This window comes from Corylus avellana, chromosome 8 (assembly GCF_965113065.1).
Source record: "Corylus avellana chromosome 8, dhCorAvel1.hap1.2, whole genome shotgun sequence".
Lineage (NCBI taxonomy): Eukaryota > Viridiplantae > Streptophyta > Magnoliopsida > Fagales > Betulaceae > Corylus > Corylus avellana.
Window position 1 is genome coordinate 21,728,257 of NC_142497.1, and position 143,280 is coordinate 21,871,536.

General features: G+C 34.7%; 11 protein-coding genes and 4 pseudogenes across 22 annotated transcripts in view; 12 read left to right on the top strand and 3 right to left on the bottom strand.

Annotated features, from left to right (window-relative positions):
- Window positions 1-867: 867 nt before the first annotated feature.
- Window positions 868-4,010, bottom strand: LOC132163979 (RNA recognition motif (RRM)-containing protein). 3 transcript variants are annotated; one of them, XR_009438345.2, is made up of 5 exons: window positions 3,777-4,010; window positions 3,568-3,677; window positions 3,294-3,481; window positions 1,112-2,164; window positions 868-1,020 (listed from the first exon to the last, which is right to left on the bottom strand). XR_009438345.2 is itself a non-coding variant. In XM_059574372.2 (4 exons), exons 1-4 carry the CDS (start codon window positions 3,947-3,949, stop codon window positions 1,322-1,324), a joined length of 1,314 nt encoding a protein of 437 aa, XP_059430355.1. In that variant the 5' UTR covers window positions 3,950-4,010; the 3' UTR covers window positions 1,022-1,321. The 3 variants fall into 3 exon arrangements, 1 of the variants encoding a protein (XP_059430355.1); XR_009438344.2 differs by having other exon boundaries at window positions 1,098-2,164; XM_059574372.2 differs by lacking the exon at window positions 868-1,020 and having other exon boundaries at window positions 1,022-2,164.
- An 821-nt stretch (window positions 4,011-4,831) lies between these two features.
- Window positions 4,832-10,666, bottom strand: LOC132164582 (TMV resistance protein N-like). The gene is made up of 6 exons (XM_059575114.2): window positions 10,487-10,666; window positions 9,822-10,368; window positions 7,323-8,421; window positions 6,935-7,210; window positions 5,938-6,840; window positions 4,832-5,709 (listed from the first exon to the last, which is right to left on the bottom strand). The coding sequence occupies exons 2-6, from the start codon at window positions 10,316-10,318 to the stop codon at window positions 5,179-5,181; spliced, it is 3,306 nt and encodes a 1,101-aa protein (XP_059431097.2). The 5' UTR covers window positions 10,319-10,368; window positions 10,487-10,666; the 3' UTR covers window positions 4,832-5,178.
- A 1,556-nt stretch (window positions 10,667-12,222) lies between these two features.
- On the top strand, window positions 12,223-33,645 carry VLN1 (villin-like 1). Of its 5 annotated transcripts, none has more exons than XM_088518950.1 (23): window positions 12,223-12,410; window positions 13,374-13,485; window positions 14,560-14,659; window positions 15,031-15,099; window positions 15,591-15,827; window positions 16,527-16,704; window positions 16,805-16,934; window positions 17,238-17,403; window positions 18,492-18,642; window positions 18,753-18,838; window positions 18,935-19,090; window positions 19,452-19,520; window positions 19,779-19,847; window positions 19,949-20,086; window positions 20,511-20,639; window positions 21,068-21,215; window positions 21,342-21,352; window positions 22,125-22,265; window positions 22,625-22,750; window positions 23,334-23,396; window positions 23,628-23,844; window positions 32,630-32,808; window positions 33,340-33,645. In XM_088518950.1, exons 2-23 carry the CDS (start codon window positions 13,430-13,432, stop codon window positions 33,451-33,453), a joined length of 2,733 nt encoding a protein of 910 aa, XP_088375076.1. In that variant the 5' UTR covers window positions 12,223-12,410; window positions 13,374-13,429; the 3' UTR covers window positions 33,454-33,645. The 5 variants fall into 5 exon arrangements, with proteins under 5 accessions (XP_088375076.1, XP_059429965.2, XP_059429967.2 ...); XM_059573982.2 differs by lacking the exons at window positions 32,630-32,808; window positions 33,340-33,645 and adding exons at window positions 24,358-24,515; window positions 24,993-25,265 and having other exon boundaries at window positions 12,229-12,410; window positions 20,502-20,639; window positions 21,342-21,370; XM_059573984.2 differs by lacking the exons at window positions 32,630-32,808; window positions 33,340-33,645 and adding exons at window positions 24,358-24,515; window positions 24,993-25,265 and having other exon boundaries at window positions 12,229-12,410; window positions 20,502-20,639.
- On the top strand, window positions 26,677-29,947 carry LOC132163137 (disease resistance protein Roq1-like; annotated as a pseudogene).
- Window positions 33,646-34,583: 938 nt separating the features above from the next.
- LOC148584276 (uncharacterized) lies at window positions 34,584-42,878 on the top strand. The gene is given in 6 exon segments (XM_088518833.1): window positions 34,584-34,692; window positions 35,211-35,820; window positions 36,796-36,844; window positions 38,313-38,565; window positions 42,525-42,697; window positions 42,747-42,878. Coding segments are annotated over 6 exon segments (1,326 nt in total).
- Window positions 42,879-43,412: 534 nt separating this feature from the next.
- LOC132163626 (uncharacterized) lies at window positions 43,413-49,899 on the top strand. Its single transcript, XM_088518955.1, has 7 exons — window positions 43,413-43,603; window positions 44,044-44,578; window positions 45,127-46,219; window positions 46,565-46,840; window positions 46,966-48,552; window positions 48,628-48,670; window positions 48,785-49,899. Exons 1-7 carry the CDS (start codon window positions 43,471-43,473, stop codon window positions 49,105-49,107), a joined length of 3,990 nt encoding a protein of 1,329 aa, XP_088375081.1. The 5' UTR covers window positions 43,413-43,470; the 3' UTR covers window positions 49,108-49,899.
- A 1,241-nt stretch (window positions 49,900-51,140) lies between these two features.
- Window positions 51,141-54,935, top strand: LOC132163139 (disease resistance protein RPV1). Its single transcript, XM_088518956.1, is given in 4 exon segments — window positions 51,141-51,438; window positions 52,543-53,047; window positions 53,642-53,928; window positions 53,931-54,935. Coding segments are annotated over 4 exon segments (1,401 nt in total). The 5' UTR covers window positions 51,141-51,323; the 3' UTR covers window positions 54,425-54,935.
- LOC148584277 (TMV resistance protein N-like) lies at window positions 54,633-56,434 on the top strand (annotated as a pseudogene).
- A 1,774-nt stretch (window positions 56,435-58,208) lies between these two features.
- On the top strand, window positions 58,209-68,694 carry LOC132163625 (TMV resistance protein N). Its single transcript, XM_088518957.1, has 9 exons — window positions 58,209-58,534; window positions 61,122-61,626; window positions 62,215-63,310; window positions 63,578-63,853; window positions 63,953-64,976; window positions 65,190-65,686; window positions 65,808-66,356; window positions 67,253-67,707; window positions 67,912-68,694. The coding sequence occupies exons 1-7, from the start codon at window positions 58,435-58,437 to the stop codon at window positions 66,279-66,281; spliced, it is 3,972 nt and encodes a 1,323-aa protein (XP_088375083.1). The 5' UTR covers window positions 58,209-58,434; the 3' UTR covers window positions 66,282-66,356; window positions 67,253-67,707; window positions 67,912-68,694.
- Window positions 59,730-60,758, bottom strand: LOC148584278 (uncharacterized; annotated as a pseudogene).
- Window positions 68,695-70,234: 1,540 nt separating the features above from the next.
- LOC132163619 (uncharacterized) lies at window positions 70,235-81,297 on the top strand. 5 transcript variants are annotated; one of them, XM_059573973.2, is made up of 9 exons: window positions 70,235-70,552; window positions 71,105-71,609; window positions 75,515-76,607; window positions 76,859-77,134; window positions 77,233-78,945; window positions 79,044-79,595; window positions 79,930-80,061; window positions 80,157-80,347; window positions 80,809-81,297. In XM_059573973.2, exons 1-6 carry the CDS (start codon window positions 70,438-70,440, stop codon window positions 79,557-79,559), a joined length of 4,218 nt encoding a protein of 1,405 aa, XP_059429956.2. In that variant the 5' UTR covers window positions 70,235-70,437; the 3' UTR covers window positions 79,560-79,595; window positions 79,930-80,061; window positions 80,157-80,347; window positions 80,809-81,297. The 5 variants fall into 5 exon arrangements, with proteins under 5 accessions (XP_059429956.2, XP_059429958.2, XP_059429954.2 ...); XM_059573975.2 differs by having other exon boundaries at window positions 80,161-80,347; XM_059573971.2 differs by having other exon boundaries at window positions 80,172-80,347.
- Window positions 81,298-92,708: 11,411 nt separating this feature from the next.
- Window positions 92,709-100,055, top strand: LOC132163145 (TMV resistance protein N-like). The gene is made up of 9 exons (XM_088518834.1): window positions 92,709-93,564; window positions 94,128-94,234; window positions 94,318-94,434; window positions 94,543-94,873; window positions 95,387-95,882; window positions 96,414-97,509; window positions 97,735-98,010; window positions 98,107-99,357; window positions 99,474-100,055. The coding sequence occupies exons 1-9, from the start codon at window positions 93,411-93,413 to the stop codon at window positions 100,053-100,055; spliced, it is 4,410 nt and encodes a 1,469-aa protein (XP_088374960.1). The 5' UTR covers window positions 92,709-93,410.
- A 16,675-nt stretch (window positions 100,056-116,730) lies between these two features.
- Window positions 116,731-123,207, top strand: LOC148584279 (TMV resistance protein N-like; annotated as a pseudogene). The gene is made up of 8 exons (XR_015912936.1): window positions 116,731-117,396; window positions 117,480-117,596; window positions 117,704-118,034; window positions 118,542-119,035; window positions 119,566-120,661; window positions 120,882-121,157; window positions 121,259-122,509; window positions 122,626-123,207. The product of XR_015912936.1 is annotated as a TMV resistance protein N-like (transcript).
- A 15,833-nt stretch (window positions 123,208-139,040) lies between these two features.
- The window catches only part of LOC148584280 (TMV resistance protein N-like), a 9,923-nt gene continuing 5,683 nt past the window's right edge, over window positions 139,041-143,280 (top strand). The window contains exons 1-6 of the mRNA XM_088518835.1: window positions 139,041-139,277; window positions 139,361-139,396; window positions 141,996-142,100; window positions 142,209-142,539; window positions 143,018-143,124; window positions 143,208-143,280. The exon at window positions 143,208-143,280 is cut by the window's right edge and continues 44 nt beyond it. Of these exons, the coding sequence (XP_088374961.1) occupies window positions 139,361-139,396; window positions 141,996-142,100; window positions 142,209-142,539; window positions 143,018-143,124; window positions 143,208-143,280 (652 nt within the window). The 5' untranslated portion in view covers window positions 139,041-139,277. The remainder of the gene's footprint in view (window positions 139,278-139,360; window positions 139,397-141,995; window positions 142,101-142,208; window positions 142,540-143,017; window positions 143,125-143,207) is intronic.
- LOC132163141 (TMV resistance protein N-like) overlaps window positions 143,061-143,280 on the top strand; it is a 17,943-nt gene continuing 17,723 nt past the window's right edge. The window contains exon 1 of the mRNA XM_088518953.1: window positions 143,061-143,124. The gene's annotated coding sequence lies outside the window, so the exon portion shown is untranslated. The remainder of the gene's footprint in view (window positions 143,125-143,280) is intronic.

Genomic DNA, 143,280 nt, shown 5'->3' on the forward strand with positions numbered 1-143,280 from the left:
CCGACTTTTGCGGGAGTACGTAGTGAAAAACTAGTAGCTAAAATGAAAAAAAAAAAAAAAAAGTTGTATTTTGAGTAACTAAAATAAAAGGTGTTGCTGGATATGCTATTAAAAGTTGGAATAAGATTAGGAATCGAATTAATTCTAATCCAACACATAAAAACAAAAACAAAAAATAAAAAAAATGCTAGGTGCTCTCTTAGTGTTTTTCTAGTGTCCTCCTAATTCTAGGTGAATATTATTTTATAAAATATAAAAAGAAAATTGCCTTTATTTCTCTCACTTGGTATTTATAAAATAATATATATGTAAGACTAAGAAGACACTAGAAGAACACCAAGAGAGCACCTAACATTTCCCTATTTCAAGAGCAGTAATTCATAGATAGTTGTGGTTCAATGACCCAAGAAAATTTTCAAAGTAGTTAGGCAAATATTAGGGAATGAGTTCAAATCCCGTTATAAGAATCTCCATGTCTAATTAGTGTAAACCACATTAGTTCTCATTAATGACCTTATGAGGCTAGTTCAAGCTATAGTTTAATCGGACCTGAAGGAATGCATGTTATTCCCACCATTTAAGCCCCTTATACCCGGCTCCCAGCCAGTAAGTGGTACTATCATCACATCCAACTAAAATAAGCAAGTTGGTCTTCCCCACCTGCCTTTATGAAAAAGAAAAAGATAAAAAAAATAATAATAATAAAAAAAGGTGGAAATTCATTTTATGTCATAAATGCCTATTTTCCGTTAAAATAAATTTTTTACTAAATTTTTCATCCAGACCAATCTTTCAAAAATATGAAAAATATATATCATAAAAAGCTTTTACGCCTAAACAAACGAAGGAGTTAAAAGTGCTCTTGGGCTTTGAATTTTGAGATGAAATTTAACGGTCAAAAGACAAACCAAACAACTGCCTAAGGTTTCACATCTTTGGGGAGCATTTGCATTCATGTAGAGTCTGCTGAGGCATAGATTAGGGTGTAAAACGGCGCCACCTTGGTGAAAAATTTATCCGCTGAAATAAATAAGGACTCAAATCATCATTAAAAATGACAACAAAATTCTTATAGTTATAGGATTGCAATAGCTTACACATTTAATCATACATTCCAAGTTGTCTGGAGGGATCAAAAGATGCTCAGAACCAGGCACACTATCTGTCAAGCTACACCAGCGTTCCATGGTCCGTGTGGGGAGAAGGGAGGACAAATCCAAGCAAAATACAGAATAGACCTCAGCCAAACATTCTTCAGGTAGCATACGGAAATGATCCTGTTACACGTCTCCCAAAGATAAGAGCTTACCCCTGTAAACATTTAATGAAGATCCTTATCTGATCTATGCCGGCGATCTCCGTCTCCCCCTCTGTTAGAACGAGATGTGGAATCCCTACGATGATTTGGCCAAATGTCTCCTCCCTTGTCTCCCTTTTCTACCATATGGTAATCTGAGTCATGCCTTCTCGATTTCTTTTCTTCCCTTCCATCTTCTCTTGATCTTGGCTCAAATTCATCATCATCATCCTGCCTTCTTGATCTCTTTTCTTCCTTTCCATCAAATTCATCATCATGCCTTCTTGACCTCTTTTCTTCCTTTCCATCTTCTCTGGACTTTGGTTCAAGATGATCATCACCGTGCCTTCTCAATCTCTTTTCCTCCCTCACATCTCTTGACTTTGACTCAAATTCAACACCATTGTCTCTTCTTGATCTCTTTTCTGCTCTCCAATCATTAACTTCTCTCGCTTTTGGCTGAAATTCATCACCATCAAGTGTTCTTGATCTTCTTTCTTCCCTATTATGATCTCTTGACTTAGACTGAAATTCATTATCATTATGCCTTCCCAATCTCTTATCTTGCCTCCTGTCATGATCTTCCCTTGACTTTGGCTCGAACTCATCATCATCATGCCTTCCTGAACTCTTTTCCTCCCTCCTATCACTTACCCTAGGGTTGCTCTCTAAGGCCCTTTCACTGCCCTTTGATCTGGAGGGCATATCTTTATCATCCCGTCTAAAACCACCTGGAATCATAGGTGGCCGAACAGGTTTTGATGGGTTCCTGTCAGATTGTTTCTCACCCCATTTTGGACCTTCAAACTTGTCATGTCCCCATTTTGGACCTTCATTTTGAGGACCCCAACCTGTATTCGCAGCTCTCTGGAAATAAAAATAACAAAGCAGTGATAAGCACCTAACATTCCGCACAGAATCCTCAATCCAAAGTTTATTAAAATGCAAAAGCTTGTAAAGCATACAATAAATAGAAAGCAGAAAATGACGAGAAATAGAAAATCAACCCCCTTCCCCAAAACATGCTGATACATCAGAATATCTAGACTACCTCTGCATGGAAAACAAGGAATTTGAGGCTCAACAACTTGCCAAGCAAACTGAGACTTGGACCAGTTAAAAATTCAAGTAAATGTGTGACACTTCATCTTTAAGATATGATGCCTAAGATCCCAGGGCTAGGCATACATATTTTTCTGTCCCATTCTTCTCTAGCCTCCTTCCACTATTCTTCTGACCCCTAGTCTCAAGCCAAGTCTAACCTCTAATCACACAATAAAGCATGCAAACTTCACTCCCCAAACCAGCCATAGATCTTATTTTCCTCGTCTTTCAGTGCTGAAATTAAAGGCCTTGCTTCGCTTTTTGGATCTAAGACATGCTGTTCTACATCAATATGATTTTGGAGCTGTCGTACAAAACTAGGAAAGCAAGCACAGTGAAGGGAACAGATCATGTCCCCCCCATTCTATCATCCACAGAGGTCAACAGCTCATTTAGCAATTACATGAGCATTGATCCTAATATGCTATAACTCATGCATTGAAAACTTGCTCGATTCTGGCACAACCTTTTAGAACTAAAAGCTAAGAGAGTATTTTCCAACACATAACAGAAATTAGAAAGCGCAAATTAGCCAACTTCCAGACGATATAACCTGATCATCAACAATAAATATCATCAACAACCATATTTGTACATGACAATCCTATAGCTTAACAGAACAATTCAAATAGTAATATCCCAAGCAATTTGCATCAATAATACAAAAAAAAAATTTCCCAGCACACAGGAAGTATAGAAGAGAAACACCTAATAACAAAAAAATAACAAAAACAAAAAAAAGAAATCAAGAAAATCATGAAAGCTAATAATATCAAAACAGAACAAAATGCCAAAACTACTTCATAATAAACTTTCAAAACGATATCTAGATTTCAAAGGCAAAAATCGAGCAATAGTAAGACAATAATCAAGTAAACAATGTTGAACTTACTTGTTCGTCGTGCGAAAATTTGCAACCGGCGCCACGAGTGCAATCGCCTCTTTGGAAAGCGCGGCACACGCCGCGTTCCTCTCTCTTCTTCCGCTCCTCCTCTTCGTCTTCTTCCTGTTTCTTCTTATAGTTACTAACATGATCAACCCTAATAATCCTACCTAAAATCTGAGCTCCGTTCAAGTTATCTAAACAAAACGAAAAGCACAACAATATTAGGGACTAACAAAGCTAATTAATCAAGTGAAAGAGAGAGATAGAGAGCGAAATCAACCTACAGCAAGATTCGTACTTCTCTGGTCCTCATACGCAACAAACGCAAAGCCTTTGGATTTACCAGTGCCTTTGTCTCTAACAAGGTTAACATCGACGATCTCTCCATATCTAAAAAATAAATAAATAAATAAATATATAAATAAAATCGTTTATTAGTGTGAGAATTTCTCCGAATTTGATTAGTATTCACCGGAGTGTTGGACTTACTGGGCGAAAACGGCGAGGAGATCGCCTTCGGTGAGGTCGAAGGGAATGCCGCCGGCGTAGACGTAGGCGGAGTCCTTGTACTTGGCGTGCCATGAAGCTTGTTCGGAGATCCCTAGTGCCGCTTCTTTCGTGTTGATTTGCTGAATGCGTTTTACTAGGGTTAACGGGTTCATTATCCCTCGCTTCTGAGTTCGTCGTCGTCGTCTCTAAAAATTTCCCAAATTGTTCGAATTGTTTCTGCTTTTTTAGTGTCTTCAAAATGAAACTCTGGAGTCTTGGGTCTTGCTGGCCTCTATCAACGCCCAAGAGGATAGAAGCCCACGGCCCATATTCTACCTTCTTTTCATTAATCTTTTTCAACTCCTTCCTCTTTCTCTATCTTCTTTACATTATTATTATTATTATTATTATTATTATTATTTAAGTTTACCTGCAATCAGGATGGGTTGCAAAACAAGGGTTTTACAGCTTCCAATAAAACTTTGACACATAAGATAAAAACATAAATTTGTCCTTCATTCGGTCAAAAATCAAATAACACCCTCTAAATTTCTTCCTCATTTGCCTAACAAAACCAACCACTGAAGAAAAAAAAAAAAAAAACACGCAACTACAAGCAATGTCACCTTGCTTGAAGAAACAAACCAAACCACAAAGAATTGCAGCCCAAAATCCAGTGGCCTTGGCGGATTCCGGTGGCTTCGGGTGTTTGTGGTTTAGGCATAGATGAATGGGGATAACTTAGAAGGGTTTTTTTTTTTTTTATTGTCTAATAGGGATTTTGGCAGGTTGATCCATGTTTTCATATGTATTGTGTTTGGTGTTTTTAGCTTACTTGTCAAGATATTAATGGAGGATGTAAACTCTTGTTATACAACCCATCATAACAGAAATGAATTTTTTTTTTTTTTTTTTTGTATTTAGTTTCAACTATATTTTATTTAAGCTTGACAAAAAGAGATAAATAACAATGAAGGCTATACAGGATTATATTATCAAGTCCTTAAGTAAGTTGTTTGTGGCTTTAAGTAATAGTTAAATAACAAAATAACAAATCACTTCAAATGGTATACTCTTTTATCAAATCGCTCCCTCCATGCACTAGTTGCTAAAGTTTTCAATGAAATTTGTGACATGGATGTATAAGACCGTACGAGACCCAATAAAATATTTCCATGTGTACCAAAGTGCCAAAAAAGAAAAAAGTCAACCACCTCCCTCTCACCAACAAGGGGCCACCCAACCCCACCCATGCCAGTTGGTGGCGTGGCATGATCAGTGGGTGACCCACCAACTCCTTTCTTGGATGCAAAAGAATTTCTGACCATCGTTGCCACCACCAACCCAATGTTTGAGTGAATCATGCCCTTGGTTTGCTGATAAACACTGTAATAGTCAGTCCTCAGTCCTCACCATCAGAAACCTTCCCTTCATTCGCAGAACCATCAGTAGCAGTATCAGAATCCACATGTTGGACCACACTTCCAAATTCATCTACTACATTAGAGTCTTGAACTAGTAGATGAATTCCACACTTCTTCACTTCAATCGCCCTCCATGGTTCGATGGACACCTCCATTTTGTCTCCAGTTTCCATCTCCAATTGATTTTTTATCAGTGGCGTGTGGTAGACAAAGAAATGATCTTCACAGGTTATAGGAAGAACACTGAATGTTTTCCAGTTAGTGTATCGGTAGCCTCTGGTTTTATTATTGATTTTCATGCGACAACCAGTAGCACCACCAATCTCATCGGGTTCTTCCTTGGCTGCATAAACAGCACAAACAAGCAAGCCCCGGATTTCACCCTCTGAAATTGCAGGTACGTGAAAGGATATTGAAGATCCAATGCTCTGATGGCTGAACCAATTTGGAACCTCACTACCAGGGAGGAAAATAGCACTATACTGATTAGCACTCTTGGTCGACGGACACTGTTTCAAAAGAAAAGCTTGTTAGAATATAAATCAAATGATTAAATTCATCAATTCTCAACTTAAGCTTTTGAAATAAATATTTCAAATCATGCAACTTAACATGTTATCATTTCAGTTAAATATTTTACGTATGTCGAAATATTAGTGGTGGTGATTTGACGAAGTTCACATAACAAAAATAAAACAAAACAAAACAACAGAGAAACAAGGAGAGAGAGAACGAACCTGGAGGAGACTCTCAGTAAAATCATAGGCCAAATTGTTGCATCCTTCCATGTGAATGATTGATGAAGGTTTCAAGCCTTGAATCTCAACCAGTTTATGGCAGTTACGAAGGAAAAAAAATTGTCTATTTTTCACGTGTGGCAAAACTGATAGTCTTTCCAGTGATGTGCAGTCTTCTGCATATACGATCCTTAAACTTGCAGGGAGTCCTGAAATTGATTGAAGAGTCGTGCAATCATTCAAATACAAATAAGTTAATTTAGGAAGCTGACTGATGCAATTTGGCAGGTTGCGAAAATCGTTTCCGGATAAAGTCAAATCTCGAAGTGAAGATAAACTGCCAAGATCAATGGGGAATCCATCTTCAGACAAATTGCACTGCCTGAGACATAGTCTACTCAAAAGACATAATCTAGAAACAGAAGCTGGCAACAAACTTTTGCAGACCGAGCTTTTGGGTGAAATCCACGATGAGAAACATGACAACCAAGAGTTTGAGGATTCTCCTTCGTATCCGAATAATGATACAGTTTTGAGATTCTTCAAAAGACCAACGGAGGATGGTAGTTGCTTGATAGCAGTTCTGTCTGCAAGCAACTCTTTTAGAGCCATCATATTCCCCAATTGCTCCGGTAACTTGTCAAGTTTTAAGCAGCCAGACAAGTTAAGAATTTCAAGAGAGATTAAATTACAAATGCTTCTTGGCAGATCCCTTAGTTTCTTGCATCCTTCTAGATTTAGCAAAACAAGTCCTTCCAAATGTCCAATAGATTCATGAACCTCAATTAGGTTTGTGCAACCTTCAAGTATCAGAATTTCTAGATGTGGGACTTGTAAGAAGTTTGGTGATTTAGTGAGATCTTTGGAATCGCTGAGATTAAGGACTTTCAACTTGTTGAATATCTGCAAATAAATAAAAGGAAGAAAAGAAAAGTTCTTGTGAGTATTACATTTAACATTAATAGATAAATAAAAGGCCATGTAAAATTTGTTTTACTTTGTTCTCCTTCCAGACTTGTTTGATTTGACTATGTTGTATGTCAAGAACAGCAAGATTCTCTAGAGAAAAACTTAGTGGCAGAGATTTCAGAGGGCATTTATGCCAACAAAGCCATCTTAGCTCTTTGGAAATATGTTCATAGGATCCAGTGAGATATACAGCATTGATTTGGAGCAATCTCAAATTCTTCATCATTGCAAACGTTTCAGTTTGTAAATATACATCTTCAAGTACAGGCTGATTTAGGATGATACCCTCCACTAGTTCCGATCCCTAGCAAAATAAACAATTTAATTAGCAACTCGCAAAATTTAACACTCAGGCATTAGCTTACGCGGTTGTGTATGTACACATGTTTACATATATAAATGTATATGTCTCTTACCATATGCTTGCCTAATACATTGAAGGCCTCCTCGTGAAACCACAACCTACTACGTTTTCCTAGATCATTGGATGACCTTTTGCAAACAATTTCTCTTCCCATATCTCGAATTAGATCATGCATCCTCAACCTATTATAGTAATCAATTGTCACAAGGGACCTTTGAATGAGAATATTGATGCCAATATCTGGAAAGAAACCACATCCATGGAGAATCTTGTTGACATATTCTTTGTCCATGCCAATAAAGAAACATGCAATATCAAGGAATATTTCCATTGTTTTATCATCCAATGAATCAAAGCTTATTTGAAGTATTCTCTGAATTTGGCGGTGAGGATTTGTATGCAATTGTTCCAATGCACTTTTCCATTCAATAATGCTTCTTCTTAAGAGATATGAACCCAAAACTTCAAGAGCTAATGGAAGTCCTCCAGCATATTTCACTACGCTAATTGAAAGGTCCAAGTAATCTTCTATTGGTTCGGCCATCCCAAAAGCATGCCAACTGAAAAGTTGAAGAGACTCCAACTGATCTAATTTTTTAACCTCATACTTTCCATTTACTTGTAATTGAGTTAGTAAATGTTCATCTCTAGTTGTTACCAAGAGTCTACTTCCTAGACCAAACTTTTTGAAGTTTCCAACTAAAGTGTGTATTTGTTTCAAGTCATCTACGTCATCAAGAACAACAAGAACTCTTTTGCCTTGAATTCTTTCCTCAATCAATTCGATTCCTTCATCAACATTGTCAATCTTCAAATTCTTTTTCACGATATCATAAAGAAGTTTTTCTTGTAAATGAACTAAACCATTGAACTGTTCTGAATGTTCTTTGATGTTCAAAAGACAACTGCCTCCTTCAAATCCATCACATATTTGGTTGTAGACAGCTTTTACTATGGTGGTTTTACCAATTCCCCCCATCCCATATATGCCCACAATGCGAACAATATCCTTTGTTCCAAGATTTAATAAAACTTTTATCTCCTCAATACGAGAATTCATTCCTGTTGGGTGTATGGCAACCTTTAAGTGAGTTGGCTTCACTTTACCTAAAACTTCTTCAATAATCTTGTCGATAAACCTCGATTCATACCTAATTATCATAATTCAAAAAGAAAATGTAATAATAAAATAAGCACAAGTCATAACTACCAAAAGATGTGTTATCATCACAATTATTTGAAACTGATATATCATGGCAAGCAATTAAGTCATATAAAATTTATTAAGAACATCATTTAGATATATTTATATATGAATTCTTGTCACCATTTAGGGTGATGGTTCTATGGCCCAATAAATTTTCTAAAGTGGTTGGGTACACACTAGGGCATGAGTTCGAATCCCGCAATAAGAATTCTATGCCTAATTAGTGTAAATCATATTGGTTCTTATTGATGCCCTGGCGAGACTGGGTCAGACTATGGCTCAGTGAGATATATGAATTCCGCGAGACTGAGTCAAACTATGGCTCAGTGTGATATATGAGTTCTTGTCTTACCCTAATGACATGTCATAGAAATCATTTTGGGAGAAATTGAAATCAAAAATATTAATGGTCCATTTTAGCGTTGATTGCTATTATATTGGGATTATAGTTAAGGGGGTAAAATGGTTTTTTTCTTTTTTGTTTTTTTTTTTTAAATAATGGTTTAAGTGCCAAATATGTGTACGTTTTGAGGGCTAAATTTATTTTCCCAAAGATTTTTTTTTTGGTTACAAAGTCGTTTAACTATTAAAGTTGTAATGGTCCATTTGATTTTGCAATTTCAAAACATGCAATTTCAAAATAGTGATTACAAAATATGCGATTAGAAAATGCGATTTTTAAAAATACAAAATGAGTTCGATAAAATCGCAATTTGACTTTTAAAATCTCGCGCATTTGAAAACGAACTCGTTACCCGTGATTTCAAACGGTCATTTTTTTAAAAGCAAACATTCTCATATGAGATATTTTTCGTAATTTTGTTTAAAAACATACTTTTGAAAATCCTAGGGTAAGGGCTGGTTTGGAAATGCGTTAGAGAACTTAAAAATTACTTTTAGTACCTTAAAAGCCATGCCAAACAAAAACTAGTATGTTTAGTAAAAAATTTCAAAACTACTTTTTTTACTCTAAAAATGGCTAAAACATACAAAAGCTTAAAAATTAGGCTTTTGCAAGACTTCAAAACTTTATTTCTCATACGCAATCCCAACCAGGCTCTAAGTATGTTTACCATCAGCTCAAAGTTTATGACATTTTATCTAAAAGGCCATCTAGACTTAATAATTTTAGGACCAAAATCTCCAAGGGGCATGATCTTTATATAGCGGTAGAGACGTAGAGTGGCCATGGAACATAAAACCATCAAGAGATTCAACCAAAAATTAATTTTTGTAAATCCATTATTTGTTCAACTTTTGTCTAAATTTTAAAAACAAAAAGAAATTTGTTTTTTTAAAAAAACAAAAGGATTGAAAAATACACAAGAGACTGAAGCATAATACCCGTTTGCAACACTCCCGAGATCCCAACCGGAACAGTTTGCAGCTTCAGTAAGAGCTTCTCTCCACCTTTGTACCCGCTCCATATCTGCTTGAAACCGTCCTTCATGTTTGGCAAATGCTTTGGCAAACGTTTCGGTCTGTCTTCTAACGTGCGAGGGGTCCACATGATAAAATATGGGAATGAGAGTGTGGCCTATGTTATTCTTACATTGCACAATCTCTGCAAGTTCATCAAGGCACCACCTAGAAGAAGCATAGTCTTTGGAGAAAACCACAATAAAAATCCTCGATCCATGAATCGCGTTGAGTAGTTCAGTAGAGATGTTGTTCCCACTTCGAAGCTCCTCGTCATCTCGGAAGGTCCGAATCCCGGCTCGAACCAGAGCAGAGTAGAGGTGATCGGTGAAGTTCTTGCGGGTGTCTGCACCTCTGAAACTGAGAAAGACATCGTAGTTCCAACGAGATTTGGAAGGTGAAGAATGGGTTTGAGCGGCCATGAAAAAAAGGAAGCGCTTATGTGCTTGTGTTTTGGTTGAGTTTGACTGGGCTGAAAAAGAAGACAAATCCAGAGAGTTAACGTGAGAGATACAGCCGTACAGCCAAACAAAAATTAAAGTAAATTGAAAAACTTCACACCAAAACACAACAGATCTGGTCGGATTTACCAAAATCAGAGCTTCGTGTCGAGGCCTTTCATGAGCCTGCGCCACCGCCTGCGGCTTCTCGTCGGCCTCGCTGTCGGTGCTCAGTGGCAGAAAGCAGTGGAGACGTTTATGAAAATGGGTTTAACGCTCAGTTTCTGGCTTTGATGGCCATTGGCTCAGACTTGGATTAGGATGCCGAGACTCTAATGGGTCTCTCTGCTAGATGAAAAGGACCGGTGTCTCGACTTTTGACTAGCGCTCCTGCCTAATTTCGTGGGAGCTTCGTTTTTCTTTTTTTCGTTTTTTTTTTTTTTAACGAAGCTTCTTCTGTTTTTAGTGAACAGTTGGTCGGTGGTGTTGATCAAAGAAGTATCTTAATTCAATCAAATTTTCTTAATCTATATTTACATAGGAGAAGCTTGACTTTAAGGGTTAATGTTTTAAGAATATCTTATAGTTTCAAAGTTTGCAAGCGCTAAGAAAGTATAAAAAAAAAAGTAATTAGTATATGGCTAAAATTCACTTATCTCCCTTAAATTATCATTCAAATAACAATCTATTCCCAAACTATCATTAATTGTGACAATTTACCCTTCAAACTACAAAAACAATGACAATGTATCCTCCAATATTAGCAAAGTGACGAAATTACCCCTATATAATTTTTAATAAGACAAAAATGCCTTTAAAATTTTGAAAAAATAAATAAATTTTAGTATTTTTGTTTTTATTTTAGTAAGGGTAATTTTGTCATTTTGTTAAAAATTAGGATACATTGTCATTGTTTTGATAGTTTTAAGAGTAAATTATCGCAATTGATAATTTGAGAGGTAGATTGTCATTAAGGTGATATTTTGAAATGGTTAAATAGACTTTACATTTAATATATTTAAGTGAATCCAAATCTATTAAGGCTTTTATGTTAGAATGATGTCCAAATATGGTTACTATAAACTTTTGGAGGCCAACAATGGTTCCAAGGAAGTTTTGACGGCTTGCGCCATGAACTTTCAAAGGTTCCATAGTGGCAACCAAGAACTGCGGTGGTTGTCATGAACTTCTAGCTGTCCGTCATAAAACTTTTGACAGCCTCTCGATGGTTACCCAATATATCCAGCAATTGTGTGATTGCTACTTGGACAGTGGCATGGATATTGTCATGGCTGATGCTACCATCGTGGAGTGTAAACTACAGTAATTGTTCTTTTTATTTTGTGTAAATCTTTCCAATTTTTTTTATTTTTTAAAAGTACTTCTCAAAATATACCAAGCATATAAAACATTTACTTCAAATATCCCCACCACCACCAAGTCAGTGCTCAAGTTTCACCTTTTTTTCAAAGCTCTTTTTCAAAGCCAAAACCATAAACACTTTTAAAAAACCCAGTTGTTAGCAACTAAAATTTGACTAAACTTTTTAACTAGTTCTAGTGTGCTAAAGGTCATGAGTCTCAAGAGTTTTATAAATTTTGAATTATTAATTAAAAAAGATTATAATTTTAAATATTATACCGTTGGTTAAGATATCTTAATCCTAATAAAGGTATTAAATTCAGACTTTCAATAGTCAAAAACAAGCCGTCCCATTAAGTACTCATCCATGAAGAGCGGGAAAACATCTCTTTACTTGGCAACATGCGGGAACAGAGCGAACAGAACAGCAAAAAGTTTGTCCTTCGTGGGTCCCTTCTGAGCTGGATGATAAAGCCAAGCTCTCTCCTTTCGGCTTTCAATTCTCCACTTTCTTTAGTACTCTTTAGAACTGTACAAATTTCCCCGACTTTTTTTTTTTTCTTTCTTTCTTTTTTCTCTCTTCAACTTTATCTTTCAAGGGGCCAAGAGAAATAGGAATATCCCAGTTTTTGATCCTTCTTTGTCTATTGGACAAATAACACAATTTGGGTCCAACTGCTTTAATCATCCGAAATCTTACGCAGAGATATTGGTAAGATCTACTAACTGAATTATGCTTATTTATTTTTCAGTTTATCTTGAACTTGTTTAGACCACTAAAGTGTCTTGCTTTTCATTTACTCTAAAACTGTTACTTTTTATTTTCAAACCCACAATGATTCAACAGATGGTTGGGAATTTTTATTTGAGCAAAGGTGAACTGGGGGTTCTCTGTATTGTCTTTCAAATTTGTGTTTGTTTATGGCCAAGTGCTTATGGAGATAGGACTGCATTTCCATGCTTGTGGAGGAATATGTTACTGTTTTTTTGCTGGCTGGCCTTTGAAGGAATGAGTTGTTTCTGTTCACCCTCCTCAATGGGTGCTTAGATTTATTTTCAAACATGAATAATGTAGAGGGCTTAATGTCACCATCTGAGTTTAGATGTTAAGAGAAGATATATACGATGACAACCCAAAAAGTATTGAGTAGATTCCAAGTCTAAGACGGGATTTCTAAGCAATTTTCAAAGTATTATCAATGCATTAATCTGCATTTCTACATTTCCAATCTTTTCATTTACACCTTAGCTTTGTTATGCGAAACTAATCATAAGAGATGTCTTACGAAATTTCTTGAACCTTATATTTATATCAACAGAGAGACTTATTTCAACTGGTATGAAGATTCCAAACATTGTGCCATATGCAATAGATAAATTTCATTTTCCTTGGATGCCTTAAGTTTTCGTACTATGATAATACAGTAACATGATTGTGTTATCTTTGGGAAAAATATCGGCATCTCTTGTATTATACTGAACATGTTGATAGACTTAATTTAATTGCCATATGAAACACATTAGTTAATTTCATTTCACTAGAATGTCTTAACTCCTTTTATGACTGGATTGTAAAGGGGAAAAGATCGATATTTCACTCGTAAATATTATTATTGTAAAAAGATGAACCTCACATATGTATTTGCACTAATGAAACTTAATGCCTGGACTGCAGAAATAATTGCAAGTTTCCACTGGTTGTTTTGTGGAGTAACAAGGCCATGAGAGACGATGTCTCTTCTCAGTAAAGACACAGATTCAGCATTTGAGGGTGCAGGATCAAAGGCGTATCCTTATAAACAATTTTATTTCAACATTTGTTTGTAGTGCAACTCATGACTTGACTTTGATAACACTTCTTTATATCCACGTTTTTGCGTTGTGGAACATAGCAACATAGCTATTATTATTCTCTTATAAAAGATGCCAGCTACTATTCAAGTTTGTAATTCCTAATCAGTGCAGATGCAAATTCAGTTAACTGAAATTTAATTGAGCACCTGAACAGGAAAATTGGGCAATGCAATAGTAAAGGTGTTCACAACACACTTTATGTTGAAATAAGAGACAAATATAGTAAAGGAGGTTGTTACCAGTATCTATGACACTAAAAATCGTTACTGAATTAAAGCTTGGACACAATTGATTACTGTTGTGCATTTCAAGTTGCGCTAACGAACAAGCAATGAATTGAGCTTTAGCAGACAAGGTTCAACTTGTAGAATTGTGGAATAGACAATTAGACACACATTGTGTAATGATCTAGGGAAAATGCTAGCTACATTTGCGCTATTACTTCTAAAGGACTAGTCAAGTTGCAATTGAAGTTTTTTGGAATCACTTGTAAAGCCTAGTTTCACTTATTAAGGAACCATTGTGGGACTTAGGACCAATGAGTGCCTTTTATAATTCATCACTCTAAGTGGGCTATTCATCTTCTCAATGTAGGACTGGGGTGTTACAATCTTTCCCTTGAATCCCTAACGTCCTCGTTAGGGTCACATTATGCAGTGCTCTAGAACCACATGTTGTTACTAGGTTACTCTGATACCATTCGTAATGACCCGGAGAAAGCGTTAGCCATATTTGTACTATTACTTCGAAACGACTAGTTAAGTTGCAATTGGAACTTCCTAGAATCACCTATAAAGTTCACCCTCATCTAATAAGGAACCAATGTATGACTCAGTAACTATGAGTGCCTTTTATAATCTATCCACTTTATGTGAGTTATTTATCTTTCTAATGTGAGATTGAGGTGTTGCATATTGTCCCGGGCTGGAAATGTGTTTCATTGACTTGTTTTACATCATGTTTCACCATTCAAGTTTATTTATGTATCCTTAACTTTCTTGTGCTAGTGGTTTAGAAATATGGTGTATTGAGAGCCTACGGCTGGTACGTGTCCCAAAGTCTTCGCATGGAAAACTTTACACTGGAAATGCATACATAATTTTGAATGTAAGTTGGAGCAGGTTTTGTCCATTTCATTTCCCTGTTGCTATTTTTGAAGCTATCATATGAAAAATGCCTGCTCAATCCAGACTTGACTTACCTTGGAGTAAGTCTAGCTACATGCTTACAGTGTCTCTGCCTGAACTGTGGAATCCCTATATCAAAACGCACTAGAATAACTTCAAATACTGGATCTTTTACCTAACAGTTGGGAGATTCAAGTGTTTCTCTCAGAAATTTCTTCCATTCATTTAAAGATGGAATTCTCTTCCAGAATATTGAAACTTTATTGGGGGGATGACTGTATGAGCATATTACTTTTGTTACTTCAGCATGCAATGAACTTAACCTTTTCACTTGTTTATTGTCCGAGGCAGACTGTTTTGCCCAAAACCGGCCCTCCTCAGCATGACATACATTATTGGCTGGGAAATGATTCAAACAAGGTAATCACATCATGTTCTGTATCCATGGACTTGGTAAAGTTCAATATTGCTATTAAGATTTTATGCTATTGAGGCAGAGAACCAGCTTTAGATATTATGACTACTCATCTACATGCAAGAGAATTGATAGGAATACTAATCCTCTGAATCCAAGATTAGCATTGAAGAAATTTATTAGGTTAAAGAAGATGGCAGTTGATGATCAGAATATAATGATCCATCAGTCTTGCTCCCCATTTTAAACATAAAAGGCAGAGCAAATGTGTGGGCAAGAAAGATCTGACAAGAACACAGCTTCAAATTCAATGCTATTGCATTATGATAAGAATATGACCTAGGAGATTAGTTAAAATTCCATGGCTAGTTTTGTCCAGATGATCTTCATGTACATATTCAAAGGCAGTAAATGTAGATAAAACTTGGATAATATATTTGATATGGTAAACTCATATCATTTTGCAGTCTTTTATGGTTGCATACTTTATTGGCAGGTGGACTCAGCCTTGGCATCAGACAAGGCACTCGAATTGGATGCTGCTCTAGGGTCCTGCACTGTCCAATATAGGGAGCTTCAAGGCCTAGAAACGGAAAGATTTTTGTCTTACTTCAAACCTTGTATTATACCCATTGAAGGAGCATATTCTTCACAAGAAGGCCACTTAAATGGTGAAACATACAAAGTCAGCTTGTTAACATGCAAGGGAGACCATGTCGTTCACATTAAAGAAGTAAGCCTCATTTGAAGCTTCCTGAATGACCGATTGTAATTTTATTGTTGAAAGAGCCAACTGTTACTTAAAAGTGCCAAATCATTCTCATGGACAACTCATTAAAATCCTTATCCTTACGTAGTGATTCCTATATCACCATTTGAATTATTCTATATAAATGTATAGATTGGTGGTAATTATTGTATGGATAAATTAAATGCTGGTTTGTGTGTTACATACTTTAAAGATGCATGAAATTGAGCTGATCATAAATCAATTTCTACAAACAGGATTGTTACATCACCAAGTCCCAAAACCTTCAGCTGATGGAAAATGGTGAATTTAATAATTTAATTCATACTTTAACACTCCCCTCATGTGTGAGCTCAAACTTCCTTTCAACAAGTGAGGCTCAACATGTGGAATATTTAACTAAAATATGAGGTAAATTTTGGAGTTAGGGTTGAACTCAAGACACCTTTGATCCGATACCATGTTAAATCACCAATTGTTTTAAAAGATTAAGCTGATAGGAAATAGTAAATTTTATCATTTAACTAATGCTTTAATAAGGATAGTCCAAATAATGACTTCTTGATGTTGAAATCATTTTACTTTCCACTTTTATTTTCTTAACAAATACTAACTATTATCCTTTATGTAGGCCTAACTGTGAATTGTCTGGAATATAATCTCTATTGCTATGCATGTTCACAGGTGCCTTTTTCCCGGTCGTCATTGAACCACAATGATGTATTCATTCTTGACACTGCATCAAAAATTTTCCTCTTCAGTGGGTGCAACTCTAGCATACAAGAAAGAGCTAAAGCTTTGGAGGTTGTTCAGTATATCAAAGAGAATAAGCATGGTGGAAAATGTGAGGTGGCTACAATAGGTTGGGATCTTTTTAATCTCTCTGTTTTTTTTTTTGTTTTTTTTTTTTTTGCTCTTTCAAGGAAAAGATATTCCAGCTGCTAATTCTTTAAATGCTGCAGAGGATGGAAAGTTTGTCGGTGATTCTGATGTAGGTGAGTTCTGGAGTTTATTCGGTGGTTTTGCTCCCATTCCTCGGGACTCGCCTTCTTTTCAGAAACAGTCTGACACTCCCTCAATGAAACTATTCTGGTGAGTTTGCCTTAATCTTTCAAGATTCATCTATGCCAATTCAATCTCTTTTGATCTGCAATCAGAAACCCAGCCATTTACTTATGACTGAGGAGTTTTGCAAAACAATGCATATTAGTGAGCCAATATATGCTTAGTAATGAAAAAAAGGGTATATAAAATACCTATTACTTTCTGATATTTATAGCAGATACTAGATGATAGCAACTTAGCAAGTTGTGTTTGTGCATGTATGTCTACTGTATTTCTTTCACATGTAACAGTGTACCCCTGACCAATATCTGAATGTATTCTTATCAACAGGATAACTACTCAGGGAAAACTATCTCAAACTGGAACTGATTCATTGGATAAAAAAATGCTCGAGACAGACAAGTGCTATTTGTTGGACTGTGGTGGTGAGGTTTTTGTTTGGATGGGAAGACAAAGCTCGATTTCGGAACGGAAGATATCAATCTCCTCATCAGAAGTAAGAGTTAGTTCTCCTCATTCTCTCCCTCTCCCCTATGAGAGTTCACACATTAAAGACAGATCACTGAGTTGTTGAGGAGTGAGTGCATGGTGAGAGGGGAAAGCAGATCAGAAAGGAAAATGGTACAATTATTCAGGAAAACGGATTCAAAGCTCATGATTTAATCATTGCATAGGTTTTGATAGGACAGCATGACCAAACAAATTGATGTTGCCAATCCCTGATACTTTTAATATAAACTTTGGATTATGAGTTACTACCATCATTATGTCTAATAGTTTGACATTACATGTGATTTGAATTTATGTAATATACCTGTGAAATTGTCTGGTTACAAGGATTTATTGTTAATATAGTAGAAAAGTTGCTCAATCTTTTTTGCACATTAGTAGGCCGCACATTTGACACACATGTTCAAGTGGTCACCCAATGATTCTATGTTAGCGGTTATGACAATGAGGAAATAATATATTATCCCTTAACTCTGCAAATTGAAAAAAAAAAGAAAAAAAAAAAAAATGAAGGCAGAAAGGGAAAAAGGGAAACTGTTAGCATAGAAATAAAATCATAAAGAGAGATAGGACTCTTGCTTGGCTCTCTGTGGGATCGCGTCAAAGTCAAACCAACTTTATTCTCTAATGTGTGTCATTGGTTACTTTAGTCTTTTCACACATTTCGAGCATGTCTTAAGATAATGGTCTTTTCAGACATCACAACCTTATTTGCAACCAGACAGGGCAGCTTACTCTTCTCGTTTATATCAATAAAGTTCTGCTTGGGGCTATGTGATCAAAATTAGAAGTTTCTGCCAATAAATGGGCAATGGTTACTCTTGTTGGCTTTATGCACCTTGTTCCTGAGCAAAGAATAAAATGACACAAAAGATAAAAATAATAAGACTCTAAATAATTTAAAACACTGTAGATGTGAAACCATTAGCATGTATAAGTGCCATTGTGTACATGTAAAATGTGCCACGCACATTTGGAAGGCTGCCTTTCTCAATGAATGTAACGACCAAACTTACTCACAGGTTGAGGACATTATTTCATAACTGATGTGACTACTGGTTTACCCTTTTACAGGATTTCCTCAGAAATCAGGACAGGTCAACTGGAACCCAATTAACGTTTTTAACTGAAGGATTAGAAAGTGCCATATTTAGGTCATACTTTGATAATTGGCCTCAAAAAGTGGAGCCCAAGCTATATGAGGAAGGTCGAGGGAAAGTAGCAGGTTTAGTACCTTCTGCCAATTCGCAATATAGTTTTCTTGGGAAAAAAAAGCAGTACAATAGTAGCATTGCTGTACTTGTAATAACTATAATCTTACCTTTTCTTTTCCAGCAATATTCAAGCAACAGGGTTATGATGTGAAAGAGATTCCTGAAGATGACTCTGAGCATTTTATAAATTGCAGAGGCTCACTAAAAGTAGCTTTCCGTAAAAACTTGTGATACTCTTTTTCAGTTATGGATGTCAGCTCATAAGAACCTATAGTTTGTATTTATGCAATCTTAACATTTCAGGTTTGGCGGGTTGATGGTGATGAGTTATCCCTTCTTCCAGTTCTAGAGCAGACAAAACTTTTCAGTGGGGATTGTTATATAGTGCAGTTTACATATCCTGGAAATGATAGGGATGAGAATTTGTTTTATGCATGGCTTGGTCGCAGGAGTGTAATGGTAAGCATGGTGTATCATCTATGCCTGTTGTTTTTTATTCACTTGAAACTAATGGTTCTTATAACTGGTGTTAGTCGGTCATTGTAGCTTAAAAAACCAATGATATAACTCTACATTTATTTATTTTTCCGGAAATGAAAATAAAGAGATGAGCGCTGTTTTGCCTTGAAAAAAATTTCTGTTGAAGTTGTGAGCTATACTTTCTTCCTTGACTTTAAAAATTTGTGCTTATTTCTTTCCTGATTTTTTGGTAAATCTCTCTATAATGTATGTGAATCAATTATTGAGCTTCCAATTACTCTTAATAAACCTTTGAATCATATTATTTCTTTCTTTTGAATATTGCTTTTCATGCTTTCAGGAAGATAGAAAGGCCGCCATCTCCCTTATGAATGCAATTGTTGATTCATCCAAGGGGGATCCTGTTTTGGTTAGTTCTAATTTGTGTTCTTATGTGCATAATCTGTTGAAACACGTATGCAATTATGATGTTAGTTAGCTTATCAAAAGTCTAACCTGATGCTACATGTTAAATAAGAAATTTTCAAGTATTACTAATGTCTCCTTGATTATGGTGGCTTGTTTTAACAATTACTTCATGACCTGCAAATGTAACTGTTAACTTATCGACTTTCCTGCATTAGCCTTACAAATATTTCTCTAATTTACCTCAAATGTTTTAATTCAGGCTCAAGTCGTAGAGGACAAGGAGCCAGTTCAATTTTTCTTGATTTTCCAGGCATTAATCATTTTGAAGGTTCATTCTCACTATTTAAGTCAAATATAGTCTGCTTTCCAAGTTAATCTAGTGTTAAGTACGAGACATCTTCTGGTTTTCCATCTTGCCTTTTCTTGTAGGGAGGTATGAGCAAAGGATACAAGAAATTTATAGCAGAAAAAGGTATTGCGGATGAAACTTATGAGGAAAACAAGATAGCTCTTTTTCGAGTTCAAGGGACAAGTCCAAACAATATGCAAGCTATCCAAGTTGATCCAGTGAGTTTGATCAAACTAATCTGTCTAATAGTGATGCCATTGGTCTCTCTTATTTGAGAAGCGCGATCTATCTAGTAATGGCCCTTTTGTCTCTTTCTCTCCCTCATGCGAGTGGCATGCCTTCTGAAACATCCTTTTGGGTGATGACACTCTTATTAATATTTTATTTTATGAGGTTGCGTTTCTGAAATCTCCATATCCACTTCTGACAACCTCAAAAGTGTCCTAGTCATATATTATTATATATGTATCTTTAATACAAACATTGAATGTCGTATGGTGTGCACACTGCACATCTTTGTTTTCTGTAACTACAGTGGCATTAGCATTTTCGTCTCTTGCTTTCGCTGCTTTATTACCTTTATATGAGGACTGCATATGCCCCTATAGTTTATCTTTTGACCATGGAGTGAAGCTGTTGCAGGTTTCAAGCTCCCTGAACTCATCCTATTGTTACATTCTGCAAACTGAAACATTTATCTTCACTTGGATTGGGAATCTCTCTTCGACCAGAGACCATGATCTCCTTGATAGAATGCTGGAATTGATAAATGTATGTAATAGCAGCCTTTGAACTCTTACATGATTTCCAATCTCTATCTACATTAAAATTTGACTTATGATAAAGAAAGAAATGAAATTATTTGTAATATGGCTCTTGGCCTTCAGTAGGTGGTTAAAGAAAAGAAAATGCTAGGTGTTCTTCTAGTGTTCTCCTGATATCCTCCCAACTATGATGTGGTTTTTAAATTCACCAATAGATTAAAAGTCAATAATGATAATCTCAAATTTAACGATAATTTTGGAAGTCACATCACTGTTGGAAGGACACCGGGAGAACACCAGAAAAACACCTAGCATTTCCCTTAAAGAAAAGTTGTCGCATGATAAACAGAAGAATGATAGATTTTCCTTTGTATGGACTTTACTAATAATTATTGTTTAAATTAAAACTTTTATCCTTCTTGATCCTGTATGCAGCCAACATGGCAACCCACATCAGTGAGGGAAGGGAGTGAACCTGACATTTTTTGGAATGCACTTGGTGGGAAAGCAGAGTATCCAAGGGAAAAGGAGATGAAAGGATACATAGAAGATCCACATTTGTTTGCTCTGAACACCAATGAAGGTAGGAAAAATACCCGTGTCAAGAGATAATGTCGCTCTGCCTTAGTTCCGAATATCTCAGCTATAAGAACATGTCTAATGACGGGTTCTGGTTCCTTTGCCACTTGGTTCGAATTTCCCATTTCAGGAGACTTCAAGGTACGCTTAACACAATCTGTAAGCATTCATACACCAATAGTTGTTGAACATTTTCAGTACATGATATACACTTTGCATATGATAGTTTTTTTGGTTAAATTTCCAGAGATTTTTTTTTCTTTCTCCTTGGGAGTGAAATTTTAAATTTAATTATTTGATTTATCAAATTTTTGGGAGTACAGAAGCAGTTACAAGGAACTTGAGGATAAGTGCACTTTTATGGGAAAGTTCCTAGCATCAAATCCCTTGGAATGTTACTAGGAGTATCTTTGCTGGGAAATTCAGTCCAAAGGCCTTTCAGAAAGCGTTAAGAATTAAAACGAATACGTGAAGCATAAACACATAATTTTCTTTTCCGTATATAAGTTAAAGATTTATTTATTTTTTTGACAAGTAATAAGAGGTTTTATTAAAATAAGGATGGACCAAACCCAACTAATAATGCCTTAAGGAAACTGATTTTGATCTCTCCTGTGGACTTTTTGCCTCTGAGTGTCTTATCATTCCTCTCCAACTAGATGCTCTACATCAAAGAAGAAAACACAGTTCTGTAGACTGCTTATTTTGTGAAATTCAACTAGTATTTTATACACACCACCCCCATAGAAATTTGAAACTAAATAATCAAATTGGGATCAACGCTATATTTTTGTTAGTTAATGTCATATTGGAACTATTATGGTCCTCATGTAAAATTACTTTCTTAAGTCTGAAATATTCCTTGGTTCTTTCTATGAAATGATTTTTTTAGTTTGGCCTGAATTCTTTTCAGGTGAAAGAGATATACAATTTTACACAGGATGATTTAACTACTGAAGACGTGTTAGTTCTAGACTGCCACAGAGAGATATATGTTTGGATTGGATGCCACTCAAATATTAGATCAAAGCAACAAGCTCTTATTCTCGGTCTGGTAAATCTTTCACTTTCAACTCTTAAAAAATTATTTTCCCAGTGGTAAAAGGTCAATATTATAGGGCTAGATGTCATTGGTCATGCACCAAGGTGCAAGCTAAATTAAATATGTTTTCTCCATAACTGCAGGGATAAAAGGTCAATATCATAGGGCTAGATGTCATTCCACATTATATAAATTATTTCACAGGGTATGCCTACAGGGATACCACACATTTTTTGCTAGGAAATTAATAGCCCATATGGCTTTAATTAAAAATTCAGTCAACGTTATAGTCTTATGTTGACATAACTATTGATGTCTTCTCTTGTACCTGGGTTCTCATTTGCTCTTATAATCTCACTTGGATCTGGCAGAAATTTCTTGAGATGGACATTCTCGTTGAAGGGCTATCCCTGGAGACTCCTATCTTTATTGTTACAGAAGGGCATGAGCCACCATTTTTCACTCGTTTCTTTGAATGGGATTCCTCAAAGGCAAATGTAAGATCACCCTATTCTTAAAATGGTACATGTCGATCTCCTATCGAATTTTATAGATATATCTTGGCAACTACTTCGATGAAGAAGTGGGAAGATTTCACGGAGTACTTTATTCAGACTTCATATCGCGTGTGCATGAGTTTTGGATGTTTGGGACATGCATGTTCTGTTAGATCCATGAGATGTCTTCCAATGTTTTTTTAACATGCCTCTCGTTAGAGATGTATACAACAAGCATGGTTTGCAAAAGAAGAGAGAATGAGTGCTAATTTGCTAGAAAGTCATATTTCAAACGACTTGTTTTTTAAACAAATTTTAGACACGCTGTGTTTCATAGACACTTTGTTATACCTTAGAAATTAAAGAAGGAAAACTGAAACCTGACAGCCTTTCTGGTTGTTTTTTGATTTGAATGTGAGAATAATTTTAAAGCTACATATGCTGGCACCTGAGATTGTCTTGTCAAGTCCCAGGTCCATGTAACATAGAGGAAGATATCTAAGATTATTTCCTTGACTTCTCTTAGCAGGGTGGTAGTCCTGTCAGGTTTACTTAACAATCTCATTGAATTTCTGCCTTGTAGATGCATGGCAACTCATTTGAACGGAAGCTTGCTATTCTGAAGGGGAAACCACAGAACTTAGAAGTGAGTGATTCTGCTGAAGATTTCAATATTTTGATATGATATGTTTTAGCTTCTCGTGCTCAATTAGCCTGGTTTTTATCAGTTTGAGGATGAATTTCTTTTGTTTATTTCCTGAAATCCCATTATATTATAACTGAACTGCGATGCCGACAACGTGATATTAGATCTTTTTGATTGGTTCAACTCTGGGAGATTTCTACCCCTCTTTAACTGCTTCACTTGAGTATTCAGGTATCCGTAAGAAGCTCATGGAAGGCATACTCCAGGGAGACTACACCAGATGGTTTGAGAAGCAAGTCTGTCAGTTCCAATGGACAGGGAAGAAGTGCATCTCCTGCTACAAGTGTTTTAGGTTCAAATTTGATGTCTCCAAGCAATCAGCAGTTTTCTGGACCAACTCCAATTGTTAGAAAGCTCTTTTCAGGATCTTCTCCTCTTAGTGGTGCTGGTAATGGAGAAATTCTTAAATTTATTCATGGAGTAATACAAAAACCAGTGGATATAGTTTTCTGCACTCAATTTAGTTTTTAAATATATGGTGACATAACTATGGTAATTAAAGGATGTGATGTTGAGGATTGGCTAGTCCAAATTTGATTCAATTGGATGATTTAAGTGCCTAATAAGGACCATTCTACTGAATCGCACATATATAGGATGATTGGGGTATGAATTACCGGTAATTTTGGGTTCGGTTATCCAATATAACTCTGTTTTATCTATTTGTCAAGAGTTAGAATTTAAACCACTCAAGTTGGAGTATCATCGTGTTCATACATTCATGCCTGCCGTTAGAATGGGAGGTGGGGGTGCATGGCTTCCTTTTATAGTATTTTCACAACAATAATTTCTGGGACTTTCCTTTTTGTGTTTTACCAATTACCTTGTGTTTTTTGTCTTCTTTTTGTAACTTTTATGAGCTCTCTCTCTCTCTCTGCATATGAATCTTTGGTGTCTGCAGCTTCTCCAGCAGTAGAACCAAGGTCACCTTCTCAGGGTGTGGGTCTCATTCAGGCTGATGGAAGTGGGGATTGCATGAACTTGTTATCATATCCATATGAACGGTTGAAAGTGATTTCTAGTGACCCAGTAGCAGGAATAGATGTAACTAAAAGAGAGGTACATGCCCCTTTTCCTTCTTTACAGATGTACAGGTGCCTAGTTCATTCTAGTGTTCTAGTAAAAACTTTGGTCCTAACTTCTTGGAAAATAAAATCTTTTTTTTTTTTTTTTTTTTTTTTCTTTCTCCTACCAATAAATCCATAGCAGCATTGTGGCAACAAGGGGAGAGAATGTCAATTAACAGTCATTTTTTATTTTGCCCCATAAATTGATAGTTGTGACACTTAGATACATCAAACTACTATTTTTTTGCAATTAAACTAGTTTCGCTTGCCTCTTCCTCCTCCGGTGCTAGGAATGTTAGCCTTCTGAAAACTGCAGCATATTTTTATTAGTTGACATTAGCATACAACAGAAACTTCATATGGTTGTTGTGTAGTTTGATCACATCACATCACTTGTACATTCATTACTACTACCACTCTCTATGATCTATCTGTAACTAAAGAGGTCTGCACATTCTTGTGGCTGCAGGCATATTTATCCGACGAGGAGTTTCTAGAAAAATTCGGAATGATGAAACGAGCTTTCTACGGGCTTCCTAAATGGAGACAGAACAAGCTAAAGATGTCTCTTGATCTATTTTAGGGCATGCTGTCATGAGACTAAAGCTAGATGATGATCTCAACTCATGATACTTTTTTCTGTTGTCGAGTATTAACAGATTTTTCTTCTTAGATAGAAATCCTTGATTAAAGATTTTGCAAAAAAGTTTAATTTGTCATCTCACTCAAATCATTTCATTCAGGATGTTATTATGTGTATGATCCAGTAGAATTCAGACACTTTTGACATAGTTTTAAAAATTTTCCATTGTGCAATGTTATGATATATTTATATAACTCAAGAAGAAACTTTTTTTTAAGTGAACATCCACATAACACAAGAAAATATTTAGAATTGATATACATCTTTCCAAGTACTCACTTCCTGTCGTGATTGTGAAATCACCATTGAATGCTACAATTACTTTTACTATTTGTTATTTCATTTGGTGGTGATTTTTATAGCTACGCCTTGAAGTAAACGCTTGGAAGTATGTGTAACAATCCTCGAAAAAATTTGTGCACGCATGATCAATCTTCTGCAAATTTCCAAGTGTTAAGAATCCTTTATATTGTTTTTTTTTTTTTTTTTTTTTTTTTTTTTGTCCATTTTGAAAAAAGTTATTTATTTAATCCTTGGGGCTTGCAATTATATGAAACTGATCCGTAGGATGTCAAAATTAAGTATCTTTAAAATTGTCGGGATAAGCCAAGTGTCCAAAATGGACCTTTTACCATCCAATAGTTTGACAAAAACTGTTAATGTACGTCATAACTAATAATTGATTGACACATGCTGTAATTGATCCCACATTGTAGAAGAAAGAAAAGCCCCCTTACTACTACTAATACTACTACTACTACTACAAAAAAAAAAAAAGAAAAAAAAAGAAAAAAAAAAAAAAGTTAAAAGAAAATGGCGCCAACTCTGGGAATCCTAGGGGACCCAGCCCCTCTCCTTTCTCTTTCTTTTTGAGGTTTTTTGATGAATACACCCCCTCAGCCCCTTTCCTTTCCCAATTCCTTTTATATCATTTCCAATCCCTCAATACTCAACCCAATAGTAGAACCTCTCTCTCTCTTTCTCTCTCTCTCTCGTTACTCAGAAACCTAATCAGAGTATCGGCCGTCAAACCCAGAAACGGAGCGTTAAACCCATTACCAAGCCACCACTGCGACACCAAGCTAGCGGGAGATTGAATAAGGATCTGAATATCAAGACGAGTCTCGCAAGGTTCTCGTCGTCCACGATCCAAACAAAGACGTATGGTACCGTTTTCAAGCACTCGCACATCAAATTGAAATGATTATGTGGGATGTACATAAAAGAGTTAATAAATTACTTGCTTTCTCTTAGGAGGTCCGGTATCCTCTCCACTTCAAATGAAATGGGTATTTTTATTTTTTTTATTTTTTTGAAAAAATAAAAGTATTTCTTTAATATAATTAATTGGATATTATTCAGATGATGCTAATTCCACTCTCACTTTCACCTCCATTTCCACTAAGGCTTGGTTCTCGGCTGTTTGATTTTTTTTTTTTAAATGTATAAAAAAAAAAAAAAAAAAAAATTGCATTTAGAATTATGTTTAATGAGTCTTTCTCATTTTTCAATGTATAGAACAAAAAATCTTGATTTTGGGGATTATACAGGCTTCACCCCGTCTGTTAACTCACAGGATTTGTTTCCTTTTTCAGTCCAATCAAATTCAACAACAATCCCCTCCTTTTCCACGGCTACTCAAACCCTTCCATCTTCCAAACATCGTTGGAGGTACGATGTGTTTGTGAGTTTTAGAGGTGAAGACACAAGAAAGAGTTTCACGGATCACCTCTACACCGCCTTGGAGCAAGCCAGAATTAACTGCTTTATAGATGACGATGAGCTTCCAAGAGGAAGGGACATTTCTACCGAACTACTCAATGCCATACAAAAATCAAGGATTTTTATTGTGGTTTTTTCTAAAGGCTATGCTTCTTCTAGTTGGTGCCTTAAAGAGCTTGCAGAAATAGTTCGCTGTACGAATAGTACTATAGGCCAGATTCTTATTCTAATATTTTATCACGTGGACCCTTCAGACGTTCGAAAACAAACTGGAACTTTTGCTGAATCATTTATTAGGCATGAAGAGGAGTATCAAAATGATACGGAGAGGGTGCAGAGCTGGAGAAAAGCTCTTACTAAGGCTGCAAACTTTTCCGGCTATGATCTCAACGCTGTAAATGGGTAATATACTATGGTTTATTGTGCTTTTTTCAACATTTTTATATCACTGTTTGTCCCTTTTTTTTTCTTTTAAATGTTGGATGAAAATTGATTGAAAAAAATTAAAGTTGAGCTAAAAGTGGATTGACAAAATTTTGAGAAAGATTTCTCAAGATTATCTTAGAATCCAAATTTGATCTAAATTTTCCTCGGTCAAATCAATCTCAAATTAATGTGGCATACTTCAATCATTGTGAAAATACACCTTTTACTTGGACAAATTCTAATTGCTGATTAGTGGCCGAAATATCGATGAGTCCTCAATCAGAAAACAATTATAAGCTACTCACCCACATTTCTCTAAAATTATTTGGCAATGGGGAAGTGTGATATGTGATGTTGTAAACAGCAGTAGCTCTACCGACTGGAGCAAACAGTATTTCAAGTTCGTCCAAGAAAATAAAGAGATTGATTAAGCAGTGCTGATGCTCTTGCCTTAGCAATCAATTTTCCCATATAATTCTAGATTGTTTTGCTGATCTAAAGTTCTTGAACAAGAGATTTTTCTAACAGATATGAAGCAAATATAATTAAAGAGTGAAAAAAATATGAGTTTTTTAACCTATTCATTCCATTCTATTCCATTTCTTCTTAATTCATCATTTTCTTTTTTGTTTAGATGGGTAAGATCTGCATCGATCTTGTTCTAACAAAACACAAAGATAGGCTTCTCATGTATGATGTAGCTTCACTTTTTAGCTCTATATGCTACAAATTCATGGGAATGAGATCTACATGTAACTTCTTAACGGTCTTCACACGGATGGGGAGTAAATGATGCAAGCCAAAGCCGAATTTTTGGGCATAGACTTTTAATTAAATTAAATATGTGAAGTTACAATAAAGATGAAGTGTATATACAGTATAATCACATATAGAAAAGTTAGTTTTTGAGTTGAATTTTGTATGGTTTTCTGTTCCATGTCCATGCTACTGGGATATAAAGATCATGCCATTTAGAGAGAGATCTTGGTTCTAGAATTATCAAGTCTAGTATGGCCTTCTAGATAAAATGTCCTACACTTGATGTGAAGGATATTTTAACCATACTTTCCCTGTAACAGTTAATGGCGTTCTCCATGAACAGGAAAAAAAGGAAAATGAAAAGAAAAAAATTGTTTTGTGGCATGTTATTGGGGACGAACAAGAAACTATATAGAAATATATTGAAATGATAGCCTCTATAAATTTGATGTAACTTAATAGTCATAATGAATGAGATGATAACATCCTTTTGGTACTGAAGATTCATAATTTTCCTTTTTTCTTTTATTTATTGACCCTTGTGCATGTTTTAACTATTTTCCTTTGAATCATTGTGATCAGGTATGAGTCAAGGCTCATCAAACTGATTGTTGAAAAAGTTTGGCTTCAGGTACCCTATTCACTTGAATATTTCCATGCACCCAATTATAATATATGCTAGTGTTGAAGAGGTGAAATCTTTATTAAATCTTGGAACGAGTGAGGCTTGCATTGTGGGAATTTATGGAATGGGTGGAATAGGTAAAACAACCGTAGAAAAGCTGTCTATATCCAAGTGTGTGATGGATTTGAAGGAATCAGTTGGCTTTTAAACATTAGAGAAATTTCAGAACAGCCAATTGGTTTGCTTCATTTACAAGAACAACTTACTTCTGATATCTTGAAAATGAAGAATTTGAAGATTGGCAGTATTGATAAGAGACAACATTTATGTATAAAAACATGTGCGCATACACAAACACAATAGACATGTTATGAAGATATGCTCATACGCATGAGAGTTGTCCTTTTTCCAAGTATGCATCTCAGTTTGAATAACATGATTGACATAACTCTTAAGTCTGATCTTAAATCCGGATTCCGGAACTCTCTAAATCAAGTTAGCAACTGATTCTAATAATTTCTAAATCATTTTAGTGCTTTTCACCTTTCTAATTAGAAAAAAAAAAATGTGAAGTCAATCACTGTAGTTACACAGTTGCAAGTTTCTAGTGGCATAAAAATTTGTTGATAACTTATATTGGTATGCAATAAAAGCAAATAGATTCCTACTCTTAACTTTCATTTAAAACTTTGATGGAATCCGTTAGTGTGACATGTCAGACCCAATTGTATAATGACATGTATGTTGATCATATATATAGACATACTGCTCTGATGCTCAACTAATATGTGTTATTTGGCAAATTGTTATTGTTATTGTCAACTAAATATGTTTTTTGTTTTGCGGCAAAATCTATGTTAATTTTAGATGTCATCTAGGGAGCCGCCGAAATGCTACTGTGGTCTGAGAACACATCTAACGACTTCATGGACCGACGATAATCTGGGGAAGGCGTTTCTTCGGATGCGCTCGATATGGCGAACAATCACATTGCAATTTTTTTGGTTGGTATGATCTACCAATTTGTGAACGCGGCGCTAAGCTTATAATTGAAATGAGGGAAGAGATACTTGAAATGAGGGAAGAGATTGAGATGTTGGAAGGGCAACTTCATTAGCAAGCGGCAAAATAGAGGCGCTCACGTACGTGTCCATTTAATTGTGTCATGAAGCTTATAATTATTGTATGTGTTCTTTTAGGAACAATGAGAAATTGGTCAGGATTTTTATGTAGTAACTTTTGTATTTGAGCTTAGATATATGCTTCCTGGTTTATGTATCGAGTAATAATGCATTAGCCTTGTTGGTTGTATACAAAAGTAATTAATTATGGAAGTTTTGCCATCATAATTACCTTAATTTGTGATCAATCGTTTTTATCAATTATGAGTATCAGACTTAATCTTCAACTCTAGTTAGAACTATGAAAGAATCTAATTATCTACATTGTTCCTGAAATCTAAAAATACAGGAGTCTTATTCAAAATCTCAAAGATAAAGAGAGATAGAGAACAACATTTTTCCTGAAATTCATCTGAAAAAAGTACTGCTCTATGACACTTCTGTAATTTACACATTCACCCATTAAGAAACTCTTTTAACTCTTTTACTTTCACTGTGGGGAACAACGCATGTCAAAAGGACTTCCACATTCACTCATTAAGATTAAGAAAATTATAATGACATTTGCACGCTCGAGTAGGAAAAGAATTAAAATCCGGGTAAAGACAGTAGGAAAGTTCGTGAGAAAGAGAGACTAGTTGCGTAGAACCAAAGCCAAAATACAGAACTTACCAAAAAATAAGAAAAGAAGTTTCCTTACGCTCTTCGCAGTTCACACTATGAGGAGGCCTTAATTAGCAGCATGGCCCGCTTCTAACTTTGGATTTCCGCAACATCTTTTCAAATTATTCTTTAACCACAAAAATCAAAATAAATTAAAAATTATATATATATATATATATAGGAGAGAGAGAATGCTAAGTATTTTCTTGGTGTTTCTTTTGGTTCTAGGTAGATATTATTTTTTTTTAAAAAAAAAAAATTGACTATTATTTCTCTGATCCAATTTTTAAAAAATAATATATACCTAAGACTAAGAAAACACCTAACATTTCTTAATAATTTGTCTATATTTTTTTTATATTTTCTTACAAATTCAATAGATCAACTATCAAATTTGTAGAGTCTATTATTAACTTATATAAGGTCCACCTCAGTGTACAAATTTAATAATTAATTTATAAGATGATATATAAAAATTATGTGCAAAATATTGACATTAATATTTCTCGCATGTCAACTTTCCACATATCCACGACACTGCGACGTGGGTGACATGAGTGCATCTTTTTCTTCTTTTCAATGAAGTGTACAACACAAGCACACTCCTCATGTATTTGATTGGTTAGTCTGCTGGTGGCCACGTTATTTACAGATACTTCAATGGAAAAGTGTTCTAAAGGAAGGAAAGAGGGACGACCGCTTTCACTTCTATTAGAAATTACTTGAGAATAAATATAGACGGCTTTACGTAAGAATGTCCCCCGTTTGAGCTACCTTCCACGGCACTGCGGTGGCTCTTCAATTTTATTTATTTTTATTTTTAATTTGTAAGAATGTTTTTGTCTTTTTAAAAACGGTTAAGAACATTTTTTGTTTTTTTAGATGAAATGTCAATTTTGGACAAAAATTCATTCTAAACTGAATTAAAGGAAGTTTCTCAAACCTCGTCGATGAAAATGAAGGATGTCTATTTACATGTAAGAAACATATGTATTTTTTTTTTTTAATTACAAAGGACAATTTTGGAAAAACATTTTTGTCTTTTTCAGATAAAAGATACTTGGAGAATTTTTAGTAGTTTGGAAGTTATTGACAATAGTGTGATAGTTGGATGAATACATATAACTTTTCATTAAAAAAAGGGCCAAAAGAGAGAGGGAGCAATTATAGTTTGAATGTGAAATACATATAATAAAATTTACGTTAATTTTGTTTTTAATTTTTTTTTAAAAAAAAATACTTGTTTCTAACATGCAAAAAAGTAATGTTAACTAAAATCCTCTTTGTGTCTTTATAAATGTAATACAACTTTTAAAAGGAAAATGTTATATTTACTTATCAGGTTTTTCTTTTATCCTCTTACTTTTTAAAATTACCATTGAATATATTTATGAAATTCATATTCTGTGGGGCCATATGGATCCAATTGTAATTTTATAAAGCGAAAAAATAGGAGAATAACCAAGAGAAGATGTATAGCATATTTCCTTTTAAAATTACTAATAACATAAAATTTAATAATAATCTTATCAAATTAAGGCCTTGTTTGGCAAAACATTTTTGTCTTCATTATTGTAGCTGAAAATGATTGATGTTATATAAGGTTTTAAATTTTTTGTATTGAAAAGTAAAAAGGTTTTATTTTGTAGTTATTATACCCGGAACTAAATTTAAGATTAAAAAAAAGCATAAAATAGTGAAAAAATAAATCAATCACACAAGGCAAATGTAAGATCACCCTCTTCTTAAAATGGTACATGTGGATCTCCGATGAAGCAGTGGGAAGATTTCACGAAGTACTTTATTATATCGCATATGCATGAGTTTTGGATGTTTGGGAGATGCATGTTCTGTTAAATGCATGAGATGCCTTCAAATATTTTGGAGCATGCCTCTTGTTAGAGATGTATACAACAAGCATGCATGGTTTGCAAAAGAAGAGAGAATGAGTGCTAATTTGCTAGAAAGTCATATTTCAAACGACTTGTTTTTTAAACAAATTTTAGACATGCTGTGTTTTCATAGACACTTTGTTATATAGAGGAAGATATCTAAGATCATTTCCTTTTTGTGTTTTATCAATTACCTTGTGTTTTTTTGTCCTTCTTTTTATAACTTTTTTGAGCTCTCTCTCTCTCTCTGTGCAGATGAATCTTTGGTTTCTGCAGCATCTCCAGCAGCAGAACCCAGGTCACCTTCTCAGGGTGTGGGTCTTATCCAGGCTGATGGAAGTGGAGATTGCATGAACTTGTTATCATATCCATATGAACGGTTGAAAGTGATTTCTAGTGACCCGGTAGCAGGAATAGATGTAACTAAAAGAGAGGTACATGCCCCTTTTCCTTCTTTACAGATGTACAGGTGCCTAGTTCATTGTAGTGTTCTAGTAAGAACTTTGGTCCTAACTTCTTGGAAAATAAAATCTTTTTTTTTTTCCTTTCTTTCTCCTACCAATAAATCCATAGCAGCATTGTGGCAACAAGGGGAGAGAATGTCAAGCTTATATATGTCTCAGTTTTCAAACAAATTTTTAGGGAAAAGCATACTTTGGCCCTCTCAATTAACAGTCATTTTTTATTTTGCCCCATAAATTGATAGTTGTGACACTTAGATACATCAAACTACTATTTTGTTGCAATTAAACTAGTTTCGCTTGCCACTTCCACCTCCGGTGCTAGGAATGTTAGCCTTCTGAAAACTGCAGCATATTATTATTAGTTGACATTAGCATACAACAGAAACTTCATACGGTTATTGTGTAGTTTGATCACATCACATCACTTGTACATTCATTACTACTACCACTCTCTATGATCCATCTGTAACTAAAGAGGTCTGCACATTCTTGTGGCTGCAGGCATATTTATCCGACGAGGAGTTTCTAGAAAAATTCGGAATGACGAAACGAGCTTTCTACGGGCTTCCTAAATGGAGACAGAACAAGCTAAAGATGTCTCTTGATCTATTTTAGGGCATGCTGTCATGAGACTAAAGCTAGATGATGATCTCAACTCATGATATTTTTCCGTTGTCGAGTATCAACAGATTTTTCTTCTTAGATAGAAATCCTTGATTAAAGATTTGGCCAAAAAGTTTAATTTGTCATCTCACTCAAATCATTTCATTCAGGATGTTATTATGTGTATGATCCAGTAGAATTCAGACACTTTTGACATAGTTTTAAAAAATTTCCATTGTGCAATGTTATGATATATTTATATAACTCAAGAAGAAACTTTTTTTTAAGTGAACATCCACATAACACAAGAAAGTATTTAGAATTGATATACATCTTCCCAAGTACTCACTTCCTATCGTGATTGTGAAATCACCATTGAATTCTACAATTACTTTTATTATTTGTTATTTCATTTGGTGGTGATTTTTATAGCTACGCCTTGAAGTAAATGCTTTGAAGTATGTGTAACAATCCTCGAAAAAATTTGTGCACGCATTATCAATCTTCTGCTAATTTCAAGTGTTAAGAATCCTTTATATTGTGTTTTTTTTTTTTTTTTTTTCTCCCATTTTGAAAAAGTTATTTATTGCAATTATATCAAACTGGTCCATAGGATGTCAAAATTACAAAAACTGTTAATTTACCATCCAATAGTTTGACGAAAACTTTTAATTTACGTCATAACGAATAATTGATTAACTCATGCTGTAGTCGATCCCACATTGTAGAAATAAACGGCAAAAATTACAAGATTCAAGAAAAAATTTAGTTTTTTTTTTTTTTTTTTTTCTCACCAAAGCGACCTCTACAATTTATTTTGCAAAAAATCTCCAATAATTTTTTGGCCGGTGGCAAAGCCAAACTCATAAAACTAAAAATAATAAATAAATAAATAAAATTAAAAAAAAAAAAAAAAAAAAAAACCCCAAAGTTAAAGCGCAATTCGGTCAATAAAAGAAAAATGGCGCCAACTCTGGGATTTCAAACACAAAAGCACTCGCAAACCCCTGGGACTGTCATTCCCAGCGGACCCAGTCCTGTCCTTTCCCAATTCCTTTTATATCATTTCCAATCCCTCAATTCTCAACCCAATAGTTGAGCCTCTCTCTCTCTCTCTCTCTCTCTCTCTCAGAAACCTAATCATGGATCGCCAAGCCACAACTGCGACGCCAAGCTTGAAGCGGGAGCTGGAACAAGAATCTGAAGATCAAAACGGGGCTCGCAAGGTTCTCGTCGTCGAAGACAAAGACGGTACCGTTTTAAAGCACTCGCAAAAACAAATTGAAATAATTATGTGGCGTGCACATCAAAGAGTTGATAAATTACTTGGCTCGACAACATTTGACTCCTCAAATCTTTCATAATTCACTATTTTTTAAAATATATTAAATTGAAGAATTGTATGATTTCTTTGATTTAGGTGACTACCCTGATTTTTGCAATTTTATTGATTATTTCTTTTAGTAATATAAAGGTTTAGATGATCCCACAACATTTAGCAGAGAACTCAAGTCAAAGCCAAATAAAATATAGGACCCTTCTTCATCTTCAAAAACTCATGGAGTAAAAAGAAATGAAAAGAAAAGAGAGACCCATTTGAGAGACTGATAGAAAAATTTCAATTTCACTTTCACCTCCACTTCCACTATGGCTTGGTTCTCGGTTGAATGGAAGTGAAATTTCTTTTTTCTTTTTATAAACTGTTTAGGAAAAAAAAAATTGTATTTAGAATTATGTTTAATAAGTCTTTCTCATTTTTCATTGTATAGAACAAAAAATCTTGATTTTCAGGGATTATACAGGCTCCAACCCGTCTGTTAACTCACCGGATTTGTTTCCTCTTTCAGTTCAATCAAAGTCAACAACAACAATCCTCTCCTGTTCCATGGCTACTCAAACTTTTCAATCTTCAAAACCTCGTTGGCGTCATGACGTTTACTTGAGCTTTAGAGGTGAAGACACCCGCAAGAATTTCATCGATCACCTTTATTTCGCTTTGAAGCTAGTTGGGATTCGTACCTTCCGAGATGACGAGAAGCTTCCAATAGGGAAGACCATCTCTACTGGACTACTCAATGCAATTCATGAATCAAGGATTTCCGTTGTCGTTTTTTCCAAAGGCTATGCTTCTTCTAGCTGGTGCCTTGAAGAGCTTAAGGAAATTGTGCACTGTAGTAATACCATGGGCCATATTATTCTTCCTGTATTTTATAACATGGACCCCTCAGACGTCCGAAACCAAACTAAGACTTTCGCGGAAGCATTTGCTAGCCATGAAGAGCAGTTTCAGACCGATATAGAAAGGGTGCAGAGGTGGAAAGCAGCCCTTACTCAAGCTGGGAATATTGCCGGTTGGCATCTCCAGAATGATGCAAATGGGTAATATACTATGGTTTATTTCAATTTCATCCAAGAACATAAAAGAGATTCATTAAGCAGTGCTGGTGCACTTGCCTTAGCATTCAATTTTCCCATATAATTCTAGATTGTTTTGTTGATCTAAAGTTCTTGAACAAGAGATTTTTCTAACAGATATGAAGCATATAATTAAACGAGGAAAAAATTTGAGGTTTTTAACCTATCCATTCCATCCATTCTATTCCATTTGTTCTTAATTCATCATTTTCTTTTGGTTAGATGGGTAAGATCTGCATATTGTTCTAACAATACACAGAGACAGGCTTCTCATGTATGATGTAGCTTCACTTGTTAACTCTACATGCTACAAATTCATAGGAATTAATAATGAGTTCTGCATGTAACTTCTTGACGGTCTTCACATAGATGGGGAGTAAATGATGCAAGTCAAAGCCGAATTTTTGGGCATAGATAAATTAAATATTTGATTTTACAATAAAGATGAAGTGTGTATACAATATATTCATATATAGAAATGTTAGTTTTTGAGTTGAATTGTGCTGGTTTTCTGTTCCCTGTCCATGCTACTGGTATGTAAAAATCATGCCATTTAGAGAGAGATCTTGGTTCTAGAATTATCAAGTCTAGTATGGCCTTTTAGATAAAATGTCATACACTTGATGTGAATGATATTGTAACCATACTTTCCGTGTTACAGTCAATGGCTTTCCCCATGAACAGGAAAAAAAGAAAGAAAGGAAAATGAAAAGAAAAAAATTGTTTTCTGGCATGTCATTCGGGATGAACAAGAAACTATATAGAAATATTTTGAAATGATAGCCTCAATAAATTTGATGCAACTTAATAGTCATAATGAATGAGATAATAACATGCATCCTTTTGGTAACGAAGATTCATAATTTCCTCTTTTCTTTTATTTATTGATCCTTGTGCTTGTTTTATTGAACAAGTTTCTGTTTGAATCATAATGATCAGGTCCGAGTCAAGCCTCATCGAGAAAATTGTTGAAGAAATTTTGCGTCAGGTACCCTATTCACTTGAATGTTGCCATGCACCCAATTAGAAAATATATATTCTCGTGTTGAAGAGGTGAAACCTTTATTAAATCTTGGAACAAGTGAGGTTTGGATTGTGGGAATTTATGGAATGGGTGGAATAGGTAAAACAACTGTAGAAAAGCTGTCTATAACTGTCTATAACCAAGTATGAGATTGATTTGAAGGAATCAATTGTCTTTTAAACATTAGAGAAATTTCAGAACAGCCAATTGGTTTGCTTCATTTACAAAAATAACTTCTTTATGATATCTTGAAAATGAAGAATTAGAAGATTGACAGTGTCGATAAGAGACAACATTCATGTATAAAAAAATGTCCACATACACATACACAATAGACATGTTATGAAGATTTGCATGAGAGTTGTCTTTTTTCCAAGTATGCATCTCAATTCGAATAACATGATTGACATGACTCATAACTCTATGATCTTCAATCTGGGACTCTCCGCATCAAGTTAGCAACTGATTCTAAGAATTTATAAATCATTTTAGTGTTTTTGCACCTTTTTAATTACAGAAAAATATAAAATCAGTTCCTGTGCTTACACCGTTGCAATAAGTTTCTTGTGGCATATAATAATTTGTTGATAACTTATTGTGGTATGCAATAAAAACAAATAGGTTCCTACTCTTAACTTTCATTTAAAACTTTGATGGAATCTATTAGTGTGACACGTCATATCCAATTGTATAACGGCATATACGTGTCTAGTTGAATTATTGACTACCCAAAAAAAAAAAAAAAAGTAGGAATTGCCACATCATTTATCTAAGCCAAGTTTGTAACATGTCATCCCATGCATCTGCCATGCCAGCAAGGTAAAGTAAAAGAGTAAAAACCTAAGTAAGCTTCATTCTTCACCACGCCGTTCGTGTTCATCCATTCAAATATTTATCAGCGCGCCATGTCTGTGGAAGGGGTGTTGCCGCCTTCAAATGAAAGTTTAGAAATCGTTGGTTTAGCTTCCGATCTGTCAATGTTCAGATCTGTTTTTCGAGCACACGAATGGTCACAACCTTCCTCTCTTTGTATATATTAAGCACACAACTTTTTGTCTAATATCTAATGCATAGCTTTCTTCTACGTTTAATATTTCCTAGTATTTTATTTACTCTTAGATTTTTAAACAACTAGGGGCCATGCAGAGTTAATTAAGTTGCTGGATTTATTTCATGTTGAAAATAATAACATTTGTATAGTACTTAATTCGTATCTTTGTTTGTAGTTTAATATTCTTTAGGATTTTTTTTTTCTTTTACTTTTTTTTTTTTTTTCTGTAATAAGGGTCCATGCACGGTACCATTGATCATATATATGGACATACTGCTCTGATGCTCAACTAATATGTGTTATTTGGCAAATTGTTATTGTTATTGTTATTGTCAACTAAATATGTGTTTTGTTTTGCGGCAAAATCTATGTTGATTTTAGATGTCATCTAGGAAGCCGCCGAAATGCTACTGTGGTCTGAGAACACATCTAATGACTGCATGGACCGAAGATAATCCGGGAAGGCGTTTCTTCGGATGCGCTCGATATGGCAAACAATCATCTTGCAATTTTTTTGATTGGTATGATCTACCTATTTGTAAACGCGGCGCTGAGCTTATACTTGAAATGAGGGAAGAGATTGAGATGTTGGAAGGGCAACATTATTAGCAAGCGGCAAAATAGAGGCGCTCACGTACGTGTCCATTTAATTGTGTCATGAAGCTTATAATTGTATGTGTTCTTTTAGGAACAATGAGAAATTGGTCAGGATTTTTATGTAGTAACTTTTGTATTTGAGCTTAGATGCTTCCTGTTTTATGTATCGAGTAATAATGCATTATCCTTGTTGGTTGTATACAAAAGTAATTAATTATGGAAGTTTTGCCATCATAATTACCTTAATTTGTGATCAATCGTTTTTATCAATTATGAGTATCAAACTTAATATTCAACTCTAGTCAGAACTATGAAAGAATCTAATAATCTATATTGTTCCTGAAATCTAAAAATACAGGAGCCTTATTCAAAATCTCGAAGATAAAGATCGAGAGATACAGAACAACATTTTTCCTGAAATTCATCTGAAAAAAGTGCTGCTCTATGACACTTCTGTAATTTACACATTCACTCATTAAGAAACTCTTTTAACTCTTTTACTTTCACTGTGGGGAACAACGCATGTCAAAAGGACTTCCACATTCACTCATTAAGATTAAGAAAATTATAATGACATTTGCACGCTCGAGTAGGAAAAGAATTAAAATCCGGGTAAAGACAGTAGGAAAGTTCGTGAGAAAGAGAGACTAGTTGCGTAGAACCAAAGCCAAAATACAGAACTTACCAAAAAATAAGAAAAGAAGTTTCCTTACGCTCTTCGCAGTTCACACCATGAGGAGGCCTTAATTAGCAGCATGGCCCGCTTCTAACTTTGGATTTCCGCAACATCTTTTCAAATTATTCTTTAACCACAAAAATCAAAATAAATTAAAAATTATATATATATATATATATATATATATAGGAGAGAGAGAATGCTAAGTATTTTCTTGGTGTTTCTTTTGGTTCTAGGTAGATATTATTTTTTTTTAAAAAAAAAAATTGACTATTATTTCTCTGATCCAATTTTTAGAAAATAACATACACCTAAGACTAAGAAAACACCTAACATTTCTTAATAATTTGTCTATATTTTTTTTATATTTTCTTACAAATTCAATAGATCAACTATCAAATTTGTAGAGTCTATTATTAACTTATATAAGGTCCACCTAAGTGTACAAATTTAATAATTAATTTATAAGATGATATATAAAAATTATGTGCAAAATATTGACATTAATATTTCTCGCATGTCAACTTTCCACATATCCACGACACTGCGACGTGGGTGACATGATCGAGTGCATCTTTTTCTTCTTTTCAATGAAGTGTACAACACAAGCACACTCCTCATGTATTTGATTGGTTAGTCTGCTGGTGGCCACGTTATTTACAGATACTTCAATGGAAAGTGTTTCACAGGAAGGAAAGAGGGACGACCGCTTTCACTTCTGTTAGAAATTACTTGAGAATAAATATAGACGGCTTTACGTAAGAATGTCCCCCGTTTGAGCTGCCTTCCACGGCACTGCGGTGGCTCTTCAATTTTATTTATTTTTATTTTTAATTTGTAAGAAATGTTTTTGTCTTTTTAAAAACGGTTCAGAACATTTTTGTTTTTTTAGATAAAATGTCAATTTTGGACAAAAATTTCTTCTAAACTAAGTTAAAGGAAGTTTCTCAAACCTCGTTTATAAAAATGAAAGATGTCTATTTACATGTGAGAAACATATATATATATATTTTTTTTTAATTACAAAAGAACAATTTTGGAAGAACATTTTTGTATTTTTCAGATAAAAGATAATTGGACAATTTTTAGTAGTTTGAAAGATAATCGACAATAGTGTGTTAGATCAATGAATACATATAACTTTTCATTAAAAAAAAGGTCAAAAGAGAGAGGGAGCAATTATAGTTTGAGTGAAATACATATAATAAAATTTACGTTAATTTTGTTTTTAATTTTTTTTTAAAAAAAATACATTTTTCTAACATGCAAAAAAGTAATGTTAACTAAAATCCTCTTTGTGTCTTTATAAATGTAATATAACTTTTAAAAGGAAAATGTTACATTTACTTATCTGTTCTTCTCTCATCCTTTTACTTTTTAAAATTACTATTGAATATATTTATGAGATTCATATTCTGTGGAGCCATATGAATCTAATAGTAATTTAAAAAAGTGAAAAAATAGGAGAAGAATCAAGAGAAGATGTATAGCATATTTCCTTTTAAAATTTAATAATAATCTTATCAAATTGAGGCCAGGTAAAAAAAAAAAATTATTATTTTTTGACTACACTATAATAAAATAACACTAATTTTTTTTTTTTTTTTGATATAGAACTCACACAAATATTGAAGTTGGATAGCAAAGAAGATGATGTTTTGACAACTAATGTTAATTCCTATGACATTTCAAATTCATCTGGAGCACAATCTGTTAATATTTCTTAAAATAAGCATATTTGTAGTGTTTCATAATTCATATCTTTGATTACATGGGATGGATCATCGATCCTTCAAGACTTCAAGTGGACAACACCGAGCATAATGGCCCATGGAAGCCTAATTTGTAATGAATCTAATGATAATGTAGTTTTGAGTTTTGTTTATTTTTTCTTTATTATTTTGTTTTTGTTAGCTTTTTTTATTATTATCTTTTTCTTTTATTGCTATGATGGAAATGTCGTGGGAAATCTAATTTGATCCATATTCATATTCATTTCATATATACACCATTATATATATATATATATATATATATGAACAGTAAAACAGAGAAAGTCTAGACTGGTCATAGCAAATGAGTCTCCTTAAAGAGAAACTAAAATCATTGTTGCATTACATGGAATTATGGAAATGGATTTCTAATAAGTGTAGAGTTGAAAATTGCTAATTTTGTGAATTTTTTTATTAACAATTGCATTGGTATTCATGTATTGTTATTATTACATCTGAAAAAAGAAAAAAAAAAAAAAGAAAGTAGGGTTTAGGGTTTAGGGTTTTTAACGGGTCGGGTTACCTTTTAAGAACTCGGGCCGTGTCGGGTCGTGTCTACCCGATATGACCCGGTTATTTTAAAAGGGTTAAACAGGTCGTGTCGGGTTATCCGACTATTTTTCGTGTTATAATTGTGTCAGACCCGCTAACCCGTTTAGCTAAACGGATCATGTTTGTGTTAGATTAATCGTGTAACAGGTACCCGCGAGTCATAATCGAAGTGTATCAAGTACCTATTTTGCCAGCCCGCAGCTGAACGGACATTTTTTTATCCGACATGGAATGTTAGAGAAGGGCTTTAACTCTTTTCAGAAAGCAAAAGTGAAACTCACTTTAACTCTTTAACTTTCACCACGGTAGAAAACAAGCTGGTCAAAAGACTTTACTTTCACTCATTAATATTAAAAAAATTATAATAAAAAGGAGAAATATAAAATTAGTTTGCTTGGTTTTGCAATATCTTTTTAGAGTTTTAAAAGTGGTTGCAAATCTTCTGGTGCAAGTAAAAATACAAAGTCCTTTAGATGTGTTTTTTGTTAGCAAATGGGACGAAATTTGTTAATGTGTTATGTCAGTATTAATAATATTATGACAAACCCTTTAAAATAAAATATAAAAACTATAAAAACAAAAAATATAAATATAAAATAAGGCGAAGGCAAAAATAGAGAAAATGCACAATAAGATTTGGGCAAATGCTTTTGTGCATTCTCCAACCCATCTCCCCACCCACCATCTCCTCCTTCTTAATTTTTTTTTTTGAAAAAATCATGATGTTAAAAAGAGAAGATGGTGGGGAGACGAGTGGGGGAATGCATTGTAGCAAACCTCTAAGCTCCGTAAAAAATAATAAAAATAAGGATAATTTGGCCCTAGATTATTTGAAGGGTATGGTTGAACCACTTCCAAGGCTATGATGTGGTTTAGACACACCCTTACCAAAATGGGGTGGTCGAATGACTCGAATCATTCACTTATGTATTTATTTTATTTTTTGCTTTTTATGTTTTATATCTTTTTTATTTCTATTATTTCAAATGATGACAGACGTTGCCTACATCACAAAATACGGTAGTAAAAGTAGACTCTTTGAGTTTAGCAAAGAGGTGGGGATACAAGATATTATTCTTAAAGGAGACTTCCTGCAGGTTGTCAAAGCATTAAAGGAAATAGATCTGAATTGGAGTCCATATGGCCACATTGTGGAAGATGCAAGGAAGGTATTAATTGGGGATACAAGATATTATTCTTAAAGGAGACTTCCTGCAGGTTGTCAAAGCATTAGAGGAAATAGATCTGAATTGGAGTCCATATGGCCACATTGTGGAAGATGCAAGGAAGGTATTAATTATTCTCTCGAAGGAGCTGAATGGTGTATCATGTCAAGAGGAAAGCGAATAGAGCAACTCACGCACTTGCAAAGAATGCTTTCTTTGAAATATCGAGCAAGTTTGGCTTGAAGAGATACCTCCAAGTTTTTTGATATTGTTTCCATAGAGCAATATGCTCTTTCGAGTCTTTCTGCATAGAGCGTAGTCTCTGGATGGTTTACATAGAGCTTTATGCTCTTTTTTTTTTTTTTTTTAGAGCTTAGGCTCTAGATGTTTTATTCTATATGAATGGAATGACATAATTCGTTTAAAAAAAAAAAAAAAAAGGGTCGTAAAGTATTCACTATTCACAATAATTAGAGCGATTAATGTGAGAGAGTGATACCCAGTCACCTTTTCAAATACATCTGGGCCGTTGATTTGTTTTCACAGCAGATGCGCTTTTTACTAGTCTACAGCACAAAAGCGAGTCCATCGTGAATGAGAGGCCAGATGGTAAAGCAATAGCTGATCATTTCTCCCTCTCTCTCTTTTAGGTTACTATATATAGTCTCGCCCATCATATCCCAAAGCTTCTCACTTCTCCCCTAATATTATCCCCAAACCACGATTTCTCTCCAAACTATACCCAACATCCCTCTCTATCTTCCACTCTACCACCCATGGGTCAGCGCTTCAGTGTGATACAACAAAGCTTGAAGCGGAAGCGGGAGGGGGAGCGGGAGCGGGAGCAAGAATCCGAGGACCAAAAGAAGGCTCGCAAGGCTCCCGTCGTCGAAGATCTAAACAAAGACGGTACCGTTTTCTAGCATTAAAAAAACTCAAATCCTATATAACCCACTCATTCAATGGATTATATGGTTGAACTTTAGATCTTCTAACTTCAATTACAGTCCAAGTCTCTTTGTGCTTGCCTTGTTTCAATATTAATGTTTGAGAAATTATTGTTTCTGGTAGTAATTTCTTGTTGATTTTTTTTTTTTTTTTTTTTTTTTTTTTTTCAATAATGGTAGAAATTATTAGCAATTCAAATACCACTGAATCAACATCATCATCGTGTCCTCTTTGGTAGCGTAAAACTTTGCTTAGAGGATCTCAAAAGAATTGAAGAAAACAAATGAATCGGCATAAAAAGAATTTGGATTTCGAATTATGTTTGGTAAATTATTCTCATTTTCAATTTATTTAGTAAAAATATCCTCCTCCTAACTCGCTGAATACGTCTCCTTTTTCAGTCCAATCAAACTCAACCACCAGAAGCACCTCGTCTTCCATGGCCACATCAACCCTTCCATCATCTTCTGAATCTCGATGGGATCATGATGTCTTCCTGAGTTTTAGAGGTGAAGACACCCGCAAGAACTTCACCGATCACCTTTACTCCGCCTTGGTACGAGTCGGAATTCACACCTTCCAAGATGGCAACGAGCTTCCAAGAGGGGAGAACATGTCTACCGAACTTCTCAATGCGATTCGAGGATCAAGGATTTCTGTTGTTGTTTTCTCCAAAGGCTATGCTTCTTCCAGATGGTGCCTTGATGAGCTTGTGGAGATCGTTCACTGTAAGAATACCATAGGCCATACTCTTCTTCCCATATTTTATCATGTGGACCCTTCCGATGTTCGAAAACAGACTGGAACTTTTGCAGAAGCATTTGCTAAGCATGAAGAGCGGTTTCCTGCTTATATGGGGAGGGTGCGAAGGTGGAGAGCAGCTCTTACTGAAGCTGCGAATTGTTCTGGCTGGGATCTTGAGAGCGTTGCAAATGGGTACTATGCTACGATTTCTTGTGCTTCTTCATGCATTGTTTTGTTTGTTTTTGTTCATTTTTTTTGTTATAAATTTTAGAGAAATTTGATAAAAGTCAACATTAAGCTAAAATGTATTGACGGAAATTAGTGTTTGAGTTGAATCAATTGATGGTTTTCTATTCCATGCCCACTCTGTCAGTATATAAAGATCATTCCATTTAGAGAGAAACCTTTTTTTCCAGAGTTATCAAGTCTAGGATTGCTTTTAGATAAAATATTGTGAACCTAAGAGGAATGATGATATTGTAAAACAGTTAATGGCTTTATATACTAGAAGGAAAAAAAGAAGTTATTTCATGGCATGTCAGTAGGGGAATAAATTATATAGAGATATATTTAAATGATAATTTTCATGAAATTTGATAAAACCTAATTGTATGTCATGGCATATTATTCTTAAATGATTGAGATGATAACATCCTTATGGTGCCAATGACTCATAATTTTTTTTTCTTTACTTGTGCTTACTTTGTTGTTCTATTTTCCATTTGAATTGTAATAATCAGGTATGAATCAAGATTCATCAAAGAGATTGTTGAAGAAATTTTGTGTAAAGTGAACCCCGCTCGCTTCGATGTTGCCAAACACCCAATAGGAATGGAGTCTCGTGTTGATCATATTAAAGATTTATTAAGTCTTGAAACAAATGATGTTCGCATTGTGGGCATCTACGGAATGGGTGGAATAGGGAAAACAACCTTGGCAAATGCTGTTTATAATGAAATAAGTGTTGCATTTGAAGGAAGTAGTTTTCTTTTAAACCTTAAAGAAAGTTCAAAAGAGCCCAACGGTTTAGCTCATTTACAGGAACAACTTCTTAATGATATCTTGAAAACGAATATAAAGATTGACAATATTGCTGGAGGAATCATTTTGATTAAGGAAAGGCTTCATCGCAAAAGAGTTCTTGTTATTCTTGATGATGTAGATGACTTTGAAAAACTACACGCATTAGTCGAAAAGCAATGGTTTGCTCCAAGAAGTAGAATCATTGTAACAACTAGGGATGAACATTTGCTAAGCCAATTGAGAGTAGATGATAAATATCAGGTCAGAGAATTGAATCTATGGGAATCTCTTCGACTGTTTAGTTGGCATGCCTTTGAGATGGCCAATCCAAAAGGAGATTACTTGGAGCTTTCGATTGAAGTAGTGGATTATGCTGGAGGACTTCCATTAGCTCTTGTGGTTTTGGGTTCTTTTCTTAAAGGAAGAAGCATTGCTGAATGGAAAAGTGAATTGGAAAAATTACGAAGAACTCCTCATGACAAGATTCAAAAAATACTTAGAATAAGTTTTGATTCATTGGACTTTTATACAAAGGACATATTCCTTGATATTGCATGTTTCTTTGTCGGTATGGACAAAGGATATGCTACCAAAATACTCGATGGTTGTAATTTCTCTCCAGGAATTGGTATCCCTATTCTCATTCAGAGGTCACTTGTGACAATTGATTACCAAAATAAGTTGAAGATGCATAATCTTATTCGTGATATGGGAAGGGAAATTGTTTGCGAAGAATCACCCAAATATCCTGGAAAACGTAGTAGGTTGTGGTTTCATAAGGATGTCTTAAATGTACTACACAAACATACGGTAAGAGGCATATTCATATATATATATATAACACATGCACATAATATAGGTATGCTTGATAGATTTGCCTTTTTGCCAAGCATGCTTCATAGTTTGAATAATGTTTCGCCATAACTCATAAGTGATTTGACTTTAAATCCAAAACTTCTCTAAATAAGGTTAGGTACTTTACAACATTCAAATGGTATGCAATCGTGTTTTAAGCAATTCTAATCATGTTCAAATCACTTTAGTATTCTTTTTTAAATTATGGTGAGAATATATAGGCCCACTCTAGTTCAAAGTTATTCCAACTTTACTCAAGATGAGGATGTGCATTGCTAATTCAACCATCTATTTTGCCAGGGTTCAAAGAGAGTGGAGGGTCTCATCTTAAATCTCCCTGTACTTGAAGCTGTACGTTTGAATACTGAAGCATTTACAAAAATGAAGAATTTGAGATTACTCCAAATCAATGATGTACATCTTGTAGGATCCTATGAACATCTATGCGGAGATCTAAAATGGCTTTGTTGGCACAAGTGCCCTTTGAAATGTCTACCACATAATTTTCATTTAGAGAACCTTGTTATTCTTGACATGCAACATAGTAATGTCAAACAAGTTTGGAAGAACAAGAAAGTATATACCAAATCTTACGGTGCTTTTTATTTCTTTTTTTGTTCTCTATTAATATTAAACATATAACTAACAGGAACTTCTCTTTTCTTTATTATCTTTTTTTTTTTTTTTTTTTTTTTTTACAGATATTCAACAATTTGAAGGTCCTTAATCTCAGCAATTCCAAATGTCTCACTAAATCACCAAACTTCTCACAAGTCCCACAATTGGAGATACTGATACTTGAAGGTTGCACAAACTTGGTTCAGGTTCATGAGTCCATTGGATATTTGAAAAGACTTGATTTATTGAATTTAAAAAATTGTATGAACCTCAAGGTCCTTCCAAGAAGCATTTGTAACCTAAAATCTCTTAAAACTCTTGACTTGTCTGGTTGCTCAGTACTCGAAAAATTACCAAAGTATTTGGGGGATATGATGGATTTAACGAAGCTATCTATAGACCAAACTGCTATTAAGGAACTACCATCCTCCTTTGGTCTTTGCAAGAATCTCAAATCTCTATCATTATATGGATGTAGTAGTCTCACTAAATTACCAAACTTCTTACAAGCCCCACTTCTAGAGTGTCTGGTACTTGAAGGTTGTACAAGCTTGGTTGAGATTCACGAGTCCATTGGACATTTAAAAAGACTTATTTTGCTAGATTTACAAAGATGTGAGAACCTTAGGAATCTTCCAAACAACATTTCTGACTTAGAATCTCTTGAAACTCTTGACTTGTCTAAGTGCTTTAATCTTGAAAAGTTACCAGAGCAATTGGGAAATATGACGGCTTTAACGGAGCTATATGTGGATAACACTGCTATTAAGAAATTACCATCCTCCTTTAGCCTTTTGAAGAATCTTGAAACTTTATCATTACGTGGATGTGAATGCCTCATTGAATTACCAGAGTTCTTACAAACCTCACGTCTAGAGACGCTGATACTTGAAGATTGTACAAGCTTGGTTGAGGTTCACAAGTCTATTGGACTTCTAAAAAGACTTGTTCGCCTAAGTCTAGGAGGATGCAAGAAGCTTAAGAATCTTCCAAATAGTATTTCTAATTTAGAACTTCTTGAAACTCTTGTGTTGTCTGATTGCTTAAAACTTAACAAGTTACCAGAACAATTGGGGAATATGATGGCTTTAAAGGAGCTGCTTGCAGATAGAACTGCTATTGAGCAACTACCCTCTTCCTTTGGTCTTTTGAGGAATCTCGGAATTGTACGATTATCTGGATGTGGAGGACCACCCCAATCATGGATATCACTCAAAAGCTCCAACCGCATAAATTTGTTAGTTTCCATTTCTGGATTATGTTCTTTGACAAAACTAGATCTTAGTGACCGCAATTTGTCTGAAGATGAGTTTCCCATTGAACTTGGATATTTATCTTCTCTTAGAGAATTGGTTTTATCAAGAAACAATTTTCTTAACCTACCTAGTTGCATCAACTGCCTTCCTCGATTATCGGATTTGTTTTTGAATGAATGTGCTACTCTCCAATCAATCTCACTCCCTATAAATGTACAGCTTTTGGAAGCAAATGGCTGCACATCATTGGAAAAAATTGTAATTTTGACAAGTGAGAGTTCAGGATCTTTTTACCTTAATAATTGCCACAAATTGGTTGAGATTCAAGGTTTGAAGAGTTTGCCATCTGCATCAAATGTTCTCATGGGGAGGTGCAACAATCTAGCATATGATTTTACAAAGAGTGTTCTCCAGGTTCTCTCTCTTTCTCTCTGTCTCTGTTCTTCTTCTCTCTCTTATTTTATGACGTAAACACATTTTGTGAAACAGATGCTGTGCAAGACAGATAGCGGTTCCCTTTGCCTCCCCGGAAGTGAGATTCCAAATTGGTTTAGCCGTCAGACATTCGGTTCTTTAATATCCTTTTATGTACCTTCCTTTTTGGATGGTAAAATCAGCAAGGTGCTTGTTTGCGTTGTTTATGCAGCGAACAAGGAAGAACCCAGACTGTTAGATCTAGAGGGTTGGTTCGACTGGACATTCTGTAATAAAACTAAAAATCCCCCGGAGTCATACAAGATAGAGTCCAGAAACTGCTATTTTGATAGCTTTGAAGATCATATATTTGTAGCCATGATGCAATTTCATCATATTAATCTTGAGATGAAAAGTGGAGACGAAATAGAGCTGTCTGTTGATCTTGGGGACCAGAGTCAAGTGAAGAAGTGTGAAATACAAGTGAAGAAGTGTGGAATTCATCTACTAGTTGATGAGCCAAATGTTATAGATGAAGATGGAAGTGTGGTCTAATACAAGGAAGCACCCAGAGATTTACGTAGATGGGGTTGGTTTGACTGGAGATTCTGTAATAAAACTAGAAATTCCCAAATATACTTGTTTTGTTCCAGAGAATGCTTTTTTGATAGCTGTGAAGATCATATATTTGCAGAGGTGATGGGATTTCATCGAATTGAACTTGAGATGAAATAGAGCTGGAATTCGTGGATATGGAGTTTCAGTAAAGATGAAGTGTGAAATACAAGTGAAGAAGTGTGGAATTCATTCATGTACAAATGTTATAGATGAAGATGAAGGTGAGCTCCTACAAACCTGATTTTCATACTTCTACAGATGATGACTTCTCTACAGAAATACAAGTGAAGAAGTGTGGAATTCATTCATGTACAAATGTTATAGATGAAGATGAAGGTTAGCTCCTACATACCTGATTTTCATACTTCTACAGATGATGACATCTCTAAAAGTGAGGACGAATGATTGTAACGATCCATCAGCGCAGATCGAGAGCACAATCCCTCCAAATATGGGGGGTTTAGGATGACAATGGTAGCAGAAGGGAGTATATATCCTTTGGTGCTTTTTCTAAGATTCTAAGCAATAAAACGAAGGAAGAAAGGCAGATGGGCATCAAAGATTCAAAAAAGCTGGATGGAGGAGGAGGGAGTACTCTGTACGACTCTCAGGGCTGGTTTTACTTTTGCTTACAAAGTGCCATGAAAAGCCTTAAAATTGGTTGGTTGTATTGTCAAAGAAATAAATACTTTACATTTTTGTGTTTGTAGAGCTGATTTTTTAATTATGAAAAGATAAAAAAAATAAAAAATAAAAGAATGATCTATGGCCGCCTAGTTTTTTTACTTATTATTTTTTTCTCAATGATGATATGCATTTTTCTTAGTCCTTAGGGCTTGGCAATTCAGGTTGGTGTATCGGGTTTAGATTGACCCACTTGATCTGTTGACCCATTAAGAGCCAATTCTGACACGATATAACCATTTATTTGATAAATTAAAAAAAGAAAACCAAAATATAAACTAATAACCAGTTATTTTAACTTTTTATGTCACATTAATAACTTTTGATTACTATTCAAATAAAAAATTACTATAAAACAAAATTTTTCAATTTTTCATAAAAAAAAAAAAAGTTCAAAATATTTACGTACTTTATATCACAAACACTTAGAAGTCCTTTCCCAAACAAGCTTAGAGGTTTTCCATGAGCTTATATATATATATATATATATATATATATAATAGTTTGCTTGGAGAACCTGGTTCAACACCTTTTGAAATCTACAAGTTTAAAAAATTAAAAAAAATGATACACAATAGCCTAAGAGAAACAAAAAATGAAGATGAATTTAATTTCTTTCTTCTCTACGAAATTATAATTTAATGTACAAGGACTAAAGAGTAAAGACAAAGGAAGGAGAGAGCTGGTATGAGTCATGGGCCTCATGGCTCTCCCCCTCCTTCCGATAATTGCCCCTCACAAATAGTATAATTTATTGCCATGGATTCAGCTTCAGTGCTCTGTGTTTTAAACTACAACACATTTGCTGTAAATTTAATGAAGGGCACAAATTGTACCAAATTCCTTTTAACCCACACTTCGTCGTTTTTAACTCAAAGTTGGTCTAATTTGCTGAGAAACTAAAACCCAACATTAATAAAAAATTAAAAAATAAAATAAATTGAGAATAATTTAAGGGAGAATGTAGATTTTTTTCCTTTTTTCTTGGTTAACTTCGTCTCTTACGGATTAGGATCTCTTCACTGTAAGAAAAATAGAGGAAATCATTTATTTTGATCAGTTGTATTTAATTGTCTTACATGATATTATTTTAAAATTTTAAATAACGTAACAATATATTAAACATGTATAAAAATACTCAATCTTTTGTTAAATTGCAAGTGTTTTTCTGAATTATAAAACTCGTGGATGCTCAATGGTTAACTCAACCCTGTTTTTACTTTCGTTTTGTCTATGTTTTCTGGCTTCCTAATTTTTTTTCTCTTTTTCTTTACCCATAATCTCTCTCTCACTCTCTTTCTCTCTCGCTTTCCCTTCTTTCAACCCAGAATCTGTATTTTTTTCGTTACCCAGAAATCCTAATCAAAGTCTCGGCCATCAAAACCCAGAAACTGAGCGTTAAACCCAAACCACGATTTCTTTTCCAAACTAGCCCCCACCATCCCTCTCTATCTGCCACTCTACTAGCCATGGGCCAAATCAACAGTGTCATACGACGAAGCTCGAAGCGGAAGCGGGAGCCAGAATCCGAAGACCAAAACCAGGCTTCCAAGGTTCTCGTCGTCGAAGGCCCAAACAAAGACGGTAATTGCTTTCGCCGCACTCTCAGATCAAATAGAAAAGCTTAGATGTACGCATTTGTATTTGTGTGTTTTGGTTATTTTTTTTCTTTTTAATTTCTATGCGCGCGTGTGAGCGGATATAATGGCAATTTGATTTGAGTAATTTTATATGGGATAGTGGTGATGGCTTAATCGGTCATCACCCTAAGCTAGCCGTTGACTTTCCCAGTGAAAGATCCAGATGCTCCCACAAAATTTAGCAGACAACTCCAGTGAAAGCCTTATATACTGGACTCGTCTTCATCCTCAAATTCCCAGGGGGAGCGAGAGAGAGAGAGAGAAACAGAGAGACCCATTTGAGAGACTGATAGAAAACTTTCACTTTCAGTTCCAATTCCACTATGGCTTGGTTATCGGCCATAGTGAAAGTGAATGCTATTTTTTTTTTTTTTTAAAAAAAAAAAGCAAATTGGTAAAGAAACAGAATGTGTGATCCATAAAATGAATTTGTGATGCAGGATGAATTTTGGCAGAGTCTCAGCAGTTTCCACCAAAGGAAAAATGAGTAGCACTTGAAAAAGAGAAGTCTTATCTAACAAAGAGTATCTCACTCAAAAAATATATTTCTTCATTCATTCATTGATTCTCAAACTCTTACAAAAGAACAATTATAATTTGATTGAAATTTGGCCAAGCCCATTATGAATTACAAAATGAGAAATGCTACTCACCATTCTCAAGTGTTCGTCTGCTAGCATTCATTTTTTCATTAGATTTCCTTTTTTTTTTTCTTCTTTTTTTTTTCTTTTTTTTTTTGTGTAAAAAATCAACTGGATGTGAATATGCACATAGACAAGAACGCGGGAGAGTAGCATTTTTCTTACAAAATAACTTAAAGTATAAAATTATATACTAATAACCTAAATAAAACTGATAATATAAATAAATCTAAAAGACCCTGATTCTTTATTTTTCATCTTGCTATTTGTGTTTAGAATTATGTTTAACAATTTTTTTTTTTTTCTTCTCATTTTTCAATTTGAAGAAAGAAGAGGAAAATCTTGATTTCACACATTATACAGGCTCAGCCCCACCTATTTCTCACAAGATATGTCTCCTTTTGCAGTCCAATCAAGCTCAACCACAACAAGTACCTCATTTTCCAAACCTCATTGGAATTACAACGTCTTCCTGAGTTTCAAAGGTGAAGACACCCGCAAGAACTTCACCGATCACCTCTACTCTACCTTGGAGAGAGTTGGAATTCATACCTTTCGAGATGACGAGGAGCTTGGAAGAGGGAAGACCATCTGTACTGAACTACGAAATGCGATTCATGGATCGAGAATTTCCATTGTGGTTTTCTCCAAAGACTATGCTTCTTCCAGGTGGTGCCTTGATGAACTTGTAGAGATCGTGCATTGTAAGAATACCGTAGGCCACACTCTTCTTCCGATATTTTATCACGTTGACCCCTCGGATGTTCGAAATCAAACTGGAACTTTTGCAAAAGCCTTTGCTAGGCATGAAAAGTTGTTTCCTACTGATGTGGAAAGGATACAAAGGTGGAGGAAAGCTCTTACTGAAGCTGCGAATTGTTCTGGCTGGGATCTTGAAAGCGTTGCAAATGGGTATTATGCTATGGACTCCTCTACTTTTTCATGCTTTTTTTTTTTTTTTTTTGTCATTTTCTTTCCTATTTAAATTTTAGACAAAATTTGATAAAATGTGAAATTAAGCTAAATGGATTGAAGAAAATTAGTGTTTGAGTTGAATCACTTAATGACTTTATGTACCGTGCCTACTCTATCAGTATCTCAAGATTATGCCATCTAAAGAGACTTTTTTTCTAGAACTATCAAGTTTAGGATTGCTTTTTAAATAAAATATCGTACACTTGAGAGAAATGATAGTGTAAGCATACTTTGCGCGAAATAGTTAACGGCTTTTTCTAATAGAATATATATATATATATATATATATATATATATATATATATATATATATATATGACATGTCAATAGGAGAAGAAATTATCAAGAAATATATTAAATAATAATTATCAATAAATTTGATAAAAACCTAATTGGTTTTATGACGTATTATTCTCAAATGACTAGGATGATAAGATTTATTTGGTGCCCTGGTGAGTCATAATTTTCTTTCATTTGTATCTTTTCTTGTGCTTACTTTGTTCTTTTTTCCATTTGAATCATAATAATCAGGTATGAATCAAGATTCATCAAAGAGATTGTTCAAGAAGTTTTGTGTAAAGTGAACCCCGCTCACTTGGATGTTGCCAAACACCCAATAGGAATGGAGTCTCGTGTTCATCATATTAAAGATTTATTAAATCTTGGAACAAGTGATGTTCACATTGTAGGCATTTACGGAATGGGTGGAATGGGAAAAACAACCCTAGCAAAGGCTGTCTATAATGAAATATGTGGTGCATTTGAAGGAAGTAGTTTTCTTTCAAACCTTAAAGAAAGTTTAGAAAAGCCCAATGGCGTTGTTCATTTAAGGAACAACTTCTTAGTGATATCTTGAAAATGAATTTGAAGATTGGTAATGTTGATAGAGGAATCAATATAATTAAGGAAAGAATTCATGGAAAAAAGGTTCTTGTTATTCTTGATGATGTGGATGACTTTGAAAAATTACGCATGTTAGTTGAAAAGCAATGGTTTGGTCCAGGCAGTAGAATCATTATAACAACTAGAGATGAGCAGTTGCTTACTCAACTTGAAGTACATAAGAAATATAAGGTTGAGGAATTGAATAATTGGGACTCTCTTCAACTTTTCTCCTATCAAGCCTTTGGGATGGCCCTTCCAATAGATGATTACCAGGAGCTTTCGATTAGTGCAGTGAAGTATGCAAGAGGACTTCCATTAGCTCTTGTGGTTTTGGGTTCTTTTCTCAAAGGAAGAAGCATTGATGAATGGAAAAGTGAATTGGAAAAATTACAAAGAACTCCTCATGACAAGATTAAAAAAATACTTTGAATAAGTTTTGATTCACTAGACAGTTCTACCAAGGGGCATTTTTCTTGATATTGCATGTTTCTTTGTTTGTATGGACAAAGAATATGTTATCAAAATACTCGATGGGTGTAATTTCTCTCCAGGGATTGGTATTTCTATTTTCATTCAAAGGTCACTTGTGACAATTGATTACCAAAATGAGTTGAAGATGCATAATTTGATTCTAGATATGGGAAGGGATATTGTTTGTGAAGAAGCACCCCGATATCTAGAAAAACGCAATAGATTGTGGTTTCACAATAATGTCTTAAATGTACTAGACAAACGTATAGTAAGAGGCATATTCATTTACATACATAAACACTTGCACACACACACATGCATAATATACGTGTTGTGTATGTATGCATGAGAGAATTGCCTTTTTGCCTATCTTGCTTTATAGTTTGACCAACATAACTCAAGTGATTGACTTCAAATTCAAAACTTCTCTATATCAAGTCAGGTAGTTTACAACATTACAATGATATGCAATCACTGTCAAGGGTCTCATCTTAAATCTCTATGTACTTGAAGATGTAAATTTGAAAACTAAAGCAGTTACAAATGAAGAATTTAAGATTGCTCCAAATCAATTAGGTACATTCACAGGATCTTATGAACATTTCTCTAAAGAGCTAAATTGGCTTTGTTGGCATGAGTATCCCTCGAAATTTCTACCACAAAGGTTTCATCTTGAGAACCTTGTTATTCTTGACGTGCAGGATAATAATAATGTCAAATAAGTTTGGAAGAAGAAGAAAGTATAACAAATCTTGTAGTACTTTTTTTTTTTAAAAAAAAAAAAAAAATTTATATATATATTATTAATGTTCAATATATGATTAACAAGAACTTTTTTTTTCTTTATTTTGTTTCACAGATATTCAACAAGTTGAAGGTTCTTACTCTCAGCAATTCCAAATATTTAACAAAATCACTAAACTTCTCACAAGTCCCATAGCTAGAGATACTAATACTTCGGGGTTGCACAAGTTTTGCTCAGGTTCATGCGTCCATTGGGTATCTCAAAAGATTTGTTTTACTGAATTTACAAAGATGCGAGGACTTTACAAATCTTCCAAGCAACATTTCTAACTTACAATCTCTTAAAACTCGTCTTGTCTAAGTGCTTTAATTTTGAAAAGTTATAAGAACACTTGGGGAATATGATAGCTTTAACGAAGTTGTGTGTGGAGAACAGTGCTATTAAGCAACTACCATCCTCATCTAGCCTTTTGAAGAATCTTGAAACTTTATATTTACTTGGATGTGAATGTCTCATCGAATTACTGAAGTTCTTACAAACCTCACATCTAAAGGTGCTAATACTTGAAGGTTGTACAAATTTGGTTGAGGTTCACGAGTCTATTGGACTTCTAAAAAGACTTATTTACCTAAATTTAGGTGGATGCAAGAAGCTTAGGAACCTTCCAAGTAGCATTTCTAACTTAGAACTTCTTGAAACTCTTGAGTTGTCTGACTACCTAGAACTTGACAAGTTTCAGGAGCAATTGGAAAATATGAAGACTTTTAATTGCTTGCACTCAAGCAGAACTACTATTAAGCAACAACCATCCACCTTCGGTATTTTGAGAAATCCCGGAATTATGTCATCATCTGGATGTAGAAGACCATCCTCATCAATATCATGGATATCACCCAAAAGCTCCAACAACACAAGTTTGTTATGTTCCATTTATGAATTATGTTGTTGAACAAACTTGAGGCAGCTAGTTCTCGTGGGTGCAATTTGTGTGAACATGAGTTTCCCATTGAATTTGGATGTTTATCTTCACTCATAGTGTTTGATTTATCAAGAAACAATTTTTGTAACCTATCTAGTTGTATCAGCAACCTTCCTTGATTACAGGATTTGTCTTTGCACGAGTGCACTACTCTTCAATCAATCTCACTCCACACAAGTGTACTAGTTTTGAGGGCTAATGGCTCTGCACATCCTTGGAAATAATCTTAATTTTGACATGCTAGAGTTCGGGATCTTTCGAATTTAATAAGATGTTTACGTGGGAAGGTGCAGCAATTTAGCATATGATTTTAGGAAGTGTAGCTATTTTAAAAGATCATTTTTTTTTTTTTTCATTTTTGCTACAAATTATATCATTCGTACAAAAGATAAGTTATTGCATAAATATATCATTTTAAGTTTAAAATTAACAATTAAATAATATTTCACAACTTAGTATAAAATGCAAGAATAAATGCAAAACAAGTTATGATAAAAGCTAAATTTAATTAAAGAAAATATGCATATTTAAGCTATTATCAATTTTTTTTTACCAGTACTCTGGTAGACTTCAATTTTTTAATTGTTGCTAAGGTAAAATTTTAACTGCACTACTCAAAACCCAAAACAGAAGAGTTGCGTCGCTCTTTTTATCACACCTACAACAACCCACTCTTAAATGTGCGGCTCTCTTTGTTACTTCACAAAGGCTTAATACAAAGCTCCTAAAGTGATAGGCTCCATAGGGGTCTAGCTAATACACAAGTCTTACTATGAGATTGTTAGCCGATGGACCAAACAAAATCTTCATATTATTTACCTCAAATTCAACTCTTGATATTTTTATTTTTTACATCTTATCAATCTTCTATTACTATTGCCTATTGGTAAAAGCAATGGGCCTACTACTAATGGGTGGGTGAAAGTAACAGCGCACGTCAACAAAAGTTATATTAAAAAAGGATAAGTTTGAAATAAGTGCAAATAAAATATAAATTCTAAGAGGATAAATTATATTAAGAAAACGCATTATAGAATAACAAAGCAGCCTCCACCCAAGCAGTCATCACCCCGACATATCTGTAGAAGATCTTTTGTTTTATCTGAAAAGAAAAAATAAAGAAAAAAAAAAAGAAAAGAAAAGAGAAAGCTCCGAGAAATTTCGCGGAGAAAGTTGTCAAAAAGAGTGAGAAAGTGGCAGACATCAAGAGAGAGACAGTCACAAATACAGCAGAGAGAACACTTTTGCTCTCGGGTGATGATAAAGACAACGCCTGGCGTGCATCAAATAATAATAATAATAATAATAAATTATTATTTTAATTAAAAAAAAAAAGTCTAACTGTTTATGTACGCCAGACGTTCTTATTTGCTCTCACATTAAACAAATTTGATCACCGGTAGTTAATAGCTTGATTCGCTGTTGCTCAAACTACGAAACCGACGGCTACTGTTGCTGCCACGCAATCAATCATCACCGTAAGCCAATTGACATTAAATATGCTAAAATCTAATAAAAATTTTATATTTTATTCATAAAAATTTATATGGCAAAATGTCATACTAATTTCTTTTTATTTTGTCTTTCTTCTTAAAAAAATAATGTAGCATCTGGTCATGTAGACTTTAATGGGTGGCAGTTATAGCGTGTTCCCTGTCACTCAAACTACGTAACCGACGGCTATTATTGTTGCCACGCAATCAATCATCATCATAAGCCAATGGACATAAGATATGCTAAAATTTAATAAAAATTTCATATTTTGTCCATAAAAGTCTATATGACAAAATGTCATATTATCTTCTATTTATTTTGTCTTTTTTCTTAAAAAAAAATGATGTAACATCTTGTCATATAGACTGGTAATCCATTAAAGTCTGTATGACAAGATACCACATATTATTTTTTAAGAAGAAACACAAAACAAAAAGAAAATGATGTAACATCTTGTAGACTTTTATGAATAAAATATAGAGATACTATTAGATTTTAACATATTTCAATAGATATGACACTCCTTGCTGCTTTAGTCATCTCCCTTGGATCATTTCTCTCCTTCTCTCTCACTAACTTTCCCTCCTCTCAACCCAAAATCTCTGTTTTTCGTTACCCAGAAATCGTAATCCAACTCGAAACTGAGTGTTAAATCCATTTTCGTTGACATCCCCACATTACCCCCCAAACCACGATTTCTTTTCCAAACTACCCAGCCATCCCTCTCAATCTATACCACTCTTAAAACACATGGGCCAGTTCTTCAGTGCAAGACCAAGCTTGAAGCGGAAGCGGGAGCCGGAATCCGAAGACCAAAACCAGGCTCGCAAGATAGGCTCAAACAAAGACGGTACTGTTTTCGCAGCACTCATAGATCAAATAGAAATGGTTAGGTGTATGCATATTTTTTGTGTGTTATGCCTGGATTAGCCCGGAAAACACAACTTTCATATTTTTACTCTTGATATTTAGGAAAAGAGTTTCACAAATTTTAAAACTGAGAAAGAAATGAGATCTTATTAAATGACCAATTTTGTAAGTTTTCTCTTTTTTTTTTTTTTTTTTTTTTTTTTTTTTTAAGTAAAAAATGGAGAAGAACTTCACTTAACCTACTAAATTGTTGCCGCTTTTGAAATTATCTCTCTAAATTTTAAAAACCTTCATTTTAATGTATCTATTTTTTATTGGGTTGAGTTTTCCTCCAAACAAGATTAGAGAAATTTTTTTTAACCTAGTCTATAAAAGTAATATGTATCACTTCCTCTCAATTAAGTGTATCAAACTTTAAATGTTTGCAATGTCACCCATCCAATTAGGATTTGGCGTTACCCTTGCATTTAAAAATTATTTATTTTTTAAATTATTAAAAATTCTAAAAAATGGAACCCACGTCTTGGGTAGCAAATGCTTTCTTTTTTTTCTATGTACTTTTTTTTTTTTTTTTTTGGTGTGGATATTTTGGTGTCCTCCATTAGGATTTATTTGAAAATCCTCACCAATGGGTAACATTATAAATTTTTTAAAGTTAGATGCATCAAATTAAGAATTTTTAAACTTTAAGACTGATTGCTAAAACATGAAAGTTTATAAGCTTAAGTAAAGTTTTTCCAAAAATCAATTTGCATTTAGAATTATGTTTAATAAATGTTTAGAAAAAGTTCACATATCTCTTCAAATATCATCCAATTGACAATGCTACATTCAAACTATCAATTGAAACAATGTCCTCCCTAAACTATTAAAAAATTGTCAATGTTACTCAAAGTTAGTAAAAAGATAAAAATAACCCTATATTTTTATTTTTTCAATAATATAAAAATATCCCTATATATATATATAAAATTTAAAAAAAAATAAAAAAAATAAAAAAGAAGGAAAGAAAGACAAAAAATAAACAGAAAATAAACCTAAAAAAACTAAAAACTAAAAAACATTTTTTTTTTATGAAAAAAGAAAAGAAAAAGAAAAAGAAAAAAAACGTAAAAACGAAGAAGCTTAGGGGGTGGCCACCCGCAAATGTTGACAAACTCTCCCTTCATTACCAGCTAGCTGGCCGCAGCGAAGGGAACTGTGACCATCCCTTCATTCTCCAAACCGATTATTTCTGACTCAAATTTTGAAGAAAGAGTTCTTTCCATTCTACAGTCGTCTACTCCCGATAGTCAATTCTGTCATGTCTCTCATAATCATCTTGTGAGTTCATCCATTTTCTCTCATTAGCATTCTCAGCGGTTTCTCTTTGATCTTCTCTAAATTTAGGGAATAAAACTACTTTTTACTTCTCTATTCAAATACGCTTCACAATAACTACCTTTATCTTTTTCTTCATCAATTAAATATTCTTTCTTTATAAAATATAAGTTCCTACTTACCCTTAATTTTTTTACAAAATTTCAAAACAATCCTCAATGGAAAGTAAAGAGATGAGAGATGAGAGAGGAGTGAAAAATAATTTGTATTAAAATAATGCGTAAGGAAGCAATAGGGAAGCTCTTTTAGTTCCTTACATATTGGGTAGAACTGTAGAACTCTCAAAACTTAGGAAACTGATAGGGTATTTGCTGTGGGTGGTTTTTTGTTATTTTTTGGACATTTTTCTTATATGTAGAGAAGAGAATGGGTTATAGGGAATCTACCGGGAATGCTTAGCCAATGACAACCTTTTATCTTGTCCAAGAAGGGGCTCTCCTTTAATTTGCCAGTGGTGAACCTACCAAATTCTGCCCCCGCTATATGGGGCCTCCAATGGAAGACCCAACTCCTCGAATCGCGTCATTTGCAGATCAAGTCTAAGATGAATGTGGCTTATGGGGTCCAAGTTGTGATTTTTGCACTGAAAATTTTGCTGCCAATTGTCCAAGCCATTAACTGTACAGATTGTAACAAATGCTGGACTCCTCAAGCAATCTGGGGATAGCATTCTTATGTGGGCATCTAAGAGGTGGTCGGTCACCCACCTGTCCTCCACACCTGTACCAACACTTCCTTTTCTTGCAAATACGGCTGAACAAAACAAGCTCCTACTAATCTCCCTCCTGCCAAACCTTCAACCCCAATGCTGCCATGTTGTGCATAATGGAGAACCCGTGAAGAGGCCCCCGCCACTCACTCGATGATGGCGAGCAAAGTGGCCTTAGGGATTTTTTTGTTTAGATTATTTTATTTTATTTTATTAAGGGTATTTTCATCATTGGGGTATATTGACAATTTCTTGATAGTTTTTTTTTGGGGGGGGGAGAGAGAGACATTGTCCCAATTGAAAGTTTGGAAATGACATTGTCAATTGAGTGATAGTTTGAGAGGGTATGAAGATTTTTTCCCAAATCTGTCTCATTTTTCAATTTAGAAAAAAAGAAAAAGAACAGGAAAATCTTGATTCCACTCATTATACAGGCTCTACCCTTCCAATTTCTCACAGAATTTGTCTCCTTTTGCAGTCCAATCAAACTCAACCACAACAAGTACCTCCTTTTCTAGACCTCATTGGAATTATGATGTCTTCCTGAGTTTTAGAGGTGAAGACACTCGCAAGAACTTCACCGATCACCTCTATTCCGCCTTGGATGGAGTCGGAATTCGTACCTTCCGAGATGATGAGGAGCTTGGAAGAGGGAAGACCATCTCTACTGAACTACTCAATGCGATTCGTGAATCAAGAATTTCCATTGTAGTTTTCTCCAAAGGCTATGCTTCTTCCAGGTGGTGCCTTGATGAACTTGTTGAGATCGTGCATTGTAAGAATACTATAGGCCACACTCTTCTTCCAATATTTTATCATGTGGATCCCTCGGATGTTCGAAAACAGACAGGAACTTTTGCAGAAGCCTTTTCTAGGCATGAAAAGCGGTATCAAAGTGATATGGAGAGGATACAAAGGTGGAGGAAAGCTCTTAATGAAGCTGCGAATTGTTCCGGTTGGGATCTCGAAAGCGTTGCAAATGGGTATTATGCTATGGACTCCTTTACTTTTTCATGCATTTATTTTATTTTATTTTACTGTCCTCCTCTTTTTTTCTATTTAAATTTTAGACAAAATTTGATAACATGTGACATTAAGCTAAAAGGATTGAAGAAAATTAATGTTTAAGTTGAATCAGTTGATGATTTTATGATTCGTGCCTACTCTATCAATATCTCAAGGTCATGCCATCTAGTGACAAACCTTTCTTCTAGAGCTATCAAGTCTAGGATTTCGTTTTAGATAAAATAACGTACACTTGAGAGGAATGATATTGTAACCATACTTTGTGTGAAACAATCAATGGCTTTTTCTACTAGCGAAAAAAAAAAAAAAAAAAAATGTTTTATGGCACGAGAACAAGAGAAGAAATTATCTAGAAAAAAATTTAAATAATAATTATCAATAAATTTGATAAAACCTAATTTTTAATTGTTTTCATGACTTATTGTTCTCAAATGACTCGGATAATAACATCTATTTGATACTCATGAGTCATAATTTTCTTTCTTCTTTTTCTTTACTTGTACTTACTTTACTGTTTTATTTTCTATTTGAATCATAATAATCAGGTATGAATCAAGATTCATCAAAGAAATCGTTGAAGAAGTTTTGTGTAAAGTGAACCCAGCTCGCATGGATGTCGCCAAACACCCAATAGGAATAGAGTCTCGTGTTCATCATATTAAAGATTTATTAAATCTTGGAACAAGTGACGTTTGCATTGTGGGCATTTATGGAATGGGTGGAATAGGCAAAACAACCCTAGTAAAAGCTATCTATAATGAAATATGTGTTGCATTTGAAGGAAGTAGTTTTCTTTCAAACCTTAAAGAAAGTTCAGAAAAGCCCAATGGCTTAGTTCATTTACAAGAACAACTTCTTAATGATATCTTGAAAATGAATTTGAAGATTGGTATTAATGTTGATAGAGGAATCAATATAATTAAGGAAAGAATTCAAGGAAAAAAGGTTCTTGTTATTCTTGATGATGTGGATGATTTTGAAAAACTACACACGTTAGTCGAAAAGGAATGGTTTGGTTCAGGAAGTAGAATCATTGTAACAACGAGGGATGAGCAATTGCTTACTCAACTTGAAGTAAATAAAAAATATAAGGTTGAGGAATTGAATAATTGGGAGTCTCTTCGACTTTTCTCCTATCATGCCTTTGGGATGGCACATCCAAGAAATGATTACCTGGAGCTTTCGATTAGTGCAGTGAAGTACGCAAGAGGACTTCCATTAGCTCTTGTGGTTTTGGGTTCTTTTCTCAAAGGAAGAAGCATTGATGAATGGAAAAGTGAATTGGAAAAATTACGAAGAACTCCTCATGACAAGATTCAAAAAATACTTAGAATAAGTTATGATTCACTGGATAGTTCTACCAAGGACATATTCCTTGATATTGCATGTTTCTTTGTCGGTATGGACAAAGAATATGCCATCAAAATACTTGATGGGTTTAATTTCTCTCCAGGGATTGGTATTCTTATTCTCATTCAGAGGTCACTGGTGACAATTGATGACCAAAAGAAGTTGAAGATGCATAATCTTATTCGAGACATGGGAAGAGAAATTGTTTGTGAAGAATCACCCAAATATCCAGGAAAACGCAGTAGGTTGTGGTTTCACAAGGATGTCTTAAATGTACTAGACAATTGTGCGGTAAGAGGCATATACATTTATATATATAAACACGTGCATGCACATATACATAATATACATGTTATGTAGGTATGCATGAGAGATTTGCCTTGTTGCCAAGCTTGCATCACAGTTTAAATAATGTATCAATTCTAATCATGTTTAAATCACTTCAAGATTATTTTTTAATTTATGGTGAGAATATATAGGCCTACTCTAGTTTAAATTTATTCTAGCTTTACACAAGATGAGAATCTGCATTGCTAATCCAACCATCTATTTTGACAGGGATCGGAAACTGTCGAGGGTCTCATCTTAAATCTCCCTAAACCTGAAGATGTACATTTGAAAACTAAAGTATTTACAAATATGAAGAATTTGAGATTGCTCCAAATCAATTTTGTACACCTAACAGGATCTTATGAACATCTCTCTAAAGAGCTAAAATGGCTTTGTTGGAATAAGTGTCCCTTGGAATTTCTACCACCAAGTTTTCATCTGGAAAATCTTGTTATTCTTGACATGCAGAATAGTAATGTCAAACAAGTTTGGAAGAAGAAGAAAGTATAACAAATCTTGCCCTGCCTTTTTTTTTTTTTTTACTATTAATGTTAAATATATAACTAACAAGACCTTTTCGTTCTTCTTTATTTTGTTTCACAGATATTCAACAAGTTGAAAGTCCTTAATCTCAGCAATTCCATATATCTAACTGAATTACCAGACTTTTCACAAGTCCCACAACTGGAGATACTAATACTTGAGGGTTGCACATGCTTGGTTAAGGTTCATGAGTCCATTGGATATCTCAAAAGACTTGTTTCATTGAGTTTAAAAAATTGCAAGATCCTCAAGGACCTTCCAAGAAGCATTTCTAACTTAGAATCTCTTGAAACTCTTGACTTATCTGGCTGCTCAGCACTTGAAAAATTACCCTCCTCATTTGGTCTTTTGAAGAATCTCAAAACTGTATCATTATATGAATGTAGTCGTCTCACCGAATCACCAAACTTCTTACCTGCCGCACAACTAGAGCGCCTAGTACTTGAAGGTTGTACTAGTTTGGTTGAGATTCATGAGTCCATTGGATATCTAAAAAGACTTAATTTGCTGGATTTACAAAGATGCAAGAACCTTAGAAATCTTCCGATCAACATTTCTAAATTAGAATCTCTGAAAACTCTTCTCTTGTCTCAGTGCTTCAATCTTGAAAGGTTACCCGAGCAATTGGGGAGTATGATGGCTTTAACGGTGCTGAAAGTGGAGAACACTACTATTAAGCAACTACCATCCTCCTTTAGCCTTTTGACGAATCTTGAAACTTTATCATTACTTGGATGTGAATGTCTTATCGAATCACCGGAGTTTTTACACACATCACGTCTAAAGATGTTGATACTTGCAGGTTGTACAAGCTTAGTTGAGGTTCACAAGTCTATTGGACATCTAAAAAGACTTGTTTTCCTAGATTTAGATGGATGCAAGAAGCTTAAGAATCTTCCAAGGAACATTTCTAACTTAGAACATCTTGAAACTTTATCATTATGTGGATGTGAATGTCTTATCGAATCACCGGAGTTTTTACAAACATCACGTCTAAAGATGTTGATACTTGCAGGTTGTACAAGCTTAGTTGAGGTTCACAAGTCTATTGGACATCTAAAAAGACTTGTTTTCCTAGATTTAGGTGGATGCAAGAAGCTTCTGAATCTTCCAAGCAACATTTCTAACTTGGAACGTCTTGAAACTCTTTTGTTGCCAGACTGCTTCAAGGAGGTTGTGGTTTTCAAGGGTTTTCCGTCGACGGAAATGATAGAATTAAAAATCTTGTACCAAAACAGAGTTGCTGTTATTATGCAATCCTCTTCAAGTCCTAGGATGAATCCCAAACCTTGTTCAGTATCTAGATGCAGAGGAGCATCCTCATCATGGATATCACCCAAAAGCTCCAACTGCATAAGTGTGTTACCGTTCATTTCTGAATTATGTTCTATGACATGGATTAAAGAGCTAGATCTCAGTGGGCGCAATTTGTCTGAAGATGATTTTCCCATTGAATTTGGATGCTTATCTTCCCTCCATAAATTGGATTTATCAAGAAACAATTTTCGTAACCTACCTAATTGCATCAGCTGCTTTCCTTCATTATATAGGTTGTATTTGAATGAGTGTACTAATCTTCAATCAATCTCAGTCCACATAGGTGTGAAGAAGTTGAGTGCAAATGGCTGCACATTATTGGAAAGAGTCTTAACTTTGGGGAACGAGAGTTTAGGATCTTTTTCCCTTAATATTTTCCACAAACCGGTTCCATGTTTGAAGAGTACTAGATATGGATATCTTCTCATGGGAAGGTGCAACAATCTGTCACCTGCTTTTAGGGAGAGTGTTCTCCAGGTTGGTTCTCTCTCTCTCTGTGTTTTATGACGTACACTTTTTTGAAATAGATGATTTGCAAGGCAGATGCCTTTTGTTCCATTTGCCTCCCTGTTTTATGACGTACACTTTTTTGAAATAGATGATTTGCAAGGCAGATGCCTTTTGTTCCACTTGCCTCCCTGGAAGTGAGATTCCAAATTGGATTCACCAACAGACAATCGGTTCTTCAATATCCTTTCGTGTACCTTCGTATTGGGGTCCTGGTAAAATCTGCAAGTTGCTTGTTTGGGTTGTTTATGCAACGAACAAGGAAGCACCCAGATACTTCGATAGAAAGGATGGGTTCAGCTGGGAGTTTCGTAATAAAACTAGTGGACCCAAATGTTACTATTCTTGGATTCGAACTGCCAAATTTTTTGATAGCTTTGAAGATCAAATAGTTGTACAGGTGATAGAATTTCCTGGAAATTTAGAAAAAGTGAAAAGTGGAGACGAAATAAAAGTCAAGGTAAGCTGTATGTCACCGCTGAGGGAAGAGAACAAGTGCGGAATACAAGTGAAGAAGTGTGGAATTCACTTAGTTGACGAGCCAAATGTTATAGATGAAGCCTAAACATCTGATTTTGATATTTCTATGGATGATGAGGTCTGACCCATCAGCAATTCGAGAGCACAAATCCCCTCAAAGGTAGAGATATCCTTTGATGCTTTTTTTTTGTTTAATCGAAGGAGTATTTTTTTTCCCTAAGTTTATTAATAAATAATGTTCACGTTACCCATCAAACGGATAATGTTCTCATGGCCTATCAAACTCTATTTTGTTTTCCTTGCATTGTGTGAAAATTGATTTACAAAATTTTATATTTAAAAAATTAATTAAATGTTGTATTTTCTAGAGCCCTTGATTTTTTATTCTTCGTCTCTTTTTCTTTTATTGAAAGCTTGAATATTCAGATTATTTTATGCCTTTATATGTGTGTACTACTGATCGACGAAATGTGTTTTAAGTGGCTGATATGAGAAGTCACTTAAAACACAATAGGTCATGAGATGTGAAATGAGTGTAAAGAGTAGCATCACTTTTATATATATATATATATATATATATATATATATTTCAAGTTTCATTTAATCAGATTCATACATGTAAAATATCCCTGATATGTTTTAGAAACTCATATGATAGCAAAACACACTAAGTTTCGTGATACTCATGAGTATCAAACTTAATCTTCAATTGTCAGAACGATGAAGGGATATAATAATTTGCATTTTTTTTTTTCCTTTCATGACTCTTTTTGGGCCGAAGAAATTTAATGCAACTTATTCTTTCCAAATGGTGCTACAGCTACTTGACTATGTCGGACTTTTTTCCTGCTTGGTTTCCAGGTTAGGAGCTGTATGTAAATAAATAAAATAAATAAATAATAATAATAATAAAAAAGACAGACACGCACCTTAGAGCATTAATCTCCTTCTTTAAACGGTTAGAGATGACATAATTTTGCTTCCATCTTTTTGCATTAGTTATTTTTTTACTTGTTTAATTGGCTTTAATTTTGCTTTCTCTATTTCACCAACCAGGTTAATTTTTCCCTTTGAATGATGAAGAAGGGCAATATCATCTTCAACGGTGGGGCAGAAGCACTCTTACTGTCACCCAGAAAACAGTCAAGCTTGCCTCTGCCTCAAGCAGATGGTACACTTGCAGGAATTCTTCGAATATGTAACTGAATAAGCACGGTAATCTCATTTAGAAAATTAGTTTTCTAGAGCTTAATTTTATATTTTTGGAATTAGTTAACTTAGAACTTTGATCTTTTTGATTGATCTCGAAGGAAGGCATACTGCAGGGAGACTACACTAGGTGGTTTGAAAAGAAAGTCCGTGTGTTCCAATGGGCAGGAAACAAGTGTGTCTCCTGCATCAAGTGTTTCAGGCTCAAATTTGATGTCTCCAAGCAATCACCTGTTTTCTGGACCAACTCCAATTAATTGTCAGAAAGCTCTTTTCAGGATCTTCTCCTCTTGGTGATGCTGGTAATGGAGAATTCTTAAATTTGTTCATGGAGTAATACAGAAACCAGTGAATTATAGTTTTATGCACTCAATTATTAGTTGACATAGCATTCAACAGAAATTTCATATTGTTATTATTTAGTTTGATCACATCAGTTCTCCCTTCATTACTACCCTACATATATGTTAACTAAAAAGATCTCCATTTTCTGGTGGCTGCTGTAGGCATATTTATCCAATGAAGAGTTTCGAGACAAATTTGAAATGAAGAAAGGAGCTTTCTCAAGATGTCGTTTGATCTATTTGAGGGCATGCTTTCTTGAGACTAAAGCTAGATGATTGGAGAATTTCAAGACTGCTTAGAACTCGACAAGTTACTGGAGCAATTGGAGAATTTGAAGGCTTTAAAATGCTTGCACGCAAGCAGAATTGGTAGTAAGCAACAACCATCCTCACCCAAAAGCTCCAACATCCTAAGTTTGTTACCTTCCATTATTGAATTATTTTCTTTGACAAAACTGAGACAGCTAGTCCTAGGTGGGTGCAATTTGTCTGAAGATGAGCTTCCCATTGAATTTGGATGTTTACCTTCACTCAATGTGTTGGATTTATCAAGAAACAATTTTTGTAACCTACCTAGGCTTATCAGCCGCCTTCCTGGATTACGGGATTTGTCTTTGCACGAGTGTACTACTCTTCAATCCATCTCACTGCACACAAGTGTACCAGTTTTGAGAGCAAATGGCTGCACCATCATTGGAAAGAATCTTAATTTTGACTGACCAGAGTTTTGCAAGTTCTTTTGAACTTAATTATTGCAAGAAACTGGTTGAGATTCAAAGTTCGAAAAGTTTGGGACCTCAATCAGATGTTTACATGGGAAGGTGCAACAATCTAGCATATGATTTTAGGAAAAGTCTTCTCCATGTTCTCTCTCTCCCTCTCTTTCTGTGTTTATGACATAAGCACTTTTTTGAAACAGATGCTGTGCAAGATATTGGTTGATGCTTTCGTAGGTATATATATCCTTTGATTTTTTCTTTCTTTTTTAAATATTTAGAAAATCAAATAAGTGTTTTTATTCTTGTTTTCTTTTCATTTCTTTTTTTTTTTTTGAAAGCTTGAATATTGAGGCTGTTTTCTGCCCTTCATTCATATTATATGACTAATTATTTTTAAGCCCAGTGGCACAACTGTGAAGAAATGATAATGAAATATAATCCTCTCAAATTGATAAAGATGATCTGTTTTACTTTTTTCTAGTGTCATCTATTCTCCCCAGCTTTTAAGGGTATAGAGATGGCATATGATTGTGAAAAGCTTATGTCCTGTAAGAGCAATGTAGAAGCCAGATGGCTTGACTACCAAGTTGCATAAACTTGGCAGTGCCAATCAAATAGAAGAATTGAATGAAAATGAAAATATATAAACAAGCCCCACATAGCTGAAGTTTTTCAACTAATGGCTTCTCTGTGACAGAAACCATACAGATTTTTGATACAAAGATGGAAACCTAATTCAATGACATATTCAACACATTTTTGCACCTTCAATCACATTGATTTTGGACCCTTTAAATCCGGCTTGTGAACAGAGCAGTATATATCATTGACACACTGTAATGTTATGGTGAACCCTTAGATATAGATATGCGCATCATATCTAAAGTACATTGAAGAAAGCAAATGAATACATTTTAATCAACTTAAAATTCAACTTTCAACTGCATCAAGTCGCAATGTAAAACGCTGTCGTTAGACGTCATTTAAAATAAATAAATAAAAGAATAATTTAAACGCTTATTGAGAATGCCATTTAAGTCAAATCGGCCGGTAGTGAAACAAACTCATCTCAATTTAAGCACGAATTAGACAATTAAATTTTTTTGAGTATGGTAAAGTAAAGATGAATTACTACTAGACTTGCGCATACAACACCACATTAAATAAAGTTCGGCTTTATAATTTTATGAAGTTTCATATGTTTCCGTACAAAGACCATAGAGGCTAGAGCTATGAATCAAATGAGTGGAAAATATTTAAGAAAATGGACGTAATATTTCAGTTTAGAAAACTCGAATGAAAAATTGATAAATTTCAAATAACTGCAAATGACATGTAAATTCTAAGAGGATAAATGTATTTTCTTATATTAAAAAAACGCATTACAGAATGGCAGAGCAGCCTCCTCACAATCACCAGTTCACCACTGACCCAGCCGTTGACTCATCCACACCCAGTCAAGGAGAAAGCTCGGAGAAATTTCGCAGAGGCGGCTTTTGTCAAAAATAGCTTTCGGTGAAAAGATCTGTGCAATTGTAGCGTTTTTGAAGGTGTAAGGAAAGCCGAAAGTGCGTGAGAGCAATTGTAGCGTGTTTCGCTGTCACTTAAACTACGTAACTGACGGCGAATGTTGCTGCCACGCAATCAATCATCACCACCGAGAAGCGAGAGCCAAAGCCAATCGGATATAACTGCGTGGTCAATGTGTAATAAACACTCCTTGCTGCTTTAGTCATCTCCATCTTCCTTCCTTTCTCTCTCTCTCTCGTTCTCAACCCAAAATCTCTGTTTTTTGGTTACCCAGAAATCCAAACCCAAGTCTCGGCCATCAAACCCAGAAACTGAGCGTTAATACCCATTTTCGTTAACCTCCCCACGCTTCTCACTTCTCCCCTAGCATTGCCCTCAAACCACGATTTCTTTCCCAAACTAACCCCACCATCCCTCTCTATCTACCACTCTACCACCCATGGACCAAATCATCAGTGTGTTACGACGATGCTTGAAGCGGAAGCGGGAGCCAGAATCTGAAGACCAAAACCAGGCTCGCAAGATTCTCCGCGTCGAAGGCTCAAACAAAGAAGGTACTGTTTCACAGCACTCACAGATCAAATAGAAATGGTTAGGTGTATGCATTTGTATTTGTGTGTTCGCGTGTGAACGAGTATAATGGCAATTTGATTGAGTAATTTATATGGCATAGCGCTGTGATGACGCAATCGCCCATGACGGTAAGCTATCTGTTGATTTTTCCAGTGAAAGATGTAGATGCTCCCACAAAATTTAGCAAAGCACTCCAGTGAAAGCCAAATATACACTGGAGTCTTCTATATACTCAAATTCTCAGTGAGAGGGAGAAACAGACAGACTCATTTTAGAGACTGATAAAAAAATTTCGTTTCACTTGCATTTCCTATTGCTAGCTTGGGTTCTCGGCCATTGTGGAAGTGAAAGATATTTTGAAAAATTAACAAAATGAATGAGTACTGATGAAAAGAATATGCATTTAGAATTATGTTTAACAAATCTTTCTCATTATTCAATTTAGGAACAAAAAAAAAAAGGAAAATCTTGATTGCACCCATTATACAGGCTCCATCCCACCTGTTTCTCACAGAATTTGTCTCCTTTTGCAGTCCAATCAAACTCAACCACAACAAGTACCTCCTTTTCCAGACCTCATTGGAATTATGACGTGTTCTTGAGTTTCAGAGGTGAAGACACTCGCAAGAACTTCACCGATCACCTCTACTCCGCCTTGGATGGAGTCAGAATTCGTACCTTCCGAGATGATGAGGAGCTTGGAAGAGGGAAGACCATCTCTACTGAACTACTCAATGCGATTCGTGGATCGAGAATTTCCATTGTAATTTTCTCCAAAGGCTATGCTACTTCCAGGTGGTGCCTTGATGAACTTGTTGAGATCGTGCACTGTAAGAATACAATAGGCCACACTCTTCTTCCGATATTTTATCATGTGGACCCCTCGGATGTTCGAAAACAGATAGGAACTTTTGCAGAAGCCTTTGTTAGGCATGAAGAATGGTTTCATTCTGATAAGGAGAGGGTGTGGAAGTGGAGAGAAGCTCTTACTGAAGCTGCGAATTGTTCCGGCTGGGACCTTGAAAGTGTTGCAAATGGGTACTATGCTATAGACTCTTCTACATTTTCATGCATTTATTTTATTTTATTGTCCTTCTCTTTTAAATTTTAGACAAAAATTGATAAAAATTGACATTAAACTAAATGGATTGAAGAAAATTAGTGTTTGAGCATAATCAATTGATGATTTTCTGTTTCGTGTCCACACTATTTGTATATCAAGATAATGCCATCTAGAGACTGCTTTTTTATTTTTTATTTTCCTAGAATTATCAAGTCTAGGATTGCTTTTTAGATAAAACATCGGACACTTAAAAGAGGGATGGTATTATAACCATACTTTGAGCAAAACTTTTAATGGCTTTTCTACTAGAAGAAACACAAAAATTGTTTCATGGCATGTCAATAGGAGAATTGTCAATAAATTTGATAAAATTTCTCAAACTAGCCTCTAATCCACTCTATGCATGGTTTTTTTTTTTTTTTTTTCATTATAATTTACTTGAAAATTCTTTAAAAGATTATCAGTAACCGACATATCAAATAAATTTAGAAATTCATAAAGTTTAATCCTTATAAATTTGAACGTGTTAAGTTTTCGTAAATGTAGTTTAAAATGAAAGAAACTATAAGGGAAAAAAATTATGAAAATGAAAATCTAGATTACTCAATAACAAAAAATGAACAAAGTCTCAAAAACCGAACCAACCACAATCCATCATATCCCAACAATAATAAACCTTATTTTTTAAAAAAAATAAAAAAATTAATAATACAACTTCCCCTCTAGTACTGCAAAATACTTTTTTTCTCTAGAATATTAATGTGGTAAACCTTTCTTTCAGCATTTCAACATTCTCCTCATCAACTATGTGATTCGAGTTTGCTTAATCATTTTGTAAACCAAAGAAAGTTGGTAGTTTTATTTTTCTAAAAAAAAAAAAGAGGAAACTAAACTATGAGAAATATTGATGCACCAAAAAACAAAGACGTAAGTGGAAAAGATTGGCATGAAGTTTTAGAAAATAACCAAAATGCTTATATCACTAACATTCTGATACTTTGAAGCCATACATTTTAGCTATATAACCATTCAAGACAACCTTTTAACAATACTCAATATAAAAACCCAATTTTAACAATCTTATAAGTACCAAAATAAGTCTTGCAAATATTCATAATGATCAAAAGGACATAATATCATTCAACACAGACTTCTATCGGTAAACCTTTACCTTTCAAATGTCAAACTTTCTCATCATCAACAAATTTTCCAAGATATATATATATATATTACATAAAAGAAACCACAAGAAACCACTTTGAGAACATAAATAAAAAGTAACATATAAATTAGAAAAAAAAAAAAAAGGAAACGGAATAGGAAACACTCTCTCACCATCATTTTCATGAATTCAATGTAAAATTTACAAAAGGAAAACTAAGCAACTTGGATAACAAATTATATATAAAATAGAACAGAAAATAAGGACAAAAAACGTAAACGGAAGAACATAATCACATAAAATAAAGACAAACAAACAAAAAATGAAAAATAATGATATAATAGAAAAGATATTGTAAGAATTTGGGAAAAAAATTATCATATAAACATAAAAATATAAATACTAACCTCGGCCATTGTTGCTTAAGTACTTGAATTGAATAATCCAGACTTTAATGTTTGTTGAATATGTAATCTTAGAACCCTCAATTTGCAATTCAAGAACCAACCCTCACAATATATTGGAGAGTGATAGATAAGAGTTTTTTGCATATCTGTTTCTCACGTTCATGTTGTGACTAATGGAGAATCTCATGCTTATTTATAGATAGACCAAGACCCTTATCCATAATCAAATATTGCTTCCTTCCATCAAGGGAGACAACATTTGGTGAAATAAAATAATCTTTCACCTTTAGTAGTTATCTAGATATTTAATTACCCAAAAGTTTGAGTTTAATAAAAACTCTCTGAATATAATATAATGGGTAAATGTATAATAAATTCCTGAGTCAACGCATGAAAACAAAAAGCTCCCTTAACTTTTTTTTTTTTTTTTTTTTGTGAATTTTTACTTTGTGGGTCAATCGAAAGATATAAAAAATGTGCTTACAAAAAAAAAAAAAAAAAAAACTTAATGAACAACAACGTCAATAAAAAATTGTAATACCTCATACCAAAAACAACAATAGGAAACACTCTATCACCATCATTTCCCTAAATTCAGTGTAAAATTTACAAAAGGAAAAAATAAACAATTTGAATAAGAAAATAACATGTAAATTGGAACATAATATAAGGACAAAAAAAGGAAATCAAAAGAATAGAACCAAAGAAAATAACGACAAATAAACAAAAAAGGAAAAATATTAATATAATAGAAAAAACTATATATCTTATTTTTATATACTTTTTACTGGTTCCAATGAAATTCATAAGTATAGGAAGTCTTTTGACCATAATTTTCATATATAATGTAAAAGAAACTACTTTTAGAGCATAAATAAAAAAAATAATATATACATTAGAACTGAAAATAGGGGTGAAAAATATAAACAGACGAACAGAACCCTAGAAAATAAAGACAAACAAATGTCAAATAAAAATACTCATAAAATAGAAAAAGAGACTTTTTTGTATACTTTCTCGCCAATTTCAATTAAATTCATAGGTATAGAAAGAAGGCATGTCAAAAGAGATTTTTTTTTTTCTTTCAACCATCATTTGCATTTATAACGTAAAAGAAACTATTTTTAAAACAAAAATAAATAATAAGGGAAAAATATGAAAAAGCCCATCAACTAACTGTAGTTTTTAAAAAAGCCTTATGAAGTTTAAAGTGTGCTAAAGTGATACATCAAACTACCAAGGTGTGCCAAAAAGGATTTTTTATTTATTTTATTATATTCCTATAATACTTTTATTCTCTTAAAAACTAAAATAAATTATTTTTTAAACAAAAAAAAAAAAAAAAAAAAAGAAGAAGTTTTTTGAGATAAATAAAAATTTTGTTCCTAGAGTCAAATTCCATTGAAACATTTGACGATTTTTTGTTAGATATCATGTCAACGCCAATAAAATGGTGATACGAGTCACTGTTAATAAAAAAATATAAATATATTAAACTAAAAAATTATTTCAATTTTTAAGAGAATAAGGGTATTATAGGAATATAATAAAAAAGTGGCATTATTGGAGTAATGCTACGAGTCCCTCTTGTGTCATTCTTGTGTCCCTCTAAGGATGATGTAGCTCTTAAAATTATCATTGTCTTTGTGATTGATAACTATTAGATTTTGATCAAATAATGATTTAAAGTCGTATTATTTTTTGAGGGACACAAGAGAGACTTCTAGAATTATTTGCATTTTTGACATACTTTGGTAGTTTGATATATCACTTTAGCACACATTAAACTTTATAAGACTAGTTCATGAGTTTTTTTTTTTGTATTTCTCCCAAAAAATAATATATAAATTAAAACAGAAAATAAGAACAAAAAATAGAAACGGATGAACGGAACCAACAAAAAGAAAGACAAACAAACAAAAAAAATACTCATATATTGAATTTTGCTACCTCTAGGATTTCAAACTCCTTGAGATTCAACAAGTTTTTTTCACCTACAGAATTTATGTTGCTACAAAAACTATTGTTCCGTCTCGTAATTGGATCCGCTCCATTTCAAATGAAATAGAGAGTATCCATTTAGTGTAAAAGTAGGGGAAGATAAAACAACAATCCCAAGACTAGCTTTCCTGGTTAGGTCATTAATAATTATGGTTTCAGGACACATATCACAATTTTAGGCCATCTCTAAGGAGCAAGGGATGTGGGATGATAAACATGTATTTGGTACACCTAATGAGTCACAATTTTCTTTCTTCTTTTTCTTTCCTTGTGCTTACTTTGTTGTACAATTTTCCATTTGAATCATCAGGTATGAATCAAGATTCATCAAAGAGATTGTTGAAGAAGTTATGTGTAAAGTAAACCCTGCTCGGTTGGATGTCGCCAAACACCCAATAGGAATAGAGTCTTGTGTTCATGATATGAAAGGCTTATTAAATCTTGGAACAAGTGATGTTCGCATTGTGGGCATTTACGGAATGGGTGGAATTGGTAAAACAACCCTAGCAAAAGCTGTCTATAATGAAATATGTATTGCATTTGAAGGAAGTAGTTTTCTTTCAAACCTTAAAGAAAGTTCAGAAAAGCCCAATGGCTTAGTTCATTTACAAGAACAACTTCTTAATGATATCTTGAAAACAAATTTGAAAATTGGTGATGTTGATAGAGGAATCAGTATAATTGAGGAAAGACTTCATGGAAAAAAGGTTCTTGTTGTTCTTGATGATGTGGATGACTTTGAAAACCTGCACACGTTAGTTGAAAAGCAATGGTTTCATCCAGGAAGTAGAATCATTGTAACAACTAGAGATGAACATTTGCTTACTCAACTTGAAGTACATAAAAAATATAAGGTTGAAGAATTGAATTATTGGGAGTCTCTTCAACTTTTCTCCTATCATGCCTTTGGGACAGCCCTTCCAATAGATGATTACCAGGAGCTTTCAAGTAGTGCAGTGACATATGTAGGAGGACTTCCATTAGCTCTTGTGGTTTTGGGTTCTTTTCTAAAAGGAAGAAGCATTGATGAATGGAAAAGTGAATTGGAAAAATTACAAAGAACTCCTCATGGCAAGATTCAAAAAATACTTAGAATAAGTTATGATTCACTGGACAGGTCTACCAAGGACATATTCCTTGATATTGCATGTTTCTTTGTCGGTATGGATAAAGAATATGCCATCAAAATACTCGATGGTTGTAATTTCTTTCCAGGGATTGGAATGCCTATTCTTATTCAGAGGTCACTTGTAACAATTGATTGCGGAAATGGGTTGAAGATGCATAATCTGGTTCGACATATGGGAAGGGAAATTGTTTGCGAAGAATCACCCAATTATCTGGGAAAACGTAGTAGGTTGTGGTTTCACAAGGATATCTTAAATGTACTAGACAACCGTATGGTAAGAGGCATATACATTTACATATATAAACATGTGTACACACATATACATAATATATGTGTTATGTAGGTATGCATGAGAGATTTGCCTTGTTGCCAAGTTTGCTTCATAGTTTAAATAATGTATCAATTCTAATCATGTTTAAACCACTTTAAGATTATTTTTTAATTTATGGTGAGAATAGATAGGCCTACTCTAGTTTTACTCAAGATGAAGATGTAAGTTGCTAATTCAACTATTTATTTTGACAGGGATCGAAAAGAGTGGAGGGCCTCATCTTACATCTCCCTGTACTTGAAGATGTATATTTGACAACTGAAGCATTTACAAATATGAAGAATTTGAGATTGCTCCAAATCAATTCTGTACATCTCAGAGGATCTTATGAACATCTCTCTAAAGAGCTAAAATGGCTTTGTTGGCACAAGTGCCCTCTGGAATTTCTACCACAGAGTTTTCATCTAGAGAATCTTGTTATTCTTGACATACAGAATAGTAATGTCAAACAAGTTTGGAAGAAGAATAAAGTATAACAAATCTTGCAGTGCTTTTTTTTTTTTTAATACTATTAATGTAAAATATATAACTAACAAGAACTTTTTTTCTTCTTTATTTTGTTTCACAGATATTCAACAAGTTGAAGGTCCTTAATCTCAGCAATTCCATATATCTAACCAAATCACCAGACTTCTCACAAGTCCCACAACTGGAGATACTAATACTTGAGGGTTGCACCAGCTTGGTTAAGGTTCATAAGTCCATTGGATATGTCAAAAGACTTGTTTCATTGAGTTTAAAAAATTGCACGATCCTCAAGGACCTTCCAAGAAGCATTTCTAACTTAGAATCTCTTGAAACTCTTGACTTATCTGGTTGCTCAGCACTTGAAAAATTACCCTCATTTGGTCTTTTGAAGAATCTCAAAACTGTATCATTATATGAATGTAGTCGTTTCACCGAATCACCAAACTTCTTAGCTGCCACACAACTAGAGCACCTAGTACTTGAAGGTTGTACTAGTTTGGTTGAGATTCATGAGTCCATTGGATATCTAAAAAGACTTAATTTGCTAGATTTACAAAGATGCGAGAACCTTAGAAATCTTCCGATCAACATTTCTAAATTAGAATCTCTGAAAACTCTTCTCTTGTCTCAGTGCTTAAATCTTGAAAGGTTACCCGAGCAATTGGGGAGTATGACGGCTTTAACGGTGCTAAAAGTGGAGAACACTACTATTAAGCAACTACCATCCTCCTTTAGCCTTTTGACGAATCTTGAAACTTTATCATTACTTGGATGTGATTGTCTTATCGAATCACCGGAGTTTTTACAAACATCACGTCTAAAGGAGTTGATACTTGCAGGTTGTACTAGCTTAGTTGAGGTTCACAAGTCTATTGGACTTCTAAAAAGACTTGTTTTCCTAGATTTAAGTGGATGCAAGAAGCTTATGAATCTTCCAAGCAACATTTCTAACTTAGAACTTCTTGAAACTTTATCATTATATGGATGTGAATGTCTTATCGAATCACCGGAGTTTTTACAAACATCAAGTCTAGAGATGTTGATACTTGCAGGTTGTACAAGCTTAGTTGAGGTTCACAAGTCTATTGGACTTCTAAAAAGACTTGTTTTGCTAAATTTAGGTGGATGCAAGAATCTTATGAATCTTCCAAGCAAAATTTCTAACTTAGAACGTCTTGAAACTCTTTTGTTGCCAGACTGCTTAGAGGAGGATAACATAATATCGGAGATATTGACGAAAAGGATGGAATTAAAAATCTTGGACAGAAACAGAGCTGCTATTACGCAACAACAGTCCTCTTCAAGTCCTTTGAGGAATCCTGCAACTTATTCATTATCTAGATGCAAAGGAGCATCCTCATCATGGATATCACCCAAAAGCTCCAACTACATAAGTGTGTCGCCGTTCATTTCTGAATTATGTTCTTTGACATGGATTAGAGAGCTAGATCTCAGTGGGCGCAATTTGTGTGAAGATGATTTTCCCATTGAATTTGGATGCTTATCTTCACTCCATAAATTGGATTTATCAAGAAACAATTTTCATAACCTACCTGATTGCATTGGCGGCCTTCCTTCATTATATAGGTTGCATTTGAATGATTGTACTAATCTTCAATCAATCTCAATCCACATTGGTGTGAAGGTTTTGAAAGCAAATGGCTGCACATTATTGGAAAGAGTTTTAACTTTGGCGGATGAGAGTTTAGGATCTTTTTTGAGGAATAGAATTACATATATTAATAGTGTATCAGATCTTCGCATGGGAAGGTGCAACAATCTATCACCTGCTTTTAGGGAGACTGTTCTCCAGGTTGGTTCTCTCTCTCTCTCTCTCTCTCTCTCTCGTATTATGACGTAACTTTTTTGAAATAGATGATGCGTTTTATGACGTACACTTTTTTGAAATAGATGATGTGCAAGGCAGATGTCTTTTGTTCCATTTGCCTCCCCGGAAGTGAGATTCCAAATTGGATTAGCCATCAGACGATCGGTTCTTTAATATCGTTTCGTGTACCTTCGTTTTGGGGTGCTGGTAAAGTGAGCAAGTTGGTTGTTTGGGTTGTTTATGCAGCGAACGAGGAAGCACCCAAAGACTTCTATCGAAACAATGGGTTCGTCTTGTACTTTCGTAATAAAACTAGACATCCCGGATATTCCTTTCCGAATCCGCACGGGACCAAATTTTTTTATAGCTTTGAAGATCATATATTTGTAGAGGCGATGAGATTTCCTCGTTTAGACCATATAGTGAAAAGTGGAGACGAAATAGAAGTCAAAGTGTCACAGCAGATTGAAGAGAACAAGTGCGGAATACAAGTGAAGAAGTGTGGAATTCACTTAGTTGACGAGCCAAATGTTATAGATGAAGATGACGTGCGCTCCTACACATCTGATTTTGATATTTCTACAGAGGATGAGGTCTGACCCATCAGCAAATTGAGAGCACAAATCCCCTCAAAGGTAGAGTCGTAGAGATATCCTTTGATGCTTTGTTTTTTTAATCGAAGGAGTATTTTTTTTTTCTTCTAAGCTAATCGAAGGTGTATTTATTAATAAATATTACCCATCAAATGGATAATGTTCTCATGGCCTATCAGACTCTATTTTGTTTTCCTTGCATTGTGTGGAAATTGATTTACAAATTTTTATATTTAAAAGATCAATTAAATGTTGTATTTTCTGGAGCCCTTAACTTCTTTATTCTTCTTCTCTTTTTTCTTTTATTGAAAGCTTGAATATTGAGTTAATTTTATATTTCACCAACTGGGTTAATTTTTACCTTTGAATGATGAAGAAGGGCAATATCACCTTCAACGGTGGGGCAGAAGTACTCATACCGTCACACAGAAAGCAGTCAAGCTTGCCTCTGCCTCAAGCAGATGGTACAGTTGCAGAAATTCTTCAAATATGTAACTGAATAAGCACGGTAATCTCATTGAGAAAATTAGTTTTCTAGAGCTTAATTTTATATATTTGGAATTAGTTAGCTTAGAACTTTGATCTTTTTGATTGATCTCAAAGGAAGGCATACTGCAGGGAGATTACATTAGGTGGTTTGAAAAAAGTGTGTTCCAATGGACAGGGAACACGTGTGTCTCCTGCATCAAGTGTTTCAGGCTCAAATTTGATGTCTCCAAGCAATCACCTGTTTTCTGGACCAACTCCAATTGTCAGAAAGCTCTTCTCAGGATCTTCTCCTCTTGGTGGTGCTGGTAATGGAGAATTCTTAAATTTGTTCATGGAGTAATTCAAAAACCACTGAATTATAGTTTTCTGCATTCAATTTACTTTTTAAATAAATGGTGACATAACTATGGTTAAAGGATGCAATGTTGAGGATTGGCTTGTCCAAGTTTGATTCATTTGGATGATTTAGGACCATTCCACTGTAAATTTTTGGTTTAGTTATCCAATTTAACTCAAAACCTTGGGATAAACTAGTTTTCCTTACCATGATAATCAAACTTCATCACTGCCAATACTTTCCTCTTTCCCCTTCCCTGGTGCTAGGAACCTTAGCCTTATGAAATTTCAGCTTATTATTATTAGTTGACATAGCATTTAACAGAAATTTCATATGGTTATTATTTAGTTTGATCACATCAGTTCTCCCTTCATTACTACCATATATCTGTTAACTAAAAAGATCTGCATTTTCTTCTGGCTGCTGTAGGCATATTTATCCAATGAAGAGTTTCGAGACAAATTTGAAATGAAGAAAAGAGCTTTCTACGAGCTTCCTAAATGGAGACAAAACAATCTCAAGATGTCCCTTGATCTATTTTAGGGCATGCTTTCATGAGACTAAAGCTAGATGCTTGGAGAATTTCAATATTGCTTAGAACTTGACAAGTTACCGGAGCAATTGGAGAATTTGAAGGCTTTAAAATGCTTGCACGAAAGTAGAATTGGTAGTAAGCAACAGCCATCCTCACCCAAAAGCTCCAACATCATAAGTTTGTTACCTTCCATTATTGAATTATGTTCTTTGACAAAACTAAGACAGCTAGTCCTAGGTGGGTGCAATTTGTCTGAAGATGAGTTTTCCATTGAATTTGGATGTTTACCTTCACTCAATGTGTTGAATTTATCAAGAAACATTTTTTGTAACCTACCTAGGCTTATCAGCCGCCTTCCTGGATTACGGGATTTGTCTTTGCACAAGGGTACTACTCTCCAATTAATCTCACTGCACACAAGTGTACCAGTTTTGAGACCAAATGGCTGCACATCATTGGAAAGAATCTTAATTTTGATTGACCAGAATTCTGCAGGTTCTTTCGAACTTAATAATTGCGACAAACTGGTTGAGATTCAAAGTTTTAAAATGTTTGGGACCTCAATCAGATGTTTACATGGGAAGGTGCAACAATCTAGCATATGATTTTAGGAAGAGTCTTCTCCATGTTCTCTCTCTCTCTCTCTCTCTCTCTCTCTCTCTCTCTGTGTTTATGACATAAGCACTTTTTTGAAACAAATGCTCTGCAAGAGATGGGTTGATGCTTTCGTAGGGATATCCATTGATTTTTTTTAAAAAAAAAATATTTAGAAAATTAAATAATAAGTGTTTTTATTTTCTTGAACCCTTGATTTTTTATTCTTCGATCTTTTCTTTTCTTTTTTGAAAGCTTGAATATTGAGGTTGTTTTCTGCCCTTCATTCATTATATATGACTAATTATTTTTAAGCCCAAGGTCACAACTGTGAAGAAATGATAATGAAATATAATCCTCTCAGATTGATAAAGATGATCTGTTTACTTTCTTCATGTATCATCTATTCTCCCTAGCTTTTAAGGGTATAGAGATGGCATATGATTGTGAAAAGCTTATGTCCTCTAAATGCAATGTAGAAGCCAGATGGCTTGACTGCCAAGTTGCATAAACTTGGCAGTGCCAATCAAGTAGCCAATCAAATTAACAATCCCCAGATAGCTGAAGTTTTTCAAGTAGTGGCTTCTCTATAACAGAAACCATACAGATTTTTGATACAAAGATGGAAACCTAATTAAATGACATATTCTGGACACATTTTTGCACCTTCAATTACTTTGATTTTGGACCCTTTAAATCCGGCTTGTGAGCAGAGCGGCATGTATCATTGACACACTGTAGTGTTATGGTGAACCCTCAGATATGCACATCATATTTGAAGTACAATTGAAGAAAGCAAATGAATAATTTTAATCAACATAAAATTCAACTTTCAACCGCATCAAGCAGCAGAGTAAAACATCGTCGCTAAATGTCATTTAAAATAAATGAATAAATAAATAATTTAAACGCTTGTTGAGAATACCATTTAAGTCAAATCGGCCGGTATTAAAACAAAATCAGCTCAATTTAAGCTTGAATTAGACAATTAAATTTTTTGAGTACGCTAAAGTAAAAATGATTTACTACTAGACTTGCACATACAACACTGCATTAAATAAAATTAGGCTTTATAATTTTATGAAGTTTCATATGTTTCCGTACAATAGCATAGAGGCTAGAGCTATGATTCAAATGGGTGGAAAATATTCAAGAAAATGGACGTAAAGTTTCAGCTTAGAAACTTCGATTAAAAATTGATCAATTTCAAATAAGTGCAAATAAAATATAAATTCTAAGAGGATAAATGTTTTTTTTTATAGAGAAATGCTTTGCTTCATTAAAAAGTTCATCTTTTGGCCATTTTAATCCTATGTGGCATAGTCAATTTTTCATAAATCTATTAATTTATTGTTTAAAATCTATTAATTTTAAAATGTGTCATGCAACATAGGATTAAAATGGCCAAAAGATTGACTTTTTAATGAAGCCAAGCATTTCTCTTTTTTATATTAAGAAGTGCAGCTTCACCGGTTCACCATGAGATATGTTATACATCATTCTCTCAATTATTTTTCTTCGCAAATCTAATAGATCCACCATTGATTTGTAAATTTATGTGAGTCCTACAAAAATTTAATGATAAATTTATTCATTCATTATTATAGGGAGATGGTTGAAAGACATTTAAAAGAATGATTTTTAACATTAACCTGACCGAGCTGTTGACTCACCCAGTCAAGGAGGAAAGCTCGGAGAAATTTCGCAGAGAAGGCTTAGTCATAAAGAGGAAGGAAGAGGCAGACAGCACAACAACTTTTTTGATTTCACATTAACTTTCTCTACGGCAGGACAACACTAGTCAAAATAGCTTTCGGTGAAAAGACCTGTGCATGCAATTGTAACGTTTGAATTTTTTTTTTTCCTTTTGCACTAAATGACTATTAAATTTGTAGGGTTCACGTCAATTTATAAATTTAATATTTGATTTGTAAGATAAGATGAGCTAAATATGAGAAAAATATTGATCTCTAACATTTCTCACTTACAAATATTTGAACACCCTACTGTTAAAGTATTATTAAATGATTAAATTTATTTTTTCTTATTAGCTTAAGTTTTTAAGAAAGATAGTGATTTAACATGGTATCAGAGTCAAACATCATAAGTTGAACCTTAACTTCGTCATTTACTCCAATTTTAATTAAGTATTTAAAGTGTTAGGTCTCACATATTAAAATGGAGTTTGTGTTCACACGTGAGAGAGAATTTAAAGTATTGATTAAATTTAAGAAAAACTTCACAAAGCCCCTATGAACTTTCACGCGTTTTGAGAAGAACTCCCAAAATTCAAAAACTCTTAATTTCATCAATTGAATTTCTAATGATAAAAAATATAAAATGACTTCCATACTCCTAAAACTTTAATAAGATTTTAAATTTATCCTTAATTTTAAATAAAAAAAAATTGGTGTGAATTAAGATCCTCTCCACGGTTAGTTATATTGGAGAAATTTTTTTTTAATTCTTAAAAAGTAAAAAAGATAAAAATAGTTTTAAAATATAACTAATTGAACAATTTCGTGTTCCGCATGGGTCATGGGATATTCCGAGGAAAGCATCATCAATTCATCAAACACAACATAGTTGGATGTAGCGTTAGGGATGACATGGCCTACCACAAGGGGAAGATTGTAGATAGTTAGCGTTGCAGATAAGGTGGCCTCCACTAAGAGCACTAGCAGCAGCTTTCATTTAGTTTTCCCTAAGTTTATGGTACAAAATTGCTTTTTGCTTGTCTATGAAAATATATTTCGCAATAGTTTTCCTTACATTTTCATATACCATTAAAATATTATTTTTTTTTTTTACAAAATACAAGTTTCCTACCCACTCTCACTTTTTTCACAAAATTTCAACACAATCTTCAATTAAAGACAAAAAGATGAAAGGAAAGAGAGGAAAAAGAAATGTTTTTTATTAAAATAATGTATATGGAATGATTTTTGGTTCCCTACATATTGAAAAACGCTGTAGCAACGATTGATGGTTAGTTAAATGTATGAAATTTGATTTGAGTAAGTTTTGTGATTTTTTTAAAATTTTTCTTAAATATAAGAAAAAAAAAAAGACAAAACATATGTTGGTCGTGCTCTGAAGGCATCCAAAGCATCAGATGAAGAGAAAGGACGAGTAGGCTAATTATCAACAGTCTTATCACGTGAAGATATCTGAGTAGGGGTGTTAACCCAGTCCAGTTTCCCCATTTTTGGCCAAAACCGGGGACCGGAACCGGGAACCGGGACCTCGGTTAACCTGGGTCCCGGTTACTGGCCAGTTCCGATTTGTAGCGGGTTTGGTAACCAATTTTCCTGATTTTCTTCTTCTCCCTTATCTCCCCTGCCGACAGAACTCAAAATAGATCCCTCAAAATAGATCCAAGCTGCAATTATTCGTACGATTCCAAGCAAAAACGAGACCTGAAATTAATAAACAACCAGTCAACCATCAATTGAAAATTTTCCCTAAAATTTAAACCCTAAAATTTTCCATCAAATTTTTTGAAAACTTAAACCCTGAAATTTTCCATCAAATTTCCTTCACTTTCTCATCAACCAAACAAATATAAAAAAGATCGGAACCAAATCAAAACAAAATGTCAAAAATAAATAGATCAGAACAGATCAAAACCAAACAAATAGTTTACAAAAAAAACCAAGCAGATTCGACTCTCTCAAATAGAAAACCACCAAAACAATTGTCAAAAAACCATACAAAACCGACCAAAAAAGCTCATAAATAAGAGTGCATCTTCTATGTGGTCGTTGCACAAAAGCTCCATTTTGTGCAAACCACACAGATTTTGACACATCAACAATCTAAGAAAAATGCAAAAAAAATGTATGTTAGCAAAACATAGGATTAATTCTCCCTCAGAGACATTAGCCACCACCCCTGCCGTGTGCCGGTTCCACCCACTGCCCACGCCCACAAGCCGCCGCCCACCGTCCAGCCTCTCCCTGCCGCCACAGGGGTTGGCCATGATCCACCCCAAGCGGCTTGGGAGTGGCCGCGATCCACCCCAACGGCCTGAGGGAGGGAGATCCGGCCACCCCCAGGCCGCTGGGGGTGGCTCGCCGCCACTCTTAGGCCGTGATCCACCCCAACGGCTTGGGGGAGAGAGATCTGGCGACCCCTAGCGCTGCTGGGGGTGGATCACGGCCACCCCCAAGCCGCTGGGGGTGGATCACGGCCAACCCCTAGGTTGCTGGGGGTGGCCGCGATCCACCCCAACAACCTGGGGGAGAGAGATTCGGCCACCCCCAGGCCGCTGGGGGTGGCCGCAATCCACCCCCAGTGGCCGGATCTCTCTCCCCCAAGCCGTTGGGGTTGGCTCGCGGCCACTAGCGGTGGCGGCGAGCCGCCCACCTCTCTCTCCCATCCTTTCCATTTATTTTGTTTTAAAAAATAATAAAATCTGATATAATCAAGTGTGGGTGTTTATTTTTTCTTAGAATGGTTCAACTGATGCGGCAACTACTGAATGGTTTGCACAAAAGTCCACTTTTATGAATGGACCACATTGAAGTTATTCTCCATAAATAAACACTAAACAAAAAGAAATCAAATTTTTTTGATGGCTTCTTACCTCTTTGTTTTTCCCTCCTACAACCTCTCTCTCGCACGGCTATCTCTCGTTCTCTCGCTTCATCTCTCTCCTTGACATTCGGCTGCAGCCTCCTCTCCCTCAGCGCCTCCAGATTAACGCTGGGGGGAGAGACAGTGTGTTAGAGAGCGGCGGCTAGTATTGGGTAAGGAAGAAGAGACTAAAAGCGAGAGGCGTGTGTGAACCCTAGGTAAAAGCAAAAAAGCCAAAAAAAAAAAAAAAAAAATTATATATATATATATATATAATATTAAAATATATTATTATATATATATATATATGCACCCGGTTCCAGTTTCCCGGTTCTTACCAGGTGCCAAAAATCGGGAACAGAACTGGGGTACCGGTTTTTTGTTTTTTTGCAACCGGAACTGGAACCAGCTCTCTGATTTCTCGGTTTCCGGTTTCCCGGTTTCTCGATTTCAGTTCCGATTCCCTGGTAATTTTTGACACCCCTACATCTGAGTAAGATGCCACATGTCTCATGATATAGCACAACCTCAATCCCAGGGCCCAGATACAGAATAAGGACACACAATAATAATTATATGTCTTAATTGCTAATAATTCAAAGGTAAAATGAAATAAGTCTCAACTAGCCAAAAGCTAGCCTGCAAGTCAATTTCACAAAAAAGAAAAAGAAAAAAAAGAAAAAAAAAGAAATCGAAATAAGGATATTATATGGTAGACTGGTAGTCATAGTTATTTATTTAAAGTCAGCCAGAGTCTTTAGTTATTTGTAGCACTAGTGCACTACAGTGCATAAGTCATGTAGTAATATTTTTATTGCTCTTTGGTATTTATTACAGTAGGAGAGGTTATAAAATAAATAAATAAATTGAAAAGAAAGGTTAAAAAAAAATCATTAAATCCAAACAATTATTGATTTCTGCCATTCAACTAGTAGTCATAAAACCAACATTAAACAAAAAAAAGCACTCATAAAATGCTACTTGTCACATTAATTAATTTTTTTTTTTATTTTTTATTTTATTTTTTTACATATTTGCACAAAAGGGGAAGGGGGATTCAAACTAGTGACATCCGTTTCATGAAACGTGGTTCTAGCCGATTGAGCTATCTCTTAGGGGCATTAATTAGCCATTCTAATATTATTTTATATATTAAATTGTAGTTCTTTTTTTGACCACTACCAAAAAAAAAAAAAAAGAAGAAGAAAAAACTCTCAGAGTTTTTTTTCTCGACCTTTTTCTTTGCGTCTAGGAAGGAGGTGTCGAATTCTCAAGGAGTAGTTCAATTGGCTAGAGACTACTCCTTATGAAGTGAATGTCATTAAATCGAATCTTCCTCCCCTTATGTGGACATGTCAAAAAAAAAAAAAAAAAAGCAAGGTCAGAGAGTTAATTTTATCAGCTTAAGAAGGAACGGTGAATGTTTTTTAAATTCTCGGCATTTTTGAACTCCAAGAGAGCGTGACGTATTTCTCTACTACTTTTTAAAAACGGCGCTAATTATTTAAGGAAATTCTTGACATTTTTATAAAAATGCCGATTCTTATTCAAAGTAATTCTCTGTGTTTTTATAAAAACGCCAAGAAAGTTTCACTTAGAGTTAACAGCATTTTCCAAAAAACGGGGTTAACTTGTGTTCATAAATTAAAATTTTAACCAAAATGTTTTTAACCTGTTCATTAAACATAGTAATTGCAAAGTCTCAACTCCTACTATAATAAGTAAAACATAGTAATTGGAAAGTCTCAATGGCCATTTTAATGTCCAAAACATAGGAATATTATAGAAAAAGTGGGTGGTGATAAAAGATTGGGGATAATGGCTACCCTGTCTGTGGTCTTAATTTGGTGCTAAAATTTCAAGGATAAATCTTGCAAAAACATGACAACATCCACCTTTCGTGATGCCACGGATGATTGATGACATATCTATTAGACAACTTAACAACCAGTTGAAGTTGTATTATGCACGTGTAAAACAAGCTTATTAGAATTAGTTACAGTTTGAACTAATTCTGGTTCATTCTGTTTATTTAGTTTCTAGTCTAACTTGATGTAAGTTAGCTAGTTTGTTAAGCTTTGTTATTAATGTAATCAAGTATATAAGTTGAACTCTTTCATTGTATTTCATTAAAATTGAATATACAGAGAATACATTTTCACAGATTCTCTCTCTCAACTTATTCAATCTTCTCAATTCTTCTTCTTCTTTTCGTCTCTTCTCTATTCTTCTCTATTTCATAGCTTCTTTCAATCATAGTAAGCTGTGTTTGGCATGGTATCAGAGCCCTTTACAATTTTGTGAAATTTATTTATTCACAAAATCCAAGAAACTTCTTAAGATGTGTAGGATTATAGAAAAAGTGGGTGATAAAAGATTGGGGATAATGGCTACCCATGCTGTGGTACATAATTTGGGGCTAAAATTTCAAGGATAATTCTTTCTTGCAGAAACAGGACAACATTCACCTTTCGTCATGGTTCATGTGACATAATTCTTGCAAGCATCGTCAGAATAAGATAAGAGATGACGTGGGAAAAAATAGGACGATCATCCTTCTCTACCACTACTTTTTCCCGCATTAAATTACACCATAATTTCATTAAAAGAAAAGTTAATAGACCACAAAAGTTCAACGGAAGCCAACAAAATGTAATGTGAAATGGGTGTGGACAAGACATAGGTAGCCAACAAAAATGTTGACAATTATTCAACTACACAATTATTGTACTACAAAACATTAACTCCTTTCATATGAACCATACACGTTAGAACTGTACATAGTACAATTATTGTACTAAAAAACATTAACTCCTTTCATATGAACCATACACGTTAGAACTGTATACGGATATACTAAGTTAAAAATGTGTACCTAATATAATGCGTCAAAAGGTGTATGAATGTTGAAGCATAATCTTAGTTGTGTGTTTTTTTGATGTATTATTGATGAAGCTGCCTCAAAGTTCTTTCGACTTGATTTATAAAATTATATCATATATCATTTGAGCAGGTGAGAATTTGCGGAGAGCTGCTCTTAGAACTTGTGCATCAAGGACAAGACCGGATTCATCCTAAGAGCTCATGCCATTTAATTTAATTAGTGGATGCAGCTGGCCGGGTGTAAGCCTTAAGGCACGTAAATGTTTGAATGTTATTTGTACTGGGCTGACCGGCCAGCTTATACCATCATATATATTTGACAGATTTTAATATCACCCCTTCTCTACCGCTAGTTTTTTTTTTTTTTCAAATTAAATTACACCATAAATTATTTAAAAGAAAAGTTTCTAAATCACAAGAGTTCAAGGATTCTATAGATAATTAGATATAGGTGGCCAACAAAAATGTGGACAATTACTGTACTAGCTAGCTAGAAATTAATTAAAGCATTAACTCCTTTCACATGAGCAATGAGAAAAAGATTCACTTTCTTTCATAATCCTTCACTCCTCTCATTCTTCTATTATTCATCATGTGAATCTCACGTTTAGGCCATACAGTTTCAATAGCAATTTTCAAAAGTAAAAAATAAAAAATAAAAATAATGAGAGAAAGAACAAGCTAGAGAATATATATAGCATGACATGGAAAATTAAGAAGTCTTCACAGAGGATGCGCATCATGACTTGGTAGAAAGTTGATTGTAAATGGTATAGAGCTCTTCCAAAGTCACAACAATCAGGGGCATAACCACCTTAAGGTTGGGAGCTTTGGCCTTCCAAAAAAAATAATTTTATTTAAAATATATATAATTTTTATATATAAAATTGGCTTTTAAAAATTAATTTTTAGCATTAAAAAAAAAAAAAAAAAAAAAAAAAAAAAAAAAACTGAAATTAATACCCCATCACAGTAGGCCACAAGGCCTTAATAAGCTTTGTCCACATTCAAAATAAGAATAAGATAAGATTAATTTAAGTCTTTTTCAATAAAATTTTTCAGGCTTAATTTTAGTCGTTTGTATAACTAATAAACCCTATAGTAGGGCTGACTTGAGCCCCTCATCACAAGTAACCCAGTCGGCACGCTCAACTCCGCAGCATTTGTGACGGCAATGCAACCACCCTCCCATGTGGGACAGCTACTCACCTACTTTCTTTGTAAGAAACAACACAGCCAGAGCTCCCAAAGTGGGTATAATTTTAGCCTTTTCCCTCACGAATTTTGCACAAAATTGCGTAGTGATGGACCAATGAGCTTGATGTGGATAATCTAGCTACACATATCAAACACCCAAAGGACATATCAATGTACAGAAAAAAAAAAAAAAAAAAAAATATGAAAGGCTGTATTGGGTAGATTCATTAAATCCGTTGACAATTATGTTAATTTATAAATTGGAGACTTAAATATGGGGTACAGTGTACACATTTATTTACTTCTCTTTTAGGGTTTGTTTTTTCGATTTGAACTCATTTCTGGTAGTTATTTCTTTAAATTTCGTTGTAATCAAGGCAAACCTTTTCATATCCAAATCTAATTGGTCGACTTAAATATGGGGGATACGTTTACTTTTTTTTTTTCCCTATGGTTTGCTTTTTCAAATTTTAACGCATTTGTGTTCGTTTTTCCTTCAAATTAGGAGTAATATTTGAAGTCAGCCGGAGTCTTTTAGTTATTTGTAGCACTATACGGTGCATATATAAGTCATGTAGTAATATTATTATTGCTCTTTGGTATCTATTATAGTAGGAGTCCAAGTCAACAGGGAGGTTATAAAAAGAAAAGAAAAAAAAATTTGAAAAAAAAAAAAATCATTAAATTCAAACAACGATTGATTTCTCCCTTTCAACCAGTAGTCATAACATTAAAAAAATAAATAAAATAAAAAGTTGTCACACATTTTTTTTTTTTTTTTGAAGTGTTGTCACACATTAATTAGCCATTCATTCTAATATTATTTTATATATTAAATTTTAGTTCTTTTTTCGACCACTACAAAAAAAGAAGAAGCTTTTACTGGCATTTCAAAAACGCTGCTAATTGGGAGAAAAAAAATGCTCAAAGGGTAGTTCAACCGGTTGGAAAGCACTCCTCATGAAGCGAAGATTACTAAATCCAATCTCCATCACCTTATGTAGACATGTCAAAAAAAAAGAGGTGTCGGGAAGTTAATTTTATCGGGCTAAGAAGGAACAATGATAATGTTCTTTTTAAAATTCTCGGCATTTTTGGAACTCCGAGAAAGTGACTCCTACTATAATAAGTAAAACATAATAATTGGAAAGTCTGAACTCCATTTTAATGTCTTCATTGGCCAGATCTGTGTAGGCTTAAAGATTAGCTTTTTTAAAGTCCTAATGCGCCCGTGCGTGGGTTCCACGCGCCGTGCAGCGTTTGCTGAAGCATCCCTCCATCGCCGTTGTTCTTTTTTTCTTTCTTTTTTTTTTTTTTCTTCTATTATCTTGTGTAACTTTCTGTAATTGTTGGTTTTGTTGCTTAGTTTTAATTATGATCCGGTTGGTCTTCAGATTCTTTGTCTGTGGAATGGATCTTTTTTACTTTTCTTTCTGGTTTCATTTTGGAAACCTTTTTTTCACAGTTACTTTTCATCTAAATTCCCATAGCTTTTTAAGAAGCTTATTTAGATGTTTGATAGGAGTATTCGTACTTCTGATGGTTATATCCATAATCAGTATACGCCGCAGCAAGAGTTTTCTCGGACTGCATTCGCATCTCTCCTGTCCCTTAATGATCTCATTCCTATTTTTGAGATCTGTCCGGTTGGAGTTTTTAGTAAGCTTGTTTATGTATTTTTTTTTTCTTTTTCTGTGATCTCTGTAATCTCTTTGTTTGAATGAAGGAAGGTTTGTTACCAAAAAAAAAAAAAACATAGAAACTTTATTCAAAAATACTAGTCCTTGTAACATTTTCTCGCATTTGATTAAAGCAAAACACTACAGTGAAGCAGGAGCTAGTAATCTTCATGGGTGCAACAAGAGCTGGTCATGTTCAAATCAAAACACTAGTACGTACGCAATAATTCAAGTAGTGAAGCTGCTGTTAGATTTATTTAATAAATGAATAAAATTATTTATTTCAAATAATTATGAAATATATTTTATTTAAGAATTTGGAAGTTATAAAAGAAAATTAAAGATTTGGTGGTTACAAATCTTTTAAGGTTTTTGTTGTTACAAGAGAGGTTAATACGCTATTGAAGATGTCCATTAATTAAGTTGAACTTCAATGTGTTATTGAGGATATCCAATTTGAGAAAAATTATTTAATAGACTCATCTTTATACAACTATGATGATATAACAGTAAAAAACAGTATTTAGACCAATAAGAGTTTATAGTGAGAAAAAATCAATGGCGGACCATTATGTGTTGGACCATTGGATTGTCCAAAATAATCATAAATATGACTCTCTGGTTATATGCAGAGTAGACACAAGCCAATAGCTTCTCTCTTTTCTCCTACTAATTTCTTTTATACAACTCTCCACATGGGTGATTTCTTGTTACTCTAAAAATTGATATTGTAGACTGTAGAGTAACATTTGGCCTTCAATGTATTTGGAGCTAAACATTTACACACATGCAAATTGCAAAGTTTAAAACATAGAAGAAACTTCTACTAAACAGCCTAAACATTTAAGCAAAAACACTAGTAATCTTCATGGGTGCAACAGGACTGGAGCTAAAAATATTCAAATCAAAACACTTATAATATTTCCCTGGGCATTGGAATCTCCATCCATGGCATCCAAACCCACTATTGTAAGATCTAAAACAATGTAGGTGATGAAAAACCTGCAACCAAAATTTGTGTATAGCAGCACTACTTTATAGTTGTCTATTCCTTCACCGTTACAACTTCCAAGATGTTTTCTGAAGACATAGAATTTTTTACTCTGCTTTCTTTTTGGGTTAGACTACGGGAGAGGGAGACCCCACTCAAGAGCCTTCCCGTTCCCTTCTCAACCAAAATTCTCTCTTTTTCTCATATAAAGAAAACGCATTATGCAATGGCAAAGCAGATTCCACGCAATTACTCATCATCACCAACCCAGCTGTTGACTCACCCAGTCAACAAAGACCCAGAACATCTTTCGTTTTATCTAAAAGAAAAGTGAAAAAAAACAAAAAACAAAAGAGAAAGCTCCGAGAAATTTTGAGGAGAACGTTTAGTCAAAAAGAATGGAGTTTTCTTCGTCTTCATCTTCATTCAGCTGATCTTTTCTCTCTCTCTCTCTCAACCCAAAATTCTCACATTTCTCACTTCTCCCTTAATATTACGCTCCAATTCCAAACCACGATTTCTTCTGCAAACTACCCCGCCATCCTTTCTCTCTCTATCTACCACTCTACCACCCATGGGCCAAATCGTCAGTGTGATACGACAATGCTTGCGTTTGTGCTTTCCACTGCCAGAATCCGAACACCAAAACGAGGCCTCCCAGGTTGTCGGCATCGAAGACCAAATCGTGGCCTCCCAGGTTGCCGGCGTCCAAGACCAAAACGAAGACGGTAACTCACAGATCAAATAAAAACGGTTAGGTGTATGCATTTGTATTTATTTGTGTGTGATGGCTCCATTAGCCCGGAAAAGGTAACTTCTAGAATTAAATTGACTTCTGCTCCATAAGATTCGTTGCTCAAATATTTTCTCTTGCGTTTAATTTTGTTTCTAAAAAAAAATTATGTGAGCGGGTATAATGGCAATTTGATTGAGTAATTTATATGGCATATTGGTGTGATTGCGCAATTACTCATCATCCTAAGCTAGCAGCTGTTGACTTTTCCAGTGAAAGATGTAGATGCTCCCACAAAATTGAGCACACAACTCCAGTGATATATATCATATATTGGAGTCTTCTTCATCCCCAAATTCTCACTCTCAGGGAGAGAGAGAAACAGAGAGACCCATTTGACTATTTGAGTGACTGCTAGAAAACTTTCATTTCCGCTTCCATTTCCACTATGTCTTGGTTCTCGGCCATATATAGTGGAAGTTAAAGCCATTTTTAAAAAAAAATAGGTATATTGTTAAGTTGAAAAAGACTAAAGAGGAGTACATGTGCATGATACAGAAGAAGCAGCTGAGGCCACAGCAGGAGAAGAAGACGATGACGATGTTGCCTTCCAAGCCAATAGGGATGCAAGTGTTTTGGTCATAGCCGGATGTGAAGTAGACTCTGTGAGTTTAATTCTCATATATAAACTTTTTTTATGAGCTCAAACAATCGCATGATTCTAATTTAATCAAAAGTTTTGCTATAGATGAACGATGGATGCCAATGGCGAAAATATGAGGTGACATCTCCTACTAAAGAAGATCCTTTTCCAGTACACATCTATGGTTGCACAGTGGATCCAGATTGCCCAGTTTGGAAATATGTATGAATATGTTATTGTCCTTATTTCACTTCACTTTGCTTCTCTTGGGTTTTTCATTCATTCCTTGTATTAAATTTTCATACATGTTCTTTATTCTTTTGCAAGTAGGTTGGGAGATGCTCAGAGGATATGTTTATACTCAGAACAGTCTATTTCGGCACACATAACCATCCACTTCCAGTCTGTTCAATTACTGCCATGGCTTCCGCGGCCTCAGCAGATTTCTTCAGGTTATTGGATTCAAGTAATCGTCTTTCAGAAGGAACCTACAGTTTCACCAAAGCATCCCTTCCTTACGATATGATTGACCCTAACGACCCTTCCCAAGGAATTGTTGTTGACCTTACAAGTCAATTCCCAATGCCCAAATCACGAGTGCGAGACCAAGACCAAAACCAGCCTCACAAGATTCTTGTCGGCGAAGACTCAAAGAAAGAAGGTACTGTATTCGCCGCACTCACACATCTAATAGATATGCATTTGTATTTGTGTGTTATAGCTTGATTAGCACGTGTTGCCATTTGATTTGAGTAATTTATTTGGCAAACTGATGTGATTTAGATGTTCCACAAAATTTAGCAGAGAAACTCTAGTGAAAGCCAAATATACTGGAGTCTTCTTCATCCTCAAATTTTCAAGGAGAGAGGAAGAGAGAAACAGAGAGACCCATTTGAGAGACTGATAGAAATCTTTCATTTCCACCAAGGCTTGGTTCTCCGCCATAGTGGAAGTGAAATCTATTTTTTTAAAAAAAAAACATAAAAATCTAAGTTGAAAAAGAAACAGAGTGAATGATCCATAAAAAGAATTTGCATTTTGAATCAGGTTTAACGATTCTTTCTCATTTTTTAAATTTAGAAAGAAAAGAAAATAAAAAGAGGAAAATATTGATTGCACCCATTTTACAGGGTCTACCACTCCTGTTTCTCACCGGATTTGTCTCCTTTTGCAGTCCAATCAAACTCAACCACAACAAGTACCTCGCCTCATTGCAATTACGATGTCTTTTTGAGTTTTAGAGGTGAAGACACCCGCAAAAACTTCACCGATCACCTCTACTCTGCGTTGGTACAACTCAAAATTCGCACATTTCGAGATAACGAGGAGCTTCCAAGAGGAAAGACCATCTCTACGGAACTACTTAGTGCGATTCATGGATCAAAAATTTCTATTGTGATTTTCTCCCAAGGTTATGCTTCCTCTAGGTGGTGCCTCGATGAGCTTATGGAGATCGTGCACTGTAAAAATACCAAAGGCCACACTCTTTTACCCATATTTTACCATGTGGACCCTTCAGATGTTCGAAACCAGACTGGAACTTTTGCGGAAGCCTTCGCTAGGCATGAAGAGCAGTTTCAAACTGACATGGAGAGGGTGCAAAGGTGGAAGGAAGCTCTTACTGATGCTGCTAATTGTTCCGGCTGGGATCTCAAATGCATTGCTAATGGGTATTACGCTATGGACTCTAGCTTGTACTTTTTCATACATTTTTTTTTCTTGGTCCTTTTATTTTCTTGTAAATTTTAGACAAAAACTGATTTTTTTTTTTTTTAAAAGTAATATTAAGCTAAATGGATTGAACAAAATTAGTGTTTGAGTTGAAAAGGTTTATGATTTTATGTTCCGTGCCGACTCTATTGGATATCAAGATCATACTATCTAGAGACAAACCTTTTTTTGTAGAATAATTAAGTCTAGGATTAAACTATTGTGCACTTGAGAGGAATGATATTGTAACCTTTTTTTGTGGGAAACAGTTAATGGCTTTTTCTGCTAAAAAAAAAAAAAATTGTTTCATGGCATGTCATCGGGAGAAGAAATTACATAGAAATATATTTCAATGATAATTATCACTAAATTTTATAAAACGTAATTGTTTGTCATGACGTATTATATCCTAAATGATTGAGATGATAACATCTTTATTAGTTTTGATGAGTCACAATTTTTTATCTTTGTGCTTATTTTATTGTTTTCAGGTATGAATCAAGATGCATCAGAGAGTATATTATTGAAGAAATTTTGTATAAAGTAAACCCCAGTCGCTTGAATGTTGCCAAAAACCCAATAGGAATGGAGTCTCGTGTTCAGGATATAAAAGATTTATTAAATCTTGAAACAAGCGATGTTTGCATTGCGGGCATTTACGGAATGGGTGGTATCGGAAAAACTACCCTAGCAAAAGCTGTCTATAATGAAATATGTGTTGCATTCGAAGGAAGTAGTTTTCTTTCAAACTTTAAAGAAAGCTCAGAAAAGTCTGATGGCTTACTTCATTTACAAGAGCAACTTCTTAATGGTATCTTGAAAACAAATTTGAAGATTGATAATGTTGAAAGAGGAATTAGTATAATTGAGGAAAGGATTCGTGGAAAAAAAGTTCTTGTTATTGTTGATGATGTGGATGACTTTGAAAAGCTAGATTGGTTAGTCGAAAAGCAATGGCTTGGTCCGGGAAGTAGAATCATTGTAACTACTAGAGATGAACATGTGTTAAGTCCATCGAGAGCAGATAAAAAATATAAGGTCAGAGAATTGAATCGTTGGGAGTCTCTTCGACTGCTCAGTTGGCATGCCTTCAAAATGACTAATCCTAAAGAAGAATACTTAGAGCTTTCGAAGGAAGCAGTGACTCATGCGGGAGGTATTCCATTAGCTCTTGTGGTTTGGGGTTCTTTTCTTAAAGATAGAAGTGTTGCTGAATGGAAAAGTGAATTGGAAAGGCTACGAATAACTCCTGATGACAAGATTCAAAAAATACTTAGAATAAGTTTTGATTCATTGAAGAGTCCTACAAATGACATATTCCTTGATATTGCATGTTTCTTTGTCGGTATGGACCAAGAATATGTTTTCAAAATACTCGATGGTTGTAATTTCTTTCCAGGGATTGGTATCCCTATTCTCATTCAGAGGTCACTTGTTACGGTTGATTTCCAAAATAAGTTGATGATGCATAATCTGATTCGAGATATGGGAAGGGAAATTGTTCATAAAGAATCACCGAAACATCCAAAAAAGCGAAGCAGATTGTGGTTACATGAGGATGTCTTAAATGTATTGCAAAACCATACTGTAAGTGGTATATATATCTATATATCTTATAGTGCTTTTTTTCCACTATGCAATTTACAACATTAAAATAGTATGCAATCACATTTTTACATTTTCTAATCATGTTCAAATCACTATAGTATTCTCTTTTAAATTATGGTGAGAATATATACTCTAGTTCAAAGTTATTCTAGCTTTACACAAGATGAGGATATGCATTGCTAATCCAACCATCTATTTTGTCAGGGATCAGAAACAGTCGAAGGTCTCATTTTAAATCTCCTTGTACTTGAAGATATACATTTGAAAACTCAAGCATTTACAAATATGAAGAATTTGAGATTGCTTGAAATCAATTCCGTACATCTCACAGGATCGTATGAATGCCTCTCTAAAGAGCTAAAATGGCTTTGTTGGCATAACTGCCCACTGGAATTTCTACCACAGAATTTTCATCTAGAGAACCTTGTTATTCTTGACATGCAGCACAGTAATGTCAAACAAGTTTGGAAGAAGAAGAAAGTATAATAAATTTTATAGTGCTTTTTTTTTTTTTCCTCTATTAATGTTAAATATTTAACTAACAAGAAATTATTTTTTCTTTATTTTGTTTCACAGATATTTAACAAGTTGAAAGTCCTTAATCTCAGCAATTCCAAATATCTCACCAAATCTCCAGACTTCTCACAAGTCCCACAACTGGAGATACTAATACTTGAGGGTTGCACAAGCTTGGTTCAGGTTCATGAGTCAATTGGATATCTCAAAAGACTTGTTTTGCTGAATTTACTAAAATGCGAGAACCTTAGGAATCTTCCAAGCAGCATTTATAACTTAGAATCTCTTAAAACTCTTGTCTTGTCCGAGTGCTTTAATCTTAAAAAGTTGCCGGATTACTTGGGGAATATGATGGCTTTAACGGAGCTGCATGTGGAGAACACTGGTATTAAGCAACTACCGTCTTCCTTTAGCCTTTTGAAGAATCTTGAAACTTTATCATTACGTGGAAGTGAATGCCTCATCGAATCACCAAAATTCTTAGAGACCTCCTGCCTAAAGAAACTGATTCTTGAAGGTTGTATAAGCTTGGTTGAGGTTGACAAGTCTATTGGACTTCTAAAAATACTAAAGGAACTAAATTTACGGCGATGCAAGAAGCTTAGAAATCTTCCAAGTAGCATTTCTAACTTAGAGCTTCTTGAAACTCTTGTGTTGTCTGATTGCTTAGAACTTGACAAGTTACCGGAACAATTGGGGAATATGAAGGCTTTAAAATTTTTGTTGGCAGGCAGAACAACTATTGAGCAACGACCATCCTCTTTGGGTCTTATGAGGAATCCTGCAATTATGCCGTTACTTGGATATGGAGTACCATCCTCATCATGGATATCACCCAAAAGCTCCAAGCACACAAGTTTGTTACCTTCCCTATTTGAATTATGTTCTTTGACAAACCTGACACAGCTAAATCTCAGTGGGCGTAATTTGTCTGAAGATGAGTTTCCTGATCAATTTGGACTTTTATCTTCACTCGAAATATTGGATTTATCGAGAAACAATTTTCGTAACCTACCTAATTGCATCAACTACCTTCCTAAATTGTGGCATTTGGATTTGGATGAGTGTAATACTCTTCAATCAATCTCAGTCCCCTTAAATGTACAAGCTGTTGGAATTTTGACAGCAAATGACTGCACATCATTAGAAAGAATCTTAACTTGGACGAACAAGAGTTTAGGATCTTTGTCCCTTAATAATTGCCACAAACTGGTTGAGATTCAAAGTTCGAAGAGTTTTCGATCTGGAGCATGTCTTCACATGGGAAGGTGCAACAATCTATCACCTGCTTTTAGGGAGGATGTTCTCCAGGTTCTTTCTCTCTCTCTTTTAATTATCATGTAAACACTTTTTTTTTTTGAAATAGATGTCGTGCAGGACAAATTATGACGTAAACAGTTTTTATTTTTTTATTTTTTTTCAAATAGATGATCTACAAGGCAGATGCCGGTTGTTCCCTTTGCCTTCCCGGAAGTGAGATTCCAAATTGGTTTAGCCATCGGACAACCGGTTCTTCAATATCCTTTCGTGTACCTTCCTTATGGGATGGTAAAATCGGCAAGATGCTGCTTTGCGTTGTTTTTGCAGCAAACAAGGAAGCACCCAGAGACCCATCTCGACTGAGTAACTTCGTCTGGAGATTACGTAATAAAACTAGAACTCACCAACGGGACTTCAACATAGTGTCCACAGCTGATCGCTTTTTTGGTAGCTGTGAACATCAAATATTTGTACAGGCGGCAGAATTGAGGAAGAAAAGTGGAGACGAAATAGAGGTGTCCATCGACGTCCCGGATATAGAGCTTAAGGGTGAAATACAAGTGAAGAAGTGTGGGATTCATCTACCAGTTAATGAGCCAAGTGTAATTGATACGAGTGGAGACAAAATAGAGCGGTTCTTCGTCACCAGGGCAGTCTCGGTTTATGCAGACGACATGAGTATAATACCATTTGATTGCGCAAATGCTATAGAAGTAGATGAAAGTGATTTTTATGCTGATCATCTATAGATGATGATGAGGTCCCACCCATCAGCAAATCCACATGCAGCACAATTCCCCCCAAATATAGATCCTTTTTATGTTTTTTATTATTATTATTTTAATTAAAGGAGTGTCTTTTCTTTTCTTTTTTCTTTTTTTTTTTTTCCTAAGCTAGTCGAAGTTGTATTTGTTAATAAATAATGTTTACGTTACTCTCATCGCCTATCAAACTCTATTTTTGCTTGCATTGTTGGATAATTGATTTACAAAATTTTGAATATATAGAAAATCAAATAAATGCTGTATTTTCTCAATTTTTTATTTTTTATTTTTTATGAAAGCTTGAATATTGAGGTTATTTTCTTCCCTAGATTTGTTGCTACGCACACAACGATCCATCCGGCATCATTATGGTCCGTTTAGAATTGCGATTTTAATAAGTGTAATTTTAAAATTTGCGTTTTTGAAATCACTATTTTTTAATATCGCAAAAATGTTTGGTAAAGCATGTTAAAAAATAATTTTTTATTAAATATTTGTTATGAGAAATCGTTATTTTAGTTTAAATTCGCGTTTTTTCAAATAAGCACTTCCTAACTTGCTTATATAAATTGTAGATTTTTTTTTTTAATTTTAAATTAAATGTTTTTTAAATCGCAATATCAAACGTCTTACATTTTGCGATATCTTTTAAAAATGCAGATTATTCTTACGAAATCGCTATCATAGACGCACCCTTAGGATTTTTATTGGGATGAAAAACCATTATGGACTTGCAAAAAATATTTTAAGGAAATATTCTTTATATTTTTCTACCATTTATGTGACACCTTTTTTTTTCTAGGCATTTATGTGACTATTATTGTCATTGAAACGCATGACTATCTTTTCCTTCCCGTGTGTCACCTTATCGGAATGATAATCTATCATTCAATTGATGGACACATGATGAACTTGTTCATTATGGAACTCCGAGTTGTGTGGAAAGTTGTTTTGGAATTTTTTTTTTTTTTTAAAAAAAAGTATTTATTTTCTTTACATGCAACTATTTAAATCAACTCAAAACTATTCCAACAAGGAAAACAACTATCAACACCTTCATGGCTGGATCATCAAGCTTGGTAAACTCATACAGAACATATACTTCAATCAATCAATTAATGTATTGTTCACTTCATGACACTTTCTTTGCATGCTACAAAAATCCAAGAAATTAACCAATCCGAAATCACCATCCATTTCGATCATCAAAATTACAAAAGTTATGCATTCCCAACAAAATAAACACCCATCTCATTCCATCCTCAGAATCGGTTTCATGCATAACCATTAATTGAAGTTGCAAAAATCAATATTCAAGCACTAACTCAATCATACTAAATCTGTCAAAGCTCAAATAATTAGCATCATCCATATATATGTATATTTTTACATGCAACCCATAATCAACATTATTCACATCGTGGAAGACATGGCCCAACTCAAGGAACAATCAACAAGACTTCATCATTTACACCAAATCGAAATACTCAAGCAATGAACCACATAGTCCCCAAGTATGTTCCGTTTCTTACTCAATATTAGCCAAGTGGCCTTTAACTCAATCAAGACTAGTGTAAATGGGTTGCTGGACAGCACAAGACAAGTGCTGTCATGTTATAAGATGAGCTGCATTTGTCCGTGTCGCCTTTTTTTTCCCTATTCAACTAGAAAGAAAAAAAAAAAAAAAAAAATAGATCATTGACGAGATTGTTGATAAAGTTTTGTGTAAAGTGAACCCCACTGGCTTGCATGTTGCCAAATACCCAATAGGAATGGAGTCTCGTGTTCAGGATATAAAATATTTATTAAATCTTGGAACAAGAGACATTTGCATTGTGGGCATTTATGGAATGGGTGGAATAGGCAAAACAACCCTAGCAAAAGCCGTCTATAATGAAATACATGATGCATTTGATGGAAGTAGTTTTCTTTTTAACCTTAAAGAAAGTTCATAAACGTGCAATGGCATAGCTCATTTACAAGAACAACTTCTTCATGATATCTTGAAAACAAAGTTGAAGATTGTTTGAGATTCAAACAATCTGGTTGAGATTCAAAGTTTTAAAATGTTTGGGACCTCAATCAGATGTTTACATGGGAAGGTGCAACAATCTAGCATATGATTTTAGGAAGAGTCTTCTCCATGTTCTCTCTCTCCCTCTCTCTCTCTCTCTCTGTGTGTGTGTTTATGACATAAGCACTTTTTTGAAACAAATGCTGTGCAAGAGATGGGTTGATGCTTTCGTAGGGATATCCATTGATTTTTTTTTTAAAAAAAAAATATTTAGAAAATTAAATAATAAGTGTTTTTATTTTCTTGAACCCTTGATTTTTTATTCTTCGATCTCTTCATTTCTTTTTGGAAAGCTTGAATATTGAGGTTGTTTTCTGCCCTTCATTCATTATATATGACTAATTATTTTTAAGCCCAAGGTCACAACTGTGAAGAAATGATAATGAAATATAATCCTCTCAGATTGATAAAGATGATCTGTTTTACTTTCTTCATGTATCATCTATTCTCCCTAGCTTTTAAGGGTATAGAGATGGCATATGATTGTGAAAAGCTTATGTCCTCTAACAACAATGTAGAAGCCAGATGGCTTGACTGCCAAGTTGCATAAACTTGGCAGTGCCAATCAAGTAGCCAATCAAATTAACAATCCCCAGATAGCTGAAGTTTTTCAAGTAGTGGCTTCTCTATGACACAAACCATACAGATTTTTGATACAAAGATGGAAACCTAATTAAATGACATATTCTGGACACATTTTTGCACCTTCAATTACTTTGATTTTGGACCCTTTAAATCCGGCTTGTGAGCAGAGCAGCATGTATCATTGACGCACTGTAGTGTTATGGTGAACCCTCAGATATGCACATCATATTTGAAATACAATTGAAGAAAGCAAATGAATAATTTTAATCAACATAAAATTCAACTTTCAACCGCATCAAGCAGCAGAGTAAAACGTCGTCGCTAGATGTCATTTAAAATAAATGAATAAATAAATAATTTAAACGCTTGTTGAGAATACCATTTAAGTCAAATCGGCCGGTATTAAAACAAAATCAGCTCAATTTAAGCTTGAATTAGACAATTAAATTTTTTGAGTACGCTAAAGTAAAAATGATTTACTACTAGCTAGACTTGCACATACAACACTGCATTAAATAAAATTAGGCTTTATAATTTTATGAAGTTTCATATGTTTCCGTACAATAGCATAGAGGCTAGAGCTATGATTCAAATGGGTGGAAAATATTCAAGAAAATGGACGTAAAGTTTCAGCTTAGAAACTTCGATTAAAAATTGATCAATTTCAAATAAGTGCAAATAAAATATAAATTCTAAGAGGATAAATGTTTTTTTTTTATAGAGAAATGCTTGACTTCATTAAAAAGTTCATCTTTTGGCCATTTTAATCCTATGTGGCATAGTCAATTTTTCATAAATCTATTAATTTATTGTTTAAAATCTATTAATTTTAAAATGTGTCATGCAACATTGGATTAAAATGGCCAAAAGATGGACTTTTTAATGAAGCCAAGCATTTCTCTTTTTTATATTAAGAAGTGCAGCTTCACCGGTTCACCATGAGATATGTTATACATCATTCTCTCAATTATCTTTCTTCGCAAATCTAATAGATTCATCATTGATTTGTAAATTTATGTAGGTCCTACAAAAATTTAATGATAAATTCATTCATTCATTATTATAGGGAGATGGTTGAAAGACATTTAAAAGAATGATTTTTAACATTAACCTGACCGAGCTGTTGACTCACCCAGTCAAGGAGGAAAGCTCGGAGAAATTTCGCAGAGAAGGCTTAGTCATAAAGAGGAAGGAAGAGGCAGACAGCACAACAACTTTTTTGATTTCACATTAACTTTCTCTACGGCAGGACAACACTAGTCAAAATAGCTTTCGGTTTGGAAAAGGCTTCAGGATTGGAAAATCAAATTTCTGTCTCAAGCAGGGAAGGAGATTTTGCTTAAGGCAGTTATTCAAGCTATACCTACCTATAGTATGAATGTATTCCTCTTACCTAAATTGTTGTGTTCGGAGATGAATTCTTTGATGCAACAATTTTGGTGGGGGCACCAAGAAAAGTCAAGGATACATTGGATGAGTTAGAGCCGTTTGGGGTTATCAAAGAGTGATGGTGGAATGGGATATCGAGATCTCCAAAGTTTTAATAAAGCTTTGTTGGCGAAACAAGCATGGCGTCTTTGGAAACAGCCCAATAGTTTTACAGCCCGCATTATGGAAGCTAAATACTACAGGGGGCAGAATTTTCTTGAATCCTCACTTGGTAATCGTCCCTCCTTTGCGTGGCAGAGCATTCATAGTTCTCAAGCTTTACTAAAGGAGGGTTTGATTTGGCGAATAGGGAATGGGTCGACAGCTCGTATATGGAAAGATAGATGGGTTCCTCGGCCTTCCACATTCAAGATTCTTTCTCCGCCCTCTTTGTTGAATCCGGATGCCAAGGTTTGTGAAATTATTGATGGGGACTCACGTTGGTGGAAGACCCAGCTGCTGGAAAGTTTATTCTCAAAGGAGGAGGTGCAGCTGATTCTCTCCCTACCAATCAGCCATTCCAATAGGGAAGATGTGTGTATTTGGCGCGGCACTAAAAATGGCTTGTTTTCTGTCCGCTCTGCTTATTATATTCAGAGGGAACTGGAAACAAAGGGGATGGCTGGGAGTTCTTCCGCCAAGGGGCACAGCACAATCTGGAGAAATATATGGGGCTTGCAGGTTCCGAATGTCGAAAAGAATTTTTTGTGGAGGGCTTGCCATGAAATACTTCCCACAAAGAAAAATCTGCAACTAAGGAAGATCATTGATGACCCCCTATGCCCTATTTGTGGTTTAGAGGAGGAAACGGCTTTGCATATTTTGTGGGAATGCCCATCGGCGAGGGATGCATGGAGTGTGGGAAGCATCAAACTACAAAAGAGCTCATGCTCTGGAAAGAGTTTTTCTGAAATTATAGAAGAGGTCTTCAGGAAATGTAAGAAGGAGGAGACAATCCAATTTGCAGGCATAACCCGTCGTTTGTGGCTCAGACGCAATGAGGTAGTCCATGGGGGGACATTTAGGCATCCTACTGCAGTGGTACAGAATGCTTTACTTGCTGCAGCAACTTACACTGATTTGCTGCAATCTAGTGCTATACACCGAAACAAGAGAAGGACAGAAGTTTGCAGGAAGTGGAGCGCTCCTATCCCAGGTTGGTTGAAGCTGAATTGGGATGCCTCTATCAAGAAGGACTCAGGCAGGGTGGGTTATGGTGCTGTTTTACGGGACGAAAAAGGCATGGTTGTTGCTGCACAGTGCAAAACATTCTTGGGCTGCTTTGATCCGACTTTGGCTGAAGCAGGGGCGGTTCTTATGGCGATTAATCTGTGCAAATCTCTGGGCTTTCAACGGATCCACTTTGAAGGTGACTCGAAGATTGTAGTTGATGGAATAAATGCTTCAAAGGAGGACTGGAGCCAAATAGGAATGTTACTGGAGGATATAAAGGTAGAGCTTAAAGCGATCCCCTATTGGCGGATGTCTTTTATTTGTCGAGAAGGAAATAAAGTGGCGCATACTCTATCGAAAATGGCTATAAAGAATAATGTAACTACCCAGTGGCTTTTTACTATTCCTGATTGTATCACTGATATCGTTAGGATGGAGTATTCCGCTCCACCCTTGTAAGCTTTATATGAATGAGAGAAGATTCCTATTTCAAAAAAAAAAAAAAAAAAAATAGCTTTCGGTGAAAAGACCTGTGCATGCAATTGTAACGTTTGATTTTTTTTTTTCCTTTTGCACTAAATGACTATTAAATTTGTAGGGTTAATATGAGAAAAATATTGATCTCTAACATTTCTCACTTACAAATATTTGAACACCCTATTGTTAAAGTATTATTAAATGATTAAATTTATTTTTTCTTATTAGCTTAAGTTTTTAAGAAAGATAGTGATTTAACATGGTATCAGAGTTAAACATCATGAGTTGAACCTTAACTTCGTCATTTACTCCAATTTTAATTAAGTATTTAAAGTGTTAGGTCTCACATATTAAAATGGAGTTTGTGTTCACACGTGAGAGAGAATTTAAAGTATTGATTAAATTTAAGAAAAACTTCACAAAGCCCCTATGAACTTTCACGCGTTTTGAGAAGAGCTCCCAAAATTCAAAAACTCTTAATTTCATCAATTGAATTTCTAATGATAAAAAATATAAAATGACTTCCATACTCCTAAAACTTTAATAAGATTTTAAATTTATCCTTAACTTTAAATAAATAAAAATTTGGTGTGAATTAAGATCCTCTCCACAGTTAGTTATATTGGAGAATTTTTTTTTTAATTCTTAAAAAGTAAAAAAGATAAAAATAGTTTTAAAATATAACTAATTGAACAATTTCGTGTTCCGCATGGGTCATGGGATATTCCGAGGAAAGCATCATCAATTCATCAAACACAACATAGTTGGATGTAGCGTTAGGGATGACATGGCCTACCACAAGGGGAAGATTGTAGATAGTTAGCGTTGCAGATAAGGTGGCCTCCACTAAGAGCACTAGCAGCAGCTTTCATTTAGTTTTCCCTAAGTTTATGGTACAAAATTACTTTTTGCTTGTCTATGAAAATATATTTCGCAATAGTTTTCCTTACATTTTCATATACCATTAAAATATTATTTTTTTTTTTACAAAATACAAATTTCCTACCCACTCTCACTTTTTTCACAAAATTTCAACACAATCTTCAATTAAAGACAAAAAGATGAAAGAAAAGAGAGGAAAAAGAAATGTTTTTTTATTAAAATAATGTATATGGAATGATTTTTGGTTCCCTACATATTGAAAAACGCTGTAGCAACGATTGATGGTTAGTTAAATGTATGAAATTTGATTTGAGTAAGTTTTGTGATTTTTTTAAAATTTTTCTTAAATATAAGAAAAAAAAAGAGACAAAACATATGTTGGTCGTGCTCTGAAGGCATCCAAAGCATCAGATGAAGAGAAAGGATGAGTAGGCTAATTATCAACAGTCTTATCACGTGAAGACATCTGAGTAGGGGTGTTAACCCGGTCCAGTTTCCCCATTTTTGGCCTAAACCGGAGACCGGAACCGGGAACCGGGGTCCCGGTTACTGGCCAGTTCCAATTTGTAGCGGGTTTGGTAACCAATTTTCCTGATTTTCTTCTTCTCCCTTATCTCCCCTGCCGACAGAACTCAAAATAGATCCAAGCTGCAATTATCCGTACGATTCCAAGCAAAAACGAGACCTGAAATTAATAAACAACCAGTCAACCATCAATTGAAAATTTTCCCTAAAATTTAAACCCAAAAATTTTCCATCAAATTTTTTGAAAACTTAAACCCTGAAATTTTCCATCAAATTTCCTTCACTTTCTCATCAACCAAACAAATATAAAAAAGATCGGAACCAAATCAAAACAAAATGTCAAAAATAAATAGATCAGAACAGATCAAAACCAAACAAATAGTTTACAAAAAAAACCAAGTAGATTCGACTCTCTCAAATAGAAAACTACCAAAACAATTGTCAAAAAACCATACAAAACCGACCAAAAAAGCTCATAAATAAGAGTGCATCTTCTATGTGGTCGTTGCACAAAAGCTCCATTTTGTGCAAACCACACAGATTTTGACACATCAACAATCTAAGAAAAATGCAAAAAAAATGTATGTTAGCAAAACATAGGATTAATTCTCCCTTAGAGACATTAGCCACCACCCCTGCCGTGTGCCTGTTCCACCCACTGCCCACGCCCACATGCCGCCGCCCACCGTCCAGCCTTTCCCTGCCGCCACAGGGGTTGGCCATGATCCACCCCTAGCGGCTTGGGAGTGGCCGCGATCCACCCCAACGGCCTGAGGGAGGGAGATCCGGCCACCCCCAGGCCGCTGGGGGTGGCTCGCCGCCACTCCCAGGCCGCGATCCACCCCAACGGCTTGGGGGAGAGAGATCTGGCGACCCCTAGCGCTGCTGGGGGTGGATCGCGGCCACCCCCAAGCCGCTGGGGGTGGATCACGGCCAACCCCTAGGCTGCTGGGGTTGGCCGCGATCCACCCCAACAACCTGGGGGAGAGAGATTCGGCCACCCCCAGGCCGCTGGGGGTGGCCGCAATCCACCCCCAGTGGCCGGATCTCTCTCCCCCAAGCTGTTGGGGTTGGCTCGCGGCCACCCCGGGCCACTAGCAGTGGCGGCGAGCCGCCCACCTCTCTCTCCCATCCTTTCCATTTATTTTGTTTTAAAAAATAATAAAATCTGATATAATCAAGTGTGGGTGTTTATTTTTTCTTAGAATGGTTCAACTGATGCGGCAACTACTGAATGGTTTGCACAAAAGTCCACTTTTATGAATGGACCACATTGAAGTTATTCTCCATAAATAAACACTAAACAAAAAGAAATCAAATTTTTTTGATGGCTTCTTACCTCTTTGTTTTTCCCTCCTTCAACCTCTCTCTCGCACGGCTATCTCTCGTTCTCTCGCTTCATCTCTCTCCTTGACATTCGGCTGCAGCCTCCTCTCCCTCAGCGCCTCCAGATTAACGCTGAGGGGGAGAGAGAGAGAGAGAGAGAGAGTGTGTTAGAGAGCGGCGGCTAGTATTGGGCAAGGAAGAAGCGACTAAAAGCGAGAGGCGTGTGTGAACCCTAGGTAAAAGCAAAAAAGCCAAAAAAAAAAAAAAAAATTATATATATATAATATTAAAATATATTATTTTATATATATATATGTACCCAGTTCCAGTTTCCCGGTTCTTACCAGGTGCCAAAAATCGGGACCAAAACTGGGGTACCGGTTTTTTGTTTTTTTGCAACCGGAACCGGAACCGGCTCTCTGATTTCTCGGTTTCCGGTTTCCCGGTTTCTCGATTTCAGTTCCGATTCCCCGGTAATTTTTGACACCCCTACATCTGAGTAAGATGCCACATGTCTCATGATATAGCACAACCTCAACCCCAGGGCCCAGATACAGAATAAGGACACACAATAATAATTATATGTCTTAATTGCTAATAATTCAAAGGTAAAATGAAATAAGTCTCAACTAGCCAAAAGCTAGCTTGCAAGTCAATTTCACAAAAAAGAAAAAGAAAAAAAAAAAGAAAAAGAAATCGAACTAAAAATGGAGAGTGGTTCTGGTACAAACCACATATTTTATGGTGCTTTGTTTCTAAAGTTTTACCGGTGTTTACAACATACATATTGCTGATGCTATTTTTCCACAAGATTTGGTCGGCGATGAACTATGGCTTCGTTTGTTTCGGCGTAAAATGATTTCTTGAAATTGATTTATGTATTTTATGGTGTTTGAAGCGACGTAAAATGCTAGTCCAACTGAAATCATTTTCTGTTGACCAAAAATCCTTCATTAACTACTATAAAGTAGTTTATAATTTTAAAAATCAGAAATTAGTTTCCAATTTGAAAGCTTCAATATTGAGGTTGTTTTGTGCCCTTCATTCATTATGTATGACTAATTACTTTGGGAAGGAGTTGAAGTGAAGAAGTGTGGAGTTCATCTTGTAGTTGATGAGCTAAATGTAATGTAAGAATATATTACTTTGAAGAAGAAGTTTGGAGGAGTTATCTTTTACTTGTTTAGTTGTTGTCCTTTAATGGCTACGTTGCAGTAGTAGAATTGTCGAAGTAAGGATATTATATGGTAGACTGGTAGTCATAGTTATTTATTTAAAGTCAGCCAGAGTCTTTAGTTATTGTAGCACTACAGTGCATAAATCTTGTAGTAATATTTTTATTGCTCTTTGGTATCTATTATAGTAGGAGAGGTTATATAAAAAAAATTGAAAAGAAAGGTTACAAAAATAAAAAATAAAAAATAAAAAAATCATTAAATTCAAACAACTATTGATTTCTGCCATTCAACTAGTAGTCATAAAACCAACATTAAACAAAAAAAGCACTCATAAAATGCTACTTGTCACATTAATTAGCTTTTTTTTTTTTTTTTTTTTTTTTTTTGACATGTTTGCACAAAAAGGAGAGGGAGATTCAAACTAGTGACATCCGTTTCATGAGGCATGGTCCCAGCTGAGTGAGTTACGTACCTCTTGGGGACATTAATTAGCCATTCTAATATTATTTTATATATTAAATTGTAGTTCTTTTTCCGACCACTACAAAAAAAAAAAAAAAAAAAAAAAAGGAAGAAGAAGCTATTACTAGCCTTTCAAAAGCGCTGCTAATTGGGAGAAAAAACGCTCAGAATTTTTTTCTCGACCTTTTCTTTGTGACTAGAAAGGAGGTGCCAAATTCTCAAGGGGTAGTTTAATTGGCTGAAGACCACTCCTTATGAAGCGAATGCCATTAGATCGAATATCCCTCCCCTTATGTGAACATGTCAACAAAAAAAAAAAAAAGGTAAGGTCGGGAAGTTAATTTTATCGGCCTAAGAAGGAACGGTGATAATGTTTTTTAAATTCTCGGCATTTTTGAACTCCAAGAGAGCATGACGTATTTTTCTACTGCTTTTTAAAAACGACGCTAATTATTTAGGGAAATTCTTGACATTTTTATAAAAATGCCGATTCTTATTCAAAGTAATTCTCTGTGTTTTTATAGAAACGCCAAGAAAGTTTCACTTAGAGTTAACAGCATTTTCCAAAAAACGGGGTTAACTTGTGTTCATAAATTAAAATTTTAACCAAAATGTTTTTAACCTGTTCATTAAACATAGTAATTGCAAAGTCTCAACTCCTACTATAATAAGTAAAACATAGTAATTGGAAAGTCTCAATGGCCATTTTAATGTCCAAAACATAGGATTATAGAAAAAGTGGGTGGTGATAAAAGATTGGGGATAATGGCTACCCTGTCTGTGGTCTTAATTTGGTGCTAAAATTTCAAGGATAATTCTTGCAAAAACATGACAACACCCACCTTTCGTGATGCCACGGATGATTGATCACATATCTATTAGACAACTTAACAATCAGTTGAAGTTGTATTATGCACGTGTAAAACAAGCTTTATTAGAATTAGTTACAGTTTGAACTAATTCTGGTTCATTCTGTTTATTTAGTTTCTAGTCTAACTTGATGTAAGTTAGCTAGTTTGTTAAGCTTTGTTATTAATGTAATCAAGTATATAAGTTGAACTCTTTCATTGTATTTCATTAAAATTGAATATACAGAGAATACATTTTCACAGATTCTCTCTCTCTCAACTTATTCAATCTTCTCAATTCATCTTCTTCTTTTCTTCTCTTCTCTATTCTTCTCTGTTTCATAGCTTCTTTCAATCACAGTAAGCTGTGTTTGGTATGGTATCAGAACCCTTCACAATTTTGTGAAATTTATTTCTTCACAAAATCCAAGAAATTCTTAAGATGTGTAGGATTATAGAAAAAGTGGGTGACAAAAGATTGGGGATAATGGCTACCCATGCTGTGGTACATAATTTGGGGCTAAAATTTTAAGGATAATTCTTTCTTGCAGAAACAGGACAACATTCACCTTTCGTCATGGTTCATGTGACATAATTCTTGCAAGCATCGTCAGAATAAGATAAGAGATGACGTGGGAAAAAATAGGACGATCATCCTTCTCTACCACTACTTTTTCCCGCATTAAATTACACCATAATTTCATTAAAAGAAAAGTTAATAGACCACAAAAGTTCAACGGAAGCCAACAAAATGTAATGTGAAATGGGTGTGGACAAGACATAGGTAGCCAACAAAAATGTTGACAATTATTCAACTACACAATTATTGTACTACAAAACATTAACTCCTTTCATATGAACCATACACGTTAGAACTGTACATAGTACAATTATTGTACTAAAAAACATTAACTCCTTTCATATGAACCATACACGTTAGAACTGTATACGGATATACTAAGTTAAAAATGTGTACCTAATATAATGCGTCAAAAGGTGTATGAATGTTGAAGCATAATCTTAGTTGTGTGTTTTATTGATGTATTATTGATGAAGCTGCCTCAAAGTTCTTTCGACTTGATTTATAAAATTATATCATATATCATTTGAGCAGGTGAGAATTTGCGGAGAGCTGCTCTTAGAACTTGTGCATCAAGGACAAGACCGGATTCATCCTAAGAGCTCATGCCATTTAATTTAGTGGATGCAGCTGGCCGGGTGTAAGCCTTAAGGCACGTAAATGTTTGAATGTTATTTGTACTGGGCTGACCGGCCAGCTTATACCATCATATATATTTGACAGATTTTAATATCACCCCTTCTCTACCGCTAGTTTTTTTTTTTTTCAAATTAAATTACACGATAAATTATTTAAAAGAAAAGTTTCTAAATCACAAGAGTTCAAGGATTCTATAGATAATTAGATATAGGTGGCCAACAAAAATGTGGACAATTGCTGTACTAGCTAGCTAGAAATTAATTAAAGCATTAACTCCTTTCACATGAGCAATGAGAAAAAGATTCACTTTCTTTCATAATCCTTCACTCCTCCCATTCTTCTATTATTCATCATGTGAATCTCACGTTTAGGCCATACAGTTTCAATAGTAATTTTAAAAAGTAACAAATAAAAAATAAAAATAATGAGAGAAAGAACAAGCTAGAGAATATATATAGCATGCAAAATTAAGAAGTCTTCACAGAGGATGCGCATCATGACTTGGTAGAAAGTTGATTGTAAATGGTATAGAGCTCTTCCAAAGTCGCAACAATCAGGGGCATAACCACCTTAAGGTTGGTGGCTTTGGCCTACCAAAAAAAATAATTTTATTTAAAATATATATAATTTTTTTTTTAACATAAAATTGTCTTTTAAAAATTAATTTTTAGCATTAAAAAAAAACTGAAATTAATACCTCATCACCGTAGGCCACAAGGCCTTAATAAGCTTCGTCCACATTGAAAATAAGAATAAGATAAGATCCACATTGAAAATAAGAATAAGATAAGATTAATTTAAGTTTTTTTTTTTTAATAAAATTTTTCAGGCTTAATTTTAGTCGTTTGTATAACTAATAAACCCTATAGTAGGGCTGACTTGAGCCCCTCATCACAAGTAACTTAGTCGGCACGCCCAACTCCGCAGCATTTGTGACGGCAACGCAACCACCCTCCCATGTGGGACAGCTACTCACCAACTTTCTTTGTAAGAAACAACACAGCCAGAGCTCCCAAAGTGGGTATCATTTTAGCCTTTTCCCTCACGAATTTTGCACAAAATTGCGTAGTGATGGACCAATAAAAAAGAAAAAAAAAAGGAATATGAAAGGCTGTATTGGGTAGATTCATTAAATCCGTTGACAATTATATTAATTTATAGATTGGTGAACTTAAATATGGGGTACACTGTACACATTTATTTACTTCTCTTTTAAGGTTTGCTTTTTCGATTTGAACTCATTTCTGGTAGTTATTTCTTTAAATTTCGTTGTAATCAAGGCAAACCTTTTTGTATCCAAATGTAATTGGTCGACTTAAATATGGGGGACACGTTTACTTTTTCTTTTTTTCTTTTTTCTTTTTTTTCCTACGGCTTGCTTTTTCAAATTTTAACGCATTTGTATTCGTTTTTCCTTCAAATTAGGAGTAATATTTGAAGTCAGCCCGAGTCTTTTAGTTATTTGTAGCACTACGGTGCATAAGTCATGTAGTAATATTTTTATTGCTCTTTGGTATCTATTATAGTAGGAGTCCAAGTCAACAGGGAGGTTATAAAAAGGAAAAAAAAAAAAAAAAAAACAATTGAAAAGAAAGATTATAATTTTTTTTAAAAAAAAAATCATTAAATTCAAACAACGATTGATTTCTCCCTTCAACTAGTAGTCATAACATTAAAAAAATAAATTAAAATAAAATAAAATAAAAAGTTGTCACACTTTTTTTTTTTTTTTTTTTGAATTGTTGTCACACATTAATTAGCCATTCATTCTAATATTATTTTATATATTAAATTTTAGTACTTTTCTCGACCACTACAAAAAAAAAAAAAAAAAGAAGCTATTATTGGCATTTCAAAAACGCTGCTAATTGGGAGAAAAAAAATGCTCTTGACAATTTTTTTGACTTTAGAAAGGAGGTGTTGGGTCCTCAAGGGATAGTTCAATCGGTTGGAAATCACTCTTCATGAAGCGAAGGTCACTAAATTCAATCTCCATCCACTTATGTAGACATGTCAAAAAAAAAAAAAAAAAACAGTGTCGGGAAGTTAATTTTATTGGCCTAAGAAGGAAAAGTGATAATGATCTTTTTTAAATTCTCGGCATTTTTGGAACTTCGAGAAAGTGTACCATATTTCTCAACTCCTACTATAATAAGTAAAACATAATAATTGGAAAGTCTGAACTCCATTTTAATGTCTTCATCGGCCAGATTTGTGTAGGCTTGAAGATTAGCTTTTTTAAAGTCCTAAAGTGCCCGCGCGTGGGTTCCACGCGCTGTGCAGCGTTTGCTGAAGCATCCCTCAGTCGCCGCTGTTTTTTTTTTTTTGTTATCTTGTGTAACTTTCTATAATTGTTGGCTTTGTTGCTTAGTTTTAATCCTGATCTGATTGGTCTTCAAATTCTTTGTCTGTGGAATGGATCTTTTTTACTTTTCTTTCTGGTTTCATTTTGGAAACCTTTTTTCCACAGTTACTTATCATCTAAATCTCCATGGCTTTTTAGGAAACCTATTTAGATGTTTGATAGGAGTATTCGTATTTCTGATGGTTATATTCATCATCAGTATACGCCGCAGTAAGAGTTTTCTCGGACTGCATTCGCATCTCTCCTGTCCCTTAATGATCTCATTCCTGTTTTTGAGATTTATCCGGTTGGGGTTTCTAGTAAGTTTGTTTTTGTATTTTTTTTTTTCTTTTTCTGTGATCTCTATAGTTTGAACGAAGGAAGGTTTGTTACCTGAAAAATTAAAAAAAAAAAAAAAAAAAAAAAAAAATAGAAACTTCTATTAAACATTTACACATATGCAAATTACAAAGTCTAAAACATAGAAACTTTATTCAAAAATACTAGTCCTTGTAACATTTTCCCGCATTTTGATTAAAGCAAAACACTACAGTGAAGCAGGAGCTAGTAATCTTCATGGGTGCAACAAGAGCTAGTCATATTCAAATCAAAACACTAGTACATACGCAATAATTCAAGTAGTGAAGCTGCTGTTAGATTTATTCAATAAATGAATAAAATTATTTATTTCAAATAATTATGAAATATATTTTATTTAAGAATTTGGAAGTTATAAAAGAAAATTAAAGATTTGGTGGTTACAAATCTTCTAAGTTTTTTGTTGTTACAAGAGAGGTTAATATGCTATTGAAGATGTCCATTAAGTTGGACTTCAATGTGTTACTGAAGATATCTAATTTGAGAAAAGCTATTTAGTAGACTCGCATACGATTTTTATACAACTATAATAATATAACAGTAAAAATTAGCATTTAGATTGATAAAGGTTAATAGCGAGAAAAAATCAATGGCGGACCATTATGTGTTGGACCATTGGATTGTCCAAAATAATCATAAATATGACTCTCTGGTTATATGCAGAGTAGACACAAGCCAATAGCTTCTCTCTTTTCTCCTACTAATTTTTTTTATACAACTCTCCACATGGGTGATTTCTTGTTACTCTAAAAACTGATATTGTAGACTGTAGAGTAACATTTGGCCTTCACTGTATTTGGAGCAAAACATTTACACACATGCAAATTGCAAAGTCAAAAACATAGAAGAAACTTCTACTAAACAGTCTAAACATTTAAGCCAAAACACTAGTAATCTTCATGGGTGCAACAGGACTGGAGCTAAAAATATTCAAATCAAAACACTTATAATATTTCCCTGGGCATTGGAATCTCCATCCATGGCATCCAAACCCACTATTGTAAGATCTAAAACAATGTAGGTGATGAAAAACCTGCAACCAAAATCTGTGTATAGCAGCACTACTTTATAGTTGTCTATTCCTTCACAGTTACAACTTCCAAGATGTTTTCTGAAGACAAAGAATTTTTTACTCTGCTTTCTTTCTGGGTTAGACTACGGGAGAGGGAGACCCCACTCAAGAGCCTTCCCGTTCCCTTCTCAACCAAAATTCTCTCTTTTTCTCATATAAAGAAAACGCATTATGCAATGGCAAAGCAGATTCCACGCAATTACTCATCACCACCAACCCAGCTGTTGACTCACCCAGTCAACAAAGACCCAGAACATCTTTCGTTTTATCTAAAAGAAAAGTGAAAAAACAAAAAACAAAAGAGAAAGCTCCGAGAAATTTTGAGGAGAACGTTTAGTCAAAAAGAATGGAGTTTTCTTCGTCTTCATCTTCATTCAGCTGATCTTTTCTCTCTCTCTCTCTCTCTCTCTCTCTCTCTCACAACCCAAAATTCTCACATTTCTCACTTCTCCCTTAATATTACCCTCCAATTCCAAACCACGATTTCTTCTGCAAACTACCCTGCCATCCTTTCTCTCTCTATCTACCACTCCACTACCCATGGGCCAAATCGTCAGTGTGATACGACAATGCTTGCCTTTGTGCTTTCCACTGCCAGAATCCGAACACCAAAACGAGGCCTCCCAGGTTGTCGGCATCGAAGACCAAATCGTGGCCTCCCAGGTTGTCGGCGTCCAAGACCGAAACGAAGACGGTAACTCACAGATCAAATAGAAACGGTTAGGTGTATGCATTTGTATTTATTTGTGTGTGATGGCTCCATTAGCCCGGGAAAGGTAACTTTTAGAATTAAATTGACTTGTGCTCCATAAGACTCGGTGCTCAAATATTTTCTCTTGCGTTTAATTTTGTTTCTAAAAAAAAATTATGTGAGCGGGTATAATGGCAATTTGATTGAGTAATTTATATGGCATATTGGTGTGATTGCGCAATTACTCATCACCCTAAGCTAGCAGCTGTTGACTTTTCCAGTGAAAGATGTAGATGCTCCCACAAAATTTAGCACACAACTCCAGTGATATATATCATATATTGCAGTCTTCTTCATCCCCAAATTCTCACTCTCAGGGAGAGAGAGAAACAGAGAGACCCATTTGAGTGACTGCTAGAAAGCTTTCATTTCCGCTTCCATTTCCACTATGTCTTGGTTCTCGGCCATATATAATGGAAGTTAAAGCCATTTTTTAAAAAAATATGTATATTGTTAAGTTGAAAAAGACTGAAGAGGAGTACATGTGCATGATACAGAAGAAGCAGCTGAGGCCACAGCAGGAGAAGAAGACGATGACGATGTTGCCTTCCAAGCCAATAGGGATGCACGTGTTACGGTCATAGCCAGATGTGAAGTAGACTCTGTGAGTTTAATTCTCATATATAAACTTTTTTTATGAGCTCAAACAATCACATGATTCTAATTTAATCAAAAGTTTTGCTGTAGATGACCGATGGATGCCAATGGGGAATATATGAGGTGACATCTCCTACTAAAGAATATCATATTACAATACACGTCTATGTTTGCATAGTGGATCCAGATTGCCCAGTTTGGAAATATGTATGAATATGTTATAGTCTTTATTTCACTTCACTTTGCTTCTCTTGGGTTTTCATTCATTTCTTGTATTAAATTTTCATACATGTTCTTTATTCTTTTGCAAGTAGGTTGGGAGATGCTCAGAGGACATGTCTATACACGTAACAACCTATTACGGCACACATAACCATCCACTTCCTGTCGGTTCAATTACTGCCATGGCTTCCGCAGCCTCAGCAGATTTCTTCAGGTTATTGGATTCAAGTAATCGCCTTTCAGAAGGAACCTACAGTTTCACCAAAGCATCTCTTCCTTACGATATGAATGACCCTAACGACCCTTCCCAAGGAATTGTTGTTGACCTTACAAGTCAATTCCCAATGCCCAAATCACCAGTGCGAGACCAAGACCAAAACCAGCCTCACAAGATTCTTCTCGGCGAATGCTCAAAGAAAGAAGGTACTGTATTCGCCGCACTCACATCTAATAGATATGCATATGTATTTGTGTGTTATAGCTTGATTAGCACGTGTTGCCATTTGATTTGAGTAATTTATTTGGCAAACTGATGTGATTTAGATGCTCCACAAAATTTAGCAGAGAAACTCTAGTGAAAGCCAAATATACTGGAGTCTTCTTCATCCTCAAATTTTCAAGGAGAGAGGAAGAGAGAAACAGAGAGACCCATTTGAGAGACTGATAGAAATCTTTCATTTCCACTAAGGCTTGGTTCTCCGCCATAGTGGAAGTGAAAGCTATTTTAAAAAAAAAACCATAAAAATCTAAGTTGAAAAAGAAACAGAGTGAATGATCCATAAAAAGAATTTGCATTTTGAATCAGGTTTAACGATTCTTTCTCATTTTTTAAATAGAAAGAAAAGAAAATAAAAAGAGGAAAATATTGATTGCACCCATTTTACAGGGTCTACCACTCCTGTTTCTCACCGGATTTGTCTCCTTTTGCAGTCCAATCAAACTCAACCACAACAAGTACCTCGCCTCATTGCAATTACGATGTTTTTGAGTTTTAGAGGTGAAGACACCCGCAAAAACTTCACCGATCACCTCTACTCTGCGTTTGTACAACTCAAAATTCGCACATTTCGAGATAACGAGGAGCTTCCAAGAGGAAAGACCATCTCTACGGAACTACTTAGTGCTATTCATGGATCAAAAATTTCTATTGTGATTTTCTCCCAAGGTTATGCTTCCTCTAGGTGGTGCCTCGATGAGCTTGTGGAGATCGTGCACTGTAAAAATACCGAAGGCCACACTCTTTTACCCATATTTTATCACGTGGACCCTTCAGATGTTCGAAACCAGACGGGAACTTTTGCGGAAGCCTTCGCTAGGCATGAAGAGCAGTTTCAAACTGACATGGAGAGGGTGCAAAGGTGGAAGGAAGCTCTTACTGATGCTGCTAATTGTTCCGGCTGGGATCTCAAATGCATTGCTAATGGGTATTACGCTATGGACTCTAGCTTGTACTTTTTCATACATTTTTTTTTCTTGGTCCTTTTATTTTCTTGTAAATTTTAGAAAAAAACTGATTTTTTTTTTTTTTTTTAAGTAACATTAAGCTAAATGGATTGAACAAAATTAGTGTTTGAGTTGAAAAGGTTTATGATTTTATGTTTAGTGCCGACTCTATTGGATATCAAGATCATACTATCTAGAGACAAACCTTTTTTTGTAGAATAATTAAGTCTAGGATTAAACTATTGTGCACTTGAGAGGAATGATATTGTAACCTTTTTTTGTGGGAAACAGTTAATGGCTTTTTCTGCTAAAAAAAAAAAATTGTTTCATGGCATGTCATCGGGAGAAGAAATTACATAGAAATATATTTCAATGATAATTATCACTAAATTTTATAAAACGTAATTGTTTGTCATGACGTATTATATCCTAAATGATTGAGATGATAACATCTTTATTAGTTTTGATGAGTCACAATTTTTTATCTTTGTGCTTATTTTATTGTTTTCAGGTATGAATCAAGATTCATCAGAGAGTATATTATTGAAGAAATTTTGTATAAAGTAAACCCCAGTCGCTTGAATGTTGCCAAATACCCAATAGGAATGGAGTCTCGTGTTCAGGATATAAAAGATTTATTAAATCTTGGAACAAGTGATGTTTGCATTGCGGGCATTTACGGAATGGGTGGTATCGGAAAAACTACCCTAGCAAAAGCTGTCTATAATGAAATATGTATTGCATTCGAAGGAAGCAGTTTTCTTTCAAACTTTAAAGAAAGCTCAGAAAAGTCTGATGGCTTACTTCATTTACAAGAGCAACTTCTTAATGATATCTTGAAAACAAATTTGAAGATTGATAATGTTGAAAGAGGAATTAGTATAATTGAGGAAAGGATTGGTGGAAAAAAAGTTCTTGTTATTGTTGATGATGTGGATGACTTTGAAAAACTACATTGGTTAGTCGAAAAGGAATGGCTTGGTCCGGGAAGTAGAATCATTGTAACCACTAGAGATGAACATGTGTTAAGTCCATCAAGAGCAGATAAAAAATATAAGCTCAGAGAATTGAATCGTTGGGAGTCTCTTCGACTGTTCAGTTGGCATGCTTTCAAAATGACCAATCCTAAAGAAGATTACTTAGAGCTTTCGATTGAAGCAGTGGCTTATGCTGAAGGTATTCCATTAGCTCTTGTGGTTTGGGGTTCTTTTCTTAAAGATAGAAGTGTTGTTGAATGGAAAAGTGAATTGGAAAGACTACGAATAACTCCAGATGACAAGATTCAAAAAATACTTAGAATAAGTTTTGATTCATTGAAGAGTCCTACAAATGACATATTCCTTGATATTGCATGTTTCTTTGTCGGTATGGACCAAGAATATGTTTTCAAAATACTTGATGGTTGTAATTTCTTTCCAGGAATTGGTATCCCTATTCTCATTCAGAGGTCACTTGTTACGGTTGATTTCCAAAATAAGATGATGATGCATAATCTGATTCGAGATATGGGAAGGGAAATTGTTCATAAAGAATCACCGAAACATCCAAAAAAGCGAAGCAGATTGTGGTTACATGAGGATGTCTTAAATGTATTGCAAAACCATACGGTAAGTGGTATATCTATATATCTTATAGTGCTTTTTTTCCACTATGCAATTTACAACATTTAAATGGTATGCAATCACATTTTAACATTTTCTAATCATGTTCAAATCACTATAGTATTCTCTTTTAAATTATGGTGAGAATATATACTCTAGTTCAAAGTTATTCTAGCTTTACACAAGATGAGGATGTGCATTGCTAACCAACCATCTATTTTGTCAGGGATCAGAAACAATCGAGGGTCTCATTTTAAATCTCCTTGTACTTGAAGATATACATTTGAAAACTGAAGCATTTACAAATATGAAGAATTTGAGATTGCTTGAAATCAATTCCGTACATCTCACAGGATCCTATGAATGCCTCTCTAAAGAGCTAAAATGGCTTTGTTGGCATAACTGCCCTCTGGAATTTCTACCACAGAATTTTCATCTAGAGAACCTTGTTATTCTTGACATGCAGCATAGTAATGTCAAACAAGTTTGGAAGAAGAAGAAAGTATAATAAATTTTACAGTGCTTTTTTTTTTTTTTTTTCCCTCTATTAATGTTAAATATTTAACTAACAAGAAATTATTTTTTCTTTATTTTGTTTCACAGATATTTAACAAGTTGAAAGTCCTTAATCTCAGCAATTCCAAATATCTCACCAAATCACCAGACTTCTCACAAGTCCCACAATTGGAGATACTAATACTTGAGGGTTGCACAAGCTTGGTTCAGGTTCATGAGTCCATTGGATATCTCAAAAGACTTGTTTTGCTGAATTTACTAAAATGCGAGAACCTTAGGAATCTTCCAAGCAGCATTTATAACTTAGAATCTCTTAAAACTCTTGTCTTGTCCGAGTGCTTTAATCTTAAAAAGTTGCCGGATTACTTGGGGAATATGATGGCTTTAACGGAGCTGCATGTGGAGAACACTGCTATTAAGCAACTACCGTCTTCCTTTAGCCTTTTGAAGAATCTTGAAACTTTGTCATTACGTGGAAGTAAATGCCTCATCGAATCACCAAAATTCTTAGAAACCTCCTGCCTAAAGAAACTGATTCTTGAAGGTTGTATAAGCTTGGTTGAGGTTGATAAGTCTATTGGACTTCTAAAAATACTAAAGGAACTAAATTTACGGCGATGCAAGAAGCTTAGAAATCTTCCAAGTAGCATTTCTAACTTAGAGCTTCTTGAAACTCTTGTGTTGTCTGATTGCTTAGAACTTGACAAGTTACCGGAACAATTGGGGAATATGAAGGCTTTAAAATTATTGTTGGCAGGCAGAACAACTATTGAGCAACGACCATCCTCTTTGGGTCTTATGAGGAATCCTGCAATTATGCCGTTACTTGGATATGGAGTACCATCCTCATCATGGATATCACCCAAAAGCTCCAAGCACACAAGTTTGTTACCTTTCCTATCTGAATTATGTTCTTTGACAAACCTGACACAGCTAAATCTCAGTGGGCGTAATTTGTCTGAAGATGAGTTTCCTGATGAATTTGGACTTTTATCTTCACTCGAAATATTGGATTTATCGAGAAACAATTTTCGTAACCTACCTAATTGCATCAACTACCTTCCTGAATTGTGGCATTTGGATTTGGATGAGTGTAATACTCTTCAATCAATCTCAGTCCCCTTAAATGTACAGGTTTATGGAATTTTGACAGCAAATGACTGCACATCATTAGAAAGAATCTTAACTTGGACGAACAAGAGTTTAGGATCTTTGTCCCTTAATAATTGCCACAAACTGGTTGAGATTCAAAGTTCGAAGAGTTTTCGATCTGGAGCATGTCTTCACATGGGAAGGTGCAACAATCTATCACCTGCTTTTAGGGAGGATGTTCTCCAGGTTCTTTCTCTCTCTCTTTTAATTATCATGTAAACACTTTTTTTTTTTGAAATAGATGTCGTGCAGGACAAATTATGACGTAAACAGTTTTTATTTTTTTATTTTTTTTCAAATAGATGATCTACAAGGCAGATGCCGGTTGTTCCCTTTGCCTTCCCGGAAGTGAGATTCCAAATTGGTTTAGCCATCGGACAACCGGTTCTTCAATATCCTTTCGTGTACCTTCCTTATGGGATGGTAAAATCGGCAAGATGCTGCTTTGCGTTGTTTTTGCAGCAAACAAGGAAGCACCCAGAGACCCATCTCGACTGAGTAACTTCGTCTGGAGATTACGTAATAAAACTAGAACTCACCAACGGGACTTCAACATAGTGTCCACAGCTGATCGCTTTTTTGGTAGCTGTGAACATCAAATATTTGTACAGGCGGCAGAATTGAGGAAGAAAAGTGGAGACGAAATAGAGGTGTCCATCGACGTCCCGGATATAGAGCTTAAGGGTGAAATACAAGTGAAGAAGTGTGGGATTCATCTACCAGTTAATGAGCCAAGTGTAATTGATACGAGTGGAGACAAAATAGAGCGGTTCTTCGTCACCAGGGCAGTCTCGGTTTATGCAGACGACATGAGTATAATACCATTTGATTGCGCAAATGCTATAGAAGTAGATGAAAGTGATTTTTATGCTGATCATCTATAGATGATGATGAGGTCCCACCCATCAGCAAATCCACATGCAGCACAATTCCCCCCAAATATAGATCCTTTTTATGTTTTTTATTATTATTATTTTAATTAAAGGAGTGTCTTTTCTTTTCTTTTTTCTTTTTTTTTTTTCCTAAGCTAGTCGAAGTTGTATTTGTTAATAAATAATGTTTACGTTACTCTCATCGCCTATCAAACTCTATTTTTGCTTGCATTGTTGGATAATTGATTTACAAAATTTTGAATATATAGAAAATCAAATAAATGCTGTATTTTCTCAATTTTTTATTTTTTATTTTTTATGAAAGCTTGAATATTGAGGTTATTTTCTTCCCTAGATTTGTTGCTACGCACACAACGATCCATCCGGCATCATTATGGTCCGTTTAGAATTGCGATTTTAATAAGTGTAATTTTAAAATTTGCGTTTTTGAAATCACTATTTTTTAATATCGCAAAAATGTTTGGTAAAGCATGTTAAAAAATAATTTTTTATTAAATATTTGTTATGAGAAATCGTTATTTTAGTTTAAATTCGCGTTTTTTCAAATAAGCACTTCCTAACTTGCTTATATAAATTGTAGATTTTTTTTTTTAATTTTAAATTAAATGTTTTTTAAATCGCAATATCAAACGTCTTACATTTTGCGATATCTTTTAAAAATGCAGATTATTCTTACGAAATCGCTATCATAGACGCACCCTTAGGATTTTTATTGGGATGAAAAACCATTATGGACTTGCAAAAAATATTTTAAGGAAATATTCTTTATATTTTTCTACCATTTATGTGACACCTTTTTTTTTCTAGGCATTTATGTGACTATTATTGTCATTGAAACGCATGACTATCTTTTCCTTCCCGTGTGTCACCTTATCGGAATGATAATCTATCATTCAATTGATGGACACATGATGAACTTGTTCATTATGGAACTCCGAGTTGTGTGGAAAGTTGTTTTGGAATTTTTTTTTTTTTTTAAAAAAAAGTATTTATTTTCTTTACATGCAACTATTTAAATCAACTCAAAACTATTCCAACAAGGAAAACAACTATCAACACCTTCATGGCTGGATCATCAAGCTTGGTAAACTCATACAGAACATATACTTCAATCAATCAATTAATGTATTGTTCACTTCATGACACTTTCTTTGCATGCTACAAAAATCCAAGAAATTAACCAATCCGAAATCACCATCCATTTCGATCATCAAAATTACAAAAGTTATGCATTCCCAACAAAATAAACACCCATCTCATTCCATCCTCAGAATCGGTTTCATGCATAACCATTAATTGAAGTTGCAAAAATCAATATTCAAGCACTAACTCAATCATACTAAATCTGTCAAAGCTCAAATAATTAGCATCATCCATATATATGTATATTTTTACATGCAACCCATAATCAACATTATTCACATCGTGGAAGACATGGCCCAACTCAAGGAACAATCAACAAGACTTCATCATTTACACCAAATCGAAATACTCAAGCAATGAACCACATAGTCCCCAAGTATGTTCCGTTTCTTACTCAATATTAGCCAAGTGGCCTTTAACTCAATCAAGACTAGTGTAAATGGGTTGCTGGACAGCACAAGACAAGTGCTGTCATGTTATAAGATGAGCTGCATTTGTCCGTGTCGCCTTTTTTTTCCCTATTCAACTAGAAAGAAAAAAAAAAAAAAAAAAATAGATCATTGACGAGATTGTTGATAAAGTTTTGTGTAAAGTGAACCCCACTGGCTTGCATGTTGCCAAATACCCAATAGGAATGGAGTCTCGTGTTCAGGATATAAAATATTTATTAAATCTTGGAACAAGAGACATTTGCATTGTGGGCATTTATGGAATGGGTGGAATAGGCAAAACAACCCTAGCAAAAGCCGTCTATAATGAAATACATGATGCATTTGATGGAAGTAGTTTTCTTTTTAACCTTAAAGAAAGTTCATAAACGTGCAATGGCATAGCTCATTTACAAGAACAACTTCTTCATGATATCTTGAAAACAAAGTTGAAGATTGTTTGAGATTCAAACAATCTGGTTGAGATTCAAAGTTTTAAAATGTTTGGGACCTCAATCAGATGTTTACATGGGAAGGTGCAACAATCTAGCATATGATTTTAGGAAGAGTCTTCTCCATGTTCTCTCTCTCCCTCTCTCTCTCTCTCTCTCTCTGTGTGTTTATGACATAAGCACTTTTTTGAAACAAATGCTGTGCAAGAGATGGGTTGATGCTTTCGTAGGGATATCCATTGATTTTTTTAAAAAAAAAAAAATATTTAGAAAATTAAATAATAAGTGTTTTTATTTTCTTGAACCCTTGATTTTTTATTCTTCGATCTCTTCATTTCTTTTTGGAAAGCTTGAATATTGAGGTTGTTTTCTGCCCTTCATTCATTATATATGACTAATTATTTTTAAGCCCAAGGTCACAACTGTGAAGAAATGATAATGAAATATAATCCTCTCAGATTGATAAAGATGATCTGTTTTACTTTCTTCATGTATCATCTATTCTCCCTAGCTTTTAAGGGTATAGAGATGGCATATGATTGTGAAAAGCTTATGTCCTCTAACAACAATGTAGAAGCCAGATGGCTTGACTGCCAAGTTGCATAAACTTGGCAGTGCCAATCAAGTAGCCAATCAAATTAACAATCCCCAGATAGCTGAAGTTTTTCAAGTAGTGGCTTCTCTATGACACAAACCATACAGATTTTTGATACAAAGATGGAAACCTAATTAAATGACATATTCTGGACACATTTTTGCACCTTCAATTACTTTGATTTTGGACCCTTTAAATCCGGCTTGTGAGCAGAGCAGCATGTATCATTGACGCACTGTAGTGTTATGGTGAACCCTCAGATATGCACATCATATTTGAAGTACAATTGAAGAAAGCAAATGAATAATTTTAATCAACATAAAATTCAACTTTCAACCGCATCAAGCAGCAGAGTAAAACGTCGTCGCTAGATGTCATTTAAAATAAATGAATAAATAAATAATTTAAACGCTTGTTGAGAATACCATTTAAGTCAAATCGGCCGGTATTAAAACAAAATCAGCTCAATTTAAGCTTGAATTAGACAATTAAATTTTTTGAGTACGCTAAAGTAAAAATGATTTACTACTAGCTAGACTTGCACATACAACACTGCATTAAATAAAATTAGGCTTTATAATTTTATGAAGTTTCATATGTTTCCGTACAATAGCATAGAGGCTAGAGCTATGATTCAAATGGGTGGAAAATATTCAAGAAAATGGACGTAAAGTTTCAGCTTAGAAACTTCGATTAAAAATTGATCAATTTCAAATAAGTGCAAATAAAATATAAATTCTAAGAGGATAAATGTTTTTTTTTTATAGAGAAATGCTTGACTTCATTAAAAAGTTCATCTTTTGGCCATTTTAATCCTATGTGGCATAGTCAATTTTTCATAAATCTATTAATTTATTGTTTAAAATCTATTAATTTTAAAATGTGTCATGCAACATAGGATTAAAATGGCCAAAAGATGGACTTTTTAATGAAGCCAAGCATTTCTCTTTTTTATATTAAGAAGTGCAGCTTCACCGGTTCACCATGAGATATGTTATATATCATTCTCTCAATTATCTTTCTTCGCAAATCTAATAGATTCATCATTGATTTGTAAATTTATGTAAGTCCTACAAAAATTTAATGATAAATTCATTCATTCATTATTATAGGGAGATGGTTGAAAGACATTTAAAAGAATGATTTTTAACATTAACCTGACCGAGCTGTTGACTCACCCAGTCAAGGAGGAAAGCTCGGAGAAATTTCGCAGAGAAGGCTTAGTCATAAAGAGGAAGGAAGAGGCAGACAGCACAACAACTTTTTTGATTTCACATTAACTTTCTCTACGGCAGGACAACACTAGTCAAAATAGCTTTCGGTGAAAAGACCTGTGCATGCAATTGTAACGTTTGAATTTTTTTTTTCCTTTTGCACTAAATGATTATTAAATTTGTAGGGTTCACGTCAATTTATAAATTTAATATTTGATTTGTAAGATAAGATGAGCCAAATATGAGAAAAATATTGATCTCTAACATTTCTCACTTACAAATATTTGAACACCCTACTGTTAAAGTATTATTAAATGATTAAATTTATTTTTTTCTTATTAGCTTAAGTTTTTAAGAAAGATAGTGATTTAACATGGTATCAGAGTCAAACATCATAAGTTGAACCTTAACTTCGTCATTTACTCCAATTTTAATTAAGTATTTAAAGTGTTAGGTCTCACATATTAAAATGGAGTTTGTGTTCACACGTGAGAGAGAATTTAAAGTATTGATTAAATTTAAGAAAAACTTCACAAAGCCCCTATGAACTTTCACGCGTTTTGAGAAGAGCTCCCAAAATTCAAAAACTCTTAATTTCATCAATTGAATTTCTAATGATAAAAAATATAAAATGACTTCCATACTCCTAAAACTTTAATAAGATTTTCAATTTATCCTTAATTTTAAATAAAAAAAATTTGGTGTGAATTAAGATCCTCTCCACAGTTAGTTATATTGGAGAAATTTTTTTTTAATTCTTAAAAAGTAAAAAAGATAAAAATAGTTTTAAAATATAACTAATTGAACAATTTCGTGTTCCGCATGGGTCATGGGATATTCTGAGGAAAGCATCATCAATTCATCAAACACAACATAGTTGGATGTAGCGTTAGGGATGACATGGCCTACCACAAGGGGAAGATTGTAGATAGTTAGCGTTGCAGATAAGGTGGCCTCCACTAAGAGCACTAGCAGCAGCTTTCATTTAGTTTTCCCTAAGTTTATGGTACAAAATTGCTTTTTGCTTGTCTATGAAAATATATTTCGCAATAGTTTTCCTTACATTTTCATATACCATTAAAATATTATTTTTTTTTTTACAAAATACAAGTTTCCTACCCACTCTCACTTTTTTTACAAAATTTCAACACAATCTTCAATTAAAGACAAAAAGATGAAAGGAAAGAGAGGAAAAAGAAATGTTTTTTATTAAAATAATGTATATGGAATGATTTTTGGTTCCCTACATATTGAAAAACGCTGTAGCAACGATTGATGGTTAGTTAAATGTATGAAATTTGATTTGAGTAAGTTTTGTGATTTTTTTAAAATTTTTCTTAAATATAAGAAAAAAAAAAAAGACAAAACATATGTTGGTCGTGCTCTGAAGGCATCCAAAGCATCAGATGAAGAGAAAGGACGAGTAGGCTAATTATCAACAGTCTTATCACGTGAAGACATCTGAGTAGGGGTGTTAACCCGGTCCAGTTTCCCCATTTTTGGCCAAAACCGGGGACCGGAACCGGGAACCGGGACCCCGGTTAACCGGGGTCCCGGTTACTGGTCAGTTCCGATTTGTAGCGGGTTTGGTAACCAATTTTCCTGATTTTCTTCTTCTCCCTTATCTCCCCTGCCGACAGAACTCAAAATAGATCCAAGCTGCAATTATTCGTACGATTCCAAGCAAAAACGAGACCTGAAATTAATAAACAACCAGTCAACCATCAATTGAAAATTTTCCCTAAAATTTAAACCCTAAAATTTTCCATCAAATTTTTTGAAAACTTAAACCCTGAAATTTTCCATCAAATTTCCTTCACTTTCTCATCAACCAAACAAATATAAAAAATATTGGAACCAAATCAAAACAAAATGTCAAAAATAAATAGATCAGAACAGATCAAAACCAAACAAATAGTTTACAAAAAAAACCAAGCAGATTCGACTCTCTCAAATAGAAAACCACCAAAACAATTGTCAAAAAACCATACAAAACCGACCAAAAAAGCTCATAAATAAGAGTGCATCTTCTATGTGGTCGTTGCACAAAAGCTCCATTTTGTGCAAACCACACAGATTTTGACACATCAACAATCTAAGAAAAATGCAAAAAAAATGTATGTTAGCAAAACATAGGATTAATTCTCCCTCAGAGACATTAGCCACCACCCCTGCCGTGTGCCGGTTCCACCCACTGCCCACGCCCACACGCCGCCGCCCACCGTCCAACCTCTCCCTGCCGCCACAGGGGTTGGCCATGATCCACCCCTAGCAGCTTGGGAGTGGCCGCGATCCAACCCAATGGCCTGAGGGAGGGAGATCCGGCCACCCCCAGGCCGCTGGGGGTGGCTCGCCGCCACTCTTAGGCCGTGATCCACCCCAACGGCTTGGGGGAGAGAGATCTGGCGACCCCTAGCGCTGCTGGGGGTGGATCGCGGCCACCCCCAAGCCGCCGGGGGTGGATCACGGCCAACCCCTAGGTTGCTGGGGGTGGCCGCGATCCACCCCAACAACCTGGGGGAGAGAGATTCGGCCACCCCCAGGCCGCTGGGGGTGGCCGCAATCCACCCCCAGTGGCCGGATCTCTCTCCCCCAAGCCGTTGGGGTTGGCTCGCGGCCACCCCCGGCCACTAGCGGTGGCGGCGAGCCGCCCACCTCTCTCTCCCATCCTTTCCATTTATTTTGTTTTAAAAAATAATAAAATCTGATATAATCAAGTGTGGGTGTTTATTTTTTCTTAGAATGGTTCAACTGATGCGGCAACTACTGAATGGTTTGCACAAAAGTCCACTTTTATGAATGGACCACATTGAAGTTATTCTCCATAAATAAACACTAAACAAAAAGAAATCAAAATTTTTTGATGGCTTCTTACCTCTTTGTTTTTCCCTCCTTCAACCTCTCTCTCGCACGGCTATCTCTCGTTCTCTCGCTTCATCTCTCTCCTTGACATTCGGCTGCAGCCTCCTCTCCCTCAGCGCCTCCAGATTAACGCTGAGGGGGAGAGAGAGAGAGAGAGAGAGAGAGTGTGTTAGAGAGCGGTGGCTAGTATTGGGTAAGGAAGAAGAGACTAAAAGCGAGAGGCGTGTGTGAACCCTAGGTAAAAGCAAAAAAGCCAAAAAAAAAAATAAAAAAATTATATATATATAATATTAAAATATATTATTTTATATATATATATGCACCCAGTTCCAGTTTCCAAGTTCTTACCAGGTGCCAAAAATCGGGACCAGAACTGGGGTACCGGTTTTTTGTTTTTTTGCAACCGGAACCGGAACCGGCTCTCTGATTTCTCGGTTTCCGGTTTCCCGGTTTCTCGATTTCAGTTCCGATTTCCCGGTAATTTTTGACACCCCTACATCTGAGTAAGATGCCACATGTCTCATGATATAGCACAACCTCAACCCCAGGGCCCAGATACAGAATAAGGACACACAATAATAATTATATGTCTTAATTGCTAATAATTCAAAGGTAAAATGAAATAAGTCTCAACTAGCCAAAAGCTAGCTTGCAAGTCAATTTCACAAAAAAGAAAAAGAAAAAAAAAAAAAGAAATCGAACTAAAAATGGAGAGTGGTTCTGGTACAAACCACATATTTTATGGTGCTTTGTTTCTAAAGTTTTACCGGTGTTTACAACATACATAATGCTATTTTTTCACAAGATTTGGTCGGAGATGAACTATGGCTTCGTTTGTTTCGGCGTAAAATGATTTCTTGAAACTGATTTATGTATTTTACGGTGTTTGAAGCGACGTAAAATGCTAGTCCAACTGAAATCATTTTCTGTTGACCAAAAATCCTTCATTAACTACTATAAAGTAGTTTATAATTTTAAAAATCAGAAATTAGTTTCCAATTTGAAAGCTTCAATATTGAGGTTGTTTTGTGCCCTTCATTCATTATATATGACTAGTTACTTTGGGAAGGAGTTGAAGTGAAGAAGTGTGGAGTTCATCTTGTAGTTGATGAGCTAAATGTAATGTAAGAATATATTACTTTGAAGAAGAAGTTTGGAGGAGTTATCTTTTACTTGTTTAGTTGTTGTCCTTTAATGGCTACGTTGCAGTAGTAGAATTGTCGAAGTAAGGATATTATATGGTAGACTGGTAGTCATAGTTATTTATTTAAAGTCAGCCAGAGTCTTTAGTTATTGTAGCACTACAGTGCATAAATCTTGTAGTAATATTTTTATTGCTCTTTGGTATCTATTATAGTAGGAGAGGTTATATAAAAAAAAAAAAAAAAAATTGAAAAGAAAGGTTAGAAAAATAAAAAATTAAAAATTAAAAAAATCATTAAATTCAAACAACTATTGATTTCTGCCATTCAACTGGTAGTCATAAAACCAACATTAAACAAAAAAAGCACTCATAAAATGCTACTTGTCACATTAATTAGCTTTTTTTTTTTTTTTTGACATGTCTGCACAAAAAGGAGAGGGGGATTCAAACTAGTGACATCCGCTTCATGAGGTATGGTCCCAGCTGATTGAGTTACGTACCTCTTGGGGACATTAATTAGCCATTCTAATATTATTTTATATATTAAATTGTAGTTCTTTTTCCGACCACTACAAAAAAAAAAAAAAAAAAAAAAAAAAAAAAAGGAAGAAGAAGCTATTACTAGCCTTTCAAAAGCGCTGCTAATTGGGAGAAAAAACGCTCAGAATTTTTTTCTCGACCTTTTCTTTGCGTCTAGAAAGGAGGTGCCAAATTCTCAAGGGGTAGTTTAATTGGCTGGAGACCACTCCTTATGAAGCGAATGCCATTAGATCGAATATCCCTCCCCTTATGTGAACATGTCAACAAAAAAAAAAAAAGGTAAGGTCGGGAAGTTAATTTTATCGGCCTAAGAAGGAACGGTGATAATGTTTTTTAAATTCTCGGCATTTTTGAACTCCAAGAGAGCGTGACGTATTTTTCTACTGCTTTTTAAAAACGACGCTAATTATTTAGGGAAATTCTTGACATTTTTATAAAAATGCCGATTCTTATTCAAAGTAATTCTCTGTGTTTTTATAGAAACGCCAAGAAAGTTTCACTTAGAGTTAACAGCATTTTCCAAAAAACGGGGTTAACTTGTGTTCATAAATTAAAATTTTAACCAAAATGTTTTTAACCTGTTCATTAAACATAGTAATTGCAATGTCTCAACTCCTACTATAATAAGTAAAACATAGTAATTGGAAAGTCTCAATGGCCATTTTAATGTCCAAAACATAGGATTATAGAAAAAGTGGGTGGTGATAAAAGATTGGGGATAATGGCTACCCTGTCTGTGGTCTTAATTTGGTGCTAAAATTTCAAGGATAATTCTTGCAAAAACATGACAACACCCACCTTTCGTGATGCCACGGATGATTGATGACATATCTATTAGACAACTTAACAATCAGTTGAAGTTGTATTATGCACGTGTAAAACAAGCTTATTAGAATTAGTTACAGTCTGAACTAATTCTGGTTCATTCTGTTTATTTAGTTTCTAGTCTAACTTGATGTAAGTTAGCTAGTTTGTTAAGCTTTGTTATTAATGTAATCAAGTATATAAGTTGAACTCTTTCATTGTATTTCATTAAAATTGAATATACAAGAATACATTCTCACAGATTCTCTCTCTCTCAACTTATTCAATCTTCTCAATTCTTCTTCTTCTTCTTTTCTTTTCTTCTCTGTTATTCTCTGTTTCATAGCTTCTTTCAATCGTAGTAAACTATGTTTGACATGGTATCAGAGCCCTTCACGATTTTGTGAAGTTTATTTCTTCACAAAATCCAAGAACTTCTTAAGATGTGTAGGATTATAGAAAAAGTGGGTGATAAAAGATTGGGGATAATGGCTACCCATGCTGTGGTACATAATTTGGGGCTAAAATTTCAAGGATAATTCTTTCTTGCAGAAACAGGACAACATTCACCTTTCGTCATGGTTCATGTGACATAATTCTTACAAGCATCGTCAGAATAAGATAAGAGATGACGTGGAAAAAAAATAGGACGATCATCCTTCTCTACCACTACTTTTTCCCACATTAAATTACACCATAATTTCATTAAAAGAAAAGTTAATAAACCACAAAAGTTCAACGGAAGCCACAAAATGTAATGTGAAATGGGTGTGGACAAGACATAGGTAGCCAACAAAAATGTTGACAATTATTCAACTACACAATTATTGTACTACAAAACATTAACTCCTTTCATATGAACCATACAGAACCAGGACAACATCCACCTTTCGTCATGGTTCATGTGACATAATTCTTGCAAGCATCGTCAGAGTAAGATAAGAGATGACATGGGAAAAAATAGGACGATCATCCTTCTCTACCACTACTTTTTCCCACATTAAATTACACCATAATTTCATTAAAAGAAAAGTTAATAGACCACAAAAGTTCAACGGAAGCCAACAAAATGTAATGTGAAATGGGTGTGGACAAGACATAGGTAGCCAACAAAAATGTTGACAATTATTCATCTACACAATTATTGTACTACAAAACATTAACTCCTTTCATATGAACCATACACGTTAGAACTGTACATAGTACAATTATTGTACTAAAAAACATTAACTCCTTTCACTATGAAAGGAGTTAATGTTTTTTAGGAAAGGAAGTAATGTATAGCTACCAATATCAGCTATATTAATTACCCAAAAAAAAAAAAGAGCAGGAGCCCTTCCATTAATCTTCTAAATACGATGGTTCAGATATAAAATTGAAGAGAAGAAAACCATTTTAGGAATGAAATTATAAAGACTTACGTATAAGCGAACACAGAAACTACTACAAATTGTCCAAAACAAACTGTGATCTTCATTTGTATTTCCACGAAGAAAATTTTCAGTTGTAAATGCCAATTGGGATGTGGATAATGTTTTCTCGTAAGGATATATACGGATATACTAAAGTTAAAAAATTGTACCTAATTAATATAATGCGTCAAAAGGTGTATGAATGTTGAAGCATTCTTAGTTGTGTGTTTTTTGATGTATTATTCATGAAGCTGCCTCAAATTTCTTTCGACTTGATTTATAAAATTATATCATATATCATTTGAGCAGGTGAGAATTTGCGGAGAGCTGCTCTTAGAACTTGTGCATCAAGGACAAGACCGGATTCATCCTAAGAGCTCATGCCATTTAATTTAGTGGATGCAGCTGGCCGGGTGTAAGCCTTAATTAAGGCACGTAAATGTTTGAATGTTATTTGTACTGGGCTGACCGGCCGGCCAGCTTATACCATCATATATATTTGACAGAATTTAATATCATCCCTTCTCTACCGCTAGTTTTTTTTTTTTTTTTTTCACATTAAATTACACGTACCATAAATTATTTAAAAGAAAAGTTTCTAAATCACAAGAGTTCAAGGATTCTATAGATAATTAGATATAGGTAGCCAACAAAAATGTGGACAATTACTGTACTAGCTAGCTAGAAATTAATTGAAGCATTAACTCCTTTCACATGAGCAATGAGAAAAAGATTCACTTTCTTTCATAATCCTTCACTCCTCTCATTCTTCTATTATTCATCATGTGAATCTCACGTTTAGGCCATACAGTTTCAATAGCAATTTTCAAAAGTAAAAAATAAAAATAATGAGAGAAAGCACAAGCTAGAGAATATATATAGCATGACATGGAAAATTAAGAAGTCTTCACAGAGGATGCGCATCATGACTTGGTAGAAAGTTGATTGTAAATGGTATAGATCGAGCTCTTCCAAAGTCACAACAATCAGGGGCATAACCACCTTAAGGTTGGGAGCTTTGGCCTTCCAAAAAAAATAATTTTATTTAAAATATATATAATTTTTATATATAAAATTGGCTTTTAAAAATTAATTTTTAGCATTAAAAAAAAAAAAAAAAAAAAAAAAAAAAAAAAAAACTGAAATTAATACCCCATCACAGTAGGCCACAAGGCCTTAATAAGCTTTGTCCACATTCAAAATAAGAATAAGATAAGATTAATTTAAGTCTTTTTCAATAAAATTTTTCAGGCTTAATTTTAGTCGTTTGTATAACTAATAAACCCTATAGTAGGGCTGACTTGAGCCCCTCATCACAAGTAACCTAGTCGGCACGCTCAACTCCGCAGCATTTGTGACGGCAATGCAACCACCCTCCCATGTGGGACAGCTACTCACCTACTTTCTTTGTAAGAAACAACACAGCCAGAGCTCCCAAAGTGGGTATAATTTTAGCCTTTTCCCTCACGAATTTTGCACAAAATTGCGTAGTGATGGACCAATGAGCTTGATGTGGATAATCTAGCTACACATATCAAACACCCAAAGGACATATCAATGTACAAAAAAAAAAAAAAAAAAAAAAAAAAAAGAATGAATATGAAAGGCTGTATTGGGTAGATTCATTAAATCCGTTGACAATTATGTTAATTTATAAATTGGCGACTTAAATATGGGGTACAGTGTACACATTTATTTACTTCTCTTTTAGGGTTTGCTTTTTCGATTTGAACTCATTTCTGGTAGTTATTTCTTTAAATTTCGTTGTAATCAAGGCAAACCTTTTCATATCCAAATCTAATTGGTCGACTTAAATATGGGGGATACGTTTACTTTTTTTTTTTTTTTTTTTTTTTTTTTTATTTCTATGGTTTGCTTTTTCAAATTTTAACGCATTTGTGTTCGTTTTTCCTTCAAATTAGGAGTAATATTTGAAGTCAGCCGGAGTCTTTTAGTTATTTGTAGCACTATACGGTGCATATATAAGTCATGTAGTAATATTATTATTGCTCTTTGGTATCTATTATAGTAGGAGTCCAAGTCAACAGGGAGGTTATAAAAAGAAAAGAAAAAAAAAATTGAAAAAAAAAAAATCATTAAATTCAAACAACGATTGATTTCTCCCTTTCAACCAGTAGTCATAACATTAAAAAAATAAATAAAATAAAAAGTTGTCACACTTTTTTTTTTTTTTTTTGAAGTGTTGTCACACATTAATTAGCCATTCATTCTAATATTATTTTATATATTAAATTTTAGTTCTTTTTTCGACCACTACAAAAAAAGAAGAAGCTTTTATTGGCATTTCAAAAACGCTGCTAATTGGGAGAAAAAAAATGCTCAAAGGGTAGTTCAACCGGTTGGAAAGTACTCCTCATGAAGCGAAGATTACTAAATCCAATCTCCATCACCTTATGTAGACATGTCAAAAAAAAAGAGGTGTCGGGAAGTTAATTTTATCGGGCTAAGAAGGAACAATGATAATGTTCTTTTTAAAATTCTCGGCATTTTTGGAACTCCGAGAAAGTGACTCCTACTATAATAAGTAAAACATAATAATTGGAAAGTCTGAACTCCATTTTAATGTCTTCATTGGCCAGATCTGTGTAGGCTTAAAGATTAGCTTTTTTAAAGTCCTAACGCGCCCGCGCGTGGGTTCCACGCGCTGTGCAGCGTTTGCCGAAGCATCCCTCCATCGCTGCTGTTCTTTTTTTTTTTTTTTCTTCTGTTATCTTGTGTAACTTTCTGTAATTGTTGGTTTTGTTGCTTAGTTTTAATTATGATCCGGTTGGTCTTCAGATTCTTTGTCTGTGGAATGGATCTTTTTTACTTTTCTTTCTGGTTTCATTTTGGAAACCTTTTTTTCACAGTTACTTTTCATCTAAATCCCCATAGCTTTTTAAGAAGCTTATTTAGATGTTTGATAGGAGTATTCGTACTTCTGATGGTTATATCCATGATCAGTATACGCCGCAGCAAGAGTTTTCTCGGACAGCATTCGCATCTCTCCTGTCCCTTAATGATCTCATTCCTATTTTTGAGATCTGTCCGGTTGGAGTTTTTAGTAAGCTTGTTTATGTATTTTTTTTTTCTTTTTCTGTGATCTCTGTAATCTCTTTGTTTGAATGAAGGAAGGTTTGTTACCAAAAAAAAAAAAAAAAAAAAAACATAGAAACTTTATTAAAAAATACTAGTCCTTGTAACATTTTCTCGCATTTGATTAAAGCAAAACACTACAGTGAAGCAGGAGCTAGTAATCTTCATGGGTGCAACAAGAGCTGGTCATGTTCAAATCAAAACACTAGTACGTACGCAATAATTCAAGTAGTGAAGCTGCTGTTAGATTTATTTAATAAATGAATACAATTATTTATTTCAAATAATTATGAAATATATTTTATTTAAGAATTTGGAAGTTATAAAAGAAAATTAAAGATTTGGTGGTTACAAATCTTTTAAGGTTTTTGTTGTTACAAGAGAGGTTAATACGCTATTGAAGATGTCCATTAATTAAGTTGAACTTCAATGTGTTATTGAGGATATCCAATTTGAGAAAAATTATTTAATAGACTCATCTTTATACAACTATGATGATATAACAGTAAAAAACAGCATTTAGACCAATAAGAGTTTATAGTGAGAAAAAATCAATGGCGGACCATTATGTGTTGGACCATTGGATTGTCCAAAATAATCATAAATATGACTCTCTGGTTATATGCAGAGTAGACACAAGCCAATAGCTTCTCTCTTTTCTCCTACTAATTTCTTTTATACAACTCTCCACATGGGTGATTTCTTGTTACTCTAAAAATGATATTGTAGACTGTAGAGTAGCATTTGGCCTTCAATGTATTTGGAGCTAAACATTTACACACATGCAAATTGCAAAGTCTAAAACATAGAAGAAACTTCTACTAAACAGTCTAAACATTTAAGCAAAAACACTAGTAATCTTCATGGGTGCAACAGGACTGGAGCTAAAAATATTCAAATCAAAACACTTATAATATTTCCCTGGGCATTGGAATCTCCATCCATGGCATCCAAACCCACTATTGTAAGATCTAAAACAATGTAGGTGATGAAAAACCTGCAACCAAAATTTGTGTATAGCAGCACTACTTTATAGTTGTCTATTCCTTCACCGTTACAACTTCCAAGATGTTTTCTGAAGACATAGAATTTTTTACTCTGCTTTCTTTTTGGGTTAGACTACGGGAGAGGGAGACCCCACTCAAGAGCCTTCCCGTTCCCTTCTCAACCAAAATTCTCTCTTTTTCTCATATAAAGAAAACGCATTATGCAATGGCAAAGCAGATTCCACGCAATTACTCATCACCACCAACCCAGGTGTTGACTCACCCAGTCAACAAAGACCCAGAACATCTTTCGTTTTATCTAAAAGAAAAGTAAAAAAAGAAAAAACAAAAGAGAAAGCTCCGAGAAATTTTGAGGAGAACGTTTAGTCAAAAAGAATGGAGTTTTTTTCGTCTTCATCTTCATTCGGCTGATCTTTTCTCTCTCTCTCTCAACCCAAAATTCTCACATTTCTCACTTCTCCCTTAATATTACCCACCAATTCCAAACCACGATTTCTTCTGCAAACTACCCCGCCATCCTTTCTCTCTCTATCTACCACTCTACCACCCATGGGCCAAATCGTCAGTGTGATACGACAATGCTTGCCTTTGTGCTTTCCACTGCCAGAATCCGAACACCAAAACGAGGCCTCCCAGGTTGTCGGCATCGAAGACCAAATCGTGGCCTCCAAGGTTGCCGGCGTCCAAGACAATAACGAAGACGGTAACTCACAGATCAAATAGAAACGGTTAGGCGTATGCATTTGTATTTATTTGTGTGTGATGGCTCCATTAGGCCGGGTAAGGTAACTTTTAGAATTAAATTGACTTGTGCTCCATAAGACTCGGTGCTCAAATATTTTCTCTTGCGTTTAATTTTGTTTCTAAAAGAAATTATGTGAGCGGGTATAATGGCAATTTGATTGAGTAATTTATATGGCATATTGGTGTGATTGCGCAATTACCCATCACCCTAAGCTAGTAGCCGTTGACTTTTCCATTGAAAAATGTAGATGCTCCCACAAAATTTAGCAGACAACTCCAGTGATATATATCATATATTGGAGTCTTCTTCATCCCCAAATTCTCACTCTCAGGGAGAGAGAGAAACAGAGACCCATTTGAGTGACTGCTAGAAAACTTTCATTTCCGCTTCCATTTCCACTATGTCTTGGTTCTCGGCCACATATAGTGGAAGTTAAAGCCATTTTTTAAAAAAATATGTATATTGTTAAGTTGAAAAAGACTGAAGAGGAGTACTACATGTGCATGATGCAGAAGAAGCAGCTGAGGCCACAGCAGGAGAAGAAGACGATGACGATGTTGCCTTCCAAGCCAATAGGGATGCAAGTGTTACGGTCATAGCCAGATGTGAAGTGGACTCTGTGAGTTTAATTCTCATATATAAACTTTTTTTATGAGCTCAAACAATCGCATGATTCTAGTTTAATCAAAAGTTTTGCTATAGATGAACGATGGATGCCAATGGCAAAAATATGAGGTGACATCTTGATGCAGCGTAGGATTGTAGTGAACAAGAAAACAGCAAGTTGAAGGGGTAAATATTTCTAAGATTGTGAGACTATCACAAGAATCTAAGAAATCTTCTTAAAAACTATAGATTCTATCTATGGTTTAAGGAAAAACATAAAGAAACTCAACTCTGAGTAATTCTTATTAAACAAACTCAATAATAATCATAAACTGAATTGTTAAAGGCTATAATCATATATTTATAGCCCAAGACTCCTAATCCTAAGATAACAATGAAATAAAGTTAATTAAGAAGTCTACGAAAGACAACTAAATCAAATAAAAGACTAACAAAGAAACCTAATTCAAATAAAGACTGAAAGATAAGATATAATAAACGACTAATAAAGAAACCTAATAAAAGACTAAAAGATAAGATAAGCCTTGAATTCCAATCTACATCATCCTCCCGAGGTTGGAGAGAATTCGCCCTCGAATTCGGATTGTCTTTTCCACGGTCCTTCGGGTTCCCTGTTAACTTGTTCCATTCTCCGTTCCTCAATATCACAACAAGGCCACACCCCATAAGAAACGTGACGGCTCTAATCATCAGCAGACTGCGACGATGATGTTGAAGGCCCCGCACCTCCCCTTGCTGTGTAGACTTGCCATGCTTTTCTCGTGCCTTGTCTTTCCCATATACCATGAAAATCTTCAAATAACTTACAAAGACCCTTTCAATCTTTGACAGAAAAGCTTTTTCTACCATATAGATCTCATCACAATTTTTGTTAGAATAATTGGATAAAATAACATCTATCCCAATGAAATCAACATAGTCAATTGGCTCAACACTAAAATCGAAGACTTTATCTTCGGGGCTCTTATCGGGCACATGATATGTGGAATTGTTGTCAAAAAGTGCAAAACTATCCGAAAGATTTACCTCTTCCAAGGGTTTCTCTTCTTCATGAAAAATTGCAAAACTCTCCAAAAGACTTACCTCTTCCAAGGGTTCCTCTTCTTCATGAAAAATTGCGATACTCTCTGAAAGGTTTACCTTTTCCACTTGTTTTCCCAATTCTTCAAGCTTTTTAGGACTCTTGATGCCGTGCGGATGATTAGTAACATTAGTTCCCAGTACCAAATCAAGTTGAGGTTGAATGTCTCGCAATGATGGCATCACTTTCGGTAATTCTGCTCGGCCTATGTCGACACATCTCCCCAACAGCTTCTTTATCGGCCCCAGCACCTCTCCCTTGATGCCGCTTTCCTTGTCCGTCAACTCGTGCTTGGTTACAAAGGATTGATCATCCCCTTGTGAAGGTTTTGGCTCCGCCCATGGGCTATGTAGCAACTTCAATTTGGTTTTACCAAACATGAAGTTGTACGTGTTCTTTGTTTCATCATGGATAGCAGCTCTATCATATTTCCATGGCTTTCCCAACAATAGGTGGCACGTATCCATGTCAACCACATCACACCACACATGATCCACATATTTAGCTCCAATAGAAAAAGACACTAGACAACGTTTAGAAACCGTTACCTCGTTTCCTTTCGTGAGCCATTCCAACTGATAGGGAGTAGGATGTCTCTTGGTCTCAAGCCCTAGCTTCCGAACCGCTTCCTCCGAGACTACATTCATACCACTCCTTGGATCGATGACAAGCTTGGCCACCTTGCCTCCCGTGGTGCATGTAGTCTGAAATTGTCAGTACGTATCTCGAATGTATCGGGACACCGATTGATGCTTGGCCTTCGCCATCTCCCAAGACACCTTTTTTTTGTAGGAATTTTCTATTTTTTCTTTTTGGGTGTCGAGCTTGATGCCTGCATCCTGTGATATAGCATGGGCTTGTGCCGTTGGAAATTCCTTCTGCATTCCGCGCCCCGTATAAGGATTGACAAGTTCACCCTCGACGATAAATTTGTCTTCCACCCCCGCGTATCTCGGTTTTGGTTGACGACGACGAACGCTCGGACCATCCATGTCAGCCAAGTGATCGGTAGGGACCCCGTGTTGGGTGCGCGCACGCCCCTCCTTCCGCACGGTTAGACCACCAAACCTCTCCTCCATGTGCCGCAAACGAATTGCCGGTTGCTCCTTACGTGCTGCCTCCGTGCGCACGTGCACCTCGTTCATGTTTACAAAGCGGTTGCTCCTCCCCATTCATAGAAAGTAATTGAGCTCTGATACCAACTGATGCAGCGTAGGATTGTAGTGAACAAGAAAACAGCAAGTTGAAGGGGTAAATATTTCTAAGATTGTGAGACTATCACAAGAATCTAAGAAATCTTCTTAAAAACTATAGATTCTATCTATGGTTTAAGGAAAAACATAAAGAAACTCAACTCTGAGTAATTCTTATTAAACAAACTCAATAATAATCATAAACTGAATTGTTAAAGGCTATAATCATATATTTATAGCCCAAGACTCCTAATCCTAAGATAACAATGAAATAAAGTTAATTAAGAAGTCTACGAAAGACAACTAAATCAAATAAAAGACTAACAAAGAAACCTAATTCAAATAAAGACTGAAAGATAAGATATAATAAACGACTAATAAAGAAACCTAATAAAAGACTAAAAGATAAGATAAGCCTTGAATTCCAATCTACATCACATCTCCTACTAAAGAAGATCCTTTTCCACCTACTAAAGAAGATCCTTTTCCACTACACAGCTATGTCTGCATAGTGGATCCAGATTGCCCAGTTAGTAAATATGTATGAATATGTTATAGTCCTTATTTCACTTCACTTTGCTTCTCTTGGGTTTTTCTTTCATTCCTTGTATTAAATTTTCATACGTGTTCTTTATTCTTTTGCAAGTAGGTTGGGAGATGCTCAGAGGATATGTTTATACTCGGAACAGTCTATTTCGGCACACATAACCATCCACTTCCTGTCGGTTCAATTACTGCCATGGCTTCCGCAGCCTCAGCAGATTTCTTCAGGTTATTGGATTCAAGTAATCGCCTTTCAGAAGGAACCTACAGTTTCACCAAAGCATCCCTTCCTTACGATATGAATGACCCTAACGACCCTTCCGAAGGAATTGTTGTTGACCTCACAAGTCAATTCCCAATGCCCAATTCACCAGTGCGAGACCAAGACCAAAACCAGCCTCACAAGATTCTTGTCGGCGAAGGCTCAAAGAAAGAAGGTACTGTATTCGCCGCACTCACACATCTAATAGATATGCATATGTATTTGTGTGTTATAGCTTGATTAGCACATGTTGCCATTTGATTTGAGTAATTTATTTGGCAAATTGATGTGATTTAGATGCTCCACAAAATTTAGCAGATAAACTCTAGTGAAAGCCAAACATACTGGAGTCTTCATCCCCAAATTCTTGTTCGTAGTTTAAGATTTTAAAAAATGATTAAGGAGAAAATTTCTTTAACTTCCAAGATCTAAACATACTATGATGTGTTATAGCCTGCAGCATCAATTGTTAGGGGGTGGTGGATAATATTAGGGGTGAAACCTGGTCCTGATTCTCGGTTATTGGCCAAAACTTTCATTTCCTCTTGGTTCTCGGCCATATATAGTGGAAGTTAAAGCTATTTTTTAAATATATATATATTTTGTTAAGTTGAAAAATACTGACTGAAGAGGAGTACATGTGCATGATACAGATGAAGCAGCTGAGGCCACAGCAGGAGAAGAAGACGATCACGATGTTGCCTCCCACGCCAATAAGGAAGCAAGGTTTACGATCATAGCCAGATGTGAAGAAGCCTCGGTGAGTTTAGTTTTCATATATAAACTTGTTTTATGAGATCAAACAATCACATGATTCTAATTTAATCAAAAGTTCTGCTATAGATGAAAGATGGATGCCAATGGGGAATATGTGGGGTGCCATCTCCTACTAAAGAATATCCTTTTCCACTTCACA

Bases quoted from the DNA above. Each gene is read 5' to 3' on its own strand.
- LOC132163979 (XM_059574372.2), bottom strand. From the start codon at position 3,949: ATGAACCCGTTAACCCTAGTAAAACGCATTCAGCAAATCAACACGAAA. The intron at 3,678-3,776 runs GTAAGTCCAACA...TTTATTTTTTAG, and splicing joins CTCCTCGCCGTTTTCGCCCA to ATATGGAGAGATCGTCGATG. The intron at 2,165-3,293 runs GTAAGTTCAACA...TTTTATTTCCAG, and splicing joins AATTTTCGCACGACGAACAA to AGAGCTGCGAATACAGGTTG.
- LOC132164582 (XM_059575114.2), bottom strand. From the start codon at position 10,318: ATGGCCGCTCAAACCCATTCTTCACCTTCCAAATCTCGTTGGAACTAC. The intron at 7,211-7,322 runs GTAAGAGACATA...TTATTTTGCTAG, and splicing joins ATGTATTAGGCAAGCATATG to GGATCGGAACTAGTGGAGGG. The intron at 5,710-5,937 runs GTTCGTTCTCTC...CTTTTGAAACAG, and splicing joins TTACTGAGAGTCTCCTCCAG to TGTCCGTCGACCAAGAGTGC.
- VLN1 (XM_059573982.2), top strand. From the start codon at position 13,430: ATGTCTCTTCTCAGTAAAGACACAGATTCAGCATTTGAGGGTGCAGGA. The intron at 18,839-18,934 runs GTAGCTTTCCGT...TTAACATTTCAG, and splicing joins ATTGCAGAGGCTCACTAAAA to GTTTGGCGGGTTGATGGTGA. The intron at 22,751-23,333 runs GTAAGATCACCC...TCTGCCTTGTAG, and splicing joins GGGATTCCTCAAAGGCAAAT to ATGCATGGCAACTCATTTGA.
- LOC132163626 (XM_088518955.1), top strand. From the start codon at position 43,471: ATGGGTCAGCGCTTCAGTGTGATACAACAAAGCTTGAAGCGGAAGCGG. The intron at 43,604-44,043 runs GTACCGTTTTCT...CTCCTTTTTCAG, and splicing joins CGAAGATCTAAACAAAGACG to TCCAATCAAACTCAACCACC. The intron at 46,841-46,965 runs GTATATACCAAA...TTTTTTTTACAG, and splicing joins AAGTTTGGAAGAACAAGAAA to ATATTCAACAATTTGAAGGT.
- LOC132163625 (XM_088518957.1), top strand. From the start codon at position 58,435: ATGGGCCAGTTCTTCAGTGCAAGACCAAGCTTGAAGCGGAAGCGGGAG. The intron at 58,535-61,121 runs GTACTGTTTTCG...CTCCTTTTGCAG, and splicing joins GATAGGCTCAAACAAAGACG to TCCAATCAAACTCAACCACA. The intron at 65,687-65,807 runs GTTGGTTCTCTC...TTTTTGAAATAG, and splicing joins TTAGGGAGAGTGTTCTCCAG to ATGATTTGCAAGGCAGATGC.
- LOC132163619 (XM_059573970.2), top strand. From the start codon at position 70,438: ATGGACCAAATCATCAGTGTGTTACGACGATGCTTGAAGCGGAAGCGG. The intron at 77,135-77,232 runs GTATAACAAATC...TTTGTTTCACAG, and splicing joins AAGTTTGGAAGAAGAATAAA to ATATTCAACAAGTTGAAGGT. The intron at 78,946-79,043 runs GTTGGTTCTCTC...TTTTTGAAATAG, and splicing joins TTAGGGAGACTGTTCTCCAG to ATGATGTGCAAGGCAGATGT.
- LOC132163145 (XM_088518834.1), top strand. From the start codon at position 93,411: ATGGGCCAAATCGTCAGTGTGATACGACAATGCTTGCGTTTGTGCTTT. The intron at 94,874-95,386 runs GTACTGTATTCG...CTCCTTTTGCAG, and splicing joins CGAAGACTCAAAGAAAGAAG to TCCAATCAAACTCAACCACA. The intron at 95,883-96,413 runs GTATTACGCTAT...TATTGTTTTCAG, and splicing joins CTCAAATGCATTGCTAATGG to GTATGAATCAAGATGCATCA.